The 144,179-nt window shown below is 47.1% G+C and overlaps 1 protein-coding gene and 1 non-coding gene across 2 annotated transcripts; both read left to right on the forward strand.

Moving 5' to 3' along the window:
• The first annotated feature begins 16,265 nt into the window (after nucleotides 1-16,265).
• Nucleotides 16,266-16,338, forward strand: trnak-cuu. The gene has a single exon. It is a non-coding gene; the product is annotated as a tRNA-Lys (tRNA).
• A 7,228-nt stretch (nucleotides 16,339-23,566) lies between these two features.
• On the forward strand, nucleotides 23,567-107,382 carry morf4l1 (mortality factor 4 like 1). The gene is given in 15 exon segments (XM_038812959.1): nucleotides 23,567-23,750; nucleotides 30,276-30,322; nucleotides 37,965-38,032; nucleotides 44,639-44,668; nucleotides 49,341-49,427; nucleotides 55,256-55,336; nucleotides 61,558-61,583; nucleotides 62,609-62,697; nucleotides 65,029-65,130; nucleotides 92,043-92,134; nucleotides 93,192-93,318; nucleotides 93,320-93,365; nucleotides 94,500-94,584; nucleotides 100,565-100,654; nucleotides 104,600-107,382. Coding segments are annotated over 14 exon segments (1,005 nt in total). The 5' UTR covers nucleotides 23,567-23,710; the 3' UTR covers nucleotides 100,650-100,654; nucleotides 104,600-107,382.
• The last annotated feature ends 36,797 nt before the right edge of the window (nucleotides 107,383-144,179 follow it).

Here is a 144,179-nt window from a genome sequence, read left to right on the forward strand (position 1 = left end):
CAGGGAACTGGAGGGGCCTGGTGCGGGGTGGGGAGGAGCATCGAGTGTCGCTTTATGCGGACGACCTGTTGCTGTATGTGGCGGACTTGGTGGGGGGAATGCCAGAGGTGATGAGGATTCTCAGCGAATTTGGGGGCTTTTCTGGGTATAAGCTCAACCTGGGTAAGAGCGAGTTGTTCGTGGTGCACCCGGGGGATCAGGAGGAGGGTATTGGTAGGCTCCCACTGAAGCAGGCAGGGATGAGCTTCAGGTACCTAGGAGTCCAGGTGGCTGGGAGCTGGGGGGCCCTGCACAAGCTCAACCTTACAAGGTTGGTGGAGCAGATGGAGGAGGAGTTCAAAAGGTGGGATATGTTACCGCTGTCCCTGGCGGGGAGGGTGCAGTCCGTTAAGATGATGGTGCTCCCGAGGTTTTTGTTCCTGTTCCAGTGCCTCCCCATCCTTATCCCGAAGGCCTTTTTTAGGAGGGTCAACAGGAGCATTACAGGATTTGTGTGGGCGCATGGGACTCCGAGGGTGAGAAGAGTGTTCCTGGAACGGGGCAGGGATAGGGGGGGGGCTGGCGTTGCCCAACCTCTGTGGGTACTATTGGGCTGCCAACGCAGTGATGGTGCGTAAGTGGGTAATGGACTGGGAAGGGGCAGCATGGAAGAGGATGGAGATGGCGTCCTGTGTGGGCACGAGCCTGGAGGCACTGGTAACGGCGCCGTTGCCGCTCCCTCCAATGAGGTATACCACGAGCCCGGTGGTGGCGGCTACCCTCAAAATTGTGGGCAATGGAGATGGCATAGGGGAGAAGTGGGGGGCTCGATGGAGGCCCCGATATGGGGTGATGGAACCATCAATTCACCAGACACGTGTTTCCGATATGAATCTAGGCTTTAATCGACTTACTTCAGAGCCAGCCTGTTACCTGTTGATGAACTCGTAGTGAACTCAGGCTGACTCTGGACAAGGGTATTTATACAGCGGCACTAGGGGGAGGAGTCGTGGGCGGAGCCAAGGGTGGAGCCCAGTACAAGTTCCTGAGTACTCCCAGAGCTACTCCCCCTAGTGGTAGGATAGCGCCACAGCGCTTTACAAAGACACTGTGAATTATCATATGTACACATATATTACATTCACCACATTCACCCCCTGCAAAAAAATGAAGTCCGGCGGGTGTGGTGGCCTACAACGTCAGTCTGTCCAGTGGTCGAATTGTCCTCTGTGACCTGCGGAGCACCAGGGTTGCAGCCTCTTGTGGTGGCTGGATGGGTGTTGTGTGCTGGGATACGATGGCGGACTCCAGGGAGGGTTGTATCCGAGCTTCATACTCTCCTGGTTCGACCGGGGACTGCGGACACTGGGGGCTGGCCGGCGCGGGTGCGCAGAACTGGTGGAGTGAGCTCGTTGGCTCGTGGAGCGCGAGGGGGCGGCAGCATGGGGTGTAGGGTGAGAGGTCCTTCTGTGGGGGTAGAGGGGGCGCTGGATCCGGCAGGTGCCAGATCCCGGAGGGAAACCGTATCCTGACGGCCGTCAGGGAACTCGGCGAATGCGTACTGGGGGTTGGAGTGGAGCAGGCGCACCTTCTCAACAAGGGGGTCGGTTTTGTGCACCCTGATGTGTTTCCTCAGAAGTACGGGGCCCGGCGTCCTCAGCCATGCTGGAAGTGAGACCCCCGTGGTAGTGCCCCTGGAAAAAATGAAGAGCCTCTCGTGTGGGGTCTGGTTGGTCGCTGTGCACAAAAAGGACCTAATAGCGTGGAGCGCGCCTGGGAGTACGTAGCTGGGGAAACCAAACAGGGTGAAGATGCTATGCAGGGCCCTAATGACTGTGTGGGAGGTCATGTCGGGGCACGGGATAGCGAATGGGAAACGGGAGAACTCGTCTACGACGTTTAAAAAGTAAACATTCTTGTTAGTGGAGGGGAGTGGCCCTTTGAAATCAATCGCGAGGCGTTCAAAGGGCCTAGAAGTCTTGACCAGGTGGGCCCTGTCTGGTCTATAGAAGTGCGGTTTGCACTCCGCACAGATCGGGCAGTCCCTGGTGACCGCTTTTACCTCCTCGTTGGAGAAAGGCAGGTTTTGGGCCCTGATGTAGTGGGCGAGCCGGGTGATCCCCGGGTGGCAGAGGTCATTGTGGATGACTTTTAATCGGTCGATCTGCACGCTGACGCAAGTCCCGCGGGATAGGGCATCCGGAGGCTCGTTGAGCTTCCCGGGTCGATATTTGATATCATAATTGTAGGTGGAGAGTTCGATCCTCCACCTCAGAATTTTGTCGTTTTTAATTTTGCCCCTTTGCGACTTGTCGAACATGAAGGCAACCGATCTTTGGTCGGTGATGAGGGTGAACCTCCTACCTGCGAGGTAGTGCCTCCAGTGACAGATAGCCTCCACAATGGCTTGTGCTTCTTTCTCGACTGAAGAGTGTCGGAGTTCTGAAGCGGAGAGGGTACCTGCCTGATTTAACGTGGCTGCAAGAGCTACTTCTGAGGCGTTGCTCTCTACCTGAAATGGGGTGGATTCATTCACCGCCCGCATGGCCGCTTTGGCGATGTCCTCCTTGATGCCGTCGAAGGCCTGGCGTGCCGCGGCTGACAGAGGAAATCGTGTGGCCCTAAAGAGTGGGCGGGCTTTGTCCGCATATTGAGGGACCCACTGGGCGTAGTAGGAAAAAAATCCCAAGCACCGTTTGAGGGCCTTGGGACAATGAGGGGGAGGGAGTTCTAAGAGGGGGCGGGGCGCATACGGTCCGGGTCGGGGCCCAGGACTCCGTTTTCCATGACATAGCCGAGGATGGCTAGTCTGGTTGTGCGGAAAATGCATTTCTCCTTGTTGTACGTGAGATTCAGTTTCTGTGCCGTCTGGAGAAAACGGTGGACATTTGCGTCGTGGTTCTGCTGGCCATAGCCGCAGATGGTGACATTGTCCAAGTACGGAAACGTGGCCCGCAGCCCGTACTGGTCCACCATTCGGTCCATTGCTCGTTGGAACACTGAGACCCCATTAGTGACGCCGAAAGGGACCCGGAGGAAATGGAAGAGGCGGCCATCGGCCTCGAATGCCGTGTAGTGGCGGTCCTCCGGGCGGATTGGGAGCTGGTGGTATGCAGACTTCAGATCCACCGTGGAAAAGAGCCGATACTGGGTGATCTGGTTTACCATGTCTGCAATCCTGGGGAGGGGATACGCGTCGAGGAGTGTAAATCTATTTATGGTCTGGCTGTAGTCGACCACCATACGGAATTTTTCCCCGGTCTTAACGACCACCGCCTGAGCTCTCCAGGGACTATTGCTGGCCTCTATAACCCCCTCACTGTTATTGTTAATAATAACAATATTATTATTGTTAATAATTTTAACAATATTAAAATTGTTAATATTAACAATATTAACAGTTAATATTGTTAACTGTTAACAATATTAACAGTTGTTCTGTTAATATTGTTGTGATGTTTATATTTTGTAAAAATCTTAATAAAAATTTTTTTTTAAAAAAAAGGACTGCAAATATAATTCGTTGGTTGTGGCATCGCAAGTCTTTGTCTTTCACTTGCTGCTGTTGTTATTTTGCATGCAAGTAGTCCTGTGTTGTAGCTTCACCAGGTTGACACCTCAGTTGGCTCCAACTCCATCTACAAGTTTGCTGATGATACGACCATAGTGGGCCGGATCTCGAATAACAACGAGTCAGAATACCGGAGGGAGATAGAGAACCTAGTGGAGTGGTGTAACGACAACAATCTCTCCCTCAATGCCAGCAAAACTGAAGAGTGATCATTGACTTCAGGAAGCAAAGTACTGTACACACCCCTGTCAGCATCAACGGGGCCGAGGTGGAGATGGTTAGCAGTTTCAAATTCTTAGGGGTGCACATCATCAAAAATCTGTCCTGGTCCACCCACGTCGACGCTATCACCAAGAAAGCACAACAGCATCTATACTTCCTCAGGAAACTAAGGAAATTCAGCATGTCCACATTAACTCTTACCAACTTTTACAGGTGCACCATAGCAAGCATCCCATCTGGCTGCATCACAGCCTGGTATGGCAACTGCTCGGCCTAAGCCTGCAAGAAACTTCAGAGAGTCGTGAACACCGCCCAGTCCATCACACGAACCTGCCTCCCATCCATTGACTCTATCTACACCTCCCGCTGCCTGGGGAAAACGGGCAGCAGAATCGAAGACCCCTCCCACCCGGCTTACTCACTCTTCCAACTTCCATCGGGCAGGAGATACAAAAGTCTAAGAACCCGAATGAACAGACTCTAAAACAGTTTCATCCCCGCTGTCACCAGACTCCTAAACGACCCTGTTATGGACTGACCTCATCATCACTACCCCCTGTATGCTTCACCCGATATCGGTGCTTATGTAGTTACATTGTATACCTTGTGTTGCCCTATTACGTATTTTCTTTTATTTCCTTTTCTTTTCACATACTTAATGATCTGTTGAGCTGCTCACAGAAAAATACTTTTTACTGTACCTCGGTACACGTGACAATAAACAAAATCCAATCCAATCCAATTTCCGGTATGCCTGATCTTGCTCCTGGCATTCTGTCCTGCACTCTTCATTGATCCAGGATTGTACCTCTGGCTTGTTGGTAATGGTAGAGTGGGGGATATGCCGGGCCATGAGGTTACAGATTGTGGTTGACTGAAATTCTGCTGCTTCTGATGGTTCACATCCCATTTAGCACAGGTAGTGCTGCACAACACAATGTGAAGAGGAGACTTCCTCTCCCCAAGGACTGTGTGGTGCTCACTCTTACCGATACTGATGAGGTCTAGTTCATTTTTCCCTCTTGTTGGTTCCCTCACCATCTGTCCCAGATCCAGTCTATCAGTTATGCGTTTTAGGACCTGACCAGCTCAGTCAGTAGTGGTGCTACCAAGTCACTGTTGATGATGGACATTGATGCCGTCCGACCAGAGTACTTTCTGTGCCCTTTCCATCCTTAGTGTTTCCTCCAGCAGGAGGTGCCTTGTCCATGTTTGACCTGAGACTTCATGGGGTCCAGAGTTGATGTTTAGGACTCCCAGAGCAATGCCCTCCTGACTGTATACCACTGTGCTGTCACCTGCTGGGTCTGTCTGTCCTGTGGTGGGACAGGACATACCCAGGGATGGTGATAGTAGTATATGTAAGGTATGATTCCATGAGTATGACGATGTCAGGCTTGACTAGTCTGTGAGACTAATTTTGGCACAAGCCCCCAGATGCTAGTGAGAAGTATTTTGCAGGATTTATGGGATTAGCAGTGAGTTTCCAGTGCCCAGTTTGGTGCTTGATCTAGCAACTCCAGACTGGGCATCCATGAGGCGCTGTGGGTCATCAGCAATGACAGAATTGTATTCAACCACAATCTGCAACCTCATGACCCGGCAAATCCCCCACTCGACCATTATCACCAAGCCAGGGGATCAACCCTGGTTTTCTTCACCCAAAGGGTTGTGAATCTATGGAATTCCTTGCCCAGTGAAGCAGTTGAGGCTCCTTCATTACATGTTTTTAAGGTAAAGATAGATAGTTTTTTGAAGAATAAAGGGATTAAGGGTTATGGTGTTCGGGCCGGAAAGTGGAGCTGAGTCCACAAAAGATCAGCCATGATCTAATTGAATGGCGGAGCAGGCTCGAGGGGCCAGATGGCCTACTCCTGCTCCTAGTTCTTATGTTCTTATGTTATGAAAGAAGAGTGCAAGGGAACATGCCAGGAGAAACATCGGGCATACTTAAAGATGAGGTGTCGACCTGGTGAAGCTACAATCGACAGGACTACTTGTGTGCCAAACAGCATAAGCAGGAAGTAATAAACAGAGCTAAACGATTCCACAATTAACGTATCAGATCTATGCTCTGCAGTCCTGCCACATCCAGCCGTGAATTGTGGTGGACAATTAAAATGACTCACTCACTTCCGATTGCGGCTATGCGGAGCTAAGTCGCACGTTCGGCAGCTCCCGCCAGAAACGGACTTTTGGGCTCTTTTTAGGGCCCCCAACGGCATTTGTTCGACGATTCCCAGTGTGGGAAGGTGACAGCAATATTTCCCCGGCACTGTATGGATTGGACCAGGAGTGGAGCGGTGAAGAAAGTAGATTTGGTGCGGCGAAAAGTGCGAGGGAGGAAAACCAAGATGGCAGCGGGTGGAGACCAGGCAGCGTGGGCGCAGTGGTCACAGGAGCAGCAGGACTTTCTCCAGCGCTGCTTCACGGAGCTGAAGGCAGAGCTGTTGGAGCCGATGAAGGCTTCGATTGACAAGCTGCTCGAGACCCAGAAGGCCCAAGGGGCGGCGATCCGGGAGGTGCGGCAAAAGGCCTCGGAGAACGAGGACGAGATCTTGGGCCTGGCGGTGAAGGTAGAGGCGCATGAGGCACTGCATAAGAAATGGAAGGCGAAGTTCGAGGACATGGAGAACCGGTCGAGGAGGAAGAACTTGCGGATCGTGGGTCTCCCGGAGGGGGTGGAGGGTTCGGATGTTGGAGCTTACGTGGTCATGATGCTGAACACGCTGATGGGTGCGGGGATCTTCCCGGGGCCCCTGGAGCTGGAGGGGGCCCATCGAGTCCTAGCGAGGAGGCCCAAGCCCAACGAGCCACCGCGGGTGGTGCTGGTGCGGTTCCACCGCTTCGTGGACAGGGAGTGTGTCCGAAGGTGGGCAAAGAAAGAGGGAGCAGCAGGTGGGAAAATGCAGAGGCCCAGATATACCAGGACTGGAGTGCGGAGGTGGCCAAGAAGAATGCCAGGTACAATCGGGCTAAGGCGGAAGGGGGTGAAATTTGGAATGGTGCAGCCGGCGCGACTGTGGGTCACCTTCAAGGACCGCCACCACTACTTCGAGACGCCGGAGGAGGCGTGGACCTTTATCCAGTCCGAAAAGTTGGACTCGGATTGAGGGTCGGTGGTGAGGGGATGTCGAGAGGGGATTGATGTGATTGTTGTGTTTTGGGGGATGTTCTGCTCTGTTTGGTACTGCTTTTTCTCTTCTTTTTTGGGTTTGTAGTGGGGGTTTGGTGAGAGTGTGGGTGTCGGTGGTTGGAAGAGGGGGCCCCGTTGGGGGGGGGGGGGGGGGGGGGAGGGAGAGGGTAGGCCCCAGGTGGGGGAGCTGGGATTAGGCCGTGAAAGGGAGCTGCGCCAGAGGGGCGGGGCCAGCTTGGTGGAAAGTGCGGGCTTTTTCCCGCGCTAGGGGAGGAAGGGGGCGGGGTTGGGGGTGGGGGGGGGGGGGGCAGTGGTGCCGGAGAGGAGCGCCCGCTGATGGACAGGAGGGGGGAGGGGAGATTCTCACACTGGGGGGTCGATGGAGTGGCGGGAGCGGCCGGGGTCAGCTGACTTACGGGAGTGCTATGGGGGGAGCAACGCAGCTAAGGGGGGGACCTAGCTGGGGGCGGGGGGGGGGGGGGGGGGGGAAATGGGTTGCAGCTGCAATGGCCAAGAGGGAGCTGGAGTCTGTAGAGAGAGTCGGGGCGGGGGGCTGCCGCTGGGGGTAACGGAGAGTTGGGGAGGCGCGGGCACGTGGCTGGCCTAGAAAGGGTGATGGCTAATTGGTGGGGGGGGGGGGGGGGGCGTGTAGCCCCCTGATCTGGCTGATCACTTGGAATGTGAGAGGCCTGAATGGGCCGGTCAAGAGGGCCCGTGTGTCCGCGCACCTGAAGGGACTGAAGGCAGATGTGGTCATGCTCCAGGAGACGCACCTGAGGGTGGCAGACCAGGTTAGGCTGAGAAAGGGGTGGGTAGGGCAGGTCTTCCATTCGGGGTTGGACGCAAAGAATCGAGGGGTGGCGATTTTGGTGGGGAAGCGGGTGTCGTTTGAGGCGCTGAGCATTGTGGCAGACAATGGAAGTAGGTACGTGATGGTGAGTGGTAAGCTGCAGGGGGTGCGGGTGGTCTTGGTGAATGTGTATGCCCCGAACTGGGACGATGCCGGATTTATGCGGCGCATGTTGGGCCGGATCCCGGACCTGGAGGCAGGGAGCTTGATAATGGGGGGACGACTTCAATACAGTATTGGATCCAGCATTGGACCGCTCTAGGTCCAGAACGGGTAGGAGGCCGGCAGCGGCCAAGGTGCTGGGGGGGGGGAGGGTTTATGGACCAGATGGCAGGAGTGGACCCATGAAGGTTTGTTAGGCCGGGGGCCAGGGAATTCTCATTCTTTTCTCACGTCCATAGAGCCTACTCCCTGATTGACTTTTTCGTGATGAGCAGGGCGCTGATTCCGAGGGTGGAGGACACGGAGTATTCGGCCATAGCCATCTCTGACCATGCCCCGCACTGGGTGGACCTCAAGCTTGGGGAGGAGAGGGACCAGTGCCCGCTGTGGCACCTGGAGGTAGGGTTGTTGGCAGATGAAGAGGCGAGTGGGCGGATCCGGGGGCATATAGAAAGATACCGAGAGGTCAACGATAATGGGGAGGTGCCGGTAGGGGTGGTCTGGGAGGCGCTGAAGGCGGTGATCAGGGAAGAGCTAATCTCCATTAGGGCCCACAAGGAGGGGAAGGGGAGCAGAGAGAGGGAGAGGCTGGTGGGGGAGATGGTAAGAGTAGATAGGAGGTATGCAGTGGTCCCCGAGGAGGGACTACTCAGGGAGCGACGAAGCCTCCAGGCCAAGTTCGACCTGTTGACTACCAAGAAGGCGGAGGTACAGTGGAGGAAGGCGCAAGGGGCGGTGTATGAATACGGGGAGAAGGCTAGTCGGATGCTGGCACACCAGCTTCGGAAGCGGGAGGCAGCGAGGGAGATCAGGGGAGTTAGAGATAAAGGGGGTGGAGTGCGGCGAGAATAAACGGGGTATTTAGAGACTTTTATGAGGGGCTGTATAGGTCGGAGCCCCCGACGGAGGAGGGGGGGTTACGCCGGTTTCTGGACTAGCCGAAGTTCCCGAAGGTAGAGGAGGGGCAGGTGGCGGGGCTTGGGGCACCGGTAAGGCTGGAGGAACTGGCTAAGGGGCTGGGGAGTATGCAGGCGGGGAAGGCACCGGGGCCAGATGGGTTCCCAGTGGAATTTTACAGAAAGTATATGGACCTGCTGGGCCCTTTTCTAGTGAGGACTTTCAATGAGGCGAGGGAGGGGGGCTCCTACCCCCGACGATGTCTAGGGCGCTGATCTCGCTGATCTTGAAGTGGGACAAGGACCCCTTACAGTGTGTGTCGTATATGCCAATCTCGCTCCTCAATGTGGATGCGAAACTGTTAGCGAAGGTGTTGGCTACTAGAATTGGGGACTGTGTCCCGGGGTCATCCACGAGGACCAGACGGGTTTTGTGAAAGGAAGGCAGCTAAACACCAACGTGCGGAGGCTCCTAAATGTAATTATGGTGCCGGCAGTGGAGGGGGAGGCAGGGATAGTGGCAGCTATGGATGCGGAGAAGGCCTTTGATAGGGTGGAGTGGGGGTACCTCTGGGAGGTATTTTTTTTCTTTCTTTTTTTTTATAAATTTAGATTACCCAATTATTTTTTTCCAATTAAGGGGCAATTTAGCGTGGCCAATCCACCTACTCTGCACATTTTTGGGTTGTGGGGGCGAAACCCACGCAGACACGGGGAGAATGAGCAAACCCCACACGGACAGTGACCCAGAGCCGGGATCGAACCTGGGACCTCAGCGCCGTGAGGTGGTTGTGCTAACCACTAGGCCACCGTGCTGTCCTCCTCTGGGAGGTATTGAGGAGATTCGGGAAGGGGTTCGTCAGTTGGGTTAGGTTACTATACGAAGCCCGGTGGCAAGTGTGGCCACGAATCGGAGGAGGTCAGAATACTTTTGGCTGCACCGGGGGACGAGGCAGGGGTGCCCCTTATTCCCCCTGCTATTTGCGTTGGCAATTGATCCTTTGGCGTTGGTTTTGAGGGAGTCCAGGTACTGGAGGGGGTTGATGCGGGGGAGGGGGGGGGGGGGGGGGGGGGAGGAACACCGGGTATCGCTGTATGCCGATGATCTGTTATTGTATGTGGCGGACCGGGTGGGGGGGATGCCGGAGGTGATGCGGATCCTCAGGGAGTTTGGGGACTTCTCCGGGTATAAGCTCAACATGGGGAAGAGCGAGCTGTCCGTGGTACACCCAGGGGGCCAGGGAAGGGGGATAGATGAGCTTCCACTGAAACGGGCGGAAAGGAGTTTTAGGTGCCTGGGGATCCAGGTGGCCAGGAGCTGGGGGGCCCCACACAAGCTCAACCTGACGAGCCTGGTGGAGCAAATGGAGGAGGAGTTTAAACGGTGGGATATGCTGCCGCTCTCCCTGGTGGGTAGGGTGCAGTCGGTGAAGATGACGGTGCTCCCGAGGTTCCTTTTTATATTCCAGTGCCTCCCCATCCTGATCCCTAAGGCCTTTTTAAAAACATAATTTTAATTCAAATTTTCCAACAACAAATTTTATCCCAACAATGAAAAGAGAAAAACAAAAACCCCTCCCCCCCCCCAATACAAAGCAATAAATTAACGACAAGAAAAAGTAATAAACAAACCCCCATAACAGACTCGTAGTCCTGTGTGGGTACGGGCCTGAGAGCGCTGGTGATGGCACCGCTGCCGCTCCCGCCAACAAGGTACACCACGAGTCCAGTGGTGGCGGCGTCCCTCAAAATTTGGGGGCAATGGAGACGCCACAGGGGGGAGGTAGAGGCTTCGGTGTGGTCCCCAATCCGATAGAACCATCGGTTTGTCCTGGGGAAAATGGATGGGGGGTTCCTGAGCTGGCACAGGGCAGGTATTAGAAGGATGGGGGACCTGTTTATAAACGGGACGTTTGCGAGCCTTGGAGCGTTGGAGGAAAAATTCGGGCTCCCCCCTGGAAATGCCTTCAGGTACCATGCAGGTAAGGGCATTCGTAAGACGGCAGGTGTGGGCATTCCCGCTGTTGCCAGAACGCAGGATAGGGTGCTCTCGGGGGCGTAGGTTGGAGAGGGCAAGGTCTCGGAGATCTACCAGGAGATGCAGGAGGAGGAGGAGGCCTCGGTGGAGGAGCTAAAAAGTAAGTGGGAGGAGGAGCTTGGGGAGGAGATAGATGAGGGTTCATGGGCGGACGCCCTGGGTAGGGTAAATTCTTCCTCCTCTTGTGCCAGGCTTAGCCTGATACAATTTAAGGTTCTGCACAGGGCGCACATGACTGGGGCAAGGCTGAGTCGGTTTTTTGGGTTAGAGGACAAGTGCGTGAGGTGTTCGGGGAGCCAGGCAAACCACGCCCACATGTTCTGGGCATGCCCAGCGCTGGATGAGTTCTGGAGGGGCGTTGCGAGGATGGTGTCGAAGGTGGTGAACACCAGGGTTAAGCCGAGCTGGGGGCTCGCAATATTTGGGGTATCGGACGAGCCGGGAGTGCAGGAGGCGAAAGAGGCCGGTATTCTGGCCTTTGCATCCCTGGTAGCCCGGCGGAGGATTCTGTTGCAGTGGAAGGATGCGAGGCCCCCAAGTGTGGAAGCCTGGATCAGCGACATGGCGGGGTTTATTAAATTAGAGAGGGTCAAATTTGCCTTAAGAGGATCCGTGCAAGGGTTCTTCAGGCGGAGGCAACCGTTCCTAGACTTTCTAGCGGAGCGTTAGGAGATGGTCAGCAGCAACCCAGGGGGGGGGGGGTACTTTGTGTTTACTATTGTATTTATTATTGCTTATCGTTTAATGGGGGTCATGTAGTCTGGGGGAATGTGTGATATAGCTATAATCTGTTTATTTATGCGTTTTTTGTTGTTTCTCTTATTTTTGTAAGGGGGGTTTGTTTGTTGTTAAAAATATGTGAAAAATTTTGAATAAAAATTATTTTTTAAAAAACGACTCACTGGAGGAGGAGGCTCCACAAATATCCCCATCCTCAACGATGAAAGAGCCCAGCAAAAGACAAGGCTGAGGCATTCGCAACAATCTTCAGCCAGAAGTACTGAGTGGATGATCCATTTTGGTCTCCTCTGGAGGTCCCCAGCATCACAGATGTCAGTCTTCAGCCAATACGATTCACTCCACATGATATCAAAAACGGCTGAGGACACTGGATACTGCAAAGGCTATGGAGCCCTGACAATATTCTGGCAATAGTGCTGAAGACTTGTCCTCCAAAACTTGCCGCACCCTTAGCCAAGCTGTTCCAGTACAGCTACAACACTGGCATCTACCCGGCAATGTGGAAAATTGTCCCATGTGTCCTGTACACAAGAAACAAGACAAATCCAACCCTGTCAATTACTGCCCTATCAGTCTACTCTCCATCATCAGCAAAGTGATGGAAGAAGTCATCAACAGTGCTCAATAACCTGCTCAATTTGGATTCCGCCAGAATCACTTAGCTCCTGACCTCATTACAGCCTTGGTTCAAATGTGGACAAAAGAGCTGAATGCCAGAGGTGAGATGAGAGTGACTGCCCTTGGCATCAAGGCAGCATTTGACCGAGTATGGCATCAAGGAGCCCTAGCTAATTGGGGTCAATAGGAATCAGGTGGAAAACTCTCCACTGGTTGGAGTCATACCCGGCACAAAGGAAGATAGTTGTGGTGGGTGGAGGTCAATCAACTCAGCTCCAGGACATCACTGCAGGAGTTCCTCAGGATAGTGTCCTAGGCCCAACCATCTTTAGCTGTGTCACTAATGACCTCCCTTCCATCATAAGGACAGGTGTGGGAATGTTTGGGGATGACTGCACAATGCTCAGCACCATTCACAAGTCCTCAGATAATGAAGCAGTCCATGTCCAAATGCAGCAAGACCTGGACAATATCCAGGCTTGGGCTGACAAGGGCAAGTTACATTTGTGCCACACAAGTGCCAGACAATTACCATCTCCTACAAGAGATGAAGCAACCATCACCCCATGGCATTCAGTGGCATTACCATCACTGAATCCCCCACTATCAACATCCTGGAGGTGACCATTGATCAGAAACTGAATTGGACTAGCCACGTTAATACTATGGCTACCAGGGCAGGTCAAAGGCTGGGAATCCTGCGGAGAGTAACTCACCTCCTGACCTCCAAAGCCTGTCCACCTTCTACAAGGCACAAGTCAGGATGAGTGCAGCTCCAACAACACTCAAGAAGAGCAACACCATCCAGGACAAAGCAGCCCGCTTGATTGCTCCTCCTTCCAGAAACATTCAAACCCTCCACCAGTGATGAACAGTGTCAGCCGTGTGTACCACCTTCAAGATGCACTCCGGAACTCACCAAGCCTCCTCTGGTAGTACCTTCCAAACCCACGACCACTACCATCCAGAACAGTGTTTTTCAAACTCTTTTTCCCGTGTCCCACTTTTGCCAACTGGCTGATCTTCAGGACCCACTTGATGGCCGGCACAGATCTGATGGGCCGAAGGGTCTCTTTCTGTGTTGCAAAACTATGTGACTCTGTGAAAGTAGAGATACATTCAAAGTGCAGAGGAGAGCCAAGAGATTGATGTCAATATTTGAATTACGAAGAAAAAAAGATTTACATTTTTCAAGCATCTTCACAACCACATGAGTACAAAGTAGTTTGCAACCAATAAAGTGCAGTCACTGCTGTGATGCCAATTTATGGACAGCAAGACCCCTCAAGCAGCAATATGAAAAAGACCAGATAATCTGTTTTTGTGATGTTGATTGAGGGATAAATGTTAATGAGGCCATCAGGGATAATTCCTTGCTCTTATTCAGTGTAGTCCCATGGAATACTTTACATCCGCATGAGAGGCAGAGCCTCCTTGAAGTATGGTAACGGGAAAATGGCATTTCTAGCAGGGCAGAATCCCTGCAGTACTCACTGAGCCTAGATGTGGAGGTGAACCCACACCCATCTGATGTAGAGACAAGAGTGTTACCCACTGAGCCACAACAAACACAGAGCAAAGACTGCAGAAATTTAGGGTTAATAGCCCTTAATCTTAAAGGTAAACTTGCAGGAGAAGATGCAAAATGCTAATAGATGGTTGGGAAAGATTAATCCAGAACATTACTGTAAATTAAACTGTGAGAGTAAGACAAAGGCATACATGTTTAAACTCGGAAAAGTTGCTTTTGGGATTGATATCAATATTTCTTTCATTTATGATACATGATGATTTTTTTTTGGGGGGGGGGGTGTTGGGTGCAGACATAGACAGCGATTGTCCATAAAATTCTGAGGATTTTCCTTTGTAGCTGTTGTGGAACTGTCAGAGTGTGATTGTTCCGTGCCAGGTTAATCTGGTCCCTATTATACAGTTTAAATCTTTCAATACATAATTCAAATTTCAGTGAGTTTTCCTCGGGTTGAGGATCAATACCCAAACCCAGAAAGAAAGAAGACAGTTTTCTCCAGACACTTGTCCCTCACAGATTTTGAATGGATGTGTAAAATCTCCAACCTGATGTTTGGCTTCCCAAAAGCTCCTTGCAATGAGAGGACCGAGAGAGAGAGAGAGAGAGAGAGAGAGAGAGTGTGTGTAAGAGGAGGGCTTGCAGGGTGGGGTCTGTGCGAGCTTCTCTACAGAGATGGGAACTGAGTCTCTTGATGGGTGAACCTGAAAAGTCATTGAACTGAGTTCAATTAACTCAGTTTAGTTGCTTGAAAGATTTCAGTTCACTGAAGAGTTAGATTGATTGGTGGCGATCAATGGCTGTTACTCGGCTTCAGTCTTGTCCGTGTGTGATGGTTCCAAATTACAGCTAACCGTCTGGCTGGCTGTTGGGATGTCTGTTAGCCGGCCAGCCCACTCTACTGCTCACTCCTGGGCTATGCATTCTCTTGTATCTCTCCTCATCCTGATCTTACCCAACAGATGGGATACCTATGTTAATTTCAGGGTGTGCCACGATCCTTTTTACATCTGCCGTGACCCACCCTCGTGTCACGACCCCCACTTTGAAAAAGCCTGATCTAGAAGGACAAGAGCAGCAGATACCTGGGAACCCCACCACCTGGAGGTTCCCCTCCAAGTCACTCACCATCCTGTCTCGGAAATATATCGTCCGTTCCTTCACTGTCGGTGGGGGAAAATCCTGGAACTCCCTCCCTAGCAGCACAGTGGTGTACCTACACCTCAAGGACTATCGCAGTTCAAGAAGGCAACTCACCACCACCTTCTGAAGGGATGGGCAATAAATGCTGTCCTAACCAGCAACACACACATCCTGGAAATGAGTTTTAAAAAATACAACTGAGTGGATCTGGGGTCACATGGGGGTGACGGCGGCTGATTTTGTTCCCTAAAGGGTACAAATGAACCAGATGGGCTTTTACAACAATTGACAAGATCATCTTTAAACTTTTTATTGTAGATATTTATTGGATTCAATTACCACCGTCCGTGGGATTCAAACCCTACTCCCCAGAAGTAAACACCTTGGATGACCACACTGTGCCAACACCTGCCCTTGTATGTTGATGGAACAGAGGAGGGGAGGAAAGGACAAAGGCCAAGGTCTGAGAAAAGCAGCACAGGTTAAGCAACAAAAGTAATGACGGTGCTTGGGGAAACAAAAGGATGCTAAAGGGACAAGTAAAGAAATAAATGTAATCCTAAGCAATCTTCTCCATGTTGGCATCTCCAATCCACCTTCTGGAGGGGAAAGCTGATGCTCACCTTTCCCAAAATGTTTCTGAAGCATTTTAATTAAATAAAGTTTAACTCTCCGCCCCATCAATTTGAAATGATAAATGTTCACAGAGCTATGGGCTATGTGTACTAGTCAATTGTGGAAAGAAACGATAAATTACATGTTGTGCTGCAAATGGTCCATGGCAACAATCAATATCCACGGCAATGGGAGGGTATTGAGATGCCCTGTAAGTAAATGCTAAGCCTTTCTCCCTTGCTGCTGCACCGTGCGCGGAATAGAAACTGGACTTGATTCAATTTAAACAAATAAATATTGATTCTACCTCCCCCTCCCGAATGCTTTCAGCTAATTCCAGCAATTTACCAAAGGTGGGGGGGCGGGTGGTAGCCAGAAGTTAGAACGCTATCTGTTTTCTGACCCCTTGGGCAGTGAAATGCCTTTCCCTTTATCGGATAACAGCTGAGACCTGCTCGCCTCCGGAACGTCACTCGCCCATTGAGAAAGGCAGTGATCCCACCGGCTGCGCACCAACCTCTCCGCGATTGTTACACGCATTGTTACATTTTAGGTCACGTGAGCCGCCAGGCGGAAGTGGGAGCGCGGGAAACCCGCCTCAGCTTCTCCCCCTAAAGTGAAATTACCAGGAATGGGGTGATCTCTGTCTGTTCCATCCCTCAAAGCAACTCAATCAAATAAACTAATTAAAAAAACACCACCCAGAAAGCAAGTGTCGACCAGCCCCATACTCGGGATGAATGAAGGGGGCCCTAATTTGTCATCAGCCCGACTAGCTCAGTCGGTAGAGCATGGGACTCTTAATCCCAGGGTCGTGGGTTCGAGCCCCACGTTGGGCGCTTACTTTTTAAAATTTGTTCTATGCTTACTATTATATAAATGCTGCCACAATAGTTTCTTAACTTGCATAGCCTTTAATTCCACTTTTATACTGCATTGAACAGTTACTACCCTTTTTAGAAATAAATTTAAAAGTGCCCAATTCTTTTTTTCCCACTTAAGGGGTAATTTATTGTGGCCAATCCACCCACCCTGCACACCTTTGGGTTGTGGGGGCGAGACCCACGCAGACATGGGGAGAATGTGCAAACACCACACTGACCTGCCTTTTTAAAAAACTTCTGCCAAATCTCATACTGAGAATTTGGACCGTTAACATCCAAAATGTTAACCTGTCTTTTCCCAGGTGCCTTGCACTTTTGACATTTTCTGTTGTTGCAATTCCAGCATTTACAATTTAAAAATAAAAAGTAAATTTAACGTGCTGTCTGTTGTTTTTTCACGATTATCTGCGAATAATCTTTTGTTAAGCAGAATATTATCTTATATTAAAGATATTATTGTATTAAAACCGTGAGAACAGAACAAGTGGAGCACAGGTTTAATCAGTAAAAGGTCATTTCTAGTGTCGGGAATTATTTCTTCACGCAATTCTTCCGACAAACCATGCCATGATTCTATATAAAGAGTGATTTGATTTAATGGAACAAGAACAGATAATACTGGAAAAACCTTAGCCAAGAAAACATATTTGCTTTACAAAAGTACCGTTTATTTGATTTAATGGATTTTTTTCAGGCTGAGGGAAGGTTTGCAGTGGTGTTCACCTGGGTCATTATTGGGACCCTTGCTTTCCCTGATATATATTAATGATCTAGATCTTGCTGTGCAGGGGGCAATTTCAAATGTTGCAGATGTTTCAAAACTTTGAGGTATTGTAAACTGTGAAGAGGACAGTGCAGAACTTCAAAAGGACATAGACGAGTTGGTGGAGTGGGCAGCAGATGAAATTCAATGCAGAGAAGTGTGAGGTGATTCATTTTGGTATCATAGAATCATAGAATTAACAGTGCAGAAGTAGGCCATTCAGCCCATCGAGTCTGCACCGGCCCTAGGAAAGAGCACCCCATTTAAGCCCACGCCGCCATCCTATTCCCGTAACACAGTTACCCCACCTAACGTTTCTGGACTCTAAGGGCAATTTATCATGGTCAATCCACCCAACCTGCACATCTTTGGACTGTGGGAGGAAACCGGAGCACCCGGGGGAAACATGCAGACTCTGCACAGACGGTGACCCAAGCCGGGAATCAAACCTGGGACCCTGGAGCTGTGAAGCAACTGTGCTAACCACTGTGCTACCATGCTGCCGTACAGGAAGACATGGAGGGATACTATAAAATAAATAGTAAAATATTAAATGGGGCGCTGAAGCAGAAGGACTTGGGTGTATTTGTGTATAGATCATTGATGGTGACATGTGGAAAGAGCAGTTAATAAATCATACAGTATTCTGGACTTTATTAATAGGGGCATGGAGTACAAGAGCAAGGAGAGAAAATAGGGAAATATAGACCAGTAAGCCTGACGTTGGTATTGGGAAAAATTCTTGAATCCATTGTCAAAGATTTTATGAAAAGATTTGATAGATTTCTTAGAAAATAGGTGCAGGATCAGATAGAGTCAGCATAGATTTATGAAGGGGAAATCATGCTTGACAAATCTTCGAGGGTGTAACTAGTAGAGTTTTTCAAAATAAATTTAGAGTACTCAGTTAATTTTTCCAATTGAGGAGCAATTTAACGTGGCCAATCCACCTACCGGCGCATCTTTGGTTTGTGGGGGTGAAACCCACGCAAGCACGACGAGAAAGTGCAAACTCCACACAGACAGTGATCCAGAGCCGGGATCGAACCTCGGCGCTGTGAGACAGCAGTGCTAACCATTGCGCCACCGTTTTCCCTCAAATAACTAGTAGAGTTAGCAGGGGGGAACCAGTGGATGTGGTATATTTGGACTTCTCAGAAGGCTTTTGACAAAGTCCCGCAAAAGAGATTAGTGTGTAAAAGTAAAGCGCATGGGATCAGGGTTAGTTTATTGAGATGGATAGAAGACCGGTTGACAGACAGGAAACAAAGAGTAGGGCGGCACGGCGGCACAGTGGTTAGCACTGCTGCCTCCGGCTCTGAGGACCCAGGTACGATCCTGGTCACACTCCGTGTGGAGTTTGCACATTCTCCCCGTGTCTGCATCGGTTTAACCCCCACAACCCAAAGATGTGCAGGTCAGGTGGATTGGCCACGTGAAATTGCCCCTTAATTGGCAAAAAAAAAATTGGCTACTCTAAATTTATAAAGCAAGAAACAAAGAGTAGGAATTAATAGGTCTTTTTCAAATTGGAAGGCAGTGACTAGTGGGGTACCGCAGGGATCGTGCTAGGGCACGATATATATATTATATATATATTATATTATATATATATATATATAAATGTTTTAGATGAAAGAACAAAATGTAATATCTCTAAATTTGCAGATGACACCAAGTTGGGTGGGAGGATGAGTTGTGAGGAGGATGCAGGGATCTTTCAGTGTGTTTGGACAAGTTGAGTGAGTGGGCATATGAATGGCCGAAGCATTATAACTTTGAGAAATATGAGGTTATTCACTTTGGTAGCAAAAATGAGAAGGCAGCCTATTATCTGAATGAATGTAAGTTAGGAGAGGGGATTGTGCAATGAGACCTGGGTGTCTTCGTACACCAGTCACTAAAGGTAAGAATGCGGGTGCAGCAGGCGGTAAAGAAGGCAAATGGAATGTCGGCCTTCATAGCGAGAGGATTCAAGTACAGGTACAGGGATGTCTTGCTGCAATTATACAGGTCCATGGTGAGGCCATATTTGGAATATTGTGTGCAGTTTTGGTCTCCTTGCTTTCGAGGGAGAGCAGCGAAGGTTCCTGGGATCATGGGATTGACGTACGAGGAGAGATTAAATCGGTTAGGATTGTATTTGCTGGAGTTCAGAAGAATGAGGGGGGAATCTCTTAGACACCTATAACATTCTAACAGGACTAGACAGGGTTGATACAGGAAGGATGTTCCCGATGGTGGATGTGTCCAGAACCAGGGGTCACAGTCTGAGGATACGGGATAGACCATTTAGGACAGAGATGAGGAGAAATTTCTGCCTGTGTAATTCGTTATTACAGGAAGTAGTTGAGGCCAATACATTGTATGTTTTCAAAAAGCAGTTAGATATAACACTTGGGGCAAAGGGGATCAAAAGATATGGGGGGGGGGTGGATAGCAGGGTTAATCTATTGAGTTAGATGATCAGCTATGATCATAACGAATGGTGCAGCAGCCTCGAAGGGCTGAATGGCCTCCTCTTGCTCCTATTTTCTATGTTTATATGTTAATCTGAAATTGTACAGGACACTAATTAGACCTCAGTTGGAGTACTGGCCCCCACACTGTAGGAAGGATGTAACACTTTGAAGAGACTGCGGAAGACGTTTACAAAATTGATTCCAGGGATGAGAAATTTCAGATAGGAAGGATAGATTGGAGAGGTTGAAACGTATCTCCTGGAGATACGAAGGAGATGTGATAGAGATGTTAAAATCATGAGGGGGCTGGACAGAGTAGATAGGGACAAACTGGTCACACTTGTAAAATGATTGAGGATAGAGGGGCATAGATCAAAAATGATTTACAAAAGAAGCAAATAACCTTTTTCCCACTTTGAGTGGTTGGGGTCCGGAATGCGCTGCCTGGAAGTGTGGTGGAGGCAGGTTCAACTGAGGCATTCAAGAGGACATTAGATGATTACTTAAATGGAAACAAAGTGCAGGGGTACAGGGTAAAGGCAGAGTAATGGCACTACGTCATAGAGAGGTTTTGTGGGTTAATGTAGGGGGGATGGGGTGGGATGGAGGGTGAGTTTAAAACTGCTGGGTTTTCCCTGGGAAATGAAGAGGCATGTTTTCACAATCTGAGATTGTAGCAGCAACCGATAGTACCAATATTAAACTATGCTCTCTGGCAGGAACATATGGCAGAACAGGCTCGAGAGGCTGAATGGCCTATTCCCATGTTCCCAACATATGGAATAGATACGGTAATAATAATAATTGCTTATTGTCACAAGTAGGCTTCAATAAAGTTACTGTGAAAAGCCCCTCGTCGCCACATTCCGGCGCCTGTTCGGGGAGGCCGGTACGGGAATTGAACCCGCGCTGCTGGCATTATTCCACATTACAAGCCAGCTGTTTAGCCCATTGTGCAAAACCAGCCCCTGGCGATGATAGCGATAACCCTGGAATCCTTAAAGAGAAAATCATGAGAGAACTTTAGGACTTTCTGGGTGGATGGATAGAGTAACATGAGCTGACCTTATCCTTAACTATCATAACTATCATAGATTCACACAACACAGGAGGCCATCTGGCCTAATCTGCCTGTCCTGCCTTGTTGAAAGATCGATCCAATTAGCCCTACTTCCTTATTCTTTCCCAGAGACTCCAGTCTTTTACCCTTAGTATTTATCCAATTCCTTTCTTAAAATAGCTGCTAAATCTGCTTTGACCATTCTCTCAGGCAACGGGCATCAATTATCTTGTGATCTGTGATCTGAGCAAGATGAGAAATGCTTTCTCTGAGAAATGGATTGTTTTCTCTATCAATGTCAACATTAAGCATTATCTTAGATTAAGATAAAGTTGATTAAATGCAGCATAAATGGTTGATATTATGAATGAATGGTGCCGGCAGTCAACATAACTACTGATACCATTTAATGCAATGTAAACACTATAATACAACTGAAATAGTTCTGGTTGGCAGCTATGGCTGAATTTCATTCTCACCTCAAAGTTAGAAAACTGTGAACTCGTGCTGTACCCAGGATCGGCAGCTTGTGAATCTAGTCTTTGGCACTTCGTTACAAACTTGAAACGTGCTGTATTTTCACAGGTACTGTTTTTCATTTAAGAGATTAACCAGGGATCGTTCAAGTGGATGTAACATCTCCCATAGCACAATTTGAATGGGATCATAGGCTAGATGCATTTTTCCTGTTTGCCTTTTTCAAGTATTCATATGTAAACAACCATTCTTCATGGCTGAGGTCTGACAGTTTGCACATTATTTCCCTATGTAAGGCACTGGAGCCAGCTCTGATGCTCTCGTCACCAGGTGTGCCCATATCTACACTATCTCAGCAGAAGGGAAACATAAATCCTTTCACTCATGACCTATCCCAGAAATTCTCTTAATGGAAAAGCTCCTCCGAGCAGAGAAGAGTAAGGGAACATTTCATAGAGAAGTTCAAAATCTTGACGATTTTGATAGAGAAAATACAGAAATCTGTTTCCAGTGACAGAAAGGTTGGTAACCGGAAGATTCAAATTTAAGGTGATTGGCAAAAGAATCAGTGGCAACAGTAGGCAACACAGTTGCAGTAATTTTGAATGCAATTAAATGAAAAGATATGGAAGCAGATTTAAAAGAAAATGGGATAAATAGATAAATAGTAGAACTATGGGGAAGAGGAACAGAATGGGTTTAATTGGATACTTCTACCAAGGAGCTAGTATGCACACAATGTGCTGAATGGCCTCCAGATTTCTCAAATCTCTCCCAGCTCCCATCTAACCTGACCTTCTGTTTTGCTCCATCCCCTCTTAAACAGTACAAAATGCAACACATGTCATTGGCTCTTCAGCTCTGAAGGGTCACACAGACTCTCTGCAGAAATTTAAAAAAAAAATCAGAGTACCCATTTCATTTTTTTTTCCCAATTAAGGGGCAATTTAGTGTGGCCAATCCACCTACCCTGCTCATCTTTGGCTTGTGGGGGTGAGACCCACTCTCTCCAGAAACATAAGTTGTTACAGCGATGATGGGAATAAGGGGTAGAGTGGGTTAGGATGGAGGAGGAATCTTGTAAGGGGTCCAGTGTGAGGGCTATGGTGACGGCAGCATTGCCAATTGCTCCGAGTAGGTATTCAGGGAGCCCGGTGGGCAATGCACGGTGAAGATATGGAATCAGTTGAGGGGGTATTTTAGGGTGGAAGGGATGTCGGTGTTAATGCCGCTGTGTGAGAATCATGGGTTTGAGCCTGGGAGGTGGATATACAGGAGGTGGAGTGAAGTGGGGCTGGCCAACGTAAGGGATCTGTATTTGGAGGAAGGGTTTGCTCGTCTGGAGGACCTAAGGAAGAGGGTGGAGCTGCTGAGGGGGAGTGAGTTCAGGTATCTGCAGGATAGGGACTTTGCGCGAAAGGTCTGGATGGTGTTCCCTAGGTTGCCAGGATACACCCTGCTGGAGCAACTGCTGCTTCCGGATGTGGAAGGGGAGGGAAGAATTGGGGATATATACAAGTGACTGGGGGAGCAGGGAGGCGAGCGAGTGGTGAAGATCAAGGAGAAATGGGAAGGGGAGTTGGGAGGTTACATCAATTGGGGAGTATGGAGTGAGGCACTGCGTAGAGTAAGCGGGACATCCTCCTGTGCAAGGATGAGTCTTATACAGTTTAAGGTAGTGCACAGGGTGCATATGACTCGGGCGAGAATGAGTGCGTTTTTTCAGGGGGTAGCAGATGAGTGTGAGAGGTATGGGCGAGGGCCAGTGAATCACTCGCGCATGTTTTGGGGTTGCAAAAAATTGGGACAATTTTGGGTGGAGTGTTCGCGGTGTTAGCCAGGATAGTGGAGGAGGAAGTGGACACGGACCCTTTGGTGGCGATATTTGGGGTTTCAGAGAAGGCAGAGGTCATGGAGAGGACGAAGGCGGATGTTGTGGCCTTTGCCTCTCTGATTCGCACAGCGGCGAATTTTGCTGGAGTGACAGTCGACATCGCCACTGGGGGTAGTGGCTTGGTTGGGTGACCTATACACCTTCCTGCAGTTGGAGAAGATAAAGTATGAGTTAAGGGGCTCTTCAGGGGGGTTTGAGGAAAGGTGGGGGATGGTTGTGACCGTGCTTGAGGAACTGTTCGTCCCGGGGGAGTGGGGTGGGGTGTGAAAAAGGGTGAAAATATCTGGACAGACTCTATAGTTAATTGCTGGGAAGTATGTACGTTTCCCGGGGTGTTTATTTGTTGTAACCAGTTTTGATACATGCTTGTAATAAAATACATTAAAAAGAAACATAAGTTGTGGTGTGCCTCTATTGGAAGTTGTGGCAGCACTCTACTGGGGGGGGAAGAACTACAGTTCCCGGCGTGCATCCGGAAGGGACGCATGCACGGCGCCACGTGACGTCATTCCGTTGGGTGCCGCGTCACTCCGAGGAGCCTTCACCCGGGGGGGCGGGGTCGTCGTGCGGCTCGGCGGCGGTGCGGCAGCGGACCCGGGCCGCGATTATGGTTCGGAGAGAGAGGCGGTGGACAGGCAATCGGATTTAGCGCGAAGAGACGGTTTGACTTGATGGCTCCGAAACCGGACCCGAGACCCAAGTTTCAGGAAGGTGAGGCCCGCGGGGCGGCGCGGCGGACGAGCGGGACAATGGCGCCGGCCCGGCCAGGCCGCCCGCCCGAGTGCGCATGCGCAGCCAGGGCAGGGGCGCCTGAATGGACATTTGCCTAGACTCCTTGTATGTAAGCACATTGCAGCCCTTCCTTACTACTGCTCATTCTGCCATAACAAATAATGCAGAATATTACTCCCGCCCAATTGTGTGTGCGCTTTTTAAAAAACCATGTAACAGAAGATTCTTGTTAAAGCTGCTCTGTGTTTTCTCTTAAATTCAGGTTTGAGATCCCCCCCCCCCCCCCCCCCCCCCTCTCCCACAGATGGCAGATGGGCTGGGGTTTGATTTGCAACCATGACCAAAAACGTTGCATTCCGCTTGGCTGCCTGCAATGGAGCATTGTAGTGCGTCTTCCAGGCCTGTTAAATACCCTTAAAGTTGGCGCTGCTCCATTCCCAGGTGTATAATTTAGCAGGTTATAGTTTTGGGTGGCTTGGCAGCACAGTGGTTAGTGCTGTTGCTTCACAACTCCAGGGTCCCAGGTTCGATTCACGGCTTGGGTCACTGTCTGTGAGGAGTCTGCACGTTCTCCCCGTGTGTGCATGGGTTTCCTCTGGGTGCTCCGGTTTCCTCCCATGGTCCAAAGATGTGCACATTAGGCGGACTGGGCATGATAAATTGCCCTTGGAGTCCAAAAGGGTTGGGTGGGGTTGCGGGGATGGGGTGGAGGTGTGGGATGTTCGTTCCAAGGGCTGGTGCAGACTTGATGGGCCGAATGGCCTCCTGCACTGTAAATTCTATGAGGTTACAATAAATCAGCCCGATTAAGCTATGTGGCTTGATTAGCTAAAACCGTGCAATGTTTCCACCTTTTCAAATGCTGGGTTCCTGCTGGTTGGGAAAGCTGGAATTCTAGGATTGTTGGTATTTATTGAAAATGCCCTACCTCAGTTCGCATAATAGTTTTGCTGAAAGTGTAAGTAAATTGAGCATACACAGGGAAACTTCAAATTACATTTTTCTGATGTGTTACATGATTGCCAAATGGGAGGTGATGTTCAGGCCATGTTTAGGTCAGGATTGTGTTGCTGCTTTATACTGGCTGTGTACCTGCATTGGCAAATACTTAACTATAATGTGGAATAAATAAAATGTTGGAAGTACACAGCAAGTCCATTAGCAGCTGCAAAGATAGCTTAATATTTCAGGTGTAGACCCTTTGTCAGAACTCTTCTGACAAACAGTCTACATCTGAAACCGCCTGTATTTTCTTTTTTTTCAGGTGCTGATGGGCTTGCTGTCTTTTAATGTAACAGAATATGCTGGAATCACTTAGCATCTGTGGAGAGAGGTAGGGTTGATGCTTCAGGTCAATGATCTTTTGTCAAATCTGAAAGACAATTCTTTGATTTTATATTTTTATAGTTAAATGTGCAGCTTTTTGGATCATGGAGAGTTTCTGTACAATACAGATTGCGGATGAGACAGTTGTAAACTGGAGTATTGAAATATCACCGCTGACAGGACAGCATAATTGCGGTGTGACAAGTTTACATAGGAAGTTACCATTATAAATGCATGCACAGGAATTTTTAATGAGGGGAACTGTTGAGCTATTTGGTGAAACATGGTAGTTAAAACGATTGCAAAAAAGAAATTGACAGAGCTGGTTGAGAAAGTGTTTAAAAAGGCACATGGCTTACTGCGCTTTATGAATAAAGACGTAGAATACAAAAACAAGGTTATGTTATGGTGGGTCTTTTGTAAAATGGTTTCTGTTGTATGTCTAGCTCTGGGCACCACGCTTTAGGAAGGATGTGAAGGCATTAGAGACTGCAGAAATGACTTGGGAGAATGGGTCTCGGGGTGATGGATTTTAGCTTCACAGATAGACTGGAGAAACTCTGGGGGTGTCCTCCTTGCAGAAGAGGAGATTTCATAGAGGTGTTCAAATTTTTGGAATCTGGACAGAATAGATGGAGTCATAGAGGTGTACAGCATGGAAACAGGCCCTTTGGCCTAACTTGTCCATGCCATCCATTAAGCTAGTCCCAATTGCCTGCATTTGGCCCATATCCATCTGTACCCATCTTACCATATAACTGTCTAAATGCTTTTCAAAAGCCAAAATTGTTCTCGCCTCTACTACAGCCTCTGGAAGCTCATTCCAGGTACTCACCACCCTCTATGTGAAAAAAATACACCTCTGGACCCTTTTGTATCTCTCTCCCCTTACCTTAAGCCTATGCCCTCTAGTTTTAGACTCCTCTATCTTTGGGAAAAGATGTTGACTTTATCTATGCCCCTCATTATTCTATAGACCTCTATAAGATCACCCCTAAGCCTCCTACGCTCCAGGGAAAAAAGTCCCAGTCTATCTAGCCTCTCCTCATAGCTCAGACCATCAAGTCCCGGTAGCATCTTTGTAAATCTTTTCTGCACTCTTTCTAGTTCAATCATAACCTTTCTATAATAGGGTGACCAGAGCTGTATAGAATATTCCTGTCTCTCAGAATACCTTCTAACAACTTGCCTACCACAGATGTTAGGTTCACCAGTCTGTAGTTCCCAGGCTTTCCCCTGCTGCCCATCTTAAACAGAGGCTCAACATTTTCTACCTCTAAACTTCAGACACCTCACCTGTGGCTGTTGATTCAAATATCTCTGTCTGGGGACCCGCAATTACCTCCCTAGCCTCCCATAACTTCCTGGGATGCATTTCATCAGGTTATGGGAATTTATCTACATTGTTGGGTTATGGGCATACGGGTTACATGGGTTTAAGTAGGGTGATCATTGTTCGGCACAACATTGAGGGCCGAAGGGCCTGTTCTGTGCTGTACTGTTCTATGATGTGCTTTAAGCCTTCTCTGTAATATGTACACTCCTCAAGACATCGCTATTTGTTTCCCCAAGTTCCCTAACATCCATCCCTTTCTCAACAGTAAATACCGATGATAAATATTCATTTAGGATCTCACCCAAAACTTGTGGATCTGCACATAGATGATCGTGTAGATCCTTAAGAGGCCCTACTCCCTCCCTAGTTACTTTTTGCCCTTTATGTATTTGTAGATGCTCTTTGGATTCTCCTTTGCCGTATCTGCCAAAGCAATCTCATGTCCCCTTTTTGCCTTCCTGATTTCTCTCTTAACTCTACTCTGACAACCTCTATCCTCTTCAAGGGATCCACTTGATCCCAGCTGCCAATGCATGTCATATGCCTCCTTTTTGACCAAGGCCTCAATATCCTGAGTCATCCAGGGTTTCCTACTTCTACCAGTCTTGCCCTTCACTGTGAAAGGAATGTGCTTACCCTGAATCCTGGTTAACACACTTTTGAAAGCCTCCCACTTACCAGCCGTCCCTGTGCCTGCCAACAGACTCCCCCATCAGCTTTTAAAAGTTCTGTTTATTACCATCAAAATCGGCTTTGCCCCAATTCCGAATTTTAACTTTTGGGCCTGACCCTAACCTATCATTCTCCAAAGCTATCTTAAAACTAATGGAATTATGGTCACTGGTCCCAAAGTGATCCCTCACTAACACTTCTGTCACCTGCCCATCCTTATTTCCCAAGAGGAGGTCATGTTTTGCCCACTCTCCAGTTGGGCCATCCACATACTGAATGAGAAATCCCTCTTGAATGCACTCAACACATTTCTCTCCACCAAGTCCCCTAATGCTATGGCTGCTATGGCAGAGTAGCATGGTGGTTAGCATAAATGCTTCACAGCTCCAGGGTCCCAGGTTCGATTCCTGGCTGGGTCACTGTCTGTGTGGAGTCTGCACGTCCTCCCCCTGTGTGCGTGGGTTTCCTCCGGGTGCTCCGGTTTCCTCCCACAGTCCAAAGATGTGCGGGTTAGGTGGATTGGCCATGCTAAATTGCCCGTAGTGTCCTAATAAAAGTAAGGTTAAGAGGGGGGTTGTTGGGTTACGGGTATCGGGTGGAAACGTGGGTTTGAGTGGGGTGATCATGGCTCGGCACAACATTGAGGGCCGAAGGGCCTGTTCTGTGCTGTACTGTTCTATGTTCTATGTCCCAGTCAATGTTGGGAAAGTTAAAGTCCCCAATTGTTACCATCCTATTTTTCTTGCAGCTATCTGTAATCTCCTTGCATAATTGCTCCTCAATTCCCCGTTGACTATTGGAGGCCTATAGTACAATCCTATCAAAGTGATCTCTCCCTTATTTTTCAGTTCTAACCATGTAGACTCAGTGGGCGAACCCTCGGATATATCATCTCTCAGTACTGCTGTGATACTCTTCCCTAATCAGAAACCCAACTCCCCCTCCTCTCTTACCTCCTGTTTTATCTTTCCTATAGCATCTGGCCGAGTTGTCTTGCAAAGAGGTGGCACAGACTTGACAGGCTGCTTGGCCTCCTTTGTTCTAACCATCCTATGATTCTAATTTCTGCACAGTAAGATGTTTACTCTTCCTTCAATTATTCTGAGCAATATCTTGGCCTCTGTTCTCTTAACTTCAGTTGTCTTAAGACGATCGTTCTGCCCTACTTCCTTGCTTGTCTGGACAGTTACTGGTTCTTTGCGATGCCTGCCACTTTGTAGTCTTGCCTCAGTCTTGCAAAATTGAGAGATACTCACTCCTAGATGTCTTTCTTCAGTCGCAATGTATCCAGCTAAAACTTAAAAGCATTTCTACCTTACAAGGCCCCAGTTGCTAAGCAACGGCCCCATACTTCCAGTTTATTTGCTCTTCATGCGTGGCACAATAGAAACAGTTGTAACTGAATCAACACACACACACACACACACCCCTTTGTCCAGCATCAATCTAGCTATAGGTTTTACCCTTCTTTCCACAGAACCATTAAATTAAACCCACTTCAAACTATGCCTTGCTTATGTTTACCAATACAAATATAAATCCCTTAAAAAATACTTTTGTTTTTCTAACAATAAGGGCCAGGTAATTATTCTTATTCGGATTTAATTCTGAACTGAAACATTTAATGATGCACTGAATCAAATTAATCCCCCTCACCCTCCCCGACCCCTTTAATTAAAAAAACATCCTCCCCTGCATCTTTGGTTCACCCTCCCCACCAGCCCGCCGTGTTTTCTGGCTGACTGGCTCATTAACATTAGGCATTTTCTGCATTTAGGGACATGTCAGCGGCAGCTGCATGAGGAGTGGCCACTGGTTCGACATTTCGAACCTCTGAATCAGTATGTAACTGCAGCTACTTGGGCTATGCAGTATATAAAGTCCTGGTCAATATTTATTGCCGAACAAACATCACTTAAATAAATCAGATCTGATTTCTTTATCGAAGATGTTTGTGGGCCCTTGATCCACACAAATTGGATACTGTGTCTCCGACGTTACACTTATGACAGCATTGGGTATTTTCTATTGAGCGTTTTGACATGTCCTGAGGTTGTATAAGATGCTATACAATCTATCTTCTTTCAATTCAACCCCCTTCTCAAATTTATAAAGTGATTCAAACATTCTGCTGGTTCGAGGTCTAATGTTTGCCATTTTAAGTAATGTAATGCTGCCCTCTCATCCCCACCACAGTCTAACTTTGGTACGGCTGCCGTATTGGTCTTGCGTTGGAAGTCATTTACAGAAGGTCCCTAATCTGATTCCTGGAATGAGGGAATTTATTACATGAAAAGGTTGTCTTGTGAGGAAAGGCTGAGCAGGTTTGGCTTGCGCGTGTTGGATTTTAGAAGAATGAGAGGTGATCTTATTGAAACAGATCCCGAGGGGGCTTGGACAGGGTAGCTGCCGAGAAGATGTTTCCTCTTCTAGGGGATCTAGGAACTGGGGGGGGGGGGGGGGGGGGCACAGTTTCAAAATAATGAGGTGTCTCATTTAAGACCGAGATGAGAGTTGAGGATTATGGGAGAAGACAGAAAAGAGTAGTTAAGGCCACAGTCCGATTAGGATCTTTGGAATGATGGAGCAGGCTCGATGGGCTGAATGACTGTTTCTTAGCATAATATAAGATATGAATATTCACCCCAGCCACCCCCTCTGCTGTTTGATTCACTCCCAGCTCTTCCAAACCCATGCCACTGGACGTGGAGCATTAGTGAGGCCAGATACAAATGCTGAACAGCACAGTTAGCACAGACAGGCATTGAATTGCTGAAATATGCAGATACTCTCCAGACCATTGTTGCCAGTGCTTGCAGTGGGAATATGATGTGACTGACCTCCAGAAAGCAAGATGGTGGAGTGTTTCAGTAAAATATGCTCAATTCCTGTTGATTCAAAGTTGTATTTGCTAGGAAAATAGTTGCGTCTTCTGGTCATTTCAATTCAGCAATCTTAACAAAACACCAGCGAAGTTGTGTGCCTGATATATATTGAAATTAAACAACTTGTTATAATTTCTGAGTTAAATAAACTGGAATATAAAAGTTATTTCCTGGAAAAATGTGGATGGCGGTGTTAGTCATTTTGATCATTTCAATGCAATTGTACTAAAGATTAAATGTCAACCTTTATGGAATTAATCACTTTTGTTCCCTTTTTTTTACCAGGTGAACGTGTCTTGTGTTTCCACGGGCCATTGCTTTATGAGGCAAAGGTATGTGCTCCAGAAGCACTCTTCTTTCAAGAGGTTTTCTGTTTGGCGAAATGCATCTTTATTTGGTTTCTATTACTAAGTTACGGCTGGTATGTTTGTTCATCAGGAAAATATCATCTTTCTTTTCAATAAAGCAGCAATATCTCTGCAAACCAATCTGAAATCCGTCTCCTGTTAAATATGGTCTTTAGAGAGAAAGTGATAACAGGAAATTGTTGGACATAGATGACAGATTAATTGGCTTGTATCGAGGGGTGGGATGTTTCAATTATGGATTAATCAGAATTGAAAGTGGTTTGTTGACCATTTCTGCTTTATTTGTAAGGCAGCATATGCAACTTTTTCTATCTTTGTACTGGCTAAGGAGCTGTTTTTCTTGAGATACCCAAGTAAGGGTTTCTTAGTTACTGAGAAGACTCCCAAGATTGAAGAACAGTAAAAGAAGGCAGAGGTAAATTCATGATTTGAAGCTTGGGTTGCATGAGGGCAGAGGGGCATAAGGAGTCCACATATTCACATCCTGGAAAAGAGTAGGTTAGAGTTGGAGACTGCATACTAGTCTTGCTTCCAAATGAGTAAGGAGGACAATGTATTTGCAGTTTAGGAGGAATGGCAGGATTGTCACACAACTCTTCTGAACTACAACCGAATAAAAAGAGAGAAAGGTGAGACCGGTTGCCGTTTGTTGGGGTGGTGAGAGGGGAGAATACTGCTGATCAGACCAGTTTTGTTCTTGTATCCTGTGCCGAATTGTTAGTTGCTAAAAGAGGCTGTTCAAATATAGAAGCAGTAAGTTGGATAGATTTGGCCTTTATAGAGTTAACAATTTAATCAGAAATTTTGTATTTGGCATAATAAAGGAAACTCGGCTCCATGATGTCAGTTTCGGCTATAAAGGAAGTTTCATTTGATGTAAGAGCTGATAATGAGGCCAAGAATCACAGTAGGTGAAGGAAACCTTCACCAAAGGTTAGAGATGCATAGAACATACAGATGACAGTTACTGATTTGCAGGCAATACAAGACTACATAAATATGGAGGTGGGTGGTGGTGGTTGGGGGGGGGGGGGGGTGGGGGGGGGGGGGGGGTGGGAGGGTGGGGGGGGGGGTGGGAGGTGGGGGGGGGGGGGGGGTGGGAGGGGGGGGGGGTGGGAGGTGGGGGGGGGGGGGTGGGAGGTGGGGGGGGGTGGGGGGGGGGGGTGGGAGGTGGGGGGGGGGAGGAGGAGGAGGTGGGGGGGGTGGGAGGAGGAGGAGGTGGGGGGGTGGGAGGAGGTGGGGGGGGTGGGAGGAGGAGGAGGTGGGGGGGGTGGGAGGAGGAGGTGGGGGGGTGGGAGGAGGAGGAGGTGGGGGGGTGGGAGGAGGAGGAGGTGGGGGGGTGGGAGGAGGAGGAGATGGGGGGGTGGGAGGAGGTGGGGGGGAGGAGGAGGGGGAGGGGAGTTGTGTATAATGAAGGTTATGGAGAATATAATTTGCTTCAGTTATACTGGAAGGGGGCTTGGGGTGAATGCTGAAGTCATGGACTTCAAAATATATTGATGTGCATTGGAATTATCACATTGCAGGACCTTAACCATGTTTTCAATCGGTTGAGAACGGAATTGACACAAAAGAATAGATTAAGACGGCGAACCAACCTTAATAAGAGAATCATCAGATACTGCAAAGATGGTGATTTGAAAGGAAATCGGGTATCTATGAACATAAGCTGCACGTCTGATATCGAGAGCAGACTTGTTGGCATTTGAAAAGAAATAGGCTTTAAAAATCACTAGAGAAGAATTATCGGGTTTTTATTACCTGCTTGAAAAGGGCAGTGAAAACAGATTCAACAGTAACTTTCAAAAGAGGAATTGGATAAATACTTGAAAAAGAAGATGCATTACAAGGTGATGGATAAAGAGAAGGGGAGTGGGATTAAGTGGATAGCTGTTTCGAAGAGCTGACTGGCATGGCAGACACAGCCTTGTTCGGCATCGTATCATTCTTTAAAAAAAAAAAATTGAAAATAAATTTGGTGCCCAATTCTTTTTTTTCCCACTTAAGGGGTAATTTAATGTGGTCAATTCACTTACCCTGCACATCTTTGGGTTGTGGGGTGAGACCCACGCAGACATGGGGAGAATATGCTGCAGCTTATCATTCTGTAAAACTCCTCCGAATGGCAGAAAAAACCCCCAAAATGACAATAAATTGTGGCCAAATTATCATAGCGATGAAACTGATTCATCAATGCCATTCTCAAAAGGAACCTGTTATTCCTACCCTGTGTGCACCTGAATCCAGTCAACACACTATAGAGTTTTAAACATCAGAACAACTGCTTGTGTTTGTTTGGCTAGTCTGTATCGTATCTCCATTTATTTGGTTTGGTTCCACAGTCCTAAACACACTTGCTTGACAAATCTCAAATTTTCTTCACTGAAGGATCTATTTTGTTTGGTGATGTGCAATCAAAGTATTCTTGCTAGCATCAACTGCTTCCCAGAGCATGAATGATCATGTTCACTCAGCAATGATGAAAGTGCAGGAAATTGTTCTCCCCATTTTGTGTTGGTCACTACTGGGTAAAGTGCTTTTCCTTTACTAATCTAACAAAGAGTCTGCTCGCTCTTCTCCCAAATGCTAAGAAATGTAATATATGTGCTCCGCTATTTTCTGTTTTAATTACAAGGGTTCCTGTTTCTCATCATTTCCAGTAACTTCTAATTAGCAAGTGCGTGTGTTCATTGGCAGGATTGGACTTGGTTCTGCCACTGTGTTTGAACAGCTTGCCAACACTTACTTCAAGGCTCTATGTGAATGCAAGGTTGTTGTTTATCATAACTTCATAATTTTAAATTCCTGTTGTTAAATTTCTCCTTGATCGTTTCTGTCATGAACCGTGTTGTTTTTCCTGTCCTCCTTAAACTATTTACATTTTCAAGCAGGGACGGTTCTTTCATCTCTTGTGCTGCCAACAAAATTTAGCCTGTAAACCAGAAACGTAGAATTTGGCTATCTGGGTGGACAGGGCTTGGATGTGCTTTTACGTTGGGGTGGGATTGGGCGGTGGCAGTATGGTGGGTGGTAATCCATCTGGGAGGACACCCAAAAGGCCACGATCATTTTCTGTCTTCATAGAATGGCTACTTTTCATTCTTCTATTTAAGGTACTCACTAACTTTACTTTCAGACGCATAGTGGATATTCCTTGTTTAAAAAAAAGGATAGGAATGGCCTCTCCCCACCTGCCTCTCATAAGGCTAAGAGGGCATGTGATATCTTTACCGTCTTACCAACTGAGATCAGATCATTTTGCACAGACTGGGATTCTTTTTGAAATGTTGTGAATCTAAGGTGATTTGTTCCAAGCATGCCCTGTTAATATAGCTGTTTGAAGCATTGCCTGGGCACTTCACGTTGGTGGGTTTGGTTAAGTGCCATATTTTCTCCAATTGCTCATGTTGTGGAGTAGGCGCAGTGTATTCAATCAACTCCTTCAAGTTTCAGTTGCAAAAAAAATCAGCGTGAGATAAAAAGGGAAAAGGCTTTGAGTACTAATGAGAAATTCTGATCTGCATTAAATTGGCCACTTTTGTTTACAAATTAAGGTTGAATTTCCAAAGGAATTATCAGGGAACGAAATGAGGTAAATGCAGTGTACATTTTAAAACAATGATTGGCCTCCATTTGGAAATGTGTAATTGAAGTAGGGATTCTTATCCGTCTAAAGCTCCCTTTTTAAAAACTCGATAGCTTCGTTGATGTCCCAGCCGATTTACTTTCCAGTAGGAGCCCATCGATAGGCAGTTCAACTCCGTTGAGAGTAATTTCCCTTGACATCATGGCAGCATTTGACCGAATGTGTCATCAAGGAGCCTTTGCAAAGCTGGAGTCAATGGGAATTAGAGGGAAATCTCTTCACCGGTTGGGGTCAAAGCAAAATGGTTTTGACTGTTGGAGGTCAATCATATCAGTCCCAGGACTTCACTGTCGAAGTTCCTTAAGATTGTGTCCTTGACCCATCCGTCTTCAGCTGCTTCATCAGTGACCTCCTGTTCATCAAGGTCAGCAGTGGGGATCTTTGACGATGATTGCACATTGTTCACCATTTATGACTCCGATGCTAAAGCTGTCTGTGCTCATATGCAGCAAGACCTAGACAACATTCAGGCTTGGGCTGATAAGTGATAAGTATTGTGCTGTACAAGTGCCAGGCAATGACCCACAAGAGAATCCAGCCATCTCCTCTTTACATTCTATGGCATTACCATCACTGAATCCCTTGCTATCAACATTCTGGGATTACTTTGGACCAGAAACTGAGCTGCACCAGCCATGTAAATACTGTGGCTTCAAGAGCAGGTCAGAGGCTGGGAATTCTGTGGAGAGTAACTTATCTACTAACTCCCCAAAGGCTGTCCACATCCAGAAGGCACAAGTCAGGAGTGTGATGGGATACTCTCCACTTGCCTGGATGAGTGCAGCTCCAACAACATGCATGCAAGAAGCTCAAAACCATACAGGGAAAAGCATGCTGTTTGATTGGCATCCCACCCACAAACATTAACTCCCACCATCAGTGACGCAAAGTGGCAGCAGTGTGCACCATCCACACGATGCACTACACCATGTCACCCAAGGCTCCTTCAACAGCACCTTCCAAACTCATGACCGTTACCACCTAGCAGGACAACGGCAGCAGATGCTGGGATCCACATCACCGGGGGTAGCTGGAAAGGCCACATTTCAGTTACAATCAGATCAGCCATGATCTTATTGAATGGCGGAGCAATCTCAAAAGGGTCAAGTGACCTGCACCTGCTCCTTACTCTTAGTTTGTCTGGACTGCTGCAGTTCAAGAAGGTGGCTCACCAACACCGTCTCGAGGCCAATTAGACAGGCAATAGATGCTGACCTAACCAGAAATCCAGGTTTTGACATCTACTTTAAATTCCCTGGGAGGGTGGCAAAGGCTGACGCTCGCCCCTTTCCTGCTGTTCCTCCCAGAGCTCAGGCAGCAAAGACGGGCACTGAATTATTTTGGGGAGTCACCTGGTTTGTATAACATTGTAGGTAAACATCAATCAAAATTGGAAACTGATTTCTCCGTCTCGTTCCCTTTCATGAGTGCTTGTGTTCTGTTTAGGGGAATAATGATATTAAATTCCTTGATTTTCAGTGACTGATCCAGTTCAGTCCATTTTATAACGTGAGAATGAAGGTTTTTGATATTTTAGAGTACTGGATGTTGGGTGGATACTGGTTGGCACTGCCCTCTCACGGCACCGAGGACCTGGATTTGATTCTGACCGTGGGTGACTGTGGCGTTTGCACGTTCTCCCCGTGTCTGCGTGGGTTTTCTCCAGGTGCTCTGGTTTCTTCCCACAGTCCAAAAATACACAAGTTAGGTGGATAGTGACCAAAGATGTATGGGTTAGGTCATGGGGCGGTGGAGTGGGCATAGGTGGAGTGTTCTTTCGGAGGGTCGGTGCAGACTCGATGGGCTGAATGGCCTCCTTCTGCACTGTTGGGATCCTATGAATGTTGAGTTTTTTTCTTAATTTTAGAGTACCCTTTTCTTTTCCAATAAAGGGGCAATTTAGCGTGGCCAATCCATCTACCCTGCACATCTTTGGGTTGTGGTGGTGAGACCCAAGCAGATACTGGGAGAGTGTGCAAACCTCACACGGACAGTGACCCTGGGCTGGGATTGAACCTGGGCCCTTGGTGCCATAAGGCAACAGTGCTAACCACTGCACCACCGTGCTGCCCTGAACTCTTAATACTGCCCAGTCAAATACAGTGGCATTCTGGAATCTTTTCCAACAGTTTTGAGGATCGATCTATTTTATTCAGTCTGTTTTTTCAATGCAACCTAAATCAGTGGCCCTGGCTTTGATTCATTCGTTTACAACCTGACTGTTCTGTTTAATATATGAATATCGAGTTGCGTTTTAGGGGTACAGTATTGTGTGTGGAGTTTACTGCTTATCCCCAGAAATTCATTCCATACTTTGGTTTTATTTATCCTCAGTTGGCATGTAATTGGAAAGGTTTGGTAACTAATATTGGGATATCAGACCTTGGGCCAGGAGATATTGAGGTTAAATCTCATTGGGGTTATTCAGACATTCCTAGATGATGGAGAGCATACCGTGCCTTGGCTATGGTGAAGGAATGCTTGTTCTGTTACAACAATGGGAACGGAGATTGGAACACAGCTGACCTAATATATATAGGGGCGACGGGGGTGTCTGGGGGAGATGGGGTGGCTGGGGGGAGTTGAGTTAACTTCAATGAGATAAGAATACATTTGAATCAAATGAGTTGGAATCAGTTACTAGCAGAAATATTGGTGGCTGAACAATGGGACATATTCAAAGAAAAAGTATTGCAGGCAATGTCATGGTATATTTGCTTGAAAGGGAAAGGTAGGGATAATAAATCCAGAGTACCTTGCATGACAAGTGAGATAGAGGTGAAGATGAAAAGGAAGGAATGTCCCTATGACAGATATTGGGTTGAAAATGCAATGGGGAATTTGGGGCTGAATACAGAAGGACCAGAGGGGAAGTGGAAAGGCTAATTAGAAAAACAAGGAAGGAGCATGAAAAAACACTGGCAGCTGACATAAAAGGGAATTCCAGTGTCTTCTGTGAGTATATAAGTAAGTATCCAAGGATGCGGAGGGAGATGAGTAGAAATTACAGAGTAATGATGATAGTCTTCCAGTCTTCCTTAGACACGGGTGGTTTGAGAGGACTGGAGAATTGTGAATGCTACACCATTGTTCAAAAATGAATGTGAGGTTAAACCCAGCAACTACAGACCAGTCAGCCTGACTTCAGTGGAAACTATAGTTCGGGGCAAAATCAGGTCACTTGGACAAGTACAAGATAAATAAGGAAAGCCAAAGTGGATTCATTAAGGGAAAATCATGTTTAAGGAACTACCTGGAGTTTTTTGAGGAGGAAAAAGTTGTTGATCTGATGTATATGGATTTTCAAAATGCATTTGATACAGGGTGGCACAGTGGTTAGCACTGCTGCATCACAGCGCCAGGGACCCAGGGTGGCACAAGTGATCAGCACTGCTGCCTCACAACGCCGCGGACATGGGTTCAGTTACGGCCTTGGGTGACTGTGTGTGTGTGTGTGTGTGAAATTTACACTGTCCCCCCATGTCTGCGTGGGTTTCCTCCGGGTTCTCCAGTTTCCTCCCATCGTCCAAAGATGAACAGGTTAGATGGGTTGGTCATGCTAAATTGCCCGTCGTGTCCAAAGGTAAGATGGGGTTATGGAGTTACAGGGATGGGGTGGGGGAGTGGGCCTAGGTAAGGTGCTCTTTCAGAGAGTCGGTGTAGACTGCACTGTAGGGATTATATGATTGACGACAGTTACCGTATAGAATCCTGCACACTTGGCCCTTTCTCTTGGGATGGTTACCATTTTTTTTCTTTCTCAAGCAAGCTATTCTTTGCAAGTTGTCTCACAATATTAAGCTGCAGTTAGATGAACATACCTTTGGCTTCTACATCATTTTAAGTATATCAAAAATGTATTGTACTATGTGCACAATTTCTAATGATCCCTCAAACGTAGCTGTGTTTGAAATAGTGCTGAACTTAATCTACTTTATTTTCTTTTTTTTTGTATTATAGTGTGTAAAGGTTGCAATAAAGGACAAACAAGTGAAGTACTTCATACATTATAGTGGCTGGAATAAAAAGTAAGTATAAAATACAGAAGATAAGAGGTACCATCAAGATTGTGAATATGCTTGAATGGGAAAGGTATTGTCTGATGTCGAATTATTAGTATACCTTGGATACAAATCAAAGGTATTCTATCAAACATGACCCAGGTAGCTTGGATGAGCTGAATGAGACCTTTGGGTTAGCGTGGGTGAGGGGGGAGAGAGAGGAGAGAGGAGTGTGGTGTGAGGTGCTATGGAGGGTGAATGCCCGAACCTTGTGTGCGAGGCGGGGGCTTATCCAGCTGAAGGTGGTGTACAGGGCGCACCTAACAAAGTCAAGGATGCGCCAGCTGTTTGAGGGGGTGGAGGATATCTGGGAGCAATGTGGGAGGGGCCCTATGAATCATGTGCACATGTCTGGTCTTGCCCGAAGCTGGGAAGGTTTTGGAGGGTGGTTTTCAGCACCATTTCGGGGTTCCGCACATAGACGTGGAGCCCGGTCCCCTAAAGCCATATTCAGGGTGTTGGACCGGCTGGAGCTGCAGACGGCTGAGGAGGTAGATGTCTTCGCCTTTGCCTTGCTGATTGCTCGCAGGCGGGTATCGTTGGGGTGGAGGTCAGCTTGTCCACCCTGTGCCTCTGTGTGGCGGGAGGACCTGCTGGATTTGTTTGATTTGATTTATTGTCACATGTACCGAAGTACAGTGAAAAGTATTTTTCTGCGGCCGAGGAACGTACACATTACGTACATGGTAAACAAAAAGAATAATCAACAGAGAACATTGACAAATGGTACATCGACAAACAGTGATTGGCTACAGTGCAGAACAAGGGCCAAACAAAGCAAATACATGAGCAAGAGCAGCAAAGGGCGTCGTGAATAGTGTTCTTACAGGAAACAGATCAGTCCAAGGGGGAGTCATTGAGGAATCTTGTATAGGAAGAAGCTGTTCCTATGTCTAGATGTGCAGGTCTTTAGACTTCTGTACCGTCTGCCTAATGGAAGGGTCTGGAAGAGGGCAAAGCCTGGGAGAGGTCTCGGACAATGCTGTCTGCCTCCCTGAGGGAGCGGGAGGTGTAGACAGAATCAATGGGAGGGTGACAAGTTTGTGTGGTGCATTGGGCTGAGTTCACACTCTGCAGTTTCTTGCGATCTTGGACTGAGCAGTTGCCATACCAGGCTGTGATGCAGCCGGATAGGATGCTCTCTATCGCACATCTGTAGAAGTTTGTGAGTCTCGATGCAGACATGCCAAATTTCTTTAGCTTCCGTACTGGAGAAGGTGAAATTTGCTCTAAGGTGGGGGCGTGTGATGTGTTCCACAAGAGTTGCGTTTGGTCCATTTGCATTTTGGAGAGTTGGTTACTGTTTGGGGGGGAGGGGGGGGGAGGTTTTTTGGGGGCGGGGGAGGAGGGCCGGGAGTTTTGGGGGTGGGGGGGGGAGGGAGGGAGGGGAGGTTTGGGTGGGTGTTCTGATGCGTTAGGGGGTTTATTGTAAAATATAAAAAGTTCAAAATTTGGAATGAAAATACTTTTTAAAAAAAAAAACCTGATCCCGGTGAAATTGCATGAGAAAGAGGAACTTTAATGGTTTGAATAGCCATTTGATTTCCCAGACTTAAAAAAGAAATTGGAATTCAATTTTGTTTGTCTTGTTAATGCTACATTGTGCAAACACTGACCTCTGTAACCGTGAAGAATAGATGCTGCAGCCATAGCTGTTCCTCGAATTTAGGATGATGTCTACTCAAGAGGATGGATTTCTGCCAAGGGTTGTCATGTGACTGAATAGGCCAATTGTCAACCTGCAGACCTTTCGTCACGTGGAGCAGGATGTTCCACAAGGTGGTGGGATCTGGAGTTATAGGATTTGCATCCTTTCCTATTCCGCTTCCGTCATTAAGTCGTTGGGGCTCGAGGCATGATGCAGCTTCAGGGCAAAGTGCCATTTTGAGTGATTGGTAGCGAGCTTCTCTCAGCCAGTCAGACCAATGACCTGGTGCTCCAAGAAGCTTCAGCGGGTCATTGACGTGTTTTCTTTGCCCTGCCCGGGACCTTGGCCTTTTGAGTCCTAAAAGGCCACCCAGGCACAGTGGCTAGCCCATCAAAGTTGATATTGCAGATATTTTGCCTGAATGTTGTGGACCCGTCACCAAGAAGGCCACAGTACCAATACTTGAAACTATCCTTGAAACAAGAGGGAGATTTATCATTTGAAAATAAGTTGTAAATTGAAGGAGGATGGAGATGCTGAACCATAAAATGGTTGCTGAAAATTCTACTTTGAGGAGAGGAAGGGGATTTGGGAATTTGGATATTAGGTGCTATTTCATAGCATTGTTGCATAAATGTGGTTGTGATTTTTGTGCCCCCCCCTCAACCACCACCCTCTCGGAGAGGGGAGCCGACTGGGGTGCAGGGGCATAAAATTGGGTGGCATGATGGGTGCTGTACCAGTTACTCGCCTGATTCTGTGAAAGTTTACAAGTGGTGTTGGGAAACATCAGGCGAGCCATCATTTGTAGCACAATGGTTAGCACTATTCCCTCACAGCTCCAGGGACCCTGGTTCAATTCTGACCTTGAATGACTGTCTTTGTGGAGTTTGCACTTTCTCCCCGTGTCTGCGTGGGTTTTCTCCGGGTGCTCTGGTTTCCTCCCACAGTCCAAAGATATGCAGATTAGGTGGATTGGCCATGCTAAATTGCCCCTTAGGGTCCAGAAGGTTAGGTGGGGTTACAGGGATGCGTCGGAGGCATGGGCTTAAGTAGGGTGCTCTTTCCAAGGGTTGGTGCAGACTCGATAGGCCGAATGTAAATTCTATGATCTCTACAAAAAAAAGTCTGACCACATTGTGAATGTTGGTCTTTCAGCCCTCTGGCACATTGATGTTGGGATGGTTTGCTCTGAATTTACCACTGGGGGAGAATTCTGACTCCCCAAAGTTTTTCCACCATCTACAAGGCACGGTTGTGATGGAATACTCGTCACTTACTGAACATGTGCACCTCCAACAACACTCGAAGAAGCTTGATCCTATCTAGGACAAAGCAGGCCGCTAGATTGGCACCCCTTCACAAACATTTGCTCCCTCTACTATGCAAAGTGGCAGCAGTGTGTGCCACCTAGAAAATCAACAGGCACATGGGAACACCACTACCTGTAGGTTCCCCTCCAAGCCAGACACCATTCTGACTTGGAAATACATCACTGTTCCTTTACTGTCGCTGGGTCAAAAATCTGGGAACCCTCCCTAACAGCACAGTGGGTGTACCTACACCACATGGGCTGCAGCGGTTCACTAAGGCGGCTTATCCCCACCTTCTCGAGAGCAACTGGTGATGAGCAGTAAATGCAGGCCTAGCCAATGAAGCCCATGAACGAATCAAGAAAAAAAAACTTGAGCTCTGTTAATCAGGCTGAAACAAATAGGCAGGCATGACTTCATTTTACTGTCACATTTATGATGGGGATTCTCATTGCATAACCTGTCGTGAGGAGTCCTATCTGCAGCCCCCACCTTGAAATGTCCATGTTTAAAACCGGCAGCCCTTGCTCAAAAAAGATAATCTTTACATTGTCAGTTTCAAAGTTGGAGGTCACGGTGGTGTACCAGCTCGGTTTGTGTCCGGCAGACCGGCAGAAATAGCTGCACTTCCTCAATAGTCTGCACCTAGTTTTTAAAAATGCACAAAATGGAAGAATCCGAATCTTGCTCTATACAGTAAACTGTCTTCAAATTAACCTTCGCCTGATGAAGGTGCAGCGTTCCCAAAAGCTTGTGATTTCAAATAAACCTTATGGACTTTAACCTGGTGTTGTGAGACTTCTTACTGTTCAAATTAAAAGGCTGTTCCCCTCAAATAATACCAGTGGCCAGCAGCAAAATGTTTTGTGCAACGGCAATTTATAGGCTTCATAGATCTCTACTGATCAATAATTTAGTAAATGTTAGTGAAAATTTCACTGGAGAATTCTAATTCTACTGCACCATTGTTATGGAGCAGGTTACAACATTACCACAGGCAAAATGAAAGATAAAATACTCTAGGGTTGAAAAGCCTATCAGAGACCTGGGTTCGATTTAGGCCTTGGGGACTGTCTGTATGGCGTTTGCACATTCTTCCCGTGTCTGTGGATTTCTTCCAGGTGCTCCGGTTTCCTCCCACAGTGCAAAGGTGTGCAGGTTAGGTGGATTGGCCATGCTAAATTGCACCATGGTGGGGTTACAGGGATAGGGGAGGGAGATAAGCCTTGACCTAATTGAATGGTGGAGCAGGATCAAGGGGCTGAATTGGCTACTACTGCTCCTAATTCCTAAGGTTTGATCTGGGGTGGCAAGGTTACACAGTGGTTAGCACTGTTGCTTCACAGCACCAGAGTCCCAGGTTCGATTCCTGGCTTGGGTCACTGTCTGTGTGGAGTCTGCACGTTCATCCTGTGTCTGGGTGGGTTTCCTCCGGGTACTCTGGTTTCCTCCCACAGTCCAAAGATGTGCAGGTTAGGCCATGCTAAATTGGTCTTGGTGTCCAAAAAGGTTAGATGGGATTACTGGGTTGCGGGGACAGTGGCGTTGTCGGCTTAAGTTGGGTGCTCTTTCGAAGGACCGGTGCATATTCGATGGGCCGAATGCACTGTATGGTTTGTGATCTTGGTCAAACCACTGGACTGGCCATGGCTGGTGGCCAGGTGCTGCTCTATAAGCATAGAACATACAGTGCAGAAGGAGGCCATTGGGCCCATCGAGTCTGCAACAAACCAGTTAAGACCTCACTTCAAGCCTGTCCCCCTAACCCAATAATCCCTCCTAATCTTTTTGGACACTAAGGGCAATTTAGCATGGCCAATCTACCTAACCTGCACGTCTTTGGACTGTGGGAGGAAACCGGAGCACCCGGAGGAAACCCACACAGACACGGGGAGAACGTGCGGACAGACAGTGACCCAGCGGGGAATCGAACTTGAGACCCTGGCGCTGTGAAGCCACAGTGCTAGCCACTTGTGCTACTGTGCTGCCCACAAACGCAAACATAAAGAGAAGGGAGACTGAAGCGAGGGGGCCCTGACGGCTCTTTTGTGGCCACTGTGATTGGTTTGCGCCCAGTGAGAGACGTGGGCTTTTTTTGACCTTTTGTCTTCTTGATGAAAGAATGGCACAAAGAGACTTGAAGATGCTGGGAGTGATGGCAGCTTATGGAGAAATCAAGATGGGTTATGGGGAGTAGGGACATGGAGAAACGGGGGTGATCAGTGTTCTGTATCAATATTTCCTGCAAGCTGTATGGCTGCATAGTGACCCAGAGATTCCTGAGCAGACTGAACACAAGTCAGCACATTTTGATTCAAGTGTGAAAGGTCTGAAATGCCTGCGAACTAAAATTAATACGTCCAGATCAAAAATAAAATGTTTGAGGGAATGTTGTTCATTGTTAACTATTCGGTGACCTGTGGAGGAGCGCTAGGACTGGGGGTGGGTTTGTTCTCTGCACTGATGCATCGGTTGATGTGCGCACTTGGCTCAGGTTCCTTGGGCGATGGAAGTACTTGAGGGGTGCAACTAACTGGAGCTGCACTCCTGCAAAACATTATACCTGCAGAAGAAGAGAAAGAAACCTCTAGAAAGGAAACTAAAGATTAAATTGCTTGTACTTGAGCTTGTAAGATCTGTATATTTTGATGGATAATTGTAGTTTGCTCAACGCATTCAAGTGGTTTGACAGTTAAATTAGCAAAGGTAATAGCATGTAAATTTGTAAAAAGAAAAATCGTGACTACTGAAAATCGTGACTTTATTTTTGATTCTTGGGAGTATTATTTTTTTTAAAATTAGCATGTTTTACTGAATATTGAAACTATATTAGAAGAGACCAGTGAGCAACCTGCCAAATAATTACTGTTACAACAGGGAAGGAGGTGCCATAGTGGTATTGTCACTGGACTAATAATCCAGAGACTCAGGGTAAGGGGTCCCGGGTTCGAATCTCATCATGGCAGACGGTGAAATTTGAATTCAATAAAGTAAATATGGAATTAAAAGTCTAATGATGAAACCATTCCTGATTGTCGTAAAAACCCATCTGGCTCACTAATGTCCTTTTACTGGGGCTGGTTTAGCACAGTGGGCTAAACAGCTGGCTTGTAATGCAGAACAAGACCAGCAGCGCGGGTTCAATTTCCACGCCGGCCTCCCCGACCAGGCGCCGGAATGTGGCGACTAGGGGCTTTTCAGAGTAACTTCATTGAAGCCCATTTGTGACAATAAGCGATATTATATTATATATTTTGGGGAAGGAAATCTGCTCTCCTTACCCGGTTTGGCCTACATGTGACTCAAGACGCACATAGCGATGTGGTTGACTTAACTGCCCCCATGGTCTAAACAAATTCTGGCCAGCGACGCCCTCATCCTAAGGACAAATTTTAAAAAAGCATTTACTCATTGCAAAGTAATCGTCCCAAAATTGATGCCTTGTCACGGTGCCCACAACACTGCTTCCTTCAACAACAAAAAACGTAAATGCCATTATGTTTGATAGAGTTGGGTCCTGAAGATATGCATTGTTTACATCTAACTAGAGGTTAGGTTAATGAGACAAAATGCTAAATATGTAATTCTTTATTGTTTCACCTATTCAAACAGCTTAGGTGTGTGGTATCTTCAAGATTGCAGGTATTGTAAAGACTAGTTAGAATTATTTTACTTAGTCTAAAATAAAATGTCATTGTTTTTCCATGCTGGTTCACAGAATTATTTTATTTTTATTTGGTTTTTGAAACTGTATAAGCCCACAAGATTGTTTTCCAATAAAATTAACACAACTTGGTGCAAAGTCCATGAAATTTATACAAATATTGGCAATAGCTATTAAATTGCTTCCAAATATGAGGTGGGAGGAATGTACAAATTGTTCCCATTTCAGCACCAGGTCTGTGCTAAGTTAGGTGGTCTCGGCTGTAGGGCCAATACATTTAAGACTAGTAGTTTGTTTTCTTCCTGAATTCATTCAGGCAGGGTTTCTGTTCCTGACTCCTAGCTGCTAACTCCTAGTGTTCATGTGCAGCCATGAGCTGAAATCAAAATTGAGTCAAGTGTGATGTGCCTCATGGCCAACTAGCCTGCCAACACACATGAAGAATGACCATTTGGATGTGGAGGTTGCTGGGTCTGTGGTGCTAAGTTCTGACAGCTATGCGGAGGAGGGAACAAGATTTTTAATTGTTGAAGCTAAATTAACAATAAATGAGCCTTGTGGGAAAACCCTGGGTTAATGACACAATCTACTGATCTCGGTGCAGATCTTGTTTGGTTTGACCCATTTTCTAATGAGATGTCTTAAGTTAAAGTTTTTTGTGTTTAAGGAGGGAAGATGGTGTTAGACTGACCCCCTCTCATGCAGTGTCAGATTACCACGACTGTTGATAAATGTTGCAACCAGTCATTCTTTTCGTTACCACAGTTCGTTATCTGATCTTGCCATCAAATTTAAATGTTTTACTCACTACTGCAAGTCAGAAAGCTCTGAGGTTGCTTTAGGTAGCCTGGTTTTAATAATCGACTAATATCAGTGCTGCCGCTTCAATAACTTGTATTTGTATATCAAATGCCGAATACCATTTCTCAAAATGAATAGGGGGTAAATGGAGAATGATGCAGTACAGAAAGAGGCCATTTGATCCATTGTGCTTGTGCCAACCCTTTGAAAGAGCTATCCTGTTAGCCCCACTGCCCCCTGCACTGTCCGCCATAAGTCCTGCACATTCTTCTGCTTCCGGTGTTTATCTAGTACCCTTTTTGAAAGGCATTATTGAATCCGTTTCTAGATTGTATCATCTCTCAGGACTAAATAAAATGGCCTGCCGTCGCCTCTGATTCTTCTGTAAAATGAGACATGTGTGACCCATTGCCCGGTTGGAGGGACGAGTTCGGAAGGGTTTTTTTTTTGTTTGGAAGCTTGGGGAGAGATGTGGAGCAGGAAAGTAAAATTTAATTTATGTGGCCCTTTTGCATCTTCAGAATGCCCAAATTAGCTTGAAGTCAAGTTGCATTGTTAGCAAGCATTGCACATAAGTTCCCACAAACAGCAAATGCCAACTGAAGAGTTATTCTTCTTTGTGATGGTGTTTGAAGAGTGTCGGCCTGGATTATGCACTCGGGTGCTGAGGTGGGGCTCGAACCCCAAGATTTGGATGGGGGTACTACGATCTGATTGAAGCTGCTGCTTGACAGGGCCAGAGGGGTTTTAGGAAGAACATTACAACAACATAAAGGTACTAATTTAATCAGTTGTGATTATAATCTGCAGTTACAAGATCAGCATACAGCTGGTGGCCTCACATTCTGGAATCTGTAGCGCCGTCCTTGTATCCAAGAACATAATTTGTTTATGACTCCAATATATTTTCAATTTCAGCAACATGCAGTGATGAGAATGTGAAGTTGTCTCTCGATAACGCAGATTCTTTATACTAGGTAATATCTGTTGTGCTAGGTGTAGACCGTTTTGCCCGGGCTTGTCTGCAAAACACTTGAGGTGGCTTGTACTGATTTTGTAGGGTCATCTTTCATTTGCGTAATCTCTCAGTGCAGCTTTAGCCTTGCATTGACAGCTTGTGTGATAGAGTAATGGGAAAAATCTGCTCGAGTTTAAAGTGATATATGCATGCGATGGCTGCCTATGTAGATAAATATTGTCTTGCAGGACTTTTACTGTGCAGGCCTTCTGCCTGCATGACTGACTTTTCTCAAACTATCCACTGATCCCCGTTTCCCTGCCATTCTCCTCGAGCACTCTTTTCTCTTCAAATATTTATACTCTTCCCTTTCAAAAACGTCCACATTTTTGTTTCCATCCATTGCCAGTAGATATTCCATGTCTGAACAATTATGTAATAATACAAATGTGTAGACGCATAAGTACTGAAGGAAGTGGTTTGGCCCATCATGCCTGTGTCAGTTGTTTGATACAGCTATCCAATTAGTCATCTCCCCCATATACTTTTTCCCCATAGCCATGCAAACTTTACCACGTTACCAAGAGGCAGCATGGTGGTTAGCATAAATGCTTCACCGCTCCAGGGTCCCAGGTTCGATTCCCGGCTGGGTCACTGTCTGTGCGGAGTCTGCACGTCCTCCCTGTGTGTGCGTGGGTTTCCTCCGGGTGCTCCGGTTTCTTCCCACAGTCCAAAGATGTGCGGGTTAGGTGGATTGGCCATGCTAAATTGCCCGTAGTGTCCTAAAAAGTAAGGTTAAGGGGGGGGTTGTTGGGTTACGGGTATAGGGTGGATACGTGGGTTTGAATAGGGTGATCATTGCTCGGCACAACATCGAGGGCCGAAGGGCCTGTTCTGTGCTGTACTGGTCTATGTTCTATGTTACGTATTTATCCAATTCCTATTTTGAAAGTTATTATTGAATCTGCCCCTGCTCCCACTTTATCAGGCAATGTGCAACAACGCACTGTGAATTTTTTCACATCAACAATTTATTTTCTGCCAGTTATCTTAAATCTGTTTTCTCTGATTGCCAACTCGTCTGCCCCTGGAAGTAATTTCTCTTTTTATTCTTCCAAAATCTGCAATGCCTTTGAACAACTTCACTTTTTCCGCTTGAGGGAGATTCTCCCAATTCACTTGGTTTTGTTCTTAAGATTATCTTAAACATATGCTCTCTAGCCACAGACTCTCCAGCCACTCGGTGGCAGTAGTTTTTCTTTGATTAATTTACTAAATTACTACATTACATTAAAGTGAGGGTCAATGGATAGGGTGGGATTAGAGATGAAAATTGGTTGGAGAGGATTGAGTAGCTCCGATGGATGGTTGCAGAGCGGTTAGTGGTTTGCAGAAGGCTTGATGGTGAATATAGTGATTAGGCATGCGCCTGAGCCAATGGTAGTGAGTAGTTGGAGCTGGTGAATAGCATTAGATGGAATGGAAGATTCCCTGTCCATAGTGCAAATGGCTGGGGAATTTGAAATTAGGGGTTTGACGGAAGATAAGGGAGCAGGGAGAAGTCAAAAGGGGCAGAGGAATTCTATAGTACGTAGCAGAAATTACTGTACACAATTGACTGTAATGATTCCATCTGAATACTCCTCGGAAAGTTAATATTCCTGATTGCTGATCAGAGCTTGGAGATTGCCCCCTTCAGCTTGAAAGTTAGGAGGTTTTGGGCTCTGAGCTATACTGACTTGGTGTTTGAGCAACATCTGGGCTGCTGACTGCATTGAGGAGCAAAAACTGCTGCAATAAACAGCATGCAGACTGGAATGTTCTCAGTGGCTGCCTGAGTGTAATCTATCCAGTGTACAGGTTCATGTGCAAATTAGTATTTGCTAACCGTTGAATACAAAGCATCAGTCAGTGCTTTATTATATCTTGAGTTTGATAACCTCTCTAAAATTGGTTATTTAGTTTTATTGGTGTAATAGCACTTTACAAGTTGCAAGGATGATGTGAAGCTGTACTTAAAATCCTACTCGTGCTTATTGTTGGGCGAGATTGCGACTGCCAGTGTCCAAATAGCCAGCTGCTTAGGCATGATTTAACCTTCATTTGGTGGTTGACTGGCCTCTACCATAGGAGAACTGTTAAGTTATTTTCATGATGTGGCGACGCCGGTGTTGGACTGGGGTGGGCACAGTAAAAAGTCTTACAACACCAGGTTAAAGTCCAATAGGTTTGTTTGGAATCACTAGCTTTCGGAGCATAGCTCCTTCATCAGGTGAGTGTGATCACCTGATGAAGGAGCTGTGATCTGAAAGCTAATGATTTCAAACAAACCTGTTGGACTTTAACCTGGTGTTATAAGACTTCTTACTGAGTTATGTTCAGAAAGTTTCTCGATCAGAAGGTCTGTCACGTATCTGCTCAAGGTGGCTCAGGGTATCCTCGCTTGAGTACCAAGCTAATTATGGAGTGAATACAGGTGTATTCACCTGAAGTAGCATGGTGTAGAATTTTCTGGGTCCCTTTAAGGCTGCAAGAAGTGCATTGTTATAACTTGTTCAGCTAAATTAGGTGACAGACTAGCTTAATTTAATGAAGTGTAACCTATAGTGCTCTATACTGCTGTACAGTAACTGAAAAGGTTTTACTTCTCCTATCGTTGGTTTTAAGTCGCTCTGTTTCCAGTTAACTGTCAGTATATTCTACCTCTCTAGCTCCCAATTGCTTGAACTGTTATTTTTCAGTTAGAATCTGTTTTATTTCTTCCCTGCTTTTTTAAACGAAAGACGAGACCAAGCTTTGAATGCATAATTTTAATTTCCGTTTTAGTTGTGAACACTTCTTGTGCATTAGCGATTCCGTCTTGTCTTATTACTTTCTCTCTTGGTTTTTAGTTGGGATGAATGGGTTCCGGAGAGCCGCGTGCTGAAGTATGTGGACACAAACCTGCAAAAGCAGAAGGAACTACAAAAGGCTAATCAGTGAGTATATTTGAGCAGGACTGGTGAATGGAAAATGGAACTCTTGTTTAAGTGACTTGAGGCTGGATTCTGGGGTACAAGTCGGTGCTTTCAGGAGGAGCATGGAGAACAATAGGGAGAGGGAACTTGTGCAGACCTATGTCGCGACAAAAAATTGTATTGCCCACACTATTTAAGGCGAGCATTATTGGATTGGATTTGTTTATTGTCACGTGTACCGAGGTACAGTGAAAAGTATTTTTCTGCGAGCAGATCATTAAGTACATGGGAAGAAAAGGGAATAAAAGAAAATACATAATAGGACAACCCAAGGTATACAATGTAACTACATGAGCATCGGCATCGGGTGAAGCATACAGGGCGTAGTGTTAATGTGGTCAGTCCATAAGAGGATCGTTTAGGAGTCTGGTAACAGCAGGGAAGAAGCTCTTTTTGAGTCTGTTCGTGCGTGTTCTCAGACTTCTGTATCTCCTGCCCGATGGAAGAAGTTGGAAGAGTGAGTAAGCCGGGTGGGAGGGGTCTTTGATTATGCTGCCCGCTTTCCCCAGGCAGCGTGAGGTGTAGATGGAGTCAATGGATGGGAGGCGGGTTTGTGTGATGGACTGGGCGGTGTTCACAACTCTCTGAAGTTTCTTGCGGTCCTGCGCCGAGCAGTTGCCATACCAGGCTGTGATGCAGCCAGATAGGATGCTTTCTATGGTGCATCTGTAAAAGTTGGTAAAGGTTAATGTGGACATGCCGATTTTCCTGAGGAAGTATGGACGCTGTTGTGTTTTCTTGGTGGTAGAGTTGACATGGGTGGACCAGGACAGATTTTTGGAGATGTGCACCCCTAGGAGTTTGAAACTGCTAACCATCTCCACCTCGGCCCCGTTGATGCTGACAGGGGTGTGTACAGTACTTTGCTTCCTGAAGTCAGTGACCAGCTCTTTAGTTTTGCTGGCATTGAGGGATAGATTGTTGTCGCTGCAACACTCCACGAGGTTATCAATCTCCCTCCTGTATTCTGACTCATCGTTATTCGAGATCCGGCCCACTATGGTCGTATCGTCAGCAAACTTGGAGATGAAACCAAATTTTGCCACGCAGTCATGTGTGTACAGGGAGTAGAGTAGGGAGCTAAGTACACAGCCTTGCGGGGCCCAGGTAATGAGGACTGTTGTGGAGGAGGTGGTGTTGTTCATTCTTACTGATTGTGGTCTGTTGGTCAGAAAATCGAGGATCCAATTGCAGAGTGGGGCGCCAAGTCCTATGTTTCGATATGAGTTTGGCTGGGATTATGCTGTTGAAGGCGGGGCTGTAGTCAATAAATAGGAGTCTGATGTAGGAGTCCTTGTTGTTGCGATGCTCTCAGGATGAGTGTATGGCCAGGGAAATGGCGTCTGCTGTGGACCGGTTGCGACAGTATGCGAATTTCAGTGGATCAAGGTGTTCTGGGAGTATGGAGGTGATGCGCTTCATGATCAACTTCTCGAAGCACTTCATTACGACTGAAGTCAGGGCCACCGGACGATAGTCATTGAGGCACGTTGCCTGGTTCTGCAGATGGGGACTTCGGAATGGATTAGGGACAGGTTAAAGATGTCCGCGAACACCTCTGCCAACTGGTCCGCACAGGCTCTGAGTGCACAACCAGGGATCCTGTCTGGGCCTGTCGCCTTCCGAGGGTTCACTTTCAGGAGGGCCGATCTGACTTCAGAAGCTGTGATGGTGGGTAGGGGTCAGTTATGGGCTGCTGGGGCACTCTACAGCGGATTGTTGGTTACCCGCTCGAACCGAGCATAGAATGCATTGAGTTCATCAGGGAGAGGAGGGGTGCGCTGCTGCTGGAGATGCTGCTTGGCTTTGCTTTATAGCCCATTATGTTGTTTAGTCCTTGCCACAACCGTTGAGAGTCTGTGACTCTAGCTTGGTCTGATATTCTCTCTTTGCATCTCGGATGGCTTTGTGGAGATTGTACCTGGATTTTTTGTATAGGTCAGGGTTGTCTGACTTGAACATCTCAGACCTGTCCTTCAGTAGGGAGTCAATCTCGTGATTGCGCCATGGTTTCCGGTTGAGGAACGTACGTACTGCTTTCTTTGGAAATCAGTCGTCTACACATTTGCTGATGAAGTCTGTGACGGTGGTGGCATACTCATTTAAGTTGGTCGCTGAGTTCTTAAATATGGCCAATCCACTGTCTCTAAGCAGTCATGTAAGAGCTCTTCTGTTTCCTCGGACCAGCACTGCACAACCTTCTTAGCTGGATTCTCCCACTTGAGTTTCTGCTTGTATGCCGGGAGAAGGAGCACCATCTTATGGTCTGATTTCCCAAAGTGCGGTCGGGGGATGGAATGGTAGGCGCCCTTGATTTTTGAGTAGCAGTGGTCAAGAGTGTTGTCGCCCCTGGTGGGACAGGGGATGTGCTGCTGGAATTTTGGCAGTACACTCTTGAGGTTGGCCTTGATGAAGTTTCTGGCCACAATGAACAAGGCCTCCAGGTGTTCTGTTTCGTAGTTGTTTATGACTGTGTACAGTTCATCCAGAGCCTTCCTCACTTCTGCCTGGGGTGGGATGTAGACTGCTGTGATAATGGCTGAAGTGAACTCACACGGAAGATAATATGGGCGGCACTTCACGGTCAGGTATTCCAGGTCTGGGGAGCAGTAGATCGTCAGGGTTGCCACATCCAAGCACCAGGAGGAGTTGATGAGGAGGCAAACCCCTCCACCCTTTGCTTTGCTTGATGACGTGGTGCGGTCCGCCCGATGAATTGCGAAGCCTTCAGGTTGTATGGCACAGGTGAGGCGGGGTTGAGCCATGTCTCTGTGAAACAGAGCACATTATTTTTCCATTCTTACTGAAGATTGCAGATCCTATGAAGCTGTGTTTTCGAATGGTAATCTGCTGTTGAGCATAATATGCCTTTCGCCTGCTGCAGTCACTCTAGCTAGCTTTCTAATCTTGTATGACAATGAAAGATCTCAATGTTTGCCCGCAATGGCTTTAGATGTGCTAGAGCTTTTGGATTTGGCATCTGGCTTGAATATTTGCAAAGGTAACCTGTGGTCTTATCTCAAAAATAGCATGATAAATGCATGCTAGAAAATGGAACTGTCGGAAAAACGTCCTAAGGCATTTCCGTGCTGCACTCCCGCTGCATTACGTGGGATTGATTCGCACAGGCTTGGAGGCTGAACTCCAACGCACTAATCCACCGCTGCTGCCATTTTAGCAGAATCTGAAACCTGGTGTTACAATCTGTTTTTACTGTTGCTGAGGGTTATTCAAAAGACGTGTTATATATTGTGATGAGCACAACTTCAGCAAGTTTCTCACTAAGCACTTAATGCAGTTTAACTTCTGCTGCTGCCTGATTTCCAAACATGTTTTTAAAAATAAATTTAGAGTACCCAATTCATTTTTCCAATTAAGGGGCAATTTAGCATGTTCGATCCACTTACCTTGCACATTTTTGGGTTGTGGGGGCGAAACCCACGCAAACACGGGGTGAATGTACAAACTCCACATGCACAGTGACCCAGAGCCGGGATCGAACCTGGGACCTCAGCGGCGTGAGACTGCAGTGCTACCACTGCGCCACCGTGCTGCCCTGATTTCCAACAATGTTAAAACCATTGTGTTAAAAAAAAAAAAAAAAAAATTGCATTAGGATTTCTGTTGAGTTGGGCTGCTGTTCCTCGCAGATGGGTAACACGTACCTCTTTCCTGTGCCAGGTGATGTACCAGGCGTAATGATGCTACCTTGAGAACAATTAACTGAATCCCGTTTTTATTCCTTGTAGCTTAGCCATGGTTGAAACAAAGGAACAGGGTGATTATTTTCCCTCACAAAGCCTGTTGCAGTCCTGTTTAACTGCTGTTCTGGTTATTGGAAATGTGACAAGAGAGTTTGGGCACAGCAAGAGCGCACAAATAGCAAAGAAGCAATTTGCTAGATAATCAGTTTTGGTGATGTTGGAACCCTGGGCTCTTTGCATCCACCTGAGCGGACACTCTAGCCCTCCGTTTAATATCTCACCCAAAAGATAGTACCTTTGAATGTGCACTGCTTCCTCGGTATTGCACCCGGGGGTGTTGGCCTATGCCCATGACCCTCTGACTGGGAGCAGTGCCTGAACCAAGACTGACTTGAGTATTATCACAGGTAGTAATTAAATTCCTTATTTCCTTATTGAAGTTATTGGTTTTCATCTCGGAATGCATATATTTTTCCAAGTGGACATTGCTGGTACTATTCAGATGTGTTGCCATAGAATCTACAGTGCAGAAGGAGGCAGTTCGGCCCATTGAGACTGCACCAGCCCTTGGAAAGAGCCCCCACACGTCCACCCTATCCTCGGAACCCAGTAACCCCACTTGATCTTTTTTGGAAACTAAGGGGCAATTTACTATGGCCAATACGCCTAACCTGCACATCTTTGGACTGTGGGAGTAAACTGGAGCAACCGGAGGAAACCCACGCAGACACGGGCAGAACGTGCAGACTCCGCACATATAGTGACCTTAGCTGGGAATCTAAACTGTGGCCCTGGCGCTGTGAAGCAACAGTGCTAGCCATTGTGCTACCACGCGGCCCAATTTGTCATGTTGCATCTATTTCTGCTGTTGTGTCTATAACCTGCTGCAGCAATTCTGGCTAGCTTTCTAATCTTGCACGAGAATGATAGGTTTTTCTATCTCCCCGCCTTTAGAAATGCCCAAACCTTTGGATTTGACATCTGTCTTGAATACTTTATTTGCCTGGTTAAGCATTCACATTCTGACTGGATTCTAAATGAACAATTACAAAATTCCACATGTGCGCCTTCTCCAGCAAGTGCTTCAATTCTCTGGAGTCTTTTTTTTTGTTCCAGTGAGACCTACACATTTGTGCTGTGAAATTTTACTTCTCAGAAGAAATAATGGCTGATTTGCTGTGTAATTGTTGACTAGCTAACAAAAGCACATTTTCAGGAAATGTGTGTTTCAGAGCTGTGCGTTCATTGAGTTGGTAATTGAAGATGAGGAAGCCATTGTCACATGACAAATTTAACATATATATCTCGTCAAAATTGTATGCTATTGCGTGTGGAGGGTGAAGGGCAAATGATGTTGTCAGGTAGAGTTTATTCTGCCCTTATTTTCCAAAATGTGTTATAAATTTCTGTAAAGAGAAAGAAAGACTTGTAGTTGACACCTTCCACAACCTCAGGACGTCCCAGCATTTTACAGCCAGTTGTATATTTTTATAAAGTACCATCAGTTGTTGTAATGTTTTGACACAGCCACCAATAATGTAATAACGACCAGAATTTGATGAGTCAGGGACAAATATTGACTGGGACGCTGAAGTGAATTTCCCATCTCTCTTAAACAACAATGTGTGATCTTTACATCCTGCTGATGCTCACCTCTGACAGAGAGGGGATATAATTACGACGAGAAGGTCACAAAGCTGGTTTCTATTATAAAATGTGAACGTGGGCAGCACGGTGGCCTAGTGGTTAGCATAACCGCCTCACGGCGCTGAGGTCCCAGGTTCGATCCCGGCTCTGGGTCACTGTCCGTGTGGAGTTTGCACATTCTCCCCGTGTCTGCGTGGGTTTCGCCCCCACAACCCAAAAATGTGCAGAGTAGGTGGATTGGCCATGCTAAATTGCCCCTTAATTGGAAAAAATAATTGGGTAATCTAAATTTATAAAAAAAAATAAAAATAAAATGTGAACGCAGGATTTTATAATCGAATGGCAAGTGGCTGTATTTTTTTTTTAGTCCACTCTGAACCTTTTAAATGTTGATACTGCTGTTTGAAAAGTGTTCTGTTTATTTTATTCGCAATTCAGAGAGCAATGGGCAGAGGGCAAGATGAGAGGCGCTGCACCAGCCAAGAAGGCTTCCACCATGCAACAGAAGAATGTTGAAATGTAAGTAACTTGGGATGTTTAGCTCCTCTGAAAGCTTTCCATGTGAGTTCCTTATTTTGAAAACAATTTTAGCACCGCTGTTTCCATTTCTGTCCAGTTTCCTAAACCGTGATCAGATGGAGTCTTTCTTGCACTTTTCAAACCCTAGTTCACAAGTGCAGACATCAACAGCAGAATCGTGTTCAGTCACAATCTGTAACTTCATCACCCAGCGCATCCATCACCATAGTGCAGAAAGACCATTTGGCCCATCGAGACTGCACCGGCCCTTGGAAAGAGCACCCTACTCAAGCCCACACCTCCACCCTATCCCTTAACCCCACCTAACCTTTTTTTGAACACTAAGGTCGATTTAGCATGGCCAATCCACCTAACCTGCACATCTTTGGACTGTGGGAGGAAACCGGAGCACCCGGAGGAAATCCACTCAGACACAGGTAGAACATGCAGACTCCGCACAGACAGTAACCCAAGCCGAGAATCGAACCTGGGACCCTGGTGCTGTGATGCAACAGTGCGAACCACTGTGCTACCATGTCTCTCTGGATCAAACCTTAGGAATTAGGAGCAGAAGTCGGCAATTCAGCCCCTTGAGCCTGCTCTACCATTCAATTAGGTCAAGGCTGATCTCTTCCTGGTCTCAAATCCACCCCCCCTCCCTGTTCCCCATATCCCTTTAAAATCAGTATTGTATTTTAAAATCAGAAATGTATCTTATCTCCTTGAAACTATTTAATGACTCAGATTCAACTGCATTATGGGGCAGTGAGTTCCACAGATTCACCAGCCTCTGCGAGAAGTAGTTCCTTCTCATCTCGGTTGTAAATCTACAGCCTCTCAACCTATATCTGTGACCTCTCATTCTAGATTGCCCCACACAGGGGAACATTTGGGGTCAACTTTTACTTTATCAATCCCTTTGGGGCAGCACAGTAGCATGGTGGTTAGCATAAATGCTTCACAGCTCCAGGGTCCCAGGTTCGATTCCCGGCTGGGTCACTGTCTGTGCGGAGTCTGCACGTCCTCCCCGTGTGTGCGTGGGTTTCCTCCGGTTTCCTCCCACAGTCCAAAGATGTGCGGGTTAGGTGGATTGGCCATGCTAAATTGCCCGTAGTGTCCTTAAAAGTAAGGTTGGGGGGGGGGGGGGGTTGGGTTACGGGTATAGGGTGGATACGTGGGTTTGAGTAGGGTGATCATTGCTCGGCACAACATCGAGGGCCGAAGGGCCTGTTCTGTGCTGTACTGTTCTATGTTCTATGTTTTAGTATTTTATATACCTCGATCAGATCCACCCCCCCTCCCCCCCCCCCCCCCCCAATCCTTTTAAACCCCCAGGGAGTATAATCCCAAACTGTTCAGTGTCTCGTATTTCAAACCTTTCATCCCCGGAATCAATCTGGTGAACCCCCTCTGGAGCTGCCTCCAATGCCACCACATCCTTCCTCAAATACGGAGACCAAAACTGGACACAATACTCCAGATGCGGTCTCACCAACACCCTATACAATTGCAACAATACTTCTCTACTTTTAGACTCCAGTACTTTTGCAATAAATGCTAACTCAATTTGCCTTTTTAATTACACGTTGAACCTGCTTCCGACATTCTGCAATTCATGAACGAAGACACCCAGATCTCTCTGTCCACACACATTTTGAATCTACTTTGCATTCAGATAATAATTTGCTTTTTATTTTTTCGGCCAAAATAGATAACCTCACACTTGTCTACATTAAAATCCATCTGCAAATTTTTGGCCCTATCTCCTAGCCTATTCATATCTGTCTGTAAAATGTTATCTTCTCTTGACTGTCTGCTTTCCCCCCCCCCCCAATTTAGTATCATCTTTTAGTATCAAATTTTGCTTTGTTACACTGTCCCTGCTTGCAGATCATTTATATAAATTGTAAACAGTTGAGGTCTGAGGTCTGACCCCTGCGGCACCGCACTGGTTACAGTTTTCCAGTCAGAGAAGGACCCATTTATCCTGACACTCTATCAGTCAGCCAACCTAGTACTCCACCCCCAATCCACCTTCTAGATCATTTTTTAAAAAAAATTTAAAGTGCCCAATTCATTTTTTCCAATTAAGGGGCAATTTAGCGTGGCCAATCCACCTACCCTGTATATCTTTTGGGTTGTGAGTGCGAAACCCACGCAGACACTGGGAGAATGTGCAAACTCCACACGGACGGTGACCCAGAGCCAGGATCGAACCTGGGACCTCAACGCCGTGAGGCAGCCATGCTAACTAGATCATTAATGTATACGGCATCTTGTCAAATACCTTTTGGAAGTCTAGATATACCTCATCCACAGATTCCAAATTATCCGTCTTCCTGGTTACATCCTCCAAGAACACAAGCAAGTTTGTCGAGCGTGACTTGCCCTTCATATTTTTAAAAATAAATTTAGAGTATCCAATTATTTTTTCCAATTAAGGGGGCAATTTAGCGTGGCCAATCCACCTACTCTGCACATTTTTGGGCTGTGGGGGTGAAACCCACGCAGACACGGGGAGGATGTGCAAACTCCACACGGACAGTGACCCAGAGCCGGAATCGAACCTGGGACCTCAGCGCCGTGAGGCAGCTGTGCTAACCACTAGGCCACCGTGCTGCCCTTGACTTGCCCTTCATAAAACCATGCTGACAATAGTGGATAGAGCTTTGACTTTCAAAATATTCAGTCATCTCCTTTTATTTATTATAAATTTAGAGTACCCAATTCATTTTTTCCAATTAAGGGGCAATTTAGCGTGGCCATTCTGCACATCTTTGGGTTGTGGGGGTGAAACCCACGCAGACATGGGGAGAATGTGCAAACTCCACACGGACAGTGACCCAGGGCCGGGATTCGAACCCGGGTCCTCAGCGGCACAATCGCAGTGCTAACCGTTGCGTTGCATGCCCGTCCTAGCCATCTCCTCCTTAATGACTGAGTCTAGTAACTTCCCCAGCACAGAGGTCAAGCTAACCGGTCTATAGTTTCCTACTTTTTTGCCTCTCTCCCTTTTTGATTAGGCATGTCACATTAGCATGTTAGCATGCCACTGGAACTCTTCTGGAATCCAAGGAATATTATAACCAGTGAATCCACTATTTCTGCTGCCACCTCCCTTATTACCCTAGGGTGCAGGCCACCAGGTCCCGGAGACTTATCTGCCTTTAATCCCATTAGTTTATTCAATACCTTCTCCCTTGTAATTTTTTTTTTACCCAAACAATTTTTAATGAGGTATTTTTGGCATGGCATAAACAACCACCGTACAAAAAAAAATAAGAGTACAAAGAACAGTAATCAAAAAAACAGCTGCCGACATCCGTCTCCTCCCCCCCCCCCCCCCCCCCCCCCCCCCCCCCCCCCCCCAAAAAGGCGAATCTGATCTTTTCCAGGCCAAAAAAAAGCTTGCCATGTCGGTTAATCAGGCCTCTGACTTCGGAGACCTAGACTCCCTCCCAGCCAGTAGTATCCGTCGCCGGGCTACCAAGGAGGAGAAGGCCAGAGCATCTGCCTCTTCCTCCTCCTGAACACCCGAGTCCTCCAACACCCCAAAGATCGCTACCCCTGGACTCATTTCAACCCTTGTCTTCAATACCCTGGGCATGACATCCGTGAACCCCTGCCAATATCCCCTATGTTTTGGGCATGTCCAGAACATATGGACATGGTTCGCTGGTCCACCCGCACATCTGACACACTTGTCTTCCACACCAACAAATCTACTCATCCGGCTCGCTGTATGTGTGCCCGGTGCACCACCTTAAACTGGATCAAGCTGAGCCTTGCGCATGTAGCGGTCGCATTGACCCAGCGCCTCTGCCCATAGGCCGTCCTCCATCTCACCCCCCCAGTTACTCCTCCCACTTAGGCTTCAGCTCCTCTGTATGCATCTCCTCCGCCCCCATTAATTCCTTGTAGATGTCCGAGATGCTCCCCTCCCCCAACTATCCCCTAGACACTACCCTATTATGAATCCCTCTTTGTGGCAGGAGTGGGAAGGATGGTACCTGCCTGCGCAGAAAGTCCCGCACCTGTAGATATCTGAAATCATTCCCTGTTATCAGCCCGAACTTCTCCTCCAGCGCCCTTAGGAAAGTTCCCTTACAGAAACAGGTCCCCCATCTTCTCAATCCCCGCCCTTTGCCATACCCGAAATCCACCATCTAGGCTCCCCGGAGTGAACCGATGATTGTTACGCTCCCTAGTAATGTTTATTGTACCAAGTTCCTCTGCATTAACTATAGTTTTTGTAATTTTTTTATTATCCTCTTCCCTGAAGATAGAGGCAAAATATTGGTTCAGTGCCTCTGCCAACTCTGCATTCCCCATTAATACCTCACCAGTATCGTCCTCTGAAGGGCCAACATTTACTTTAGCTATTGTCTTTCTCTTTATATACTTCCAGAAGCATTTACATAGATTTTTTTTTTTACATAGAATTTACAGTGCAGAAGGAGGCCATTCAGCCGATCGAGTCTGCACCGGCTCTTGGAAAGAGCACCCTACCCAAGCCCATACCTCCACCCTATCCCCATAACCCAGTAACCCCACCCAACATTAAGGACAATTTGGACCCTAAGGGCAATTTAGTATGGCCAGTCCACCTAACCTGCACGTCTTTGGACTGTGGGAGGAAACCGGAGCACCCAGAGGAAACCCACGCAGACACGGGGAGAACGTGCAGACTCCATACAGACAGTGACCCAAGCTGGGATTCGAATCTGGGACCCTGGAGCTGTGAAGCATTTGTGCTAACCACTATGCTACCGTGCTGCCCATTTTAGTATCAGTGTTTGTTTTCTGCTAGTTTCCTTTCATAGTTCATCTTGACTATTTTGCTTTTATTTTTCGTAGCTTTTTGCTGAACTTTAAAGTTCTCCCAATCCTCCAGATTACCTCTAGCTTTTGCAGTATGATATGCCCTAGTTTTTGTCTTTGGCTTCCTTGACTTCCTTGTTTTGCCACGGAAGTTTTTCTCCATTTTACTATTCCTCTTCCTCTCCTCTTATCAATTTCCATTGATAAGTATTTAATATCTCCCTGAACATCCGCCATTCTTCCTCAACTGTCCTACCCTCAATTATTTGTGCCCAGTCAACTTGGGCCAACTCTTTCCTCAGGCCTGTATAATTACCTCAGCCCAACGTTAAAACTCTAGTATGGCACTCTGTCTGTCTTCTCTTGCTCAATCTGAATTTGAAATTCTAGCATGCTGTGATCACTCCTTCCAAGAGGATCCTTAATGACAAGACTATTTATCAACCCTTCTTTGTTACATAATGTTAAATCTAAAATACCTTGCTCCCGGGTCGGCTCCATAGCATATTGCTCTACAAAACAATCCCTCGTACACGCTATGAAATCTCCCTCGAGGCTACCCGTGCCAATTTAAAAAAAAAACAAATTTAGAGTACCCAATTTTTTTTTTCCAATTAAGGGGCAATTTAGCGTGACCAATTCACCTACCCTGCACATCTTTTTGGGTTGTAGGGGTGAGACCCACGCAGACACTGGGAGAATGTGCAAAATCTACATGGACAGTGACCTGAGGCTGGGATCGAACTCGGGTCCTCAGCGCCATAGGCAGCAGTGCTTGCCACTGTGCTGCCCAATCTGTGCCAATTTGATTAATCCAGTTGATAACCTATGATTACCATTGTGCCCTTCTCACAAGCCCTCATTATTTCCTGGTTTATAGTATGCCCCACTTTGGAAGTATTGCTCGGGGATATGAAAATTACTCCAACCAAAGAGTTTTTTCCCTTATTTTTTATTTACACCCAGATCAATTCAACATTTTGGTACTTTATGCCAATATCATATGTGCATTTAGGTACATGGTTTTAAAATATGTCTACCTTGGCTCAGTGATGTGTGAAATTGTGTAAAGGAGGTATTGTGGGAGTTGAGTGGTGAAGGAGAATTGGTTGTTGCAACAATGGAATAAGTCTTCTATATCCCTTATGTACCCAAAAATAAAGATAAAGTTCAGTAATCTTTGCAGCATAACTATCTTGTTGCGGTGGAAGCTTCAATTGTGGATCTCTCTTGTACATATTCACTGAATATGATGTTGGGCATATCCAGTTCAGCCAGTGCCTGCTCTGAAGTAGGTACAGTCAAATCTATCACAGCTTTATCATTGGAAGTTGCCAATTTGCTGATGAGATTAAAAAATCACATATAATTGGTATCCATATTTACAACTTTTGTTTCAGAAAAACGAAGAAGAATAAACAGAAAGGTAGGCTCACTTAAAACTTGGCTTTGATTTGAAATGTTATTATTGAATAAATGAAAGCTTCATTTGTTCAATTGAAGGTCATTGTTTATATCTTTATCATGTTTTTATTCTTGTATGGGATAAGGCGAACCAGTACTTGCTCATTCCCTAATTGCACTGAATGACCACAGTCAACAGTCAACCATCGTGTCTCCCCCCCCCCCCCCAAACCCAACCTCGTGTGCGTGAATGTCTTGCAGAAGTCCTTATCCCCTTCAGTTTCTTAGTTCCTTGCCAGCCCCCAGGAAGGGCTTATTATTCAGAGGTCAGCCTGCTTGGACAATCTCCAGGGCTATTTGACAATGGGCAGTCAATGTGGGCATGCCTGTGGTGCCCACATCCCATGCCCTTGAGGTATGCTCAGAGGTGAGGAACTTCTGCCGTTTGGAATTCTGAGTTTTGGATCACAGAATTCCGCCCTCTCCTTTCTGCTCTCTGGCTGTCCTGGGGCAGGGGGTGTGGTGGGGGCTGAGAGTGGGCATGGGAGGAGAGGGTTTGGTGGGTCAGGGTGCAGTTGGGTTGAGGGTAGCTCGGCAGGAGGAATGGATTGCAGTTTATTGAAATATGAAGTATGAATAACATCCTATTGTGTGATTAAATATCCTTTACTTTGCATTTTGCCTCTCTCTCCACTTCGAGCTACGTGACAGGATGCAGTACGGTGGACTTTCAGCATGTCAATTATAGAGATAATAAGAGCAACATCATGATTATCACAGCGGGCACTTTTGTGATTTTTTTAAAAAATGGGCATCACTCCTCTTGTTGATGAATGCAACTCGAGCAGAGTTGGTGTGGCAGTATATCAAACATTATTAAGCAAGGCATGAAAAATCCTTAATGTGTGTTTCAATTCTCACCACTAATCTGGAGTAATTGCCAGTAGCCTGTGTAAGTCAATATTTTTAAAAAACCAGTGCTGCAGCAAATGGTTAGGTATTTGTAGGATTGTCCTTCTGTGAATAATGTGTTTGATCTTTTATTAGTCCCCACAGCTGGTGATGGAAGTAGCACTAGTGAAACGCCGCAACCACCCAGGAAGAAAAGGGCAAGAGTGGACCCCACAATGGAAAGTGTATGTAGTTTGCTAGAATGTGACAGTGACTGAACGTGTGTTTAACATCCAGTTGGAGATCCAGAATTTAAATTGGCCTAAACTGAAATCCTAAGTGATAATTGGCCTCAAATTCCTGATATTATACAGATGTATTCATGTATTTCGGTAATGGCTCTGCGAACAGAGCTTGTACTATGCTATAATATACAAGAGCCTATGCATTTGATGCCTGGATTGTAACATACGATCTTTCAGTGTTTCATTATAATGGTGAGTACTCCATGAGGAAATTGGTCCAGTTTCCCTCCCACAGTTGAGTATTCAATGGCACGTTTGAATTGAGCTGTTAACCCACAAAGAACAAAAGGTTTCTGATTCAGTTTCGGCTCTCTTGTGAGTTAGCTTGTCTTGGCCAAAGCAATAATTGGAGCACTGGACGTGATGGGGTCGATGCCACAACTTGACCTCTGAGCCCCTTGGTTGGGGAGATTTTATTTTATTTTTTAAAAGGTTGGGCAGCATGGTGGCGCAGTGGTTCGCACTGCTTCCACACGGTGCCAAGGACCCGGGTTCGATCCTGGCCTCGGGTCACTGTCCGTGCGAAGTTTGCATATTCTCCCCGTGTCTGCGTGGATCTCGCCCCGCAACCCAAACGTGTGCAGGGTCGGTGGATTGGCCACGCTAAATTGCTCCTTAATTGGAAAAAAAAAATTGGGTGTTCTAAATTTATACGGTCGGCCAGGTTTCTGCTCCTGATCACTGACTGGAGATATCTGCTGGCAAGTACACTTGTTCAGACATCAGATATTGGCAGGTCCCAGATTACTCCTCGATTGCTGGCATCCACAGCACAGCACCCCAGGAAAAATCACAACTTTCAGGGAGTGGAGGGAAAAGACATTGGGACAAAATGAGATTTCCTCGTGGATGGAATAATAAAAATGCTATTGAACAATCGAGTGTATTTTCCCTTCAGCTAATATACCAACTGATTGTCTTGAACTGTGACTAATTCACTACAGCTGCTGGCAACAGCTGCTTGCTTTATTGGCTTTTGATTACCTGCTGGTTTAACTTTTCATTACTTCATCATGATATAACTACCCAGTTCTACCAAAGATCTGCAGTAGCTATGTTCATGTGCTTCAACCCTTAATGGTCCCAAGTGAAGAAAAAAACAGCTTCATTAAATAAGCATTGTATCTTGTTTAATGTGTAATTTGATGTACACGCTGTATTAAAGGTAAGTGCCTTATATCCTGGATTTGTGGTACAGGCCCACTGTTTCCAGTGCTAGCGAGACTTCATCTTAAATATTAAATAGCAAATGTTAAAATAACTTTGTTTCATCCAGGGATTGTAGGGATATTGTTTACGAGATGTTAAAATCCAATTGGCTTGGATGGATATTTCTCAGATTTCAAATTTACAGTTAACCACCGGCTTCAGCTTTTAGAGAGAGAGTGAGTTCCAGATTTCCACTATGCTTTGTGTGAAGCCAGTCTGTCCTGACACCATCCCTCAATGGCCTAGCTCAAAGGAAGTTGCACTTCCATGTTCTGGACTTCTCCATAAGAAGAGATAGTTCCTCTCTTTTTATCCTGTCAAATTTTTAATCACATTGAGCACATTAGTTGATTCATGTCCAATTTTCTATATTGGTCTATGTAGCCAAACCTAATAATTTAACCCTTTTTTAGCCCAAGTGTCATTCTGGTGAATGTTTTTTAAAAAATAATCTTCATTGACACAAATAGGCTTACATTAACACTGAAAGGAAAATCCCCTATTCTCCACATCCGGCGCCTGTTCGGGTACACTTTGGGAGAATTCAGAATGTCCAATTCACCTAACCATGTCTTTCGGGACTTGTGGGAGGAAACTGCAGTACCCAGAGAAAACCCACGCAGATATGGGGAGAACGTGCAGACTCCGAACAGTGACCCAAGCCGGGAATTGAACCCGGGACCCTGGAGCTGTGGAGCAACAGTGATAACCACTGTGCTACCGTGCCATCCAATGTGGACCACATCCCTGCCTCCAAAGGTTGATATATTTTTCTCTTGAAGTGAGATGTGCAGAACTGAATGCGGTTCTCCAGATAGAGGCCAACTGTGGGCTAACGCCTGCCCCCCGGAATGATAGGTTGGTGCCATAGGGAGGGTGGTTGGAAGCCTGCTTTTGTGTGTCCTGCAATTGTAGTAATATTGTGAATTCATAATGCTTCGCATAGATTGCGGTTATGTTGAGACTGCAAATATGTATTTTGAGATGGCAGAGTGCAGCAAGTTCAGCGGGATTGTACATCTGAGGAGATGCCTTAACTTGGTAAATTCTTGGCTTCTGCAGGAGGAGACATTTATGAACAGAGTAGAAGTAAAGGTTAAAATTCCCGAGGAGTTGAAACCCTGGCTCGTGGATGATTGGGACCTGATCACTCGTCAAAAACAGGTAAGCACTCCATCCAGTCGTGTCATCTCCTACTTACTACAGGATTTGCTGCCTGAGTAGTTCAGGTGGCTGGCATTAATGAATCGAAGGGGAAGCTAGTTAACCAGATGAGGGAGAAAGGTATAGAATGGTGTGCTGTTGGAGAGAGATAAAGAAGGGTTGGAACTTTCCTGCGTTGTTTAGACACAGACCTGTTGAACCAAATGACCTGTAACTGTGCAACAGGAGGTTTTCAATTTCCTCTTGTCGATGATTTAGCTCGGGTTGTGGGGAATGACGGTCAGATTTGGGCTCTTGCGTTTACCTTGCTGATGTCAACTTCCTCACTGCGTTGGAAGAGCTGTAGGCCTGCATTTTTGTCCCATCCGCAATTCTACCATGAAGAACCAGGGGACCAGTGTTCAGCTGCTGCCCTCCCCCATTCCTAACTAAATAAACACCAATGTAAAAACACTTTTTGTCACCTTTCAGAGTTCCATCTGGGAAAACCTGATCATATCAGGAACCAAGAGCAACATAGGTTCTGTGGTAGATTTGATAGAGGTGTTGAAAATTGGGAGGTTTTGGGAATAAGTAAAGGAGGACTTGTTTCCAAGTGCCAAAAATGGGCAGAGATTTAAGGTGATAGGTGATCGAGAAGTGACATGGGCAAACATTGTTTTTACAGAGAGTTATGATCTGGAATGCCCTGCTGGAGACAGATTCAGGGAATCACTTTCTAAATGGAATTGGAGAAATACTTGAAAGGGAATACATTTGTAGGATTATGAATAAAGAGCATGTCTGATTGATTGCTGTTTATTGTCACATGTACCAAGTACAGTGAAAAGTATTTTTCTACAGCCAAGGGAATGTACACGGTACGTACATAGTAGACAAAAGAATAATCAACAGAGTACATTGACAAATGGTACATCAACGAATAGTGATTGGTCACAGTGTGAAACAAGGCCAAACAAGAGCAACGTAGGGCGTCATGAATAGTGTTCTAACAGGGAACAGATCAGTCCAAGGGAGAGTCGTTGAGGAGTCCAGTAGTTGTGGGGAAGAAACTGTTCCCGTGTCTGGATGCGCGGGTCTTCAGACTATTTTGTATATTCTGCCTGCTGGAAGGGTCTGGAATAGGGCAAAGCCTGGATGTGAGGGGTCTCTGACAAGACAATGCTGCCTGCCTTCCTGAGGCAGCGGGGGGTGTAGACAGAATCAATGGGAGGATGGCAAGCTTGTGTGATTCGTTGGGCTGAGTTCACCACACTCTGCAGTTTCTTGCGATCTTGGACCGAGCAGTTGCCATACCATACTGTAATGCAGCCAGATAGGATGCTCTCTATCGCACATCTGTAGAAGTTTGTGAGAGTCAATGCAGACATGCTGAATTTCATTAGCTTCCGTAGAAAGTAGAGACGTTGTTGGGCTTTCTTGACTGTTGCATCAACATAAGTGGACCAGGACAGAATGTTGTTGATGGTGACCCCCAGGAACTTAAAGCTATCGACCATCTCCACTTCGGAGCCATTGATGTAGATGGGGGTGTGTGTCATACTACGCTTCCTGAAGTCGATGAGCAGTTTCTTGGTCTTTCCAACATTTAGAGAGAGATTGTTTTCCGTACACCATGCAACCAAGTGAACTATCTCCCTGCTGTAGTCAGATTTGTCGTGGTTTGAGCTACAACCCACCACAGTCGTATCATCTAAAACTTATAGATTGAATTGCAGTTGAATCCTACCACACAGTCGTGTGTGTATAGGGAGTACAGTAGAGGACTGAGCACACATCCTTGCGGGGCCCTGGTGTTGAGGACTATTGTGGAGGAGGTGCTGTTGCCGATCCTGACAGATTGCGGTCTGTTGGTGAGGAAGTCAAGAATCCAGCTGCACTGGGAGGCAAAAAGAGTTTGTGGACAAATTGAATTGCTCTACTGAAGGCACAAACATTAGGTGGCTTCCTTCTGGTAGTGTGACGACCAGAATTGTGTGCACTATTCCAAATGAGGCCTAAATAAGTTCCTGTACAGACTTGCCAATACGACCGATGAAGGCCAGCATGCCGTATGCCTTCTTGACACCCTTATCCATGTGCGTTGCCACTTTCAGTGGTTGGTGGACTTGCAAGTCCAGATCTCTGTCTGTCAGTACGCACAAGTTCTACCATTTATTGTGTAATTTCTACATACATTGGACCTTCCAAAGTACATTACCTCACACTTGACCGGATTAAACTCCATCTGCCATTTCTCCGCCCATGATTCCAAGCGGTTTATATCCTGCTGTATCCTCTGACAATCCTCTTCACTATCCGCAACTCCACCAATTTTTGTATCGTCTGCGAACTTACTAATCAGACCAGCTACATTTTCTTCCAATTGTTTATATACACCACGAACAACAAAGGTCCCAGAACTGATACCTGTGGAATGCCACTAGTTACAGCCTCCCATTCAGAAAAGCATCCCTTTACTGCTACCCCTCTGTCTACTATGCCCAAGCCAGTTCTGTATCCAACTTGCCAGCTCTCCTCTGATCCCATGTGACTTCGCCTTTTGTACCAGTCTACCATGAGGTAATTTGTCAAAGGCTTTACTGAAGTCCAAGTATACAACATCTACTGTCTTTCCCTAATCTATCATCTATCTTTGTCATTGAACTAGTAATCCAGAGACTCAGGGTAATACTCTTGGGAACCAGGTTTGAATCTCACCATGGCAGATGATGAAATTAGATTTTAAAAAATCTGGAATTGAGAAACAATTTTTTTTTTTTTAAATGTAAAAAATTCAAGTGCCCAATACTCTTTATTCCAATTAAGGGGCAATTTAGTGTGGCCAGTCCACCTAGCCTGCACGCCTTTAGGTTGTGGGGGTGATACCCAGGTAGACACTGGGAGGATGTGCAAACTCCACACGGACAGTGACCCGGGGCCGGGATTGAACCCGTGTCCTCTGCGCTGTGAGGCAGCAGTGCTAACCACTGCACCGCCATGCAAGAAACCATTGATTGTCAAAAAAAAAATCTGGTTCACTAATATCCTTTTAGGGAAGGAAATTTGCTGCCCTTAATTAGAACATAGAACAGTAAAGCACAGAACAGGCCCTTCGAACCTCGATGTTGTGCTGAGCTTTGTCTGAAACCAAGATCAAGCTATCCCACTCCCTGTCATTCTGGTGTGCTCCTTGTGCCGATCCAATAACCGCTTGAAAGTTCGTAAAGTGTCCGACTCCACTATCACAGCAGGCAGCCCATTCCTCACTCTAACCACTCTCTGAGTAAAGAACCTACCTCGGGCATCCCTCCTATATCTCCCACCCCGAACCTTATAGTTATGCCCCCTTGTAACAGGTACATCCACCCGAGGAAACAGCCTGTGAATGTCCAATCTATCTATCCCCCTCATCATCTTATAAACGTCTATTAAGTCTCCCCTCATCCTCTTTTGCTCCAATGTGAAAAGCCCTAGCTCCCTCAACCTTTCCTCATAAGACCTATCCTCCAAACCAGGCAGCATCCTGATAAATCTCCTTTGCACCCTCTCCAATGCTTTCACATACTTCCTATAACGAGGTGACCAGAACTGCACACAATACTCCAAATGTGTCTCACCAGGGTCCTGTACAGTTGCAGCATAATCCCACTGGTGGGGTCCTGAACAGTTGCAGCATAACCCCACGGCTCTTAAATTAAAGCCCAAGCCCCCTGTTAATAAACGCTAACACGCTATAGGCCTTCTTCATGGCTCTATCCACTTGAGTGGCAACCGTCAGAGATCTGTGGACATGTACCCCAAGGTCGCACTGTTCCTGGACATTCCTCAGAATCCTGCTGTTGACCCTGTAATCCGCATTCAAATTTGTCCTACCAAAAAGAATCACCTTGCACTTATCAGGGTTAAACTCCATCTGCCATTTTTCGGCCCAGCTCTGCATCCTATCAATGTCTCTTTGCAGCCTACAACAGCCCTCCACCTCATCCACTACTCCGCCAATCTTTGGTCTGACCCACAGCAATGTGGCTGACTCTTAAATGCCCTCTGATTGCCACTCGGGTCAAGGGCAACTAGGATGGGCAATAAATGCTGGCCCAGCCCACATCCTATGAATGAATAAAAAAAGTCGATGATTGTATATTGTTAGGATGGTTGTTTGCCTCCGAAATCTTAGATAATTCTATAAAATAAACATAGCATGCTTTATTCAGAAAGCAGTCAGTGCTATGTTCCCATGCAGGAACATGCATCTCTGGTAACACAGCAGGTACATATGATGTCTGGCTCGCAGAGTTGTGGCAGAATGATTGTAGGCTATGCTTTTTGAAGGCCACCTGAATTATTTTTGTGTATAATTTTGTTTATTGTTATCCAACCTGTCACATTGTAAACTTTGCATCACATTTGTGTCTCTTCACCTGTGGAAATTGTTTAGTCCAGATATATATGCAGTGGATATACATGGCTTGGCACTAGCTGGAGGATTTTATACAGTATATTACTCTGAATATTGAGAGCCTTAACAGCATTTCACGCTTCACTTGCATTGAATTGTTTGAAGTGTAGGCAGATACAGCAACTCGCTTAACAACTGCAAGGTCCCACAGTCTGCAGGAAAATGAAAGACCAATTAATCAATGGCATTGGCCGAGGGAGTAATATTGGCACAGATTCCTGAATCCGCTTTCTACCAGTTGGTCGTTTGTCCATCCGAAGAAGCAGACGTAGCCGTGGTTCACTGAATCGATATTTTCTTCTCTTTGCCAGCAAGCACAGGTGCATCCTATAGCATTTGCTAGAATAATGTTTCTGGTTTTAAGGTAACCCCATCATCTTGAACGGCTGCAGCCTGCGTGGTGGCTGTGCTCCCTTTGTGGTGTTTAGGAGGGAGTTCCAGGACTTTGACCCAGCAACCATAAAGAAATGGCAATTGTATCCCACGTTAATTTGGAAAATGGAGGTTGTGGTGTTCCCATGCGCTCCTTGTCCTTGTCCTTCCAGATGCAGGATGTTGATTGGCCAGACGGGGTTGTGTAATAGATGTCATTAACTGGTTACAAGTAATCTGTCTAATAATGCAACCCTCGGTATTATCTATCTTTTCAAATAGAGACTTATTGTGTCAGTGAGATCCACAGAAGTCATTATTCTCTGATGCTGCAGTTCAGAGACTTTGGGAGTTGACAGGCTGAAACTATTTCAATAACTAAATCTCTTGTGGATCTAGCATTCCCATGCAGTTGGGATAAAACAAGTATTTTTGCTTCTGCTTTAAACCTTTATCCTGAACCTGACAGGAGGTGAGGAAGCCTGCAATCGCTGTGAAATGAGATGGTGTTCAAGAAATTGAACAGAACAATGGCCTTCAGGGAAAACTCATTGATCTGCATCACTGCAGCAAATCCATTCCACCGATCGATTGATGAGCAAGTACAGAATCCCAAGTTTTCTTTTTGTATTCATTAAAAAAAAAATGGGTTTATTCTCCATTTTCACGTTTTCCTCAAATTCATGCCGCACCCACAAACAGTAAACGGTAACAAAGACCAAGTCAATCCCCTTAACAATGACAACGATCCCATCCTCCCACCACCCCAAACAACGGTCCACCTGTCAATATATGCATCCAATAAAACAAACCCACGGTGGCAACCAATAACAAAGGAGAAAAAGAGAAAGGAGTCCGGGACCCGCCCATCCCCCCCCCCCCCCCCCCCCCCCCCCCCCAACCAACCAACCCCACACACACACACACACGCGTGCTCAATGCCAACCTACCTCTGAAAGAGTACCGTATGTGATACCCAAGAGTTGTAAAACACCCCCCCCCCCCCCCCCCCCCCTCCCCCCACTCCACCTGCCCACTGCCTCTTGTAAAACTCCTCCCCCCAACCTCTGTTCCTTCCCCCCGACTTTCCACCCTGGCTAGACCACTCGGACCCTGTTCTGCCAGGCTCCGATGGCCGCAGCCCCTCCCCCCACCTCACTCCCATTCACTGACCGGTTTAAACCGGCCAGCACGGACGTCCCCGCCCGGGTCCCTTTCCCCCTTGCCCGGCCCTAGGAAAACCCAGAAATCCCCTTTTAGCACACACACCCCGCATATCCACCCACACCCCAAAGAGCCCTCACTTTAGTGCAAGTCTCATCACTTCCCTTGTCCAAAAATATATAACATTGGCTCCTTTAGCGCGCACACCCGCACGCAGTAAAACAAAAAAGAAGAAAATACAGTCCTGACGTTACATCGGCACATGGCCATTTCTCAGTTCTGCCACAGTCTTTCTGCCTTCGAAAACTCTTCCGCTGCTTCCGCCGTTCCAAAATAATAGTCCTTGAGCTTATAAGTCACCCTCAGCTTTGCTGGATATACAATGCCGCACTGCACCTTGCTAATGTACAGTGCCCTCTTCACCCGATTGAAAACAGCCCGCCTCCTCGCCAGCTCCACCGTAAAGTCCTGGTATACATGTATACCAGCTCCAGCCCACTACACCACCCGCTTCTGCTTGGCCCAGCACAGGACCTTCTCCTTCACACTGTATCTACGAAAGCACAGAGTCACTACTCTTGGCAGCTCACGTGCCTTTGGTACAGGCCTCCCCGACCAATGAGCCCGATCCAGTTCATATCGGGAAGGATCCTCCTCCTCCCCCAATAGTTTCGCCAGCATAGCGGCAAAATACTCCGTCGGCCTCGGCCCTTCAACTCCTTCGGGCAGCCCCACAATCCTCAAATTCTGTCGCCTGGACCTGTTTTCCAGGTCTTCCAATTTTCCTCGCAGATCCTTGTTCACCTCCATCACCTTCCGCTTCTCCTTCCCCATCGAGGTAAATTGATCACCGTGTTGTGCCACCGTCTCCTCCACTACCGTCAACGCCTCCCCTTGCGCCCGCACCTCCGCCACTGCACTCGCCACCGCCGTCGTCACCGGGGAAATTGCCACCTCCACCAGCACACTCAAAACCTCCCTCACCTCCTTCCTCATCGCCTCCAAGTGTTTTGTAAACTACCTTTCGAATTCTGCAGCCATCACCGTGGTTATTTCTTCAGCCTTAAGCAATGCGGCCTCCCCTGGAGCTCCAACCACCTTTTTCCCTGGTGACCCTGTGGTGACCCCTCCACTCCCCGACGGGCCCTCGGCTGCTTTTTTAACGGCCGTTTTCTTACTGACCCGTGACATCTTCTTCTGCTGTGCCTCCTCTGTGCCTTCTCCGTGCCTTTGACGCCTCCATGGACCCTGGGACCGGGCTTAAAGCCCCGAAAAAGCCATTCCCGAAGGGGAGCCCTCCGTTGCGCGGTCGCCTCCCGCCCGCCGTCACCGGAAGTCCTTTTTGTATTCATTTATGGGATGTTGCCGATGCTGGTTAGGCCAGCATTTATTGCCCATCCCTAGTTGCCCTTCAGAAGGTAGTGGTGAATTGCCTACTTGAACCACTGCAGTCCTTGGAATGTAGATACACCCACTTTGTGCTGTTGGGGAGGGAGTTCCAGGATGTTGCCCCAGTGACCGTGAAGGAGCGGCGATTATATTTCCAAGTCAGGGTGGTGAGTGACTTAGAACATAGAACAGTACAGCACAAATTAAACCCTTCGGCCATTGCTGAGCTTTGTCCGATACCAAGATCAAGCTACCCCACTCCCTGTCATTCTGGTGTGCTCCATGTGCCTATCCAATAACCGCTTGAAAGTTCCTAAAGTGTCCAACTCCACTATCACAGCAGGCAGTCCATTCCACACCCTAACCACTCTCTGAGTAAAGAACCTACCTCGGATATCCCTCCTATGTCTCCCACCCCGAACCTTATAGTTATGCCCCCTTGTAACAGCTTCATCCACCCGAGGAAATAATCTGTGAACGTCCAATCTATCTATGCCCCTCATCATCATATAAACGTCTATTAAGTCTCCTCTCATCCTCCTTCACTCCAATGCGAAAAGTCCTAGCTCCCTCAACCTTTCCTCATAGGACCTACCCTCCAAACCAGGTAGCATCCTGGTAAATCTCCTTTGCACCCTCTCCAATGCTTCCACGTCCTTCCTATAATGAGGTGACCAGAACTGCACACAATACTCCAAATGTGGTCTCAACCCCACGTTGCATCATAACCCCATGGCTCTTAAAACACAAGCCCCCTGTTAATAAACGCTAACACATTATAGGCCTTCTTCACGGCTCTGTCCACTTGAGTGGCAACGCTCAGAGATCTGTGGACATGAACCCCAAGATATCTCTGTTCCTCCACATTCCTCAGAATCCTGCCGTTGACCCTGTAATCCACATTCTTGGTGCAGCCTCGATGGACCGAATGGCCTCCTTCTACGCTGTAAATTTTATGATTGTGGGTTTGGACGGTGCTGCCTAAGGAACCTTTGTGAGTTACTGCAGTGCACCTTGTTGATGGCACACATGACTTGGAGTGGAATCTCCAGGCGGTGGTGTTCGCAGGTATCTGGTGCTCTTATCCTTCTCGATGATAGTGATTTAGATGCTACCATGGCAGCACGGTAGCATAGTGGCTAGCACAGTTGCTTCACAGCTCCAGGGTCCCAGGTTCGATTTGCAGCTGGGTCACTGGCTGTGCGGAGTCTGTACGTTCTCCCCGTGTTTGCGTGGGTTTCCTCTGGGTGCTTCGGTTTCCTCCTACAGTCCAAAGATGTGCAGGTTAGGTGGATTGGCCAGGCTAAATTGCCCTTGGTGTCAAAAAGGTTAAGTGGGAGTTACTGGGTTACGGGGATAGGGTAGATACATGGGCTTGAGTAGGGTGCTCTTTGTAAGGGCTGGTGCAGCCTCGATGGGCTGAATGGCCTCCTACGCTGTAAAGTTTATGATTGTGGGTTTGGAGGTGCTGCCTAAGAAACCTTGGTGAGTTATTGCAGTGCACCTTGTTGATGGCACACATGACATGTTTGTGGAAGGGGGACCAATGGTGTACGCTGCTTTGTCCTGGATGGTATCGAGCTTCTTGAGTGTTGTTGGAGCTGCCCGCATACAGGCAAGTGGGGAGTATTCCATCACACCTCTGACTTGTGCCCTGTGGATGGTTGTCGGGCCTGGAGTGTCAGGCGGTGAGTTACTCGCTGTAGGATTCCTAGCCTTTGACCTGTCCTGGTAGCCACAGTATTAATGTGGCTAGTCCAGTTCAGTTTCTTAGAACATATAGTGCACAAGGAGGTCATTCGGCCCATCGTGTCCGCATCGACCCACTTAAGCCCTCACTTCCACCCTATCCCTGTAACCCAATAACCCCATCTAACCTTTTTGGTCACTAAGGGCAATTTATCATGGCCAATCCACTTAACCTGCACGTCTTTTGACAGTGGGAGGAAACCGGAGCACCCAGAGGAAACCCACGCAGACATGGGGGAGAACGTGCAGACGACGCACAGTGACCCAGCGGGGAATCGAACCTGGGACCCTGGCGCTGTGAAGCCACAGTGCTATCCACTTATGCACCGTGCTGCCCTTTCTGATGAATGGTAATCCCCAATATGTTCATTGTGGGGGGATTCAACGATGGCTATGCCATTGAATGTCAAGAGGAGGTGGGTAGATCCTCTCTTGTAGGAGTTGGTCATTGCCTGGCACCTGTGGCAAAAAACAGCACCTATCAAGCCGAGCCTGGATATTGTCAGGTCTTGCTGCATTTGGTCATGGACTGCTTCATTTTCTGAGGAGTCGCGGATGGTGCTGAACATTGTGCAGTCATCCACAAACATCCCCACTTCTGACCTTATGATGGAAGGGAGGTCATTGATGAAGCAGCTGAAGATGTTTGGGCTTCAGACACTACCCTGAGGAACTCGTGCAGTGAGTTAAGATGATTGGACTTTAACCACCACAATCCTCTTCCTTTGAATGAGACAGGATGAATTAAAGACCTCCTAGTGAAAGTGTTCCTATGTTTCGGTGATCATATTTAAATTCTGTTTAAGGGAGAGAAGAGTGGATCAAAGACGAGTATATTAAATTTAAATAAGGGCAATTAAAAAAAAAAAAATAGAGTACCCAATTCATTTTTCCAATTAAGGGCGAATTTAGTGTGGCCAATCCACCCACCCTGCACATCTTTGGGTTGTGGGGGCAAAACCCCCGCAAACACGGAGAGAATGTGCTCACTCCACACACAGTGACCTAGAGCCGGGACCGAACCTGGGACCTCGGTGCCGTGAGGCAGCAATGCTAACCACTACGCCACCGTGCTGCCCCTAATAAGGGCAATTATGAGTACATGAGTTAGCTAGAGTGAACTAGGAAATTAAGTTCAGGAATCGGTCAGTAGAGGTGCAGTGGCGGACATTTCAGAAGACGTTACAGTCAGAAAAGATACATTCCAGGGAGGAAGAAACTCCAGGGAAGTCTCGACATCTCAAGAAGTTGAAGATAGTATCAAATTGATAGAAAAGGCATATAATTCTGCAGTGTGTGACAGATCAGAAGATTGGACAGAATATAATTAACCATGAAAAATAATTTTAAAATATTGGGATACATAAGTATCCGAGAAATCTGGGAAGAAATATAAAAACAGTATTTGGAAAGTAAAAATGTAAAGTGAGCATTTGTCCTTTTAGAGAGTGAGAATGGGAAATTTAATAATTATCGCATCTCTTATTCTATCTTCAATAAGAGTCAAAAGTCCTGTTGATTGGAGGTATCCAAAATACAACTTTTATTGCTATTTATTCATCATAATATACTTGCAGAAGAACTGAATCAAAAACGTAAATCAAAATAATATATAACGAAAGAGAAAATGCTGGAAAATCTCAGGTCAAGCAGCATTTGTAGGGAGAGAAAAGAGCGAACGTTTCGAGTCCAACGACTCTGTCAAAGCTAACAGACAGAAAGTGGGACATATTTATACTGCGGAGTGCGAATGAAAGATGAGTCATAGCCACCAAAACCCAGGGAAACCGGGTGCTAATGGCCACAGAAACCAAGGGGAAAAAATGCTAATGGCAGTCCCCAGAGAGAACAAAAGGTGAAAGACCAAATAGCTGAGACACTAACATCAGAGGATACACTGTGACAGATGTAGATGTGGTGGGAGGGGAAGGGGAAAGCTAAGGGGAGAAGGGTAAGGAAATGTGGATAAGATGGGGGGGGGGGGTTTAAATATATATTAAGAAACAAAATAAATAATTGGTAAAAGACATTTAAAATGAAATGTGATGAAAACAAATGGGTCGAGGTGGGGTGGAGCTAATCATCTGAAGTTGTTGAATTCAATGTTGAGACCGGAAGGCTATAGTGTGCTTAACCGGAAGGTGGGATAGAATCCCTACAGTGCAGAAGAAGGCCATTCGGTCCATCGATTCTGCGCCGACCCGCCGAAAGAACACTCCACCTATGCCCACTCCACCACCCCATCCCTACAGCCCTGTGACCTAACCCACACGTCTTTGGTCACTATCCAACTAACTTGTGTATCTTTGGACTGTGGGAAGAAATCAGAGCACCTGGACACAGACACGGGAGGAACATGCAAACTCCATAGTCACCCAAGGTCAGAATCAAATCCAGGTCCTCGGCGCTGTGAGAGAGCAGTGCCAACCAGTATCCATCCAACATCCAGTACTCTAAAATATCAAAAACCTTCACTCTCACGTTATAAAATGGGCCGAACTGGCTCAATCGCTGAAAATCAAGGAATTCAATATCATTATTCCCATAAACGGAATAAAAGCACTCGTGAAAGGGAACGAGACGGAGAAATCAGTTTCCAATTTTGATTGATGTTTACCTACAATGTTATACAAACCAGGTGACTCCCCTAAATAATTCAGTGCCCATCTTTGCTGCCTGAGCTCTGGGAGGAACAGCAGGAAAGGGGCGAGCGTCAGCCTTTGCCACCCTCCCAGGGAATTTAAAGTAGATGTCAAAACCTGGATTTCTGGTTAGGTCAGCATCTATTGCCTGTCTAATTGGCCTCGAGACGGTGTTGGTGAGCCACCTTGAACTGCAGCAGTCCATATAAAATAAGAGTCGGGTGCAGGTCACTTGATCCTTTTGAGATTGCTCCGCCATTCAATAAGATCATGGCTGATCTGATTGTAACTGAAATGTGGCCTTTCCAGCTACCCCCGGTGATGTGGATCCCAGCATCTGCTGCCGTTGTCCTGCTAGGTGGTAAAGGTCATGAGTTTGGAAGGTGCCGTTGAAGGAGCCTTGGGTGACATGGTGTAGTGCATCTTGTGGATGATGCACACTGCTGCCACTTTGCGTCACTGATGGTGGGAGTTAATGTTTGTGGGTGGGATGCCAATCAAACAGGATGGTTTTCCCTGTATGCTTTTGAGCTTCTTGCATGCATGTTGTTGGAGCTGCACTCATCCAGGCAAGTGGAGAGTATCCCATCACACTCCTGACTTGTGCCTTCTGGATGTGGACAGCCTTTGGGGAGTTAGTAGATAAGTTACTCTCCACAGAATTCCCAACCTCCGACCTGCTCTTGAAGCCACAGTATTTACATGGCTGGTGCAGCTCAGTTTCTGGTCCATGGTAATCTCAGAATGTTGATAGCAAGGGATTCAGTGATGGTAATGCCATAGAATGTAAAGAGGAGATGGCTGGATTCCCTTGTGGGTCATTGCCTGGCACTCGTACAGCACAATACTTATCACTTATCAGCCCAAGCCTGAACGTTGTCTAGGTCTTGCTGCATATGAGCACAGACAGCTTTAGCATCGGAGTCATAAATGGTGAACAATGTGCAATCATCGTCAAAGATCCCCACTGCTGACCTTGATGAACAGGAGGTCACTGATGAAGCAGCTGAAGACGGATGGGTCAAGGACATCTTAATCTTAAGGAACTTCGACAGTGATGTCCTGGGACTGATATGATTGACCTCCAACAGTCAAAACCATTTTGCTTTGACCCCAACCGGTGAAGAGATTTCCCTCTAATTCCCATTGACTCCAGCTTTGCAAAGGCTCCTTGATGACACATTCGGTCAAATGCTGCCATGATGTCAAGGGAAATTACTCTCAACGGAGTTGAACTGCCTATCGATGGGCTCCTACTGGAAAGTGAATCGGCTGGGACATCAATGGAGCTATCGAGTTTTTTAAAAAGCTTTAGACGGATAAGAATCTCTACTTCAATTACACATTTCCAAATGGAGGCCAATCATTGTTTTAAAATGTACACTGCATTTACCTCATTTCGTTCCCTGATAATTTCTTTGGAAATTCAACCTTGATTTGTAAACAAAAGTGGCCAATTTAATGCAGATCAGAATTTCTCACTAGTACTCAAAGCCTTTTCCCTTTTTATCTCATGCTGATTTTTGTGCAACTGAAACTTGAAGGAGTTGATTGAATACGCTGCGCGTACTCCACAACATGAGCAATTGGAGAAAATATGACAATGTGAAGTGTGAATGTGAAGTGCCCAGGCAATTCTTCAAACAGCTATATTAACAGGGCATGCTTGGAACAAATCACCTTAGATTCACAACATTTCAAAAAGAATCCCAGTCTGTGCAAAATGATCTGATCTCAGTTGGTAAGACGGTAAAGATATCACATGCCCTCTTAGCCTTATGACAGGCAGGTTGGGAGAGGCCATTCCTATCCTTTTTTTTTTAAAACAAGGAATATCCACTATGCTTGTGAAAGTAAAGTTAGTGAGTACCTTAAATAGAAGAATGAAAAGTAGCCATTCTATGAAGACAGAAAATGATCGTGGCCTTTTGGGTGTCCTCCCTAATGGATTACCACCCACCATACTGCCACCGCCCAATCCCACCCCAACGTAAAAGCACATCCAAGCCCTGTCCACCCAGATAGCCAAATCCTACGTTTCTGGTTTACAGGCTAAATTTTGTTGGCAGCACAAGAGATGAAAGAACCGTCCCTGCTTGAAAATGTAAATAGTTTAAGGAGGACAGGAAAAACAACACTGTTCATGACAGAAACGATCAAGGAGAAATTTAACAACAGGAATTTAAAATTATGAAGTTATGATAAACAACAACCTTGCATTCACATAGAGCCTTGAAGTAAGTGTTGGCAAGCTGTTCAAACACAGTGGCAGAACAAAGTCCAATCCTGCCAATGAACACACGCACTTGCTAAGTTACTGGAAATAATGAGAAACCGGAATCCTTGTACTTAAAACAGAAAATCGTGGAGCACATATGTTACATTTCTTCGCATTTGGGAGAAGAGCGAGCAGACACTTTGTTAGATTAGAAAAGGAAAAGCACTTTACCTAGTCGCGACCATCTCCAGTTTGCATTGAGCTTCACTGGAACATTGCAGCAGGCCACGGACAGACATGTGGGCATGGGAGCAGGGTCTTTTGTTAAAATGGCAAGCTACTGGAAGGTAAGGGTCCTAAATGCGCACAGCCAGATGTGCTCAGCAAAGCGATCACCCAGTCTGCATTTGGTGTCTCCGATTATAGAGGAGACCACGTTGGGAGCAGCGAATGCAATAGACCGGATTGAAAGAGGTGCAAGTGAAATGCTGCTTTACCTGGAATGAGTGTTTTGGGCCTAGGATGTTAAGCATGGAAGAAGTAAAAAGGGGCAGGTGTTACACCTTCTGCGATTGCATGGGAAGGTGCTGTAGGTGATGGGAGAGATACTGGGTATGGTGGAGGCGTGGACTAAATTATCTCGGAAGGAATGGTCTCTGTGGAATGCTGTCAGAGGAAGCGAAGGGAAGATACATAGAAGATAGGAGCAGGAGGAGGCCTTTTGGCCCTTCGAGCCTGCTACACCATTCATCACGATGATGGCTGATCATCCAACTCAGTAGCCTAATCCTGCTTTCTCCCTATAGCCTTTGATCCCATTTTCCCCAAGTGCTGTTTCCAGCCGTCTCTGAATATATTCAAACTTTTAGCATCAACTACTTCCTGTGGTAATGAATTCCACAGGCTCACCACTCTTTGGGTGAAGAAGTGTCTCCTTATAAGAACATAAGAACTAGGAGCAGGAGTAGGCCATCTGGCCCCTCGAGCCTGCTCCGCCATTCAATTAGATCATGGCTGATCTTTTGTGAACTCGGCTCCACTTTCCGGCCCGAACACCATAACCCTTAATCCCTTTATTCTTCAAAAAACTATCTATCTTTACCTTAAAAACATGTAATGAAGGAGCCTCAACTGCTTCACTGGGCAAGGAATTCCATAGATTCACAACCCTTTGGGTGAAGAAGTTCCTCCTAAACTCAGTCCTAAATCTACTTCCCCTTATTTTGAGGCTATGTCCCCTAGTTCTGCTGTCACCCGCCAGTGGAAACAACCTGCCCGCATCTATCCTATCTATTCCCTTCATAATTTTAAATGTTTCTATAAGATCCCCCCTCATCCTTCTAAATTCCAACGAGTACAGTCCCAGTCTACTCAACCTCTCCTCATAATCCAACCCCTTCAGCTCTGGGATTAACCTAGTGAATCTCCTCTGCACACCCTCCAGCGCCAGTACGTCCTTTCTCAAGTAAGGAGACCAAAACTGAGCACAATACTCCAGGTGTGGCCGCACTAACACCTTATACAATTGCAACATAACCTCCCTAGTCTTAAACTCCATCCCTCTAGCAATGAAGGACAAAATTCCATTTGCCTTCTTAATCACCTGTTGCACTTGTAAACCAACCTTCTGTGACTCATGCACTAGCACACCCAAGTCTCTCTGAACATCGGCATGCTTTAATATTTTATCGTTTAAATAATAATCCCGTTTGCTGTTATTCCTACCAAAATGGATAACCTCACATTTGTCAACATTGTATTCCATCTGCGAGACCCGAGCCCATTCACTTAACCTATCCAAATCCCTCTGCAGACTTCCAGTATCCTCTGCACTTTTCGCTTTACAACTCATCTTAGTGTCATCTGCAAACTTGGACACATTGCCCTTGGTCCCCAACTCCAAATCATCAATGTAAATTGTGAACAATTGTGGGCCCAACACGGATCCCTGAGGGACACCACTAGCTACTGATTGCCAACCAGAGAAACACCCATTTATCCCAACTCTTTGCTTTCTATTAATTAACCAATCCTCTATCCATGCTACTACTCTACCCTTAATGCCATGCATCTTTATCTTATGCAGCAACCTTTTGTGTGGCACCTTGTCAAAGGCTTTCTGGAAATCCAGATATACCACATCCATCGGCTCCCCGTTATCTACTGCACTGGTAATGTCCTCAAAAAATTCCACTAAATTAGTTAGGCATGACCTGCCTTTAACGAACCCATGCTGCGTCTGCCCAATGGGACAATTTCTATCCAGATGCCTCGCAATTTCTTCCTTGATGATAGATTCCAGCATCTTCCCTATTACCGAAGTTAAACTCACTGGCCTATAATTTCCTGCTTTCTACCTACCTCCTTTTTTAAACAGTGGCGTCACGTTTGCTAATTTCCAATCCACCGGGACCACCCCAGAGTCTAGTGAATTTCGGTAAATTATCACTAGTGCATCTGCAATTTCCCTAGCCATCTCTTTTAGCACTCTGGGATGCATTCCATCAGGGCCAGGAGACTTGTCTACCTTTAGCCCCATTAGCTTGCCCATCACTCCCTCCTTAGTGATAACAATCCTCTCAAGGTCCTCACCTGTCATAGCCTCATTTCTATCAGTCGCTGGCATGTTATTTGTGTCTTCCACTGTGAAGACCGACCCAAAAAACCTGTTCAGTTCCTCAGCCATTTCCTCATTTCCCATTATTAAAACTCCCTTCTCATCCTCTAAAGGACCAATATTTACCTTAGCCACTTTTTTTTGTCTTATATATCTGTAAAAACTTTTACTGTCTGTTTTTATATTCTGAGCAAGTTTACTCTCATACTCTATCTTACTCTTCTTTATAGCTTTTTTAGTAGCTTTCTGTTGCCCCCTAAAGATTTCCCAGTCCTCTAATCTCCCAGCAATCTTTGCCACTTTATATGCTTTTTCCTTCAATTTGATACTCTCCCTTATTTCCTTAGATATCCACGGTCGATTTTCCCTCTTTCTTCCGTCCTTCCTTTTTGTTGGTATAAACCTTTGCTGAGCACTGTGAAAAATCGCTTGGAAGGTTCTCCACTGTTCCTCAACTGTTCCACCATAAAGTCTTAGCTCCCAGTCTACCTTAGCTAGTTCTTCTCTCATCCCCTTGTAATCTCCTTTGTTTAAACACAAAACACTAGTATTTGATTTTACTTTCTCACCCTCCATCTGTATTTTAAATTCCACCATATTGTGATCGCTCCTTCCGAGAGGATCCCTAACTATGAGATCATGAATCAATCCTGTCTCATTACACAGGACAAGATCTAGGACCGCTTGTTCCCTCGTAGGTTCCATTACATACTGTTCTAGGAAACTATCGCGGATACATTCTATAAACTCCTCCTCACGGTTGCCTTGACCGACCTGGTTAAACCAATCGACATGTAGATTAAAATCCCCCATGATAACTGCTGTACCATTTCTACATGCATCAGTTATTTCTTTGTTTATTGCCTGCCCCACCATCTCGTTACTATTTGGTGGCCGATAGACTACTCCTATCAGTGGCTTTTTCGCCTTACTATTCCTGATTTCCACCCAAATGGATTCAACCTTATCCTCCATAGCACCGATGTCATCCCTTACTATTGCCCGGATGTCATCCTTAAATAACAGAGCAACACCACCTCCCTTACCATCCACTCTGTCCTTCCGAATAGTTTGATACCCTCGGATATTTAACTCCCAGTCGTGACCATCCTTTAACCATGTTTCAGTAATGGCCACTAAATCATAGTCATTTACGATGATTTGTGCCACCAACTCATTTACTTTATTCCGAATACTACGAGCATTCAGGTAAAGTACACTTATGTTGGTTTTTTTACCTCTGTTTTGAATCTTAACATCTCCAGTTTTATTCATTTTGTTATTACTGGGCCTATTCACTGTGCTCCCCTCAGTCACTGTACCTTGTACTGTCGCCCTTATGGATTTCTGACTATGTCTTCTCTGCCTTGCACTTTTCCCCTTACTTCCTTTTGTTTCTGCCCTTATCTCTGTCCAAAATGGTTTACCCAGAATCCTCAGGCTGTGACCCCTGGTTCTGGACACACCTATCATTGGTAACATCTTCCCTGCATCTACCCTGTCTAGTCCTGTTAGAATTTTATAATTCTCTAAGAAATTCCCCTCTCATTCTTCTGAACTCCAGCGAGAACAATCGCAACCTCGTCAATCTCTCCTCATATGACAGTCCTGCCATCCCCGGAATCAGTCTGGTAAACCTTTGCTGCACTCCCTCGAGAGCAAGAACATCCTTCCTCAGAAAAGGAGACCAAAACTGCACACAATACTCCCAAGTGTGGCCTCACTAATGCACTGTATATTTGCAGCAACACATCCCTGCCTCTACTCGAAACCTCTTGCAATGAAGGCCAACATACCATTAGCCTTCTTTACCACCTGCTGCGCCTGCATGCTTACCTTCAGCGACTGGTGCACAAGGACACTCAGGTCCCGCTGCACACGCCCCTCTCCCAATTTACAACCATTCACCAGGAAAGCAGTAATCTGCCTTCCTGTTTTTGCTTCCAAAATGAATAACATCACACTTATCCAAATTATACTGCATCTGCCATTGATTTTCCCATTTGCCCAACCTGTTCAGACCTTGCTGTAGGATCCCTGCATCCTCGTCACAATTCACCCTCCCACCTAATTTGGTATCATCTGCAAACTTTGAGATGTTACATTTTGTTCCCTCATCCAAATCATTAATATATATTGTGAATAGCTGGGATCCCAGCACCGATCCCTGTGGTACCCCACTGGTTACTGCCTGCCAATTTGAAAAGGACCCATTAATCCCTACTCTTTGTTTCCCCTCTGCCTACCAGTTTTCTATCCACCTCGATGCATTTCCCCCAATCCCATGCGCTTTAATTTTGCACAATAATCTCTTGTGCAGGACTTTGTCAAACGCTTTCTGAAAGTCCAAATATACCACATCGACTGGCTCCCCCTCGTCAACTGTACTGGTTACCTCGTCAAAGAATTCCAACAGATTTGTCAAGCCTGATTTTCTCTTCATAAATCCATGCTGACTCTGACTGATCCTGCCACTGCTTTCTAAATATTCGCTATAAAGTCCTTGATAATGGATTCAAGCATTTTTCCCACTACCGATGTTGGGCTTACTGGTCTATAATTCCCTGCTTTCTCTCTACCTCTTTTTGTATATCGGAATGACGTGAGCTACCCTCCAATCTGCAGGGACAGCTCCAGAGTCGATAGAATCCTGGAAGATGACTACCAATGCATCCACTATTTCTAGAGCCACCTCCTTAAGCACTCTGGGATGCAGATTCTCAGGCCCTGGGGATTTAAACGCCTTAAATACAATCAGTTTTCCCAGCACCATTTCTCTATTATTGTTGATCTCCCTCAGCTCCTCCCTCTCACCCAACCTTTCATTGTCCAACATTTCTGGGATCTGATTTGTGTCCTCATTTGTGAAGACAGAACCAAAGTATGTATTTAATTGCTCAGCCATTTCTTTGTCCCGTTTTATGCATTCCCCCGTTTCTGTCTGTAGGGGGCCTACATTTCTCTTTACCAATCTCTTTCTCTTCACATATCTGCAGAAACTCTTAATGTCAGTCTTTATGTTCCCTGCAAGCTTCCTTTCGTACTATACTTTCCCCTTCTTAATCAATCCCTTCGTCCTTTGCTGAATTCTAAACTGCTCCCAATCCTCAGACCTATTATTTTTCGTGGCCAATCTGTATGCTTCTTCCTTGGATTGGATACTATTTCTAATTTCCTTTGTAAGCCATGGATTGGCCCTCTTACCCCCTTTGCTTTTGTGCCAGACAGGAATGAACAGTTGCTGTAGTTCCTCCATGTGTTCCTTGAATGTTTTCCATTGTCTATCCACTGTCATCCCTTTAAGTAACTCTCCCCAATCTATCAAGGCCAGCTCGTGCCTCATATCCTCATAGTTCCCTTTATTAAGATTCAGCACCCTAGTCTCCGAATCAACTACTTCACTCTCCATCTTGATAAAAAATTCTGTCATGTTAGGGTCGATCATCCCCAAGGCATCTCATACAGCCAGATTGGCAATGATTCCCTTCTCATTACACAGTACCCAGTCTAAGGTGGCCTGCTCTCTAGTTGGTTCCTCCACATATTGGTCAAGAAAACCATCCTCTATACACTTCAGGAATTCCTCCTCTATGGCATTGTGGCTAATTTGATTTGCCCAATCGATGTGAAGATTAAAATCACCCATGATCACCGATATTCCCTTATTACATGCATCTCTAATTTTGTGTTTAATGCCATTCCCATCCTCACCACTGCAGTTTGGGGGTCTATATATGACACCCACTAATGTTTTTTGTCCCTTGGTATTTCTCAATTCTACCCATACAGATTCCACATTGTCAGAGCTAATATCCTCTCTCTCTATTGTGTTAATTTCTTCTTTAACCAGAGGTGCCATGCCACCACATTTTCTTTTATGCCTGTCCTTCCTAAATACTGAGAACCCTGGAACATTCGGTTCCCATCCCTGTTCATCCTTCAGCCATGTCTCCGTAATCCCCATTATATCATACCCATTTATATCTATCTGTGCGATTAGTTCATCCACTTTATTGCAAATGCTCCGTGCATTAAAGCACAGAGCCTTTTAAGTTTGTCTATTTCACAATGCTTGTCTTGCTCCCAATATTTTTCTCTACTGCCCTGTTTGAATTTTGTCCACGGTTTCTCCACCTATCACTTCTCTTATTCGCTTTCCTACCTTTTGCTTTTGTCCTTTCTCCCTCTTTCTCTGACTCCTTGCTTAGGTTCCCACCCCCCTGACATTTTAGTTTAAACCCTCCCCAACCGCTCCTGGCAAATAGGACATCAGTTCCAGTCCTGCCCAAGTGTAACCTGTCCAGTTTGTACAGGTCCCACCTCTCCCAGAACCGGTCCCAATGCCCCAGGAATCTGAAACGCCCCCCCCCCCCCCACCGACACCATCTCTTCAGCCACGCATTCATTCTATATATCCTGTCATTTCTACTCTGACTAGCACGTGGCACCGGTAGTAATCCTGAGATCACTACCTTTGAGGTCCGATTTCTTAACTTCCTTCCTAGCTCCCTGTATTCTGCCTTTAGGACCTCATTCCTTTTTTACCTATGTCATATGTACCAATGTGTACCATGACCACTGGCTGTTCACCCTCCTACTCCAGAATGTCCTGTACCTGCTGCGAAAGACATCCTTGACCCTAGCTTCAGGGAGGCAACATACCATCCAAGATGTGTTTGGTGGTGGCATCACGCTGGAGTTGGCGAAAATGGCGGAGGATTAAGCTTTGCATACAGAGGCTGGTGGGATGAAATGTGAGAACGCGGGGGTCTCTATCCCTGTTCTGGGAGGGAGGGGAGGGGGCAAGAGTACTGGTGCGGGAAATGGACCGCACACTGTTGAGGGCCCTGTCAACAACTGTAGGTGGGAAGTCATGGGTGAGGAAGAAGGAACACATTTTCGAAGCACCATTTTGGAAAGTGGCATCATCGGAACAAATGCGACGGAGGCGAAGGAGTTGAGAGAAAGGGATGGAGTCCTTACAGAGTGTTGGGTGAGGAGAGCTGTGGTCCAGATAGCTGTGGGAGTTAGTGGGTGTGTAATGGATATTAGTAGATAGTCTATTGCCAGAAATGGAGACAGAAAGATCAAGAAAGGGAAGTGTCTGTGATGGACCAGGTGAAAGTGATGGAGGGTGGAAACTGGAAGTGAAGTCGATGAATTTTTCCAAATCTGGATGAGAGCATGAAGCAGCACCAAAATAGTCATCAATGTATCGGTAAAGGAGCTGTGGGAGGGGACCCAGAATGTTCCACATACCCCATAAAAAGGCAAATGTAGCTAGGACTCATGTGGGTACCCATTGGTACACGTTTAATTTGGAGGAAATGGGATGAGTTAAAGGAAAAGTTGTTGAGAGATAGAAGGAGTTTAGCCAGGCGGAGGAGAGTGGTGCTGGATGGCAATTGTCCAGGGAGAAAATGGTGGAAAATCCCAGCAGGTCTAGCAGCATCTGTCGGGAGAGAAAAGAGTCCGATGGCTCTTTTGTCAAAGCTAAAAGACAGAGACAGTGATAAATATTTATACTGTGGAGTGAGAATGAAAGATGAGTCATAGCCACAGAAACCAAGGGAAACAGGGTGCTAATATAAAATAGTTTATAAACTGACCAGAACAAAGAGATAAGCATTAAACATAAAGCATAAGAAAAGTATAAAGAAATTACTTCAATACAAAATAAATCGATAAATGGTTCAAAAATTCTTAAAATATAAATTCGGAACAACCCTGTAACCACGAGGTCTTATTTTAAGGAAATTCTTATCGGTCGTCTAATCCCTCATTCACTCTCATTGGTTTCTAATTCTCAGCTGAGACACCTAATTTGTTCAAATCGATGTCGGTCACTTAGAAGATGGTTTACTAATCAAAGATTGGTCATTACTTAAGATTCACTAATGTCCATCAAAATTAATTCAGTGTCTATGTGCGCCAGTTTACAATGATAAGATTCTCATGTCATGGCTAGCTAATTATTTGATACATTCTTATTACTATGGCTGCACTCTTCACTGAACCAGAGTTGATCCCCTGCCGTGGTGGTAATGGTTGAAGTGGGTATATGAAAAATGAAATGAAATGAAAATCTCTTATTGTCACGAGTAGTCTTCAATTAAGTTACTGTGAAAAGCCACTAGTCACCACATTCCGGCGCCTGTCCGGGGAGGCTGGTACGGGAATCGAACCGTGCTGTTGGCCTGCTTGGTCTGCTTTAAAAGCCAGCGATTTAGCCGAGTGAGCTAAACCAACCAGGGTATATGCTGGGCCATGAGGTTGCAGATTGTGGTTGAGTACAATTCTGCCACTGCTGATGGCCCACAGCGCCTCGCGGATGCCCAGTCTTGAGTTGCGAGTTCTGTTCCAAGTCTATCACATTTAGCAGGGTGATAAGGCCACACAACGTGATGGATGGTACCCTGAATGTGAAGACAGCACTTGGTTTGGATTTCTTTATTGTCACGTGTACCGAGGAACAGTTGAAAATATTGTTCTACGTGCAGCTCAGACAGATCATTCCATATATGAAAAGAAAATACATAATGGGGCCAACATAAAATACACAATGTAAATGCATAGTCACCAGCATCGGGTGAAGCATACCGGAGTGCAGTATTACTTGTTAGAAAAGGTGTGAGATGAGATCAGATCAGTCCATAAGATGGTTGTTTATGAGTCTGGTAACAGTGGGAAAGAAGCTGTTTTTGAATCTGTTGGTGTGTGTTCTCATACTTTTGTATTTCTTGCCCAATGGAAGAAGTTGGAACAGTGAGTAAGCTGGGTGGGAGGGGCGTTTGATTATGCTGCCTGCTTTCCCAAGGCAGCGGGAGCTGTAGACAAGGTTAGTGGATGTGAGGCAGGTTCGTGTGATGGACTGGGCGGTGTTCACGACTCTCTTACAGTCTTGGGCCGAGCAGTTGCCATACTGGGCTGTGATGCAGCCAGATGGGATGCTTTCTACGGTACACCTGTAAAAGTTGGTAAGAGGAATTTGAAGCTGTCAACCATCTCCATCTCGGCCCTGTTGATGCAGACAGGAGAATGTAAATACTTTTCCTGAAGTCAATGACCAGCTCTTTAGTTTTGCTGGCATTGAGGGATAGATTCTTGTTGCTGCACCATTCCACTAGGTTCTCTATCTCCCTCCTGTATTGTGACTCGCGTTGTTCGAGATCCGACCCACTACGATCGCATTGTCAGCAAACTTGCAGATGGAGTTGGATCCAAATTTTGGCACACAATCGTATGTGCATGTGGAGTGTAGTAGGGGGCTAAGTACGCAGCCTTGTGGGACCCCGGTGGTGAACACTATTGTGGAGGAGGTGTTGTTCATCCTTACTGATTGTGGTCTATGGGTCAGGAAGTCGAGGATCTAGTTGCAGAGTGAGGAGCCAAATCCTAGGCTCAGGGGCTTTGAAATGACCTTGGCTGGGATTATAGTGTTGAAGCAGGAGCTGTCGTTAATAAAGAGTCTGATGTTGGCGTCCTTGTCTCCACAAGGACTGTGCGGTGGTGGTCACTTCTACCGATACTGTCATGGACAGATGCATCTACAGCAGGCAGGTTGGTGGAATTGAAATCCAGCATGTTTTTCCCTCTTGTTGGGTCCCTTGCCACCTGCCGCAGTCCCTTTATAGCAGCTGTGTCCTTTTGGCCAGCTTCATCTGTGGTGGTATTCTGGAGCCACTCTTCGTGATGGACACCACCACCCACACACACACACACACACACACACACACACACCCACCCCACCCACCCCCCTGGAGTACATTCTGCATCCTTGCCACCCTCTGTGCTTCCTCCAAGTGGTGCTCAACATGGAGGAAGGAATGTATATGGTAATCAGCAGGGGGTTTCCATACCCATGTTTGACCTGGCGTCACGAGACTTCAGGATTGAAGAAGTAGAACAGCTTGTCAAAACATTTTTCTGGATTCTTGGAATAGATGTCTTTCAGGTCTGTGTGAAGTTGTCATTTTATTATTTATTGATCTGTTTTGCTACCTGCAGAATTGTTGATTACTGCACGGGCATTTTTCTATTTTCCCTTTCTGGATCTTTAATGTGATTGAATTGCTTTAACAATTTTATGGAGAGTGGATATATTGAAGCCTTGAGTTTCCTGCAGTACTTAAATGCTATGATGTGGCGATGCCGGCGTTGGACTGGGGTGAGCACAGTAAGAAGTCTTACAACACCAGGTTAAAGTCCAACAGGTTTGTTTCAAACACGAGCTTTCGGAGTACTACTCCTTCCTCAGCTTCTGGAGCAGTGCTCCGAAAGCTAGTGTTTGAAACAACCCTGTTGTACTTTAATCTGGTGTTGTAAGACTTCTTACTGTACTTAAATGCTGGCAGTGCAGGGGTCTTGTGCATGTAGAGAAACCTCTGAAGCAGTACAAAAAAGTTAACTGTAGCAGTAATTGGTTGTGCTGTGGGCTTGATACTGGCCTTTCACCTTGAGACCTGGGCTAGGGGTTCAGTGAAAATCATTTACACAACCTTGACTCGGATTCAAATTTAACAGAAGCCCACAGTGCAAGTCCGTTCCTAATTCAGCAATGATTAGTGAATTGACAATCTCCCTTCAAGCCACAGGCCGGGGTGGTGTTGTAAATTAAAATTGTTGTCCAGGTGTCAGGAACCTTGAGATCACAGCATGTTTTTGGCCTGAGTAGAGGAAGCTACCCAGCTATGCTGTAACAGTAAAATGTAAACTCTTTTTGCTGTCAGTCTCTTGGATTTAACAGGTCTGCGCTCCCCTTTCTCCAGCAAGGCACGGTGAAGTTTACAATGACTTTGCTTTCCAATGATGTGCTTTTCTTCCCATGAATTTACAGCTCTCGGGAATTGTGCAGGTTAAACTCCTTGAATATAATGAATGTTGCTCACAATGCAGGACTGCAATGTATTTCCCTGGGGAGGAGCAATGTTGCAGAGGGAAAATTTGAAGGGAAATGAGTCTTCCGTTTCTTAGAATGCAATGCTTCATATCTCCTGCACCCAGTTGGATCTAGAAAGTGATTTTATAAATTGGTCAACGTGTTAGAGTAGTTCTGGGTTCATAGAATCATAGAATCTACAGTGCAGAAGGAGGCCATTCGAGTCTGCACCGGCTCTTGGAAAGAGCACCTTACGTAAGCCCACACCTCCACCTCTGTAACCCAGCAACCCCATGTAAGCTAAGGGAAAATTTATCATGGCCAATCCACCTAACCTGCACATTTTTGAACTGTGGGAGGAAACCAGAGCACCCGGAGGAAACCCTCATAGACATGGGGAGAACGTGCAGACTCCGCACACAGTGACCCAGCGGGAAATCGAACCTGGGACCCTGCCGCTGTGAAGCCATAGCGCTAATCACTGTGCTACTGTGTTACCCAGTGATCACTTGCACATTGGATCTGTCATTTTTTTAACAATGCATAGGATGCTTTTAAACTTAGCTAGTCCTTTAAAGACTTTGATTTATAAATATACAGCGGGATAAGCTTAAACTAAGTGAAGGCAGCTCTTAGCACATTTCACTTGTGGGTGGAATGGATTATGACTTTGCAAGAATGTAGGAAGACGGTAATGTTTTTGTACGGATGGACCAGTGACAGCAGAGGAGTGGGCCCACCATCTGTTTTTTTTTCTACGAAGATTGGTTTTGAAGTTGATTTGCCCGAAAACACATGAATTTGATTTCTGTAGTCTGCTATTCTGGAGGAACGAATAGAGGGATATGTGGATGAGGTGGGATTAACGGTGGGAGGATGCTCATTTGTAGCATACAAACTATTATACAGTTATTGGGCTGAATGGCGCCTCTGTGCTGTAGATATGTAATTCCATGTTGCCGTCAGTTTGTTTTGACGGTGGACACGATCCACCTTTATCTGGGCCAAGGTCAGTGGCCTTGTCTGAAAATCTTGCAGACTAGTTATACTGACTCACGTGTTCAATGATAGACTTTGACATTTCCTTCTGTTGCATTAAATTGCTGCTAATGTAATTGAAGCCTTGGTTAAGAGATCCTTGCTGAAAGTCTTGTATTCGGAAGTGATAAAACTGCACGTTACATTTCGGTAATTGTGTTTCTGTATTCTTTTAGCCTTTAGCGTTGCAGGATTTATAGCCATGAATTAGATAAAATAATCACTATGAGCCACAACATCAATTTTAAATCTTTCCGACAATACAATTGGAAATCTTTGGCCCAATTGATAAATTGCTATTTTTAGTAATTGAGAATGGGTGTTGCATTATAAATTTGTATTGATCAAGGTTTGCACGTTCTTTCACAGCTACATAACCTAATGAGTAATCTTTCCTCTCGCTAAAGCTGTTTCACCTGCCTGCGAAAAAGAACGTAGACACAGTCTTGGAAGAATATGCCAACTACAAAAAGTCACGTGGGAACACAGACAATAACAAGTGAGTGATTTTCTTTTTTTTTGGTGTGGCGATTGGCTTTCAATATAATGCAGTTAGCCAATGCTTGGAATGATTGCTGGAACTCATGTTGTGACTTGGGGTGGAACCCTGTGGAGAAACTGATGTCAGTAATTGTCCACCCCCTTCCTCTGCGGGAACCCATTCTCGTGGTTTCGGTTGGTGATGATCGCTTTATTGAAGATTGAAAGTTACTCGCAGCTGGAGCTATCCTGACATAAATGTACAGTGTTTGATTGGTGTGCTTGACGTCAAATTGTTCCAGACTGCAGTCACCCTGGTAAGTGGTTTTCTTTGGGGAAGAAAACATTTTTTAACTATAATGAAAAATGTACGGGATAATAGTGTGTATTGAAAACTTCATATTTGGTTACCATTTTTTAAAAAAATCTATTATGGTGTTATGAAATTCTTCACTTGAAATAAGTAGCTGATAGTGTAGTCTGCATAGAGAGGCTCATGCAAAATCTTATAGCATTATAACAGGCGAGGCAGAGGGAAGGGAGCAAGGCGCACACCACTGGGCGACGAGCACGCAAATATGATTAAACCAGTCTTCAGGCACGAGGGAAGGTAGGGCTAGCAAAGAAATTGGGAGCGAGACTGTTGGTGAAGATAAGAGAAAACCTGGAGGATTGATTGAAATGAAATGAAAACCGCTTATTGTCACGAGTAGGCTTCAATGAAGTTACTGTGAAAAGCCCCTAGTCACCACATTCCGGCGCCTGTTCGGGGAGGCTGGTACGGGAATCTAACCGTGCTGCTGGCCTGCTTGGTCTGCTTTCAAAGCCAGTGATTTAGCCCTGTGCTAAACTGCACAGGTAATGATGATAAGAGGACACAGATTTAAGTTAATTATCAAAAAAAATCAAAATGAGGATAAATCTTTTATGAATGCCGTTGCAGAATGTTAAAGGCTGGCGCACGATCTCTGGTTTCTGACTATGCGCTCATTCTCGTGCCTTGATTCATCCAAATAGAAGCTCATTTTATTAAAATAGGTTTTTTGCTGGTTGCTTAGTGCCTTTTTAATCTCTAGGGAATATGCTGTTAATGAAGTAGTCGCAGGAATTAAGGAATATTTCAATGTGATGTTGGGGACACAACTGCTGTACAAATTTGAGAGACCACAATACGCAGAAATCTTGGCCGATCATCCAGATGCACCCTATGTCACAGATTTATGGAGCGCCACATCTCCTTCGATTGTTTGGTGAGTTCTGTTGATTTTAAGAATTGGTTTTGGTTCTTTGCAGTTCTTTTTCCCTCTTTTGTTTTGGATATGGTCACAGCCCACAGCTAACACGGCCATATCTGTGCCTCCTCATTTGCGAACAGTCAGTGCGTGTTAAGCCACTGAACACAGGACAGACTAATCCTACCCTGATTCAATGAAATACTTTATAAGAATTAATTCTCATTTGTACGGCGCTCTCAGGATATTGCAAAACGCTCGATGGCGAATTAGTTTGTTGGCATTGTTGGGTAGAACAGAATTTATTGCTTATCCCTGGTTGCCCTTGAGAAGGTGGTGGCGAGGTGCCTTCTGGAACCGCTGCAGCCCATGTGGTGCAGGTACACCTAGGGTGCTGATAGGAAGGGAATTTCCAGATTTTGACCCAGTGACAGTGAAGGAACGGCAAAATATTTCCAAATCAGGATGTGAGTGTCTTGGGAGGGGAACCTCCAGGTGGTAGTGTCCCCTGGTATCTGAAAATGAAAATCGCTTGTTGTCACAAGTAGGCTTCAAATGAAGTTACTGTGAATAGCCCCTAGTCGCCACATTCCAGCGTCTGTTCGGGGAGGCTGGTACGGGAATTGAACCGTGCTGCTGGCCTACCTTGGTGTGCTTTTAAAAGCCAGCGATTTAGCCCAGTGTGCTAAACCAGCCCCTCTACTGTCCTTGTCCTTGTAGGTCGGGCTTCTCCAAGACCCACCCAGTAAGTTGGATGTGGCCCGCGAGGCATTTTTAAGTGTCTGTCACGTCCTCCTACGTGTTCAAATTCAAAGCTTCCCAGAAAGAATTTCTTTTTAAATGCTCAAGTCCGCTCAGGCAATCACTGGCTGGTTCCTCTGTTCGTTGGCTAGTGTTGGGCTCTGAAACCAGTCTGTGATTGGATGAGCCAAATGTTATCGATTGACAGGTACATTTTTTAAAATATCTGTTTATGGCTGGAGAGCTTACAGCGGGAAAAACTAGGGCAGCCTGTGTTGTAGCTTCACCAGGTTGACACCTGATATTTAGGTATGTCTGGTGTTGATGAAGGGTGGGAGGAGACATGTGGAACATATGGAATCTGATGGGCTGAACGGCTGGTTTGATCTTGTGCCCTGCTTTTTCTGTCAGTGCGAATAGGAGCAATGTTGGCATATACACCTCTGGATGAGAAGAGTCTAGCCTTGCTGCTGAATTACTTGCACGATTTCTTAAAGTAAGTACAATTGTTAAATCTTCAGCCATCACGGGTATGTCCTTATTGGGGCCCAATGGCTTCTTGTACGCTGCAAGCCTCAGTGATCAACAATCACTATAAGGGAAGTCAGTGTAGAATTTCCCAGTGGAAAATGTTTATTTAAAATTTCTTGGTGTACTGTGGAACATTTATGTAAATTTCAAGATATAAATTCAGCAAATGCCTCTCGTGTCTTCCCCACCACTAGATTTGATTATTCTAATATACTCCTGTCTACCCTCTGGAAACTTGGTCATCCAAAACTCTGCTGAATTTGTCTTAACTTGTCCTGCTATCATCTTGTGTTTTCTCACTTTCTCGCCGACATCGGCTTCCAGTCCAGCAATGTCTTGATTTTTAAAATTCTTGCCCAAAGAAGAGGGGTTGATTTAGAAGAACATCCATTGAACAGTGGAGCAGGTCCGGCTTCCTCCTTCTATTTCTTATGTTCGCGTAACTTCAGTTTAGAACTGGGTGGCGCAGTGGTTAGCACTGCTGCCTGACGGTGCAGAGGGCCCGGGTTCGATCCCGGCACAGGGTCACTGTCTGTGTGGAGTTTGCACATTCTCCCCGTGTTTGCGTGGGTTTCGCCACCACAACCCAAAAGATGTGCAGTTTAGGTGGATTGGCCAAGCTAAATTGCCCCTTAATTGGAAAGAAAAGAATTGGTTACTCTGAATCTATTTTTTAAAACTTCAGTTTAGAACCACAGAAAAGTCACAGTACAAAAGGAGGCCATTCGGCCCACCTTGTCCACCCAGGTGCTCTTTCTAATCCCACCTTCCTGCACCCATTCCATAGCCCTGGAGCTTACAGCACTTAAGGTGTAGATCCAGGTACTTATTAAACGAGTTTATGGTCTCTGTCTCCACCACCAACTCTGGCAACAAATTCCAGACTCTCACTACTTTCTGCACAAAGGTCTTTCTCATGTCCATTCTACACATTCTACCACTTGACTTGAATCTATCCCCCCAGGTTCTAGAATATGGGTAGCACGGTAGCATGGTGGTTAGCATAAATGCTTCACAGCTCCAGGGTCCCAGATTCGATTCCCGGCTGGGTCACTGTCTGTGCGGAGTCTGCACGTCCTCCCCGTGTGTGCGTGGGTTTCCTCCGGGTGCTCCGGTTTCCTCCCACAGTCCAAAGATGTGCGGGTTAGGTGGATTGGCCATGCTAAATTGCCCGTAGTGTCCTAATAAAAGTAAGGTTGGGGGGGGGGGGGGGTTGTTGGGTTACGGGTATAGGGTGGATACGTGGGTTTCAGTGGGGTGATCATTGCTCGGCACAACATTGAGGGCCGAAGGGCCTGTTCTGTGCTGTACTGTTCTATGTTCTAATTCTCCACCAAGAGAAACAATTCTATCCTGTCCACTCTAATCACTTCCCCTCAGAATATTGTACATCTCAACTAAGTCACACTTAATCTTCTTTGCTTCAAGTAAAATAACCCCAACCTATCCAATCTCTCCTTGTAGCTACACTCTTCTAGCCATGCCAATATTCTTGTAGACCTCTTCTGCACTCTCTCCAGAGCAATTATGTCCTACAGGAACTGGATGCAATATTCCAGTTGTGGCCTCACCATAGGTTTATACAATTCCACATTATTAGAACATACAGTGCAGAAGGAGGCCATTCGGCCTATCGAGTCTGCACCAACCCACTTAAGCCCTCACTTCCATCCTATCACTGTAACCCAATAACCCCTCCTAACCTTTTTGGTCATTAAGGGCAATTTATCATGGCTAGTCCACCTAACCTGCACATCTTTGGACTGTGGTGGGAGGAAACTGGAGCACCCGGAGGAAACCCATGCAGACACGGGGAGAACGTGCAGACTCCGCACAGACAGTGACCCAGCGGGGAATCGAACCTGGGACCCTGGCGCTGTGAAGCCACAGTGCTATCCACTGTGCTACCGTGCTGCCCTAATTATATCCTTTTGCATTCTATACCTCTGCCAATGAAGACGAGTATTCCATATGTTTTCTTTACAATCTTGACTACTTGAATTACTGCCTTTAGGGCCCTGTGTACCTGGACACCGAGATCTTGCACTTCATCTACCCCCTCTTAGTATGTTCCCACTTATTGTGTACCCCCTAAAACTGTTTGATCTCCCTAAATGCATGACCGCACACTTTCATCTGCCACTTTATCGCCCACTCCACCAACCCATCTATGTAATTTTGGAGATTATAGCATCCTCTACACTATCCACCATTCGACCAATCTGCAAATTTCCCAATCGTGCCCCCCCGTCCAAATTGTTAATATATAACACAATCTGCTCACCACCGATGTAAGACTAACTGGCCTGTAATTGTTTGGCATTTCCTTTGATCCCTTGGAACCACGTTTGCATTTCTCCAGTCCTCCAGTACCTCCCCTGTATCTACTGAGGATTGGAAAATCATCCTCTGCACATCTGCTATATCCTCCCTGACTTCTTTCAGTAGCCTCGGAAGCAATCCATCTGGCTCTGGTGACATATCAACTTTCAAGGATTCGAACCCTTTGAGTGCTTCCTCTTTATGACTATCCCATCCAATATCTGTGTTCCTCCTGGACTACTACATCTGCATCATCCATTTCCTTGTAAACACAGAGACAAAATATTCATTTAAAGCCATTCCCACAGCCTCTGCATCTACACCCAAATTCCAGGCTTCATTTCTTATAGGTCCCACTCTTTCCTTAACTAACCTTTTACCATTAATATATTGGTAAAACATCTTTGGATTGTCTTTAACTCTGCTTGCAAATTTTTTTTCATAGCCTCTCTTTAATTTCCTTATTCCTTTTTGACTTTGTCCCTGTACTGTCTATACTCGTCTAGGCTATCTGCAGTTCTTAGTTCTTTGTGCCTATCTTATCCTTTCTTTTTCTGTTTGACCTTTTCCTGTACTCCCGAGACAACCAGGGAGGTCTAGCTTTGGCCGTACCATCTTATTCTTGGAGGGGGCATGTCCAATTGTACATTTAAGATGTCACGTTTTCGTGCTTTCCACTGATTCAACCTCTTGCAACGCAGGCCATTCCACCTCAGCCAAGACTAGGTCTAGAATTGTACCTCCTGTCTTTGGGTTTGTCACTAATTGGTTGAAATAACTTTCCTGGACACACGGCACAAATTTTTCTTCCTCCGTTCCCTACGTAATGTTTGTATCCCAGTTGATATTGCGATAGTTTAAAGTGTCTTACTATTATTATCCGCTTGTTCTTGAAGACATTTGCCAACATGTTTGATCTTCTATCTCCCTTTCCGTATTTGAGGGTCTGTAGTATACTCCCAGTAGCATTGACTGCCCCTTTTTTATTTCCAAGCACAACCTATAAAGCCTCATTTGTTGACCCATTTAGATTTTTTTCTTTAACCATTAGTGCTACTCCCCCCTCCAATTTTATCTCCCACTCTATTGTGTCTGAAGACTCTATAACCAGGGATATTGAGCAGACAATTTTGCCCCTCCTTTAGCCATGTTTCCTTTATAGCGACGGCATCCTGCTGCCATGTGCCTGTGCCTTTAACTCATCAAATTTGTTTGTAATACTTCTTGCATTGAAGTATAAAGGTTTTAACTCTGCAGTTTTGTCTTGCTGGCCACTTTTAAACTTTGCTTCTCCGAGTCATTCACTACAACTTCCAGATCACCAGCTAGCGTTCTACCTTCCATTTTCCTGATCTGAATTTGACCGACTGATCCTACTCCTGGGATCCCATCCCCATGCAACATTAGTTTCAATTGTCCCCAACAGAACTAGCGAAAGCCGCCGCAAAGATATTGGCCCCAGCTCTGCCCGGGTGCAATCCGTCCGGTTTGTACAAGTTCCAGCTGCCCCAGAACCGGTCCCAGTGCCTCAAGAATCTGAATCCCTCATCTCTCAGCCATGCATTCATCTGATCTATCCTCCTATTCCTGTTCTCTCGAGTGTGGAACTCGGCGTAATCCTGAGATTACTACTTTTGAGGTCCTGCATTTTAGTTTATGACCTAACTTCCTGTAGTCCGCTTGCAGGCCCTTATCCCTTGTGTCGTTGGTACAAATGTGTGTCACGACCACTGGCTGTCCACCTTCCCACCCCAGAATGCCCTGCAGCCACTCCATGACATCCCGGATCCTGGCACCAAGGAGACAACATACCATCCTTGATTCATGTTTGTGCCACAGGTTTGTGTCTGCCCCCAACTGTTGAATCCCCTATCACTTTAGCCCACCCATATTAGCAGCAGAGCCACCCATGGTTCCATGAACTTGGCTGCTGCTGCTTTCCCTTGAGAGGTCATTCCCTCCATCCCCAGCAAAACACTATCTGTTTGAGAGGTGGATGACGACAGGGGATTCTTGCACTACCTTCCTAAGTCTTTTACTCTTCTTGATGGTCACCCATTCACTTTCTGCCTGTGCAATCCTCACCAGCGGTGCGACCAGCTCGCTAAACGTTCTATCCACAAATTCCTCCGTATCATGGATGCTCCACAGTGAGTCCACCCGCAGCTCCAGCTCTGGAATCGGTTAGCTAGAAGCGGCGTTTGGACAATCCTGTGCAAATGGCCCCTAATTTCCCACAATGTGCAGGAGGAGCATTACACGGGCCTGAGGTCTCCTCCCATGAAATCCCTCACGATTAAGCTACTTGCTCTCTGCCGAAAATGTTTTTATGCTAGCGAGGGGCCTTATTTACGTTAGCTAGAAACCTTGTTTCTTACCGAACGTTTTTATTATAATTGTACTATTCTGGACACTGGTTTTATTTTTGTTTTAGTCCCTGCCTTAGCATTAAGCAATGAGTTTAAAAGAGTGAAAATACTCAGCAGGACTTGCTCATCAATCGGCTGCTTTGGTTGGTCCCTCGTCACGCTCTGAACCGATGTTTGTATTCATCCTGGTCTTGTGCTCTCTCACACTCGCGGCTCCTCCTCGCACTAGGCCTCATGCTCACAGCTCCTCCTCGTACGCTCACTCACACTCTCGGCTCCTCCTGGTAAGCTCGGTGACACGGCTCCACCTCGCACGCTCTCTCACACTCACTGCTCCTCCTCGCACGCTCTCTGACACTCACGGCTCTTCCTCGCACGCTCTCTGACACTCACGGCTCTTCCTCGCACGCTCTCTGACACTCACGGCTCTTCCTCGCACGCTCTCTGACACTCACGGCTCTTCCTCGCACGCTCTCTGACACTCACGGCTCTTCCTCGCACGCTCTCTGACACTCACGGCTCTTCCTCGCACGCTCTCTGACACTCACGGCTCTTCCTCGCACGCTCTCACTCGCGGCTCCTCCTCGCCCACCCGCTCTCTCACACTCGAGCTCCGCCTCGCATACTCTCACACCCTCGCCGCCGCTCCCTCACACCCTCGCCGCCGCTCCCTCACGCCCTCGCCGCCGCTCCCTCACGCCCTCGCCGCCGCTCCCTCACACCCTCGCCGCCGCTCCCTCACACCCTCGCCGCCGCTCCCTCGCACCCTCGCCGCCGCTCCCTCGCACCCTCGCCGCCGCTCCCTCGCACCCTCGCCGCCGCTCCCTCGCACCCTCGCCGCCGCTCCCTCGCACCCTCGCCGCCGCTCCCTCGCACCCTCGCCGCCGCTCCCTCGCACCCTCGCCGCCGCTCCCTCTCACCCTCGCCGCCGCTCCCTCACACCCTCGCCGCCGCTCCCTCACAATCGCATCTCTTCTTCGCCCGCTCTCTCGGACTCGCGGCTCATCCCTGCCCACTCTTTTGTAGTCTGTGAATGTTTAACGGCTTTGCCCCTTGTTGTACGCCACCCTTGAAATTGAGATTCCGGTGCTTTGATGTTTGAATTTCCAAAGAACTTCCTTACTGAATGTAGAGGGGGGGGAGAGAAACTAAGCCTGTCACTAACATCTCGATAACTTTTCTGGTGATCTATTACCATGTTTCCAAGCATGTTTGCATAACTTGGCAATTCCTTCTCTCGCCCATCCTCTTCAGGTACTTGGTGAAGAATGCTTCAAGTCTCTTCAGTCCAAGTGATTATGAAGTGGCACCACCTGAATATCATCGCAAAGCCGTGTGACTTTGGTAATTAAAATACCTTTTATCCTTCATGTGTCGTGATTTTGTTGTGGTTTTCCTTATGTAATTTCTTTTGTACAGATGAACCAATCAACAACTCACTGTATCCGTATTGCCTGTAGCAATGAAGTTGCAAGTGTCATGTGTAAGCCATTTTTGTGGACCTTGGCATTAATGATTATTAAGTCTACTCCTGGCTTTTTGTAGGAAAAATGTGACAGTCAATTAAATCAAATAATTTGTTTTCTTCCTCCTTGAATATCCAGTTTTTAGTTTAAGAAAAGTTTTTTTTTTTTTCTTTATGAATAACTTCCTGTAAGGAGTTGTGAGACTATTATTTTTTTGTCCTTTATCCAGTTCAGGATTGATCTTTTTTTTTTACCCTACTGGGGGGTTGGAAACCTTCAGAGCAGTTGTTGGTACACTTAACATGCATGCTGCTATATGCAGCAGTCAATTAGCTGAAACCAGAGAATTTTAAATAATTGAGCAAAGACTAATAAGACCATAAGACATAGGAGCAGAATGAGGCCACTCGGCCCAGCGAGTCTGCTCCACCATTCAATCATGGCTGATATATTCTCATCCCCATTCTCCTGCCTTCTCCCCATAACCCCTGATCCCCTTATTAATCATACACTGTAATCCTAATGCATGGATAAATAGTCACACGCCTTGCTCCAAATCCCCCTACCATGTTGCAATTGGCTGGAACGGGTAACGTTTTCTTTTTAAAAGTCAGTCTCTGACAGTGCAATGATCAAACATTTGAAGGTAGATTCTCATTCTTCAGGCTGCTGGAGATTACCTGTAAAATAAAAGCACCAAAGGTCCATTCTGCCTGAGGCTGAATGGGTTAATTCCGATGTATTAAACCTTAACTAGTGAAAAAGGGTTAATTATTTGCTACTGTAAAAGAAGGCAGTGCAATGGGGCCAATGATGCTGTATTTTCTTTGAGGGAAACGCTGAACAGATCTGCTCAAATTGCTGTGTGTTTTTAAATGAAGAATTCTCTTCATAGAATTTTTACAGTGCAGAAGGAGGCCATTCGGCCCATCGAGTCTGCATCGGCTCTTGGAAGGAGCACCCTACCCAAGCCCATACCTCTACCCTATTCCCATAACCCAGTAACCCCACCTAACACTAAGGGCAGTTTGGACCCTGAGGGCAATTTAGCCTGGCCAATTCACCTAACCACATCTTTGGACTGTGGGAGGAAACCGGAGCACCCGGAGGAAACCCAGGCACACACGGGGATAACGTGCAGACTCCACACAGACAGTGACCCAAGCTGGGATTCGAACCTGGGACCCTGGAGCTGTGAAGCATTTGTGCTAACCACTGTGCTGCCATGCTGCCCTCAGGTTTTGTCAACATTTTCGAGCAAGTTCCAAGGATTTTGAAACCTCCTTGAAGCTTCTTTAAGATTCGTATGTTGCTCAGTATTTATTAGAGATGTGATTTTTGGCCAGAAATCACAACTTGAATGTGGAACGTAAAATATTTAGCTTATTTAATTACATTTTCCCTTTCTGTGCCACTCTCCATCCTCATTGTGAATTCAAAGTGTTGAAAGTCCGATCTAAAATTACAATCCAGGGAAGGTAGCACATTTTAAACTCCCTCCCGTACACGTTGTACACACACTGGTTTAAAGCTTCCACATGCTACATTCCTACGACAATTACCTGAGCAACATATAACTCAAATCAAAGCAGCAAAATAACACGTCCACTTATTTAGAAATAAGTGTCACAAGTAGGCTTACATTAACACTGCAATGAAGTTACTGTGGAAAGCCCCTAGTCGCCACATTCCGGCACCTGTTTGGGTACACTGTGGGAGAATTCAGAATGTCCAATTCACCTAACAGCACGTCTTTCGGGACTTGTGGGTGGAAACCGGAGCACCCGGAGGAAACCCACGCAGACACGGGGAGAACGTGCAGACTCCACACAGACAGTGACCCAAGCCGGGAATTGAACCTGGGACCCTGGCGCTGTGAAGCAACGGTGCTAACCACTGTGCTACCGTGCTGCCCAATTCCATCAATGGTCTTGATTATTCTTTCTTCAAATTAACTAATTCAAAACGAAAGAAAAGGCTAAACTTGCACAATATAACTTTTGCATGTGTAAAACATATACCAAAGAAATCTTCACGCAGTGACGGGTCACCGGGGGTGTATTCTCGAGATTTTCACTTAGAGCAGTGTTCTTCAAACTTTTTTTCCGGGCACCCATTTTTACCAACCGGCCAACCGTCGCAACCCACACCGGCCGACCTGCACGACCCACTCCGGCTGACCTGCGCGACCCACCATTTTCTCTTACCTTGTTTGCTGCTGACAAAAATGGAGGAAATGGTTTTGGGTCCCTTTGGCCCTCGTACACACTCCTCCAATGGAACCTGTTGGATGAAGGTGAAGCCTTTCGGCGTCGGAAACTATCTGTCCAAAGTTCTGCATTTTATTCCTGTAAACTTTTATCAAATAAAACCCCCCTGAACTTGTAAAAAAAAATTAAAATAAAATCACCCGAACTTCTAAAACAAAAAGCTGCGACCGTTTATTTTTTTTAAAACGGCTGCACTGCGCATGCGTGCCCGATCATCGGCGCGCATGCGCATAGTTTTGTCCATGCGCTCTGATCTCGCACCCATGCGCATTGCGGCCACACTTTTGCTACATGTTCGCGACCGTTTTGAAGGCAGCTTGCAGTCGGCATTATTAACAGCCAGCTGTTACACACAGATTTGTGCGATCGGGAGCGCCGTGACGGACGGCTCCGCGACCCTCCAAATACCCGCCCGCGACCCTCCCACGGGTCGCGTTCTCGAGTTTGACAATGCCTGACCTAGAGGATCAATTGAATTGATAAATGCTCACCAACCCTCTTTCCTTGTGTGTCACTGTGTACATCCTAGGCATATCCCTTCTCTCGCCAAAACAAAGAAGTTTAAAATACAGCCACTTAAAATGCATGCAGGACCAGACCATCAGATACCAATAACAACATAAGCACACAAACACAACTTGCACACAAGTATTTCCGTTTGTCATTTCCAACAGAATTTTGAACTGTGGTACTTAATTCCTCCTAACCTTCTCACTCCTTTGTGAGGCTCTCATTTGACTTTTTTAAAGCCCTCCACTTTCCACGTGCCTCTATCTGCTGCCATTTAATATGTTCCACCACTCCTGCCCAATGGGCAGGCTGCAGGGGCTGGTTTAGGCAGGGGCTGGTTTAGCTCACCGGGCTAAATCGCTGGCTTTTAAAGCAGACCAAACAGGCCAGCAGCACGGTTCGATTCCCGTACCAGCCTCCCCGGACAGGCGCCGGAATGTGGCGACTAGGGCCTTTTCACAGTAACTTCATTGAAGCCTACTCGTGACTAAGCGATTTTCTTTTCATTTCATTTCATTTCATTTCAATGGTAGCATTTCTTTCCCTGTCCCCTTTCTCCCTTCCCCTCTCCACTTGGAGCCGACCCAAGGTATGTTTGCGACAGCACACTGCCCTCCCTTTTCTCTAACGAGGTTTGCTGTTTTTTTCTTCTTTCCGTATCAGTCTTGTGATCTTTATTGGCCAGTTTGGTTTTATACTCCAGCTCTTGCTCCTGAACTTTGCACCTTACTTTTATCTCCATTGTCTGGTTCTCCAAAAACCGTTGAGAGCCTCAATTGGGTTTGAGGCTGTACTCTGGACATAAGAGGAATGAGTGACTATGACGTCTGTTGTGTTAAAACTATTTATTGAATGTTGATAATGTGACAATTATAGTTGATATATGTAAAGGAAATACCAGACAGATGATGTATATAAAAAGGAAGAAAGATAACTTCATTGAAAAGAGAAAGCACTTTGTGTATGTCTGAAGAAAAGAAGGCAGATGTTTTTTTAAATAATAACCCCCAATTTGGTTTAATTCACTGCCATTTCTCTTCCAGGAATACGTACCTTGAAGAAATGCTACTCTTCTCTCCGGGATTTCTGTTTGTGTCTTTTACCATGTTCACCTTTGTTGCTTTCCATTTTCCTCTTGGTGTTTGACAGTGTTTACCAAAACCTACTTCCACAGCCGCATTTCCTTCCTCAGCGACTGTCTCTAACTCACCCAACTCTGGTTCCATTCCTGCAGTTTTGAATCCACTCAGGATTGCAGACCTCTCCGGGACATACAACGCTCCTTGGATTGCTGTTCTCGCCATGTTCTGAAATCCCCACTCAGTGCCATGCACTGGCATATGTACATACTCTCTCTCTCTCTCTCTCTCTCTCTCTCTCTCTCTCTCCCCAGCAGCAGCGTCGCCCTATTTCAAACCTTTGTCTCCATGCTCACTTCTTTGGGCAGGAGTACCTGCATGGGCCCCACATATGCCTGTCAGCTAGTGTGGTATGTGGAACATTTCCTGGTTTCAGTCCTACTCTGACCCTGTCCCACAACTCGCTCTCCCTGTTACATTGATGACTATTGATTCTGCTTCATGCTCTTCTATACACCTGGAAATAATTAATGTTTTTTTACTTCTATTTCCACCCATCTCTCCTTCCCATTGTCCATCTCCAACACTTCCTCTCTCTCCCTTCCTTGATCTCCCTGTGTCCATTTCTGGTGATTGACTGACCACCGATGGATTCAAATTCCTGCTTCCTGTAAGGATACCAGACCATTCTCCCAGTTTCTCTATCTCCGTCGCATCTGTCCTGATGATGCTACTTTCAAAAATGCCGCTTCTGATGTGTGCCTTTTCCCTTTAACTGTTGTTGCCCTTGCCCTTCTCCCTCCCTCTCATGATAGGGTCATCTTCCGCCATTGCTGCCAACTCTAGCATGATGCCACCAAAAAACGCATCACCCACCCCAGTCAACATTCCAGTGAAACCCAACATCAACTGGAGGAGCAGTACCTCACCTTCCAGTTGGACACATTACAGCCCTTGGCACTCGGCGTTGAGTTGTCCCAATTTTAAACTGACTGCACTCCTCCATCTAGACCCCTCCATTAAAAAAAAATTGCTACTTTTGGTTTGTGTCCCTCGCACCACCCTCTGCCCCTCCCCCACTCTGCATTTGTCCTTGACTTTTGCTTTCACTGAGCACTGACCGTTGTTCGTCTGTTAACCCGTTCTGCTATCTTACCCGTGCGTCGCTATCAGCGCCTTCCAGAGTCCTTCACGCAGCCATTAACACTTCCTCTGTCCCGTGATCTACCTCTCCCAGTTCCCACCTATCACTGACCTTCTACTCTGCTGCACCCCTCTTGTACAGTATATAATCCATCACATCCCTCCCTCTCTTCAGCTCCGAAGAGTCATACAGACTCGGTGTTAACTAGGTTTCTCTCTCCACTGATGCTGTCAGACTTGCTGGGTTTTTGCAGCATTTTCTCTATTTGTGACTGGTGAAATATTTTAAACATTAGTCTCCTGGATAGCCAAAAACGTCATTGTGACCTTTTTTTGTAGATCTTGATGATAGAAAAAGCTGGGTTTTAATGTACTTGGTGCTGCATGTGTGGATTTTTGAGTGCTTGATGCTGACTGTGGAAAAGTTATTCCATTTTCCAACGCGCTCAGTCCCTAAGGAGGAAGAAAATTTCTGTCAGTGAATTTTGAAGAGTAAGGCTATCTGATTCTTGCAGGAACGATGGACTGAAATTTAAATATTCTTTGCTCCTCCCTTTTCTTCCTTCTCTCCTGAAGGTGCTGACTCAGTCTGGGAGGTAAAATTCCACAGGTTTGAGCAGCCAGCCCTCTGGCACCATTCTTTGATAGCCATTCTTTGTGTGTGTGAACCATATTATGTGTGCACATGATGAACTTTGAAGTCATTAAACAGTGAGCAAATGGCAGCCCTGCCTGACTGAATATTCTGCTATGGCTGCGTGGGTTGAAGCCAGTTAACCCAGATTTGAAATCTTCCTAGTGTGTGCGGATCAGTACCACACTCGCAAAGTCTGCGTAACCCACAAACCCATCAGGAAAAGGCCATCCAATTGTGAGAAACTTTTTTTTGGCTGAAACCATTGCTGGTTAATGAGAGCTTACCTTTGCTGAAATTGGTTCACAGTGGCACAGACTGTTGCTTGGTCTTCAAAACAATCTACACAGAGGACTGCAGTGAATCACACAAGTGTGAAAAGCCTGTGCAAGGTGCTGGGACGAGGTGGAGAGGGGGAGGGTGTCTGGGACGGGATTGCCCAACAGTTGTACTATTCAAAGGCCAGCTCTGTTCCTGCGCAAATCGTACACGAGAAAACCCGCATGGCCTACGTCGATGGGACTGAAATCAGCGGGAAGGAAGACACGGGGGTTGCAACTGGAGAAAAGTCCTGTCAGCCCTGGTTGACTTTGTAACAGGCAACGGGGTTGTTGGGTTGCTGCATATTCTTAAAAATAAAATTCTTTATGGAGGTCAATCTTACAAAAGGCTCAGAGCTATATAAAATTTATTTAAAAATAACTTTTTGTAAGATTGCCTTATCTGTGTTTGTATCTGATGATGTTGCACAATATTCAAACTTTTTAATCAATGTGCTGTGTTACAAATGAGCCTGTAGCCACCTCCTAGTCTGTGTGTTTGTTGAAGAATTGGGGCAATGTTGCGATCTTGCCTGTAAGTGAGAGATCCAGTTCGTTGCTCAACTCCACATACATCAGGATTTCCAGTGCATGGATAAAAAATGCATCCTTTGTTTATATATTCCAGTAAAATCTTTTTATGAGAATGACTTTGTTGTATGACTGCTCTTTCTGCCAACTTAAGGGGGAACAATCTAAAGTTAAGCATGCATTATAGGAGTAGAGCATTTGGTCCCTCTGGACTGTTCCGCCATTTAATAAGATAATGATTTATTGACCCCCAGCTCCACTTTCGTGCACTCCTCCACAGAAATCTCATCGGTCTCAGGCTTGAATGTACAGAATGACTGAGCATTGGCAGCCTTCTGGGATAGAGAATTCCAACGATTCATAACTTTCCGAGAATAAATTGCTTCTCACCTCAGTCCTAAATGGTAGTTCTCTTATCCTAAATGTCCTCTCGTTTTCCTGCCTCACCAAAGGATACAGTTTCTCCGTATCTACCCTGTTAAGTCCTCTAGAATTTTATACATTTCAAGTACCCATTTACCTAATTGCCTTGTATGAATAAATGTAAATCTTTACTGAGCTTTAGAGTGATTATGTATGAGTGCAGCTGTATTAAGTTTTATATTCCATTCAGACACTCTGTACACGGTATGACAATGGTACTCTCAAGCTAATGTGCTACATGTGAATCATAAAATGTATTCAGTTAATCAACGAAACTTGATGCTTTTTCAAGGATGAATAATTGGAACAGTCATCCTACACTCAACAGGGCAGCTATAAATGCTCACCTAAAGAGAGTCTGGAACAAATAGGCAGCTGGACAAGACACCTGACCTGAAATTTGAGATTGAGGTTTCAGAGATGAAAGCTTTCCAGTTTAATAGCCAGGGTAGACTATGCACCATAATAAGGATGTAACTAAATGAGAATGCCATTTGATTTGTGTGGTTGAATTTGGGCTGTAAATCCATCTTTGTTGCTTTGTTCCTTTGCAGCCTTTCTGCGTGGCAACATTTTCAGCAAAAACCCATCGCTGGAAAGCAGATTGTCTGTAGAATAAAGAACTTTCATTTTGATAGCACCTTTTGCAACCTTAGGATCTCAAAGCACGCCGCAGTCAATTTATGAAACTTAGTTATTGTTGTCGGGAATTTGGCAGCCAATTTGCTCAGTGTAAGCTGCCAGACAAAACAATGTGATAATGGTTAGATCGTCTGTTTTAGCAATGTTGGCTCAGGGATAAATATTGGTCAGACCTTCCCTCAAGTGTTCCATAGGATAATGGGTTCTTTATGCCTCATCTGAAATATCACCGCCACTGCAGCACCCCCTCAATTGCAGTAATCAGCCGAGTTTTTTGTGGCCTGTTCTCAGTGTGGGAATTGGGCCCACAGCATTCTGACGGGAGAGCACGACCGACTGAACCACCATCGTTAAGGCTGGCGCATCAGTGTAGTAATACGGGCATCATCAAAGATGAGTGGGTGGTAGTAAGGGGGCATTCTTCGGTGGATGGGTGAATAGAGAAATGTCAGTGAACATGTCCTGGATGCATCAGACAAGGTTTGCTGGTAATGTCTTTGTCACAGTAAGGATAGACATGAGTTGATTATTAAATACAATAGGCTATTTGCCATTAAACTGAATAATTATAGTGAAAGTTGTATAAATGGACAAGCAAAAAACATACCTGTGGAAAAACAAACTCCACACTGAAACTGCAGACATTTGTAAGTTCCAACCTATGGACAGTCTTCAAAACCCAAGGCCCCTTTACAACTTAAACCATGGCCAGGTGGGTCCATGCAAGGTGAGAGTGGGTTTTGTGAAAGAAATGCTTTGTGAAATGGGGCACAGTATACAGCAGGATCACGGTCTGCCTGGGCTTTAATACTTGTGTCGTTCAATCCTATGTGGGGAAATAAATGGTGAATTTCTCTTTTGCATATTGTGCTTGCTTCAAGAACCCTTATTGGCAGAGCTTTGGGTGCTGGTCACCTCTCTGTTCGGCTATAGAATAGTGCAGTGTGTGAGGCAGTCAAAAGAATGGGAAAGAAATGAAAATGGGAATGTTTTGTCCTGGCTAAATTTGATCTCTTCTACTGAAGCTGCTGGCCACCTGCTCCTTGATACCTAAATGCCTAAGTTGCATGTGAACACACAAATGTGGGCAACTGCTTGGTCATGCTGGGCGATCGCAATTAGAGTCCTGCACTTCTTTCACCCAATATTCATAGAACCCTGGCAGTGCAGATGGAGGCCATTTGGCCCATTGAGCTGCCACCACCCCCCTGAAAGAGTACGCTACCCAGGCCCACTTGCCCTGTAACCCCATTCCTGGCACGGGCGATTTAGCATAGCCCATCCACCTGACCTGCACATCTTTGGACTATGGGAGGAAACCCACCCAGGCATTTGGGGGGGGTAAACTCCACACAGGCAGTCACCCAAGGTTGGTATTGAACCCGGGTCCCTGGAGCAGCGAGGGCGCAGTGCTAGCCACCGCGCCACCCACATGAATCCTAGTCCGAGTAGCTGGATAAAATCTGAATAGGGAATTCTGATTGTTTTACCTCCCTTCTCTGATGTGTGAACTGGTGGCAGCTGATCAAATCTCACTAACCCCGCATATGTGCTTTTAAATAAACCACAGCTTCAATATTTCAGAGCTGTTTGTGATGCTGAATGATACTTGAGTGAGTGAGCTGTGGCTGTTTAATATATTACATATGCATCTTCCTTAAATAGGGCAAAATGCTAAATGTCATTTAAGTTGATTTAGCCAGCGATTTCAGAAGGACACAACACAGCACTTCAGATAATAACCTCCGTTCAGAATCAATGTTGCTCACACTAGCAGGAATACAGATCAGTGCACTTCAATAATAGGTCACGATCAGGGCTGCATGTAAACGAAGATGACCCACGTCTCTCAGACAACAAAAGATCGACAGGTTCAACTTCTGGATAACTGATATATCTGAAATGCCTCAATTTTAATCCTTGTCCTTTGATGGAGTTTTAGTCTCAATTGAATGGGAGGCAAGAGCACCTAGTTCTGGTTTGGAAGAACTGGGGTGGGATTCTCCCAACGGGAATTGTAAGTGCCGACGTCTGAGTAAAAACTGGAGTGTTTTACTCCAGCACCGGTTCCCAGACCCCTATTCTGGGGCCTCCGTGGGGCTGGCAGGGGCCTTGGGACCTGTGCATGCGCAGACCCAACATGGGGTCGGTGTTCAGGGGCTGTCCGCGCTGGTAGGTAGTCCCGGGGGGGGGGGGGGGGAGAGGCCGGCCCTGTGCATGATGCCCCCATGTTGCTCAATCCCTCTCCAGTCCCTTGATGCCCCAAGTGCCATTATGAAAGTGAAAGGGAGAATGGACATCCTGTCTTGTCCCTGAAGCAGCCCAAAATACTCCAAACTCACTCGGTTCAGCTGCACACTTGTGGCCAGTGCCTTGTACAGCAACCGGACCCAGTCCACAAGCCCCTGTCTGAACCTGAACCGCCCTAACACCTCCAGTAGATACTCCCACTCCACCCGGTCAAACGCCTTCTCCATGTCCATCGCCACTACTACCTGCCCCACCGGAGACAGCATGATTACATTAAGCAGCCTCCGCACGTTCACCTTCAACGACTACCCTGCACAAAACCTGTTTGATCCTCGCCGATCACCCTCTGGACGCAGTCCTCGATCTGGGAGGCCAGCACCTTCACGGACAGTAATGATATCGGACGGAACGAAATGCACTGCCCCGGATCCTTAACTTTTTTTTAATATCCTGGCAATGGAAGCCTGCGACAATGTAGGGGGGAGTCCCCCCTCTTCCTCGCTTCACCAGCAGTGTCCCAGGTCTACCCCAAACGTTTTATAAAACTCCACTGGGAACCCGTCTGGTCCCGGGGCATTCCCTACATGCATCGCCCCCATACGCTCCATCACCTCCCTCAACCCAACTGGAGCCCCCAGTCCCTGAACCAGTCCCACTTCTACTTTGGGAAACTTCAAGCCGTCCAAAAACTGCTGCATCCCCCCCCCCCCCCCCAGCTTGGGTCTCAGACTCGTATAGCCTTCTGTAGAATGCCTCAAACACACCATTCAGCCCCTCTCGGCCCACCTTACCCGTATGAAAATGAAATGAATGAAAATCGCTTATTGTCACGAGTAGGCTTCAATGAAGTCACTGTGAAAAGCCCCTAGTCGCCACATTCCGGCGCCTGTCCGGGGAGGCTGATACGGGAATCGAACCGTGCTGCTGGGTCTGATTTAAAATCCAGCGATTTAGCCCATTGAGCTAAATCAGCCCCTATCATCCCTCACTCTCAATCTCCCTCACTGACCGGCTCTTGCTTCCTCGACTGATGGGCCAACATCCTGCTTGCTTTCGCCCCGTACTCAAATACTGGCCTTCCAAACTGCCTCACCGCCTTCCCCATGGACACCAGCCCTAACTCCATTTGGAGTCTCTGCCTCTCCTTCAACAGCTCTGCCTCCAGGGTTTCTGAATACTTTTTGTTTGCCCTCAAAATCTCATCTACCAACCTTAAGACTATTTGGCCCATCGAGTCTGCTCTGCTATTTGATGTTGGCTGATACTTTTCTCATCTCCATTCTAATGTCTTCCCCACATAACCCCTGATCCTCTTAATAATGAAGAACCCAGCCCTCTCTGTCTTAAAGACACTCATTGATTTGGCTTCCACCATCCCCCTCCCCAGTTGATCAGCCATAACCCTTCTTTGATCAGCTCCCGGCACGTGTCATGCGACCCTCCAGGCCCACCCTTGGTAGTCCACCGTCATCGATCCTTTTCCAATTGCGCCACACCAACCACACCCTTGTCAGCAACTCTTTCCCCCCCCCCCCACCCTCAAACAAAACACCAACCGCATCCTCATACCCCCTTCACTGCCATGCCTGCCTCCTGATAACTCCCATTAACTAGCCCACCAGCTAGCGTGGTGGCCCTGCCCAAGGCCTCCAAGCTCCCTACCTCCCCCAGCTCCCCTAACCATACACTCCTAAAGAGTAACAAAAGGTGAACTCACCCTCGATGTTCCCTCATGAAACACATGCTCTCCAAGAAACCCACCAGAAAAATCTTTTTTTTTTTTAAAACTCCTCCAAAGTTCAATGTCCTCACTCTCCCCCCAGTCCATTGTCCCTCATAAAGTCCATCACCTCCTCTGGTGTGCCGAAATAGTACTCTTGCTTCTGGAAAGTCACCCACAGGTGGGCCGGGTAAAATACTCAGAACTTCGTCCCCCTTTTTAAAAAAAAAAAAATTTTTATTGAAATTTTTACAAAATATAAATATCTCAACTCTATTAACAAAACAACCGCGGTAACACCCCAAGAACAATACCCACCCAAATTCAAAAGCAACTACAAATAAAAGAAAAAAACAACAGAACACCCAAACAACAAAAGGGAAAGAGATAACACCCGCCCCATTCCACAAACCCATGTACACAGTTCTCCCTCCCACCGATCCAAACCCCCCCCCCCCAGGTTGCTACTGCTGCCGGCCTATTTCCCTACTGTTCCGCCAGGAAGTCCAGGAAAGGCTGCCACCGCCTTTCGTCCCCCTTTTTAAAGAGGGGAGCCTTGACCCGGTTGAACCCAGCCCTCTTCTTTGCCAGTTCTGCTCCCAATTCCTGGTCGCGCAGTTTGTTCCCTTCACAGGTATATTTCCCAGTCTGCCTCGCCCATCGGAGAATATTCTTGTCCAGAAAGCGGTGCAAGTGCACCACTATTTCCCTTGGCGATACGCCCACCTGTGGCCTCCTCATCAGTGCCCTGTGTGCTCGGTCAACCTCCAGGTGCCGGTCAAAGTCCCCCTCCCCCATAAGCTTCTCCAACATGTTTCCCATGTACGTGCCAGCCTCCGCACCTTCCATGCCAGCGGACATCCCCACTCTCCTGAGGTTTTGTCGTCTGGTGCGGCTCTCCAGATCCTCCACCTTCTCCTTCAGCCTCTTCCGCATCACACCCCCCCCCCCAGATCCTCCACCTTCTCCTTCAGCCTCTTCCGCATCACACCCCCCCCCCCCCAGATCCTCCACCTTCTCCTTCAGCCTCTTCTGCATCACACACCCCCCCCCCCAGATCCTCCACCTTCTCCTTCAGCCTCTTCCGCATCACACCCCCCCCCCCCCCAGATCCTCCACCTTCTCCTTCAGCCTCTTCCGCATCACACCCCCCCCCCCCCCCCCACCCCACCTCGGCCACCAAAGAGGTGAGCTGTTCCTCATGCTCCCCCACCTCCTCCTCCACTTTCTGGATCTGGCCTGGCCCTGGGACTCCAGCCTCTGCTCCACTCTCTCATGATCCCCGACTTAATCAATTCCCCAATTTGGTTAAGTCTTCCAGGGCCTCCTTCCTCTGCTGGCTGAACTTTTCATTAAGGAACTCTATCAACTGCTCCATTGACCACTGGGCGGGCAAACAGCCCTCCTTGCCCTCCGCCATCTTACCCTGTGACGTACCACGAAGACTCTCCAGTTCCAGTAGCTTTTTCCTTCTTGCCCCACTCTTAGTCTGTGGATCCATCCACCAGCCACACCAGAGGAGTGAGATCTTCCCCAGGTAATCCTCCACCTCTTGCGCTCAAATGCATTGCCCTTTGGTTGGGGAAAGGACCGAAAAAATTCACCTTGAGCGGGAGCCACCAAATGTGCAACCGCTCACTCTGGGCTGGTTTAGCACAGTAGGCTAAACAGCTGACTTGTAATTCAGAACAAGAGCAGCAGCGCGGGTTCAATTCCCGTATCGTGTAGCCACCTGGGGTGGCCACGTCCCGATTCAAAATGGACACTCGCAAGGAGTGCAGGGAAAAACGGACAACACCAGAGAACACAAGCAGGTGCAAGGTTTCCTGTGTATTAAGATTTGCAGAACCCAGACAGAACCGAAACCAATAGCCTTTAACATATTAATGAGCTATCCCCAGGGACAAAAAGCAACATTAAAACAATTGAGACCAAGCCAGACTCCCCGGGGCCAGCGGGAGCTAAGACAAAGGCAGGCCAACGGCCACCTAGGGTCCGCCCAACGATCAGGGAACAACTCCGGTATTGGAGAAAACCGATAGGAACGATTGGGACATGGTCCAATTAATTGGGACCAAGTCTGGGGTCCGCCCAGAAGGGCGCGAAACGCCTGGGGACTATAAAACAGAGTCCCCAAGTTCAGTTCGCTCTCTTGGCAACTCTCGAAATAACTCTTGGCCTTGGCTCTCAGCGAGGAGAGACCTGCCTAACAGCTGCATCAACCAAGTAAGTCTAAGGTCAACGCATGCTACGAGATAGATGCTCCTAGCTACTATTCCGTACCAGTTCGAAGCCAGCAGTATCAGAACCGGACAAAGGCCATTGTTCCTCTGACCTGGTGGGCCACTTGAAGCTAAGTATAGGCTTTTAGTAGCAGTTGTAGTTTAATAAATAGAGTTTATGCATGAGTAATAATTGACTGTGTATAATAAATGTGTATTGATTTCAAACTTACTAACTGGTGTATTGAGTAATTGATCAGCACTTGGCTTTGAACCCTGTGGTGGTATCAGACAGATACCTGGCGACGCTTGAGCAAAGGTAATTAAAACAGAGCAAATTAAGGGAAAGCATAACGAGCAACAATCGGCCTCCCTGAACAGGTGCCGGAATGGAGACTGGGGGCTTTTCACAGTAACTTGATTGAAGCCTACTTGTGACAATAAGCGATTATTATTATTATATTATCGATGGCCGCCACCAGAAGTTTTATTCTGGGATTCTGATCATTCTTGTGCCTCCTCCGCAATCTGCCTGTTTTCCCTGAGTCGAGGTAATTCATTAATCAGGGCCATTTGTTTGTGGTGACAGAAGAGCCAAGTTTGATATTTTTGAGTCGAGGAGGTTTTCTTCCCTTTTCTCAGAGATTGCAAAGTATACTCCCCCCCCCCCCCTCTATTTCTATGTCCAGAGTACAAATCATTAGAGTGACTGCACTCTGTAAAGCTCTGGTCGCTGACAGAGAGAACAGTTGTTTGCCGCTTTTGACAGGATGCAGACAAGAGGAACCGGAATGTTTGAGGGGAATGCTGGGATTTGATTAGGAGGAGTGATTGTATGAATTGGGCCTGTTCTCACTGGAAGTTACCTTGCCCAGGCGAGAGTACCAGAGGCTGCAGCCTACTCTTGAAGGTGTGGGGTGGAGTTCAAAGCTAATTCATGAAATGGGCTCCCTGGAGAAACAGTAAAAGCAGACGGTATTCATCCATTCCAATGCACCTTCGCTTTCTCCCGGAAAATATGAATAATTTTGAGGTGTGCTGTACAACAACAACTTAGATTTATATAGTGCCTTTTAAAAAACCTAATATGTCCCAAAGCGCTCCACAGGAGCGTCATAAAATAAAGCATGCAACTGAGCAACATAGGGAAAATTATGAGCAAAGAGTTAAGTTTTAAGGAATGTATTAGAGAGGTGAATTCGAGACTCGGAAAGGTGCAGGACGGGTACATCAGAGCTCGGGGCCTGGATAACTGAAGGCACAGTTATCAATTGTTGCATTTTCAAATTGGGGGTGCACAGGAGACTAGGATTAGGGGAACATTGGTGACTTGGAGATTGGGGGGCTGAAGGAGAATACACAGGAGTGTAAAACTAGAGGGCATAGGTTTAAGGTGAGAGGGGAGAGATACAAAAGGGTGCAGAGGGGCAATTTTTTCACACAGAGGGTGGTGAGTGTCTGGAACAAGCTGCAAGAGGCAGTGGTAGAGGCGGGTAGAATTTTGTCTTTTAAAAAGCATTCAGACAGTTATATGGGAAAGATGGGTATAGAGGGATTTGGGCCAAATGCGGGCAATTGGGACTAGCTTAGTGATAAAAACCGGGCGGCATGGACAAGTTCGGCTGAAGAGCCTGTTTTCGTGCTGTAAACATCTACGACTCTATGGAAGGAGTGGGACCATGGAGGGATTTGAAAACAGATGCAAATTTTAAATCAAAATGTTGTTTGACTGGGAACCAATTTAACTAGCACAGAGGTGATAGGGGAATGGGATTTGCTGCTAGTTAAGTCGTGGGCAGCAGAGTTTTGGATGACCTCAAGTTAATGGAGGGTATAATGTGGGAGACCAGGCAGGTATACGTTGGAATGGCCGAGTCTAGAAGTAACAAAGGCATGAGTGAGAGCTTCTGCAGCAGGTAAGCTGAGGCGGGTAACGTTCGGTGACATTACGGAGGTAGAAATAGGCTGTCTGGATGATTCATTCAATATGAGGTCAGAAGCTCATCAAATGTGACACCAAGGTTGCAAACAGACCGGCTTAACCTTAGCCTGCTGCCAGCAAGAGCGATGGGATTGGTAGGTAGGAAACGGTTTGGAGCAGGGATAAAAAGTGTCTTCAGTCCTTATGTATAATTGCTGGACCTATGGTCAGTGCAGCATGTTTGGAGCAACAGGTGACTTTGGGCGTGCGGTTCCTTGAGGTCTCCACCTCTGGAGCCTCCCTCCTCTCGTACCTGGGTTTGTTGTGGACTCATTGAATGTGATTGATCACTGTGATTAGCCAACAATTCCATTATCACTGGATTAATAGGCGGCATGGTAGCACAGTGGCTAGCACTGTGGCTTCAGAGCACCGGGGTCCCAGGTTCGATTCCCGGCTTGGGTCATTGTCTGTGTGGAGTCTGCACGTTCTCCCCGTGTCTGTGTGGGTTTCCTCCGGGTGCTCCGGTTTCCTCCCACAAGTCCCGAAAGACGTGCTGGTTAGGTGAATTGGACATTCTGAATTCTCCCTCTGTGTACCCGAACAGGCACCGGAATGTGGCGACTCGGGGATTTCCACAGTAACTTCATTGCAGTGTCAATGTAAGCCCAATTGTGACAATAAAGATTATTATTATTATTTGACCAAGATGGCAGAAGGTGAACGAGAAATGACATCACTTTTAATTATGCCCTGCCTGCGTTCCTGTATGTTGCCTTTTAATCGCATCTACTGGCAAATCTCGAATGTCCTGTATTCTGATAAGAAGAAGATAATCATAAATCTGTCCTTTTAACTGATGTTCAAGGCATCTTTCTCAAGTACCTCAGCCTCTTTTTGCACAAGATCCTCCTGCCCAAGGCACCATGCATAAGTTGGACACCACCAATAGGGGGCAGCAGATCATATAATAAGGAAACAACACCAAAGAGGTGAAAGCATTGGAGAGCAATCGCTGAAATTTGAATGTTAATGTTATTAATCTTCAAACAGGTGAATAAATGCAACTGATTGTGTTGAGAATTCATTAAATTAATATTACATATCCTGATTTTACCCTAAAGATTTTAATTAGTCTCCACGCTATTTGTAATTCACCGAGCACGGTAGCACAGTGGTTAGCACAGTTGCTTCAGTTCTCCCCGTGTTTGCGTGGGTTTCCTTCCACTCATCCCAGCCAACACACTCCCCACACACACTCTGCACACACACTCCCCACACACACTCATCCCAGCCAACACACTCCCCACACACACTCTGCACACACACTCCCCACACACACTCATCCCAGCCAACACACTCCCCACACACTCCCCACACACACTCCCCACACACACTCATCCCAGCCAACACACTCCCCACACACACACTCATCCCAGCCAACACACTCCCCACACAAACTCCCCACACACACTCATCCCAGCCAACACACTCCCCACACACACTCCCCACACACACTCATCCCAGCCAACACACTCCCCACACACACTCATCCCAGCCAACACACTCCCCACACACACTCACCCCACACACACTCATCCCAGCCAACACACTCCCCACACACACTCCCCACACACACTCCCCACGCATACTCATCCCAGCCAACACACTCCCCACACACACTCATCCCAGCCAACACACTCCCCACACACACTCATCCCAGCCAATACACTCCCCACACACACTCCCCACACACACTCCCCACACACACTCATCCCAGCCAACACACTCCCCCCACACACTCCCCACACACACACTCCCCACACACACTCATCCCAGCCAACACACTCCCCACACACACTCCCCACACACACTCATCCCAGCCAACACACTCTCCCCACACACACACTCCCCACACACACACTCATCCCAGCCAACACACTCCCCACGCACACTCATCCCAGCCAACACACTCCCCACGCACACTCATCGCAGCCAACACACTCCCCACGCACACTCATCCCAGCCAACACACTCCCCACGCACACTCATCCCAGCCAACAAGATGGTACTGATTGTGCTGGAATGGGCCTATACAGCTTCGGTGGGGTTACTGGGTTATGGGGATAGGGTGGAGGTGTGGGCTTAAGTGGGGTGCTCTTTCCAAGAGCCGGTGCAAACTCGATGGGCCAAATGGCCTCCTTCTGCTCTGTAAATTCTATGATTAGTCTGGGTTTAGTTCTTCTCTATGCCATTTTAACGCCATCTTTAACTCAATTATTAAGAATAGGTTAGCGATTACCTTAAAATAGTGCTGACAACAACCTCATACAAACATATTAGCTAGCAGAATAGTGTCTGAGATTCAAAGATTCGCAACTCTCTGAACGGATTTATTCTCCCTTGTCTCTCTTCTAAATGGCCAACTCCTTTCCCTGAAACGAGGGCCCCGCGTGTTCCAGGCTGTCCAGCAGGGGGAACCGCCTCTCAGCATCCGCCCTGTCAGACCCTCTGAGAATTTTATGTGTCTCAAGGATATTAACTCGCATTCTCCTGTGACGCCTCACGATGCACAGAAACATAGGAAATAGAAGCAGGAGGAGGCCATTCGGCCCTTTGAGCCTGCTCCGCCATTCATTATGATCATGGCTGATCATCAAGTTCAGTGCACTGATCCCCCCCCCCCCCCCCCCCCCCCCCCCCCATATCCCTTGATCCCTTTAGCCCCAAGAGAAAACCAAATACACTTAAAATCACAACTTGGGCAGGATTCGCCATTTCTGAGACTGTGTTGACGCCGCGCAGGGTTCGTGGCCTTTCACGACTGTAAAACTGGCGTCAAACCTGGACTGATTCAGCGACTGTGGAGGGGCGAGCACCGTTGTGCTGCGTGGAACACAACCGATTCCAATGAGAAATGGTGTGGAATTCACCGCATCTGTAATTGATACCCGGGAGGCTGACAAGTTGCAGCCCCATATACACGTTACACTCACCACATGCACCATCCCAGCCAACAGGATGGCACTGGCTGTGCTGGAGCGCACCCGTACAGCTGATGGGTCAGCTGGGGCCAGCGGGCACCCAGGGGGGTTGGCCCCTAGAGGGTCACCAAAACGACCGAGGCACTAAGTTCACAGTGGGCAGTCAGCGGCGTGCACAGCTACATGGCTGCCTTGCCGGCTGCGGCAATGGTGTTCCGTGCCCGTCCACCCCAACCCCACAGCCGACCCCCTGGCCACCCACCGCTACTCCCCCCAGCCCTGGCAGAAGCCCCCTGGCCAGCGGCATGACTGTCAGCAAACTGTAGCGATGTTGGACCTTTCCCCCCCCCTCTCTCCCTCAGCAGCCACAGCGCCTGTTTCACGATTTCTAAAAGCGCAGGTGAGCCGCGTCGCCGGAGGGGGAGCATCACGGAGGCCCTGGAGAATACGGGTCGGGCCCACCAATGACATGCAAACGGTGTTCATGAACGTGCGTTCTGGAATGCATTGACGCCGCTGTCGCGGTGACGGAGAAATGAGATTTGGCATCAAATCGGCACCCGCCGCGAATTTAGCATCGGTACGGATTCTTCGGTGTCAGCCAACGGAGAATCCCGCCCCTGATATTTGCTATCATTTCATGTCAAACGTACAACCTGATGGGTTTTACACAGTTTCCAGCTCCTCTGCGAACTATGATGAGAGAGTTTTAGACAGTTGCCTTTTCCCAGTGATGTGGAGATGCCGGCGTTGGACTGGGGTGAGCACAGTAAGAAGTCTTACAACAAAAGTCCAACAGGTTTGTTTCAAACACTAGCTTTCGGAGCACTGCTCCTTCCTCAGGTGAATGAAGAGGTATGTTTCAGAAACATATATATAGACAAAGTCAAAGATGCAAGACGATGCTTTGAATGCGAGCATGTGCAGGTAATTAAGTCTTTACAGATCCAGAGATAGGGGTAACCCCAGGTTAAAGAGGTGTGAATTGTCTAAAGCCAGGACAGTTGGTAGGATTTCACCTGAGGAAGGAGCAGTGCTCCGAAAGCTAGTGTTTGAAACAAACCTGTTGGACTTTAACCTGGTGTTGTAAGACTTCTTACTGTGCTCACCCCAGTCCAACGCCAGCATCTCCACACCAATTCTTAAAGTAAGTGCATATTTCTTGTTTAAGGAGTTCAAAGGAAGCTGTGCTATTGGCTGAGGCATGCTTTATTTTTACCAACAATTCAAGAGGCATATCCTCTCTTTATAATGCATGAGCTTATTCACTATGTTAAAATGGAAAACATTTTAACCAACAATGTCATTTGTTTACGCACATTACACTCATTAGTTAATATGTTTCTTTCATTATAAATTATATTGAATCTGCAGATGTATGAGCAATTAGGAGCAATATATTCATTGATTATGTTAAGTTAAAATCAATCTCACAGACAAAGAGAAAGCAAGTTGTTGTTCCCATGGCTCAAATTGTGACAGGCGCAGGGAAGCTTGACAACAACCTTACATTAGGGAATGAGAAATGGTGATCGATTATTTTCTCCCTGGGAGACGTTAGCTTTGAAATTGAATGGGCCTTTCACATATCCCTGTCACAGAGCAGAATTTGTGCTGTTTAAAATGGTGGTGGTGTGTCCCTGGTTTTTACAGGTCCAGACAGCTGAAGACATAGCCGCCAATGGTACAGCGGTGAAAATCAGGGATGCGCAAGAGGCTAAAATTGGGGGAGTGCAGGGATCTTGGAGGGTCGTGTGACCGGAGGAGAATGGTAGGGCCGAGGCCCCTGAAGACCAAGATGTGAATTAGTTCTTGATTTGCTCTCAATGTTCCCACCAATTTTTCTTACAACGACCACCCCTCAGGTGAGGTTCACCTAGAGTTTGTTGATCAAGGTGCGACCAGTCAATTTGTCATTGTCCAGGTAGGTCTCAGCTCTACAACCCAAAGATGTGCAGAGTAGGTGAATTGGCCACGCTAAATTGCCCCTTAATTGGAAATAACGAATTGGGTACTCTAAATTTATTTAAAAAAAATTTAATCAGACCCTCTTGAATTAAAGAGCGAGCGAGCTTGTTAATTATTAACGGCTAGAAAAACATGGTAAAACTCATGCATTCATGCAGATTAGAAGTGAGAATGAGTCAAAAGTAAGTATATAAATAAAGTATACGGAACAGTCCGTGGCATGTGAGGAGTAGATGATGAAGTGCTGCAGCCGCTATGATTTGAGGTTCCAGTAGAGGTGACTTCAGTGGGCAAATGGTCAGTTTTGAGGTCACAGTAGAGTTGACTTCAGCAGGCGAATAGTGGTTTTGTGATTCCAGTGCTCTGTAGTTTGGTGAAGAAGTTCTCTTTTCAGCTGTGGTCTTTTGCTGACGTGGCTGGCTTCCACAGTCAGAGAGAGAGTGATTTGAGATATACCTGCAAAAATGATTATTAACAAGCATGGTGTCTGTGCTTGCTGTTTTGTGTCAAAACTGGCAGGCACTTCTTCTCACAAACAATGCGGAGCAGCTTTCAGCTGGCCTTAAACCCATTCTTTGTATATTTAAAGTGGAAGGCTGAATCCATAATTCCGTCTGGGCATTACTCACAGGATCTCTTGAGATGAGGTGGCCACTATGTCTCTACTGGAGATGGTATTAGTTTCTGGATGCTTTAGAGACAGGGTGTATCTTGGTGTGCCACACTAACTGTACCCCCAGAAATTCAGCCAATGGCTGACTTCACGTTCTCCAATCCTTGGGTTTGTGTGTCCATTTTTAAAAACTCAGTTCTCTTTTCTAGTTCATTTTTAAAAATGTAATTCGGTGCTTTCCTTCATTACTATGACGCTCCCTATCTGCTTTATCAAATCCTTTAAACATGTTAAGCACCAATACCTGAGAATACAAACCAAGTTAATGCAACGTGTCCTCCAAATTTAAGCCTGAGGCCCAACGGTCACTGTGGACTGAATCTACACTGACCTGTCCAAAGCTTTTGGATGATTCATTAACCTGTCCTCAGGTGGATGTAAAAGATCCAGTGGAGCTATTTCAAAGACGGGGAGTGAGTTCTCTCTGACACCCTCTTCAATATTTATCCCTCAATCACTGAAGCAGGTGTTACGACATCCTTGGCGAGCACGCGGTCAATTCCAGCCCCACAGACCCCCAGAGACCCGACATAAGTGAATCAACCAATAATTTGTGTATTTTCCTGGGATCTTTGACCCATGACTGCTTCAATGAGTTACAGGCACCAGATTTATAAGTAAAATGTTAAAAAAAAACTTTATTTACAACAAGGAAAAAGATGAATATATAATAGTCAGAATGGAACAATGGTCTTTTAATCTATTTCCCAAACCACGTCCCACCCTCCATCCAGACACACACAAGACAAACATACGTTGGGCGTAGGGAAAGGATTGAAAATGACAGGGATTAAAAGGTGTGAGATGGTTCTTTGCTGCTGAGGTTGCTGTCTTTGTACTAATGATCTTCTAAGGGTGATCTTCAGCAAAAAAAACCTGCAGGCTGTGGGAAGCTCTCTGATAAGTCATTTTTACTTTTAACAAATGGGGGTTTTCAGAGAATTTCCCCTCTGAGGTTGGCTCGGTCCTGACAGAGCTCGACTAGATTGAGTCCCAGTCTCACCGAGACAATTTTAGAATTCTCTGCCTGAGAATTTAAACAAAGGTTGTCCGTCCGCTCCAGACATTGGCCGCTTGTCTGCTGTTTTTGCAGATAAAGATTCGTTTCCAGGGGAACTCACACAGGTTAAGCTGTCTGCAGAGGGAAAGGTCAGTTTCAGCTCCCGAGCCTTCAATCCAAGATTTAAACCTTCGCGGGCCTGATAGGGAGAGAGTTCCTTAACCAGCTCTTGGCTGTTCTTGAGGTCTGGACAGAACTGAGGTAAAATTGAGTCTCTTCTCCTGACCAGCCTTTCTTCCAGAAGGTTGTGAATGGCTCCACCAATCAGAATAGAGAAGAGGTGACGTCCCAGAATTTCACAGGCACCCATTGGCTGCGTGCCAAGTGCATCAAAATGACATCGCGGGCTATGCCACAGAGCATCAAGGGGACATCTGGGCCAATGCATTAGACCAGGGGTGTTTTCAGTTTGACTGAAGTCTGCAGTTTAAAACAAAAACTACAATGTTGCAGGGGCAGGGATTAAGACGAGAAACCCGTAACAGACGAGGATTTGCCGGTTCCTTACACAGGTTAACTCGCCATTTAAGTCATGGCTCATTATGGGATCTTGCTGTGTGCAGATTGCTCACCGGATTTCCTACATTTCACACCTGAAGCATCATCACTTGATGGAGAATCTGTGTTAAACAAATCCAGTAAGTCAGAATTTTCAGGAATAGAATGGGATAACTCCGAACCCAGAGAGGGAAGAGAAGTTATATCCTGTTCTCCTTTGTTCAGGACACCGTGTCCCTGAAACACTACAGTTTGCCTTACTCCCATTCTCGTAATTCAGTGCTGCAATTGGCATTTTAAGAATATCTAATCTGCTGTTTAATTTTCAGGAAGCTCGAAGCTGACTTCACGTCAACTGAGTTTAATTATACATTGATTCTCTACAGTGAGTTTGAAATAACCTTGACTGGGTTTTTGCAGATGGGAAACCGATGTGTTAATATTGTTTAAAAGAAGTTCAGAAATGTTTTTGGAGTCAAGGTGAGACTTAATTAATGCTCTGCAAACGTAAATGTTATGTCAGGAATGAGTGCTGTTGTAATTGCAGCTATAAGGCATCATTTTGTTGAATGTGTAATTAAGTGCCACACTCAGCTGTAGAGGTGTTCTTGAAATTTTAAGAATACCAATTAGCTGGCAGGAGGTGTTATGCAATTTGATAATCATAGAATCATAGAATTTACAGTGCAGAAGGAGGCCATTCGGCCCATCGAGTCTGCACCGGCTCTTGGAAAGAGCACCCTACCCAAGCCCACACCTCCACCCTATCCCCATAACCTAGTAACCCCACCCAACACTAAGGGCAATTTTGGACACTAAGGACAATTTAGCATGGCCAATCCACCTAACCTGCACATCTTTGGACTGTGGGAGGAAACCGGAGCACCCGGAGTGAACCCAGGCAGACACGGGGAGAACGTGCAGGCTCCGCACAGACAGCGACCCAAGCCGAAAATCGAACCTGGGACCCTGGAGATGTGAAGCAACAGTGCTAACCACTGCGATACCGTGCCCGCCCATTCAATTAATTTAAAGTAGCGGAGGACGTCAATGGTCATGAATGTATGTCAGAGACACTGACAAGGGAAGAAAATCCCAGTTGAGATGAGAAACTCCATGGTGAATGATTGGACAGACAGGGTGGAATTGCTTGTGGCACTTGAGAAGTTCAGGTGAAAGGATATCGATGTAAAACATTAACTATGTTTCTCCCTCTGGCAGACCTGAGTGTATTTCCAGCATTTCCTGTTTCCAGCAACTGGAGTGGAAATGTATAGACCCTCGACAATTTTACGTGTCTCAAGGATATTAACTCGCCTTCTCCTGTGATGCCTCACTACACACAGAAACATAGGAAATAGAAGCAGGAGGAGGCCATTCGGCCCTTTGACCCTGCTCCGCCATTCATTATGACCATGGGTGATCATCAAGTTCAATACTTGGTGGGCAGCACGGTAGCATTGTGGTTAGCACAATTACTTCACAGCTCCAGGGTCCCAGGTTCGATTCCCGGCTTGGGTCACTGTGCGGAGTTTGCACGTTCTCCCCGTGTCTGCGTGGGTTCCCTCCGGATGCTCCGGTTTCTTCCCAAAGATGTGCAGGTCAGGTGGATTGGCCATGCTAAATTGCCCTTAGTGTCCAAAATTGCCCTTAGTGTTGGGTGGGGTTACTGGGTTATGGGGATAGGGTGGAGGGGTGGACCTTGGGCCGGGTGCTCTTTCCAAGAGCCGGTGCAGACTCGATGGGCCGAATGGCCTCCTTCTGCACTGCAAATTCTATGAAATTCAAAATTGTATAAAATACCCTGATCTCGTCTGCTCCCCATATCCCTTGATATCTTTAGCACCAAGGTTCCATCTTGAAATCACACAATGTTTTGACCTCAACTACTTTCTGTGGTCGCAAATTCCACAGATTCATCACTCTCTGGGTGAATGAATCTCTCCTCACCGCAGTCCTAAAAGGTTTACCCCTTAGCCTCAAACTATGACCCCTAGTTCTGGACTCTCCCATCATCGGGAAAATTCTGAATCTACCCAGTCTAATCCTGGTAGAATTTTATAAATTTCTATGTGATCCCCTCTCACTCTTCTGAACTCCAATGAATATAAACTTTTAATCAACGTAGTCTCTCTTCATATGACGGTCCTGCCATCCCCGGAATCAGCCTGGTAAACCTTCGCTGCACTCCCTCCGTAGCAAGAACATCCTTCCTCAGATAAGGACACCAAAACTGCACCCACCAAAGCCTATCTGACCTACACTATTCCATTTTCATCCATATGTCTATCCAGTGACCAGTTAAATGCCCTTAAAGCTGGCAAGACTACTACTGTTGCAGGCAGGGCATTCCACACCCCTACTACACCTCTTGGAAAGAGCACCCGGCCCAAGGTCCACCCCTCCACCCTATCCCCATAACCCAGTAACCCCACCCAACACTAAGGGCAATTTTGGACACTAAGGGCAATTTAGCATGGCCCTTAAAGTTGCAGTAAAACATCTCTATTCCTGTCTTCAAATCCTCTCGCTATGAAGGCCAACATACCATTTGCCCTCTTTACCGCCTGCTGAAAATGTGCACTTACTTTCAGCGACTAATGAACAAAGACACCAAGGTCTCGCTGAGTATCCAACTTTCTCAATTTACACCCATTCAAATAATAATCTGTCTTCCTATTTTAGCTACCGAAGCAGAGATAACCTCACATTTATCCACATTACACTGCCCACTCACTCAGCCTGTCCAAATCCTGTTGAAGCATTTCTGCATCCTCCTCATAAAAGCTTGTTTTTTGATTAAAAGCGTCTAAGGCCTCTGTTGAATAAAACCTGAAAGGCAGGCCCTTGTGCTCATCTTAACCAAAATAAACAAACAGTTGTAGGTCAGGTGAACTCCATGATATACTTCGGAGTTTTCTAAGCCCTGGCCCATAACAAATAGTCCAAAGAATTTTGGAAAATGACGACCATTGAATCTACAATTTCTAGGGCCTCTTCGTTAAGTACTCCGGGATGAAGATTATCTGGCCCGGGAGATTGATCCGCCTTCAATCCCATTAATTTCCCCAAAGCCGTTTCTTTACTAATACTAATTTCCTTCAGATCCTCACTAAAACTTGTGTTCCTCAGAATTTCCAGAACATTATTCAAATCTTCCTTTGTGAAGACAGGAGCAAAGTACAAATTTAGTTCCTCAACCATTTCTTTGTTCCCTGTTCGGAGTTCCACCGTTTCTTAAGGGGCCTACATTCGTTGTTAATCAATCTTTTTCTCAATACATACCTATCAAAACTTTTACAGTCGGTTTTTATGTTTCCCGAGGACGGCACAGTGGCACAGTGGCTAGCACTGCTGCCTCATGGCGCCGAGGACTCGGCTCGATCCCAGCCCCGGGTCACTGTCCATGTGGAGTTTGCACATTCTCCCTGTGCCTGCATGGGTCTCACCCCCACAACCCAAAGATGTGCAGGGTAGGCGGATTGGCTACACTAAGTTGCCCCTTAATTGGGAAAAAAATGAATTGGTTACTTCAAATTTATTTTTTAAAAGTTTGTATGTTCCACTAATAAAGGGCGGGATTCTCCCAATGGGCGGCTAAGTGCCGATGCCGTGTAAAAATGGGAGTGTTTTACTCCCTCGTCGGTGCCCTTTCTGGGACCTCATTCTGCGGCCCACAGGGGGCTAGCACGGTGCTGGAGCGGCCTACGACGCTCCAGCTGCTGATCCCGGCCTGAACCCGGGGCCGCAGTTGGGCCGGTGCCAACTAGCGCATGCGCAGTGGCCTACTTCCCCGCGCCAGCCCCGACGCCAACTCACGCAGGGCTACAGGAGCCGGCGCGGAGGAAAGGAGGCTGGGGTGCTGAGAAGCCGGCCCGCCGATTGGTGGGCCCCAATCGCGGGCCAGGCTACTACGGAGCCCCCCCCCCCCCCCCCCCCCCCCCCCGGGTACGAACCCCCCTCCCCTCCCACAGGCCGCCCCTGGACCCTTCACCCTGAGGTCTCAGCGGCTCAAAGGATGTTAGAACGGCGCCGGCGGGACTCGACTTTTTGATGACGGCCGCTCGGCCCATCCGGGCCAGAGAGTTGATGCCGCCCTGGCCAGAGAGTCGGCGCATACCCCGACCGGCGCCGCGCCGACCACGCTGGCGCCAATGGCGCTGATTCTCTGCACTTTCATGTTTCACATCTTTTTTATCAAACAATTTTGTTGAGGTATTTTTCGGCATTGTAAACAGTTACAGATAAGAACACAAAAAAAAGCAAAGAAGGCAAAAATGTGCAAACATCAACGTAAAAACAATACTTCAAACAACCATATTGCACAAGCCCGCCCCTCTCCCATCGACACTACCCGCCTATTTATCCCTCCTACTCTACACTACTCTCTCTCCTCCCCTCCCCTCCCCCCCCCCGCCCCAACCCCCCGCTGACGTTCACTCTCCCGCGAAGAAGTCGATGAATGGTTGCCACCTTCGGCCGAACCCCAGTACAGATCCCCTCAAGGCGAACTTAATTTTTTCCATTCCCAGGAAACTTGACATGTCCGAAAGCCGTAGCTCGGTCTTCGGGGGTTTTGAGTCCCTCCATGCCAGCAGTATTCATCACCGGGCTATCAGGGAAGCAAAGGCCAGAACATCGGCCTCTTTCTCCCCCTGGACTCCCGGGTCTTCCGAAATCCCAAAGATTGCCACCCCTCGACCCATCGCCACCCTTGTTTTTAGCACCCGGGACATGATCCCTGCAAATCCCTCCCAGTACCCCCTAAGCTTAGGACATGCCCAAAACATGTGAACGTGGTTCACTGGTCCTCCCGCGCATCTAGCGCACATATCCTCTACCCCAAAGAATTTGCTCATCCGAGCTACCTTCATGTGGGCCCGGTGAACGACCTTAAATTGAATCAGGCCGAGCCTGGCACATGTTGCGGTTGAGTTTACCCTACTCAGGGCTTCTGCTCACAGCCCGTCCTTCATCTCCCCGCCAACTCCTCCTCCCATTTAAATTTCAGTTCCTCCGTCTGGGACTCGTTCCCCCTTCATGAGCACCTTGTAAATATCTGAGACTCTACCCTCTCCTCCTTCTCCTCTAGAGACTATTCTGTCTTGGATCCCTATTGGCGGGAGGCGTGGGAAGGATGGGACCTGTCTGCGGACAAAGTCCCGCATCTGTCAGTACCTGAAATCATTTCCCCTTACCAGCCCAAATTTCTCCTCCAAGCCCCATAAACTCGCAAAGCTCCCCCCCAGGAACATATCGCCCACCCTCCTCACCCCCGCCCTCCGCCATATTCGAAACCCCCCATCCATGTTCCCGGGGGCAAATCGATGATTATCACATATTGGAGACCAGACAGACGCACCCACCTCCCCTACATGCCTCCTCCACTGGCCCCATATCCGCAGGGCCGCCCCCACTACCGGGCTGGTGGTGTACCTGGCCGGTGACAGCGGTAGGGGAGCCGTTGCCAGGGCTGCCAAACTGGTGCCCCTGCACGAACATCTTTCACATCTTAATCTCTTTATGTGCCACCCTTCTTAGCCTTAATCACCCCCATTTACATACCTTTTATCTTCCGTCCTCGACATCTTTGTCTATCTCCACCTATCTCTGGCCCCCTCACCAGTCCCACCAGTCCATGCTCCCCCCCAACTACAGTATAAATCTGACTCCACTTCCATTATCTCTAGCTTTGACAAAGAGTCACCCAGACTTGAAACAGGAGTCACCCAATCTACGTGCAGATTAAAGTCACCCATAATCACACATGTTCCTTCACAATATTACCACTGCAGTTTGAATGGTCTGTACACCACCCTTATCAATGTTTTTTGCCCCTTGATGTTAGTTAACTCCACCCAGGCAGATTCCACATCATCTGGACTCATATCTTTCCTCAATACCTTCTTTAATCAACAAAGCAACTCCACCACCTTTTCCTTTCTGTCTGTCATTCCGAAAACCTGAATAGCCTCAATGTTTAGTTCCCATCCTTGGTCACCTTGGAGCCATGTCTCCGTCATCCCAACTATATCATACCCCTTTACATCTATCTGTGCAAATAATTCAGTATTTTGCTTGAGTTATGATATGCAGCTCTTGGCTTCCCCATGAAGGGGAGCCAATAATCTCCAATTCTTTTTAAAAATAAATTCAGCATACCCAATTCAGATTTCCAATGAAGGGGCAATTTAGCCTGGCCAATCCACCTACCGTGAACATTTTTAGGTAGTGGGGCCGAAACCCACGCCAACATGGGGAGAATGTGCAAGCGCCACACGGACAGTGACCCACAGCCAGGATCGAACCTGGGACCTCGGCGCCGTGAGGCCCCTCTCCAATTCTATCCACGTTGAGTGAAGTGAAATATCTCCTTTAATCTGGAAAGAGCAAATCAGTTGAAGTTCACCAACGAGAGAGTGAGGTGTTGGGGATGGAGGGGTTGGGGAGTTGCTGTAATACCACTTTGGATTCTCTGAGCTGCTTCTTCAGGGTTATAGGGTCGTCAAGTAAGGTTGGGTTCATTGGAAGTTACATCACCTTCCGCAACCCCACCAGGCTAATAAGCAAGTATTCAAAAGAATTAAATTTTTTTATTAACAACTTCAGTGTACCCAATTTTTTTTTTCCAATTAAGGGGAAATTTAGCGTGTTCAATCCACCTACCCTGCACATCTTTGGGTAGTGGGGGCGAAACCCATGCAGACACAGCATGCTTGCCTTTATCGGACGGGGTATTGAGTACAAGAGTCGGCAGGTCATGTTACAGTTGTATGGGACTTTGGTCAGGCCACATTTGGAATACTGCGTGCAGTTCTGGTCGCCACATTACCAGAAGGATGTGGATGCTTTAGAGAGGGTGCAGAGGAGGTTCACCAGGATGTTGCCTGGTATGGAGGGTGCCAACTATGGAGAAAGGTTGAGTAGGTTAGGATTGTTTTCGTTGGAAAGACGGAGGTTGAGGGGGGACCTGATTGAGATCTACAAAATTATGAGAGGTATGGACAGGGTGGATAGCAACAAGCTTTTTCCAAGAGTGGGGGTGTCACTTACAAGGGGTCACGATTTCAAGGTGAGAGGGGGAAAGTTTAAGGGAGATGTGCGTGGAATGTTTTTTACACAGAGGGTGATTGGTACCTGGAACGCTTTGCCAGCGGAGGTGGTAGAGGCGGGCACGATAGCATCATTTAAGATGCATCTGGACAGATATATGAACGGGCGGGGAACAGAGGGAAGTAGATCTTTGGAAAATAGGTGACAGGTTTAGTTAAAGCACCTGGATCGGCGCAGGCTGGGAGGGCCGAAGGGCCTGTTCCTGTGCTGTAATTTTCTTTGTTCTTTGTTCTTTGACACGGGGAGAATGTGCAAACTCAACACGGACAGTGACCCAGAGTCCGGATTCGAACCTGGGACCTCGGCGCCATAAGAATTACATTTTTAACTGTAACACACACACACCCCCCCCTCCCCCCCCCCCCGGCCCCTCCTCCCACCCACCCAATGATCTTTCTGCTGTTTTCTCCAGAAGACTTCAGGAGGGTGAGAAATCGTGTTGCAGCAAGGGCTGGTGATGATTTTTATTTAATTTTGAATATTAAATCTCCCCCTCCCGGTTTTTTGAGTTCTGTTTTTTGTCCATCGGCTTTTGCTGTGTCGGGTGGAGAGCTCTAACCAGAGCTGTGATGTGGTGACCTGCTTTCATTGGACTCGTGACATTTTCCAAGGTAAGTGCATTGAGCGTACGCAGTCAAAGATTAAAAGAGATATTGCAGCCTGTGACCTTCTGCAAGTAGATTTCTTCCCTGCTGACTCCATCTGAAGAAGTCTGTGTAAACTCTGCTTGAATGTTCATGCTTTTGCTCATGTGGGCTAAACAGCTGGCTTGTAATGCCAGCAGCGAGGGTTCAATTCCCGTACCAGCCTCCCCGAACAGGCGCCGGAATGTGGCGACCAGGGGCTTTTCACAGTAACTTCATTGAAGCCTACTTGTGACAATAGGCGATTATTATTGTTATTACTATTATTACTATTCATTCCTCCTTCCTGTCATGTACAGTTTAAGGATCCAAACTCTGGACCTGGGAGATGTTGTGGAGGAGGCTGTGGTTGCTTTGGCAGAATGTGTGCTCAGTGGGTAACCAGGGATCACCGGATCGCTACCTGATGAAAATGAGGGGCTGGAAAAGGCAGCTCATTAATCAAGCTGGCCCCAAACCCATGGTGGCTGGAGCAGCACTTCCCAGCTACTTAACTGTGTCTTGAATAACCCAAATCCTTCCACCATTGAAGCCCATCCTTCCCCATCACAGAATCCAATTGTAGGGTGGGGTGGTGGTTAGGGTATGCCTAGGTTTGGGTGCTCTCTCAGAGGGTTGGTGCAAACTCGATGGGCCGAATGGCCCCCTCCTGCACTGTAGGGATTCTATGATAAATTTCCATTCATACCATTTTGAACCTACATCTCTAGTCCATTTTACATTCTCGAATCGTAGAATAGTTACAGCACTGGAGAGGCCATTCAGCCCATCACCTTTGTGTTGGTTTAATGCAAGAACAATTATGCCGGCCCCACTCCCTGGCCCTTGCCCTGTAGCCCTGCATTTTTTTCCATGCGCTTACTTACCTAGCTCTTTTCTGATGCCACAACTGAATTTTCATCCATTAAAACTTCCAGCAGTGCACTCCAGTCCATCACCACTTGCTGTATAAAAGCATCTTTCCTCATATTGCCTTCGATTCCTTTGCCATTCTCCTGAAGTCCTCGACTCTGCCCCCAACAAGAACGGTTTCTCCCTATCTGGGCGCAGATGGCCCAGACGGTCAGCGCCGTTGGCAACGTTGTCCGGACCGGAATGCAGTGCAGAAACTCCACGACCTCCTCAGGGCGGTCAGTTGGCTGCTCCGTGCCCCGGCACTAACTGCCACACCCCCCCCCCCACACATACCCGTAACCCCCCCCCCCCCCCCCCCCCCCCCCGGGATGGTCGAACCCCACCCTGACCCACATGCCAGCCGCCATGGCCAGGTGCCCTGGCCACTAAGGCCACCATCTACCCAAGCCCTGGGCTGCATGAGTCGGACCCTCTAACACTGTCGTTGTTTGTGTTCCCCTCCCCCCCCCCAACCCTCCCACCAGAAGAAGGCCGCGCACAACTGCCGGGAGCGGGAGAAGACCGGAGGCGGACCATCAAAACTGCGGCTCCTCACCGTGCCCGAGCGGAGGGCACGGGACGTGGTCGGCGGCCCGGAGGAAAGGGAGGTCACCGGGGCGGAGATTTGAAGTGGGCGAGCATGAAAGACCCTGCTCGGTTGTGGGTCCCCATGAGACACGTGTGGACACCCTCCCTACACACCCCCACACCCCATCACACCCTCACCCCCCCTCAACCTGCACCCCCTCAGCTCTCACCCCACTCAGCCCACACCCCTCCACCACCCCTCACCCTCCTCACCCCCCCCCCCCCAGCCCGCTGTCTAATCATACATATCGTGAGAGCTGCCATAAGTTAATAAACGTCTAACAAATGCCGCAGCATGAAGCGATTTGAAGTGAACTTTGTTGGTGTTATCTGTCTTGACCTTCAGAAGACATCTGACAAACTCTTGTACAAAAGAAGGTGAAGATTCATGAATCATTGATGAAATGGCAAATTGGATCAAGAATTGGTTTGACAATACACAGTCGTCTTACGGATTGTTTAAGCTGAGCTACAATGACTGATAGGATCTCCCAGGAATCAGTTGCACGGCCTTTTTGCTGTGTGTAATATTAATGAGTTAGGATGTCAGCGGAGGATGTGTAAATATGTGTGGGAATTAAGATATGGCAAGGAGTGGGATTTAATTCAAAGTGTTTCACATAATTGAATGATGTTTGGCATTCAGTGTGGATTAATGAAAGTGCACAAACAAACAGCAAAAATATCCAGTGAGATGTGTAACAATAAAAGCACCGGAGAACATACAATGCAGAAGGAGGTCATTCAGCCCATCGAGTCTGCACTGACCCACATTAAGCCCTCACTTCCACCCTGTAACCCAATAACCCCTCCTAACCTTTTTGGACATTAAGGGCAATTTATCACGGCCAATTCACCTAACCTGCACGTCTTTGGACTGTGGGAGGAAACCGGAGCACCTGGAGGAAACCCACGCAGACACTGGGAAAACGTGCAGACTCCGCACAGATAGTGACCCAGCAGGGAATCGAACCTGGGACCCTGGCACTGTGAAGCCACAGTGCTATCCACTTGTGCTACCGTGCTGCCCTGAGGAAAGGGAAGGAAGAGTTGGAGTATTGTGAAATATTGCTTGTCATTGCTCCAGATCATTGAATAATGAAGAGAAATTAAAGAGTCTACTCACCTACCATTTATATTCAGAAACATTGGAATATTCCCGCAATAGTACTGTAGAATTGTGCTCCAGAACTTGCTGCACCCTTAGCCAAGCTGTTCCAGTACAGCTGCAACACTGGCATCTACCCGGCAATGTGGAAAATTGCCCAGGTGTGTCCTGTACACAAGAAACAGGACAAATCCAACCCAGCCAAATACCACCCTATCTGTCTATTCATCATCGGCAAAGTGATGGAAGGAGTCATCAACATTCCTATCAAGCTGCACTTACTCAGCAATAACCTGCTCACGGACCCTCGGTTTGGATTCTGCCAGGGTCACTCAGCTCCTGATCTCATTACAGCCTTGGTTCAAACATGAGGGAGAATTCAGAATGTCCAATTCTAACAAGCACGTCTTTCGGGACTTGTGGGAGGAAACCGGAGCACCCGGAGGAAACCCACGCACACACGGGGAGGACGTGCAGACTCCGCACAGACAGTGACCCAGCCGGGAATCGAACCTGGGGCCTTGGTGCCGTGACGCAGCAGTGCTAACCACTGTGCGTCCGTGCGTGAGCACATATTTAAATGAACCGAATGACTCATTTAAATATGCGCATCTGGATCGCGCCCAGCAGCAGCCAGATCCAGATAGGAGGGCGCTGTGAGATTGTGTTGAATCTCGCGAGACTTTTCGAGCATCTCGAATCTCGCCGCAAGTCACTCGTGAGATACAACAGCCTCGCCCGACTCCAGGTTGGGCGCGATGATCGCACCCGAAGCAAAGGCAAACCAATGGTATTGAGGCACAGTCATCCATGACCTCATGGATTGGTGGAACAGGTTTGGGGGCTGAATGGCTTCCAGTGGTTCTTTGTGCTTGTATTACTGTGATGTAAATATTGTCTGAAGCCACACGATTTGATGTAGACTCCCAGTAGCCCACAAAGACAAACGTTTGGTTATCTCTGGTTTAGTGTGTGAAGGCCCTGCCCAGTAGCTGGCACAGAGGTTAGCACTGCTGCCTCACAGTGCCAGGGTCCCAGGTTCGATTCCCAGCTTGGGTCACTGTCTGTGCGGAGTCTGCACGTTCTCCCCGTGTCTGCGTGGGTTTCCTCCGGGCGCTCCGGTTTCCTCTCACAAGTCCCGAAAGACATGCTTGTTAGGTGAATTGGACATTCTGAATTCTCCCTCTGTGTACCCGAACAGGCACCGGAATGTGGCGACTAGGGGATTTTCACAGTAACTTCATTGCAGTGTTAATGTAAGCCTACTTGTGACAATACGATTATTATAAAAAGGGTGGACGGATTCTCCAGTCATCGCTGCCGATATCGAGTTCGGTGATTGGCCGGAGAATATCCAATTCTGACCAAATCGGGGCGGCGCCGCTTTCGCGATACTCCGCCCCCTGCAAAGCGGAGTACATGTAGAGTACGCCGCGCGCCGTATCGACAGCCTGAGGCCCATCCCCCTACCGGCTGAGTTCCCGGTGACGTGCGTCTCTCATGGTCTCACCCGGCGGGGACTCGTGTAGCGGCTGCGGACTTAACCCAGCCCCGTCACAGCGGTGGGAAGGCCGATTTTCGGGCAGGGGGGGACTTTGATAGGGACTGGGGGCACTGTTGGGGGGTGGTGGTCCGGGGCTCACGAGACGGCCAAAGGGGAGGGGGTCACTGTTTCGCAGGCCAGGTCCATGTGCGGTCGCCATCATGATGCAGGGTGCAGCCACTGCAGGCCTCCGCCGTGCGCATGCGTGGCCACGGACCCGGCAATTCTCCGGGCCGTATCAGCAGCTCGAGTCGGGTGTTCTACGCTGCTCGGCTGTTCGACCCCGGCCAAACAGAGGATCAGTGACCGAACCTTCAGGCGTAAAACGGCACTGTTCCAACGCGGCGTGAGGACGTAGCCTCATAATCTGAGAAGCCAGCCCCTTTTCTCTATTCTCTTCAATGCATTAAAAAGAGAGGAACAACTTTTCCCTGTTTCTGTCTTTACAGTTTGGCTGTGCAGAATTTCATCATCGTTCTCTGTGGTAAACTAAAGATAGGTATCAGTTGTGGGTGGTGATGAACAGGGTCTTTATTCAGCTGAGCGTTGAATTGATTTGAGGAATGTCTAACTGCTTCTCATCCCTGTTAAGGTTGAGAGCATTGATGCATGCCGGGTTTGTGAGGTGTGCCAAAGGAAATACAATGCGATTTCTCCTCATGTATTCACCTGACATTAATTTATTTTATATCAGTGTGTGCCCCTGGGGAAACAGGATGTCCCGTCTCGCATCCACAGTATTGAGAAGCCAGGCCAGGTCGGCACCCCCAAATTGAGGAGCAGGTCTGTGCGCTGCCACGAGTATGTGTTGACTGGGAGTGAGTGGTGAGGGAGCGTTTAAAAGTAACTCCTCCTTGTTAGCGGCGAGATGGCAAGGCGCAAGCCAGTTTGCCGCTTCAGACGGCAAGGGAACCAGCATTGGCGAGAAGCTCTTGTGGTCTCATTTCCGACACTAAATGCCTTTAAATACGGGCCGCGATCTTGTCAACGCAGCCGTCGAGAAACATCCCCCCAATCATGCCCAAAATGACTCTGAACGTTTTCCTTTACATTGGCTCATAATTTGCATACCTTAACCTAAGTTCCTTTAATAACCTTACTGCAACAGACACATAATACAACATACTAAAAAATTCCTACATTCATTACACTTCTCTGAATTGCTTCTATTGCAATGATATCCTTTCTTAAATAAGGAAACAGTACTGCGTGCAGTACTGCAGATATGGTCTCACTAAGGCCCTGTGCAACTGGAGCAACACTTCCAGACTTTTATACTCGTTTCAACTTGCAATAAACTGCAACATTCCATTTTCCTCCCCAATCACTTGCTGTACCTGTGAACTAACCTTTTCTGATTCATGTGCCAGGAAGCCCACGTCCCTCTGTACCAGCTAGGTAGATTGATGTTGCCGGATGGGTTGGGAGAGGGAAAGAGCTCAGACGTATACGGGCCACTGCTGGAGGAAATAAGGCTCCCGCTGGACGAAACAAGGGAGAGATGGGAGGAGGAATTGGGCCTTGAGTTAGAGGGAGGACTCGAGTAAGATTTTGTACAGAGTGAATTCCACCTCCTCGTGTGCCAGGTTGGGCCTGTGCGACTGAAGGTGGTATACAGGGCACACCTGACCAAAGTCCCCAGAGAGGCTCTTCCCTGGGTTGGAGGATAAATGCGAGCGTTTGGATTTAGATTGGGGTTTATTGTCACGTGTACCAAGGTACTGTGAAAAGTATTGTTCTGTGTACAGTCCAGACAGATTGTTCCATACATGAAAAAAAATAGGAGATATGATAGACACACAATGTAAATATACAGACACAAACATCGGGTGAAGCATACGGAGTGTAGTGCTACTCAGTAGAGAAGAAAAATGAAATGAAAATTGCTTATTGTCACGAGTAGGCTTCAATTAAGTTACTGTGAAAAGCCCCTAGTTGCCACATTCCGGCGCCTGTTTGGGGAGGCTGGTACGGGAATTGAACCGTGCTGCTGGCCTGCCTTGGTCTGCTTTAAAAGCCAGCGATTTAGCCCAGTGAAGAGATCAGTTAAGTCCATAAGAGGGTCATTCAGGAGTCTGGTAACAGCGGGGAGGAAGCTGTTTTTGAATCTGTTAGTGCGTGTTCTCAGACTTTTGTATCTCCTGCCCGACGGAAGAGTGAATAACCCGGGTGGGAAGGGTCTTTGAAGTTTCTTGTGGTCTTGGGCTGAGCAGTTGCCACATCAGGCTGTGATGCAGCCCGATAGGATGCTTTCTATGGTGCATCTGTAAAAATTGATAAGAGTTAATGTGGACATGCCAAATTTCCTTAGTTTCCTGAGGAAATATAGGCGTTGTTGTGCTTTCTTGGTTGTAGCGTTGAAGTGGGTGGACCAGGACAGATTTTCGGTGATGTGCACCCCTAGGAATTTGAAGCTGTCAACCATCTCCACCTCGGCACCATTGATGCTGACAGGGGTGTGTACAGTACTTTGCTTCATGAAGTCAATGACCCCATTTGTGGCGGCAGAGGTGGTGGCAGATAAGGAGGGCAGGTATGTGATGGTGAGGGGTAGGTTGCAGGGAGAGAATGTGGTACTGGTAAATGTGTATGCCCCGAACTGGGACGACGCGGGCTTTATGAGGCGCCTGCTGGGCCTCATCCCGGGACTGGAGGCAGGGGGCCTGATCATGGGAGGGGACTTTAATACGGTGTTAGACCCTGGGCTGGATAGATCAAGTTCCAGGACGAATAGGAGGCCGGCAGCGGCAGAGGTGTTAAGGGGGTTCATGGAGCAGATGGGAGGGGTAGACCCATGGAGATTTGGTAGGCCTAGGGCGAGGTAGTATTCTTTTTTCTCCCACGTCCACAGAGTGTACTCTAGGATAGATTTTTTCGTATTGAACAGGGGGCTGATACCGAGAGTGCAGGACACGGAGTACTCGGCCATTGCGATATCGGACCATGCACCACATTGGGTGGACGTGGAAATGGGGGAGGCGCGGGATCAACGCCCGTTGTGGCGCCTGGATGTAGGGCTGTTGGCGGACGAAGAGGTGTGCCGAAGGGTGAGAACGGGCATTGAGAACTATCTGGGTACGAATGACACAGGTGAGGTGCAGGTGGGGACGGTCTGGGAGGCCTTGAAAGCAGTGATTAGAGGAGAGCTGATCTCCATAAGGGCACACAGAGAGAGGAAGGAGAGGCAGGAAAGGGAGAGGCTGGTGGGGGAGCTCCTAGAAGTAGATAGGAAATATGCGGCGGCACCAGAGGAGGGGCTATTAAGGGAGCGGCGTAGCTTGCAGGCCAGGTTCGACCTACTGACCACTAGGAAGGCGGAAACGCAGTGGAGAAGGGCGCAGGGTGCGGCGTATGAGTACGGGGAAAAGGCGAGCAGGATGCTGGCACACCAGCTTCGTAAGCGAGATGCAGCCAGAGAGATTGGGGGAGTGAGAGAGAGGGGTGGGGACGTAGTGCAGAAGGGGCAAGAGGTGAATAGGGTCTTTAGGGACTTCTATGGGGAATTGTATAGGTCTGAACCGCCAAAGAGGAGAGGGGGAATGAAGAACTTTCTCGACAAATTGAGGTTCCCAAAGGTACAGGAGGAGCTGGTAGAAGGGTTGGGGGCGCCGATAGAGCTGCAGGAGCTAATTAAAGGGATAGGCCAGATGCAGGCGGGGAAGGCGCCGGGGCCGGATGGGTTCCCGGTGGAGTTTTACAGGAAATTTGTGGACTTGGTGGGTCCAGTGCTGATGAGAGCCTTTAATGAGGCGCGCGAGGGGGGGGGTCCTGCCCCCAACAATGTCGCAGGCCCTGATCTCCTTGATTTTGAAGCGGGACAAGGACCCGGTCCAGTGCGGGTCCTACAGGCCCATCTCCCTCCTAAATGTTGACGCCAAGCTGTTAGCAAAGGTCCTGGCAACCAGGATAGAGGACTGTGTGCCAGGGGTAATCCATGAAGACCAGACGGGGTTCGTGAAGGGACGCCAACTTAACACAAATGTCCGGAGATTGTTAAACGTGATCATGATGCCAGCAGTGGAGGGGGAGGCGGAGATAGTGGTAGCGCTGGATGCGGAGAAGGCATTTGACAGGGTGGAGTGGGAATACTTGTGGGAGACGTTGGAAAGGTTTGGGTTTGGGGAGGGATTTATCAAGTGGGTAAAACTGCTCTATTCAGCTCCGAGGGCGAGTGTGGTAACAAACGGGAGGAGGTCAGAATATTTTGGGCTCCATCGAGGTACTAGGCAGGGATGTCCCCTATCCCCCTTACTCTTTGCATTAGCGATTGAGCCGTTGGCGATGGCACTGAGGGGTTCAGGGGGGTGGAGAGGACTGACAAGGGGAGGGGAGGAACATCGGGTCTCGCTCTATGCGGATGATTTGTTGTTGTATGTGGCAGACCCGGAGGGGGGGATGCCGGAGGTAATGGGGATACTAGCGGAGTTCGGGGACTTTTCGGGGTATAAATTAAATCTGGGGAAAAGTGAGGTCTTTGTAATACACCCGGGAGACCAGGGGGAGGGAATTGGGAGGCTCCCCTTCAAAAGAGCAGTTAAAAGTTTTAGGTACTTGGGGGTGCAGGTGGCAAAGAACTGGGGGACCCTCCACAAGTTGAACTTTTCCAGACTGGTGGAACAGATAGAGGAGGAGTTTAAGAGGTGGGACATGGTGCCGCTGTCGCTGGCAGGGAGGGTGCAGTCAGTTAAAATGACGGTCCTCGCGAGGTTCTTGTTTTTGTTCCAGTGTCTGTCCATCTTCCTCCCCAGGGCCTTTTTCAAGAACGTAACGAGTAGTATCATGGGGTATGTGTGGGCACATGGCACCCCTAGAGTTAGAAGGGTCTTTATGGAGCGGAGTAGGGATAGTGGAGGGCTGGCGTTACCCAACCTTTCAGGATATTACTGGGCGGCAAATACATCGATGGTACGAAAGTGGATGATGGAAGGGGAGGGGGCAGCCTGGAAGCGCATGGAGAGGGCGTCCTGCGGCAACATAAGCTTAGGGGCACTGGTAACGGCACCATGGCCGCTCCCTCCCACGAGGTATACCACGAGCCCGGTGGTGGCGGCCACCCTCAAGATCTGGGGGCAGTGGAGGCGACACAGGGGGGAAGTGGGGGGTTTGATAAGGGCACCACTAAGAGGGAACCACAGATTTGCACCGGGAAATACAGGAGGGGGATTCCAGAGCTGGCAGAGGGCGGGTATTAGACAACTGAGGGACTTGTTTATAGAGGGGAGGTTTGCGAGCTTGGGAGAGCTGGAGGAGAAATTTGGGCTCCCCCCGGGGAACACGTTCAGGTACCTCCAAGTGAAGGCATTTGCCAGACGACAGGTAGAGGGGTTCCCCGCGCTTCCCGACAGGGGGGTGAGTGATAGGGTGCTATCAGGGGTCTGGGTCGGGGAGGGGAAGATCTCGGACATCTATAAGATTATGCAGGAGGTGGAGGAGGTACCAGTAGTGGAGCTGAAAGATAAGTGGGAGTTAGAGCTGGGGGAACAGATAGAGGACGGGACATGGGCAGACGCCCTGGAGAGGGTCAACTCGTCGTCGTCATGTGCGAGACTAAGTCTCATTCAATTTAAGGTACTGCATAGAGCCCACATGACGGGGACAAGGATGAGTCGGTTTTTCGGGGGTGAAGACAGGTGTATTAGATGTTCGGGAAGCCCTGCGAATCATGCACATATGTTTTGGGCATGTCCGGCACTGGAGGAGTTCTGGAAGGGGGTGGCAGGGACGGTGTCGAGAGTGGTGGGGTCCAGGGTCAAGCCAGGATGGGGACTTGCGATCTTCGGGGTTGGGGTGGAGCCGGGGGTACAGGAGGCGAGGGAGGCTGGAATATTAGCCTTTGCATCCTTGGTGGCTCGGAGGAGGATCTTGATTCAGTGGAGGGACGAAAGGCCTCCGAGTGTTAACACCTGGTTAAACGACATGGCAAACTTCATCCAATTGGAAAGGATCAAATTCGCCCTGAGAGGGTCGGTGCAGGGGTTTTTCAGGCGATGGCAACCCTTCCTGGACCTCTTAGATCAGAGATAGAAACTGAGGTCGTGACAGCAGCAACCCGGGAGGGGAGGGGAGGGCGGGAGGGAGGGGGGGGGAGGGGGGACAACAACGAAGGAAATACGGTAGCGGTGGTGGCACGGGCAAGGCCTGCCCGAGGACACTGCCAGAAATGATAAGTTGGTCTGACTGTCGGTTCGCCGGCGGGGGGGGGGGGGGGGGGGGGTGGGTGGGGGGGACGCGCGAGTAGGGGGTGGGGGGGACTTTTTGTTAAGTAGGGGGGTTTGACTTTGTTTTGATATAATTTAAACTTAAATGTAGGGGGGGTTAAAATGTTTGTATTTTGAAAAATTTCTTCAATAAAAATTATTTAAAAAAAAAAAATGAAGTCAATGACCAGCTCCTTAGTTTTGCTGACGTTGAGGGATAGATTGCTGTCGTTACACACCACTAGATTTTCAATCTCCCTCCTGTACTCTGACTCATCGTTGTTCGAGATCTGACCCACTACGGTCGTGTCATCAGCAAACCTGTAGATGGAGTTGGAGCCAAATTTTTCCATGCAGTCGTGTGTGTACAGGGAGTATAGTAGGGAGCTAAGTAGGCAGCCTTGCGGGGCTCCAGTATTGAGGACTATCGTGGAGGAGGTGTTGTTGTTTATCCTTACTGATTGTGGTATATGGGTCAGGAAGTCAAGGATCCAGTTGCAGAAGGAGGAACCAAGTCCTAGCTTATGGAGTTTTGAAAGAAGCTTGGCTGGGATTGAAGGCGGAGCTATAGTCAATGAATAGGATGCAAGAGGGGGCCGGAAAACTACTTCCACATGTTCTGGTCCTGTTAGAGATTGGTTGAATTCTGGGCCACCTTCTTCGAAACCATGTCCCAGGGTATGGGGTTTAGGATGGAAACATATCCGCTGGTGGTGATCTTCAGGATGTCGGTCCAGTCAGAGCTATTTCAGGGGAAGGGGGCAGACATCTTGGCCTTCGCCCCCTGATAGCCCAATGGCAAATCCTGCTGGGGTGGAGATCAGCAGCACCACCTCGGGCCTCAAACTGGGTGACTGACTTGGCAGGATTCTTCAAACGAGAGGAAATTAAATTTGATATCAAAGGGTTGGAGAAAGGGTTCTGCTTCAGGTGGAGGCAGTTCATCACCATCTTTAAGGACCTGCTCATGATTTCAACTCGGGGCAAGAGGGAGAAGAGGGGCGGGAAGTCAGGGGTGGGGGGGGGAAGAGATGGCGGGGGGGGGGGGGGGAGAAGGTGGGGGATGGGTGTAAGAGACAGCGGGGGGGGGGGACTTTTGTTGACGCTGCTAAACCAAAAAAATGACAAACTGTTTGCACTACACTTATCCGTTTCATTGGTGCTCACGTGTTGTTTTGTTTTGCTATGTTTGAAGTAAAAATACATATTTTATAAAAAGCAGAGGACTCAAGCTGAAGCAGCCTGCTTGTTGGGACATTGTGTTCCTTGGTTTTGTACTTTGGAGAGGTGAAACTAGACTCTTTGGCGCCAAGTGGATCTTAAGAACCGACTTTGCAGGTTGTCAGTTTGATTAGGTGGCTGGCAACCTGTGGATGGCCAGGGATAGTGTTCTGCCTGACACCAGTCAGTGATTGGTTCCTGTGTAATGCTTTTTGAGAGAACTTTGCAGAAGTGTTTAGCCCTTGGAAGGAGAAGGAACAGTCTCTCTTTCTCTCGCTAAAACCCGTGAGTGCCTGGGAGGTTTTTGCTGTAAACTTGAAATGATCCTGAATCTACGGAAAAATGGGCAACCTTGCCAGGAGCCTGTAGACCCTCGAAGGACGAGGAGCTGTGTTCTCTTCCTTTCTCTGCTGCCTGTGGCCTCCTATCCCAGTGACTGTGCAGGAAAAAACATCTCAAGCTTAGAAGGAAGAAGTACGGAATTGAGAACTTGAACTCTGGAAAGACTTTAACCGGAAGCCATCAGAGTGCATCAAAGATGCTTTTATTTTTATTAATATTTTGTTTACCCTTTCCCCCCTGTGTTGTTTGTGTGTGTGTGTGTATAAGAGATTGGGGATAGTTAGAAAGGGGGGCTTGGTAAAAGAGTCAATTATATATTTATGTCAGTTTAATGATCGAATTGTATGTAGTGAAAGGTTACTTGTGTTTAAATTTGACAAATCTGGTGACTGACCCTTACTGGGCTCAGCCAAGGACCTCGGGCATTTTACATAAAATTTAATTTCACTTGTGTCACGACTCCGAGTCATGTTGGGCTGGAATTGAGGGCGGCACGGTGGAGGGCAGCACGGTGGCGCAGTGGTAGCACTGCAGTCTCACGCCGCCACGGTCCCAGGTTCGATTCTGGGTCACTGTCCGTGTGGAGTTTGCACATTCTCCCCGTGTTTGCGTGGGTTTCACCCCACAACCCAAAGATGTGCAAAGATAGGTGGATTGAACACGCTAAATTGCCCCTTAATTGAAGAAAATGTACTCTAAATTATTTTTTTTTAAAGTTGGGCTGGAATTGACCACGCACTGGCCCACGGTGTTGTGACATAAGATAGAAAGCTGCGTTTACACACAGACCTGGGACAGATTGAAATATGCTTCTGAACTAAAGTTGATTAGGCTGACATTAATATCTCAGTTATGGTGTGGCACAATGTGGGTTAGTGTTTAAAAGGTACCATATGGTAACCCTA

This window comes from Scyliorhinus canicula, chromosome 12 (assembly GCF_902713615.1).
Source record: "Scyliorhinus canicula chromosome 12, sScyCan1.1, whole genome shotgun sequence".
Classification (NCBI taxonomy): Eukaryota; Metazoa; Chordata; class Chondrichthyes; order Carcharhiniformes; family Scyliorhinidae; genus Scyliorhinus; species Scyliorhinus canicula.